Source organism: Thermobia domestica, chromosome 1 (assembly GCF_964235325.1).
Source record: "Thermobia domestica chromosome 1, izTheDome1.hap1.1, whole genome shotgun sequence".
Classification (NCBI taxonomy): Eukaryota; Metazoa; Arthropoda; class Insecta; order Zygentoma; family Lepismatidae; genus Thermobia; species Thermobia domestica.
Genome location: NC_137454.1, coordinates 323,039,723 through 323,168,917, shown reverse-complemented (window position 1 = coordinate 323,168,917; position 129,195 = coordinate 323,039,723). Strand labels below are relative to the sequence as shown.

General features: G+C 36.6%; 1 protein-coding gene across 1 annotated transcript; it reads right to left on the bottom strand.

Moving 5' to 3' along the window:
- Nucleotides 1–43,909: 43,909 nt before the first annotated feature.
- LOC145667962 (venom allergen 5-like) lies at nucleotides 43,910–101,429 on the bottom strand. The gene is made up of 6 exons (XM_081735389.1): nucleotides 101,329–101,429; nucleotides 99,521–99,601; nucleotides 68,217–68,390; nucleotides 60,636–60,735; nucleotides 55,819–55,957; nucleotides 43,910–44,607 (listed from the first exon to the last, which is right to left on the bottom strand). The coding sequence occupies exons 1-6, from the start codon at nucleotides 101,356–101,358 to the stop codon at nucleotides 44,253–44,255; spliced, it is 879 nt and encodes a 292-aa protein (XP_081591515.1). The 5' UTR covers nucleotides 101,359–101,429; the 3' UTR covers nucleotides 43,910–44,252.
- Between the last annotated feature and the right edge of the window lie 27,766 nt (nucleotides 101,430–129,195).

Here is a 129,195-nt window from a genome sequence, read left to right as displayed (position 1 = left end):
AGGGAATCGAACCTGAGACTTGCTGCAAAGCAGACATGCTTGCTAGACACTATACTAACTTCCTTTGTATATTTCAATATCATTAACTTTCAGTAATCACCGGTAATCGACCTATAACCAGAGTCGAAGTCTAAGAGGGAGTTATTGAAAATGTTTAATTATCCTAATTTTTATGTAAATATTTCACTTTAGAATATTAGCGTTTAAATACTCCTCTCCCCCATACAACTATTACACACGCTAATACTAGGTAACAAGCAGTAACGACTACATATTATCAGGTGCAACATTTAATCAATCAACATATAACATATAAAGCTTATAAAATTTTAATTAGTCAGCTGGATTACATCTTATGAAAAAAGTTGAATAATTTCCACCTTATATGTTAGTTGTTTGACGTAACGTAAGCATGAAGGTAAGCTTAGATCTTTGTTCGAAATTCACATTGAAATGATATTCGCAAAGAATCTTCACTGGGCTGAATCTCTTTCGTTCCAGGTTGGCTACAAGACTGCGATAATCGTAGGACGTAAAAATGAAGAAACCAAAAAGAAACCAACTTAGCGAAGACCGCAATTTAAGTCAAACTTGAAACTTCTTTTCAAAAAGCAATACATTATCGTAGATGGCTATCTGGCGCTAGCCGAAATAAAGGTGCTTTATAAGACAGAGCAAAGCTATCAATCGTAAATTTCAAAATTAAGCTCGCGGTCTACATTCTAACTCTTCTCTCGCTCCATGTCGACTGTCCCTTCCAATAGTCTCTCAATCGTTTTTGTCTGGCGTTCCTTCCGGGTTCATATCCTCGGTTATTCACTCTGATTTGCGTCTCGATGAGAAAAGTGCATGCTCGTAGATTAACCAAGGTGAGGTGATGATAGGAATGCGGACGGGGAAGCAATCTGTTATTTTATTAATTGAAAAATTACAACGTAAGAAATGAATGACAGACAGCAAAGGCAAATGAACTTAGAAAAAAAAGTCGATAGGTGATTTAATTTGAAACGAATGATGATTCTTTTGACTGAAATGCTCTTTTAAAATAAAATGTCCCTTTGTTCAAAATAAGAAACTTTTCCATATGTCCAAATACACATGTCTTCACAATTTTATTCCCCAGTCAGAATTTTTAAACTATCCTATCTCTTCAAGTCAATAATTGTCTGTTTTGCGTTATTACTTTTCAACCACAGAGCAAAATAATTCAGTCACTCTACTCCTGTTTTAATGATGTATGGCAGCGTGTAACAAATTGTTGCGAGGTCCTGGGCAAGAAAAGTTTGTGATCGCCCTTTCAGTTTTTAATTGCTAATTATAATAAAATTTCTGGAAATCAATTAATCTACACATTTAATTATTTGTGCTAAAGAAAATAAAGTTTGTTCTCTTACTTTCCCGTTCCACCACTTCTTTCATCATCATTCACTTGCAATTTCATCCATCTCCTTTAGCAGTTACATAACTCTGGGGCGCTAAACTAAATATTTCATCTTTTCTTTCATTACTACAATCTTAAAGTTTGCACGTATTAAAGTTTGCACGACATTATTAATTGTTAAATTGGTGGATATATAAAAGTCAGTGCTAAATCATTTTAGGCTCGATAATCTTTCCAAGGCCCCTGGAGGTGCAAAGCTCTGAGCGTGCCATTTAGGGAGGAACGGTGGCTCAGCGATAGAGAAATTACCTTTGTTCGAAGGGTCGCATGTTCGATTCCCGTCCAAGTAAGTTCGTGGTGGAGGACATCGTGTTCGTGGGTTTTCTGGGGATTCTCCAGTTTCCTACCACATTTTCATTCAACTATTTCTTTCATCATTCCCTTCTGTCTCCTTTAGCATTTAGCTTGCATAATAGTGGGATCTTAAACTAAAGATTTCATTTTTTATTTGCCTTTACGTATTTGTAGTGTAAGGAATCCTTGAGACAACGTTTGAAAGTATCATTTCATAATTGTGGGAATTACTGAAAATAAACTTTCCAGCAATGATAGCTGCCAAAAATGAACCAAAACCAAAGTGATAAAGTGCACAAATTAGCCCCTAGGGTAGTTTCTTGAGACAAAGTTTCATATTTATGGCAATTATTGAAAATAATTAAAAATGTTAACATTGTTAAGGTAGGACAAATGTATCTCTATTAGTGGTGAATATTAACAATATTTGAGCATCGAAATTAACCTTACAAGCACATTGACACATTTCAGTTTATATTTTAAAATACCAATTAACTTAGATTCACATTCAAATCAATGAAGTCATTCATGTTATAGGTTAGAGTGGGTATATATTTCCGAGTGATAATTCAACAATAGTGTTCTGAAGTATTTTATTTGTTTGTTGACGGAGTTTCAAAATTAGGGCCTAAGCTCTTTAGATCTTTCCCTTTGAATTTGTTCAAATTCCACAGTTACGCTACATACATCAGGGATGGCCAACGTGTTGACTGTCAAATTCTGACAGATATTCCGCGGCAGTCACTATGCCGCCACTCATCAAACCTTGATTACACCCTCACCCTCATGAGAGCCGCCCTTGTGTGGCTGAATACTTATGCTTGCATCGTAGTTCAAGGAACATTTTGAAGTAAAAGCATTGGATACTGTTGATAAATGATGTAAACGTCGCTATCGACCGAGATCTCTATTGTAACAGTTGTTCCATTTTAGGTGTTCCACAGTAAGTTATACGATGATATGTTTAGTTTCCTTTCTTTAGGACGTATGTTAAGCAAGGTCGGATCCAGGACGGACTTCTGGTGGGGGTGGTGGGTTGTAATACTGCTACTTAGAGCTACTTTTAAGAGCTCCAAACTCTGGGATGCGTTTTATTTGTATACATAAAATAAAGAAGTTTCCTCTTCTGGGGGGGAGCGATCGCCCCGATCACCCCCCCGGATCTGCCACTGACGATAAGGAAATAATTCAACAAATAGGTTGAATAATTGATGCTCTGATCCTCACGAAGGAGGCCCTCTCGAGGCCTCCTCACCCTCAATTACCCTCGCTCTCAATGATATGAGAGCGAGGGTGCGCGAGGGCGAGGAAAAGTTTTGAGCACGAAGGCGAGGTCGAGCGAGGATAATGGACAACTCCTATCCCGAGGGCGAGGGTGCGCGAGGGCGAGGACAAACTTCGACGGCGAGGGCGAGGGTGCGCGAGGGCGAGGACAAGTTTCAACAGCGAGGGTGAGGGCGCGCGAGGGCGACGGACAATATCATTCGCAAGGGCGAGGGTGAACGAGGGCGAGGGCCAACTGCTACTGCGAGGGCGAGGGTGAGTGAGGTCGAAGTAAAATGAACATCTATGGTTCCCGTCTCATATAGCCTCGCTGCTGAAAAGGATGTTAAACTCAAAATCAACTTAACTGAAATATTCGTACCACCGAATTTAATATTTTTGTTATAACGTCGAAAATGAAGTACTAAACGGTAAGAATACTGCAAAAGAAGACGAAAAAGGCAGTAAGTTTAAAAGTGACAAAGGGTGGATTTTAAGAGGTTAAGACATTATCATGTTACTTCAATTAACATTTAGCAACAAAACACAAATATACTATTGAACGTCGTAATCTTGTATCACTTAAAATGTTTGTTTCTCTGGAATATTATAATATATTTGTCTAATCGAATCAATTTATCTATTTTACTGTTTTAGCCGTACTAACTATGAAACAAACCATAGCTTATGCTAATATGCAATGTTGTCAATTTTAATGCGAATGGTTAGCAATAATCTGTGCCTTCACTTTTCTGATAACTTTTTTTTTATCCATTTGTCTCACATATTTACAGTACTCTTACAGAATTTTTTCTACTTCGATCTCTTCATGAAATTCATACATATGCTCTTAAAGGATTCAACTGTTAATTTAATGAAAGAATAGCGAGACCATTGGAAACCAAAATTAGTCACCAACAAAACTTGATCCGTGGCTTCTACATGTGCACAATTGTTCTCTCGGTTTTCTGTCTTACCGACATGCTTCAAAGACTCACTGCCCTACGAAATATTGCGCAGCTCAAATGCTACACAATGCTTAATATATGAGCATTATATAACTACCTATGAGATTTCGTAGTTGAATTTCCCATCTTCAGGGAATAAAACCTAATTGCAAGATTCTATTCAATAATAATAATAATAATAATAATAATAATAATAATAATAATAATAATAATAATAATAATAATAATAATAATAATAATAATAATAATGTGTAACTATTATTGTTCGACTACTAACATTTGTGCTAGCCACTTGATAGACATATACTTTCAGTTGAAAAATGAAATGAAATGAAATCTGTAAGTTTTACGTCCCACGGTTATGCCGGTTAGGCTAAAGGAGACGGTGATAATGAGAGATGAGTGAAATGGTGGAATGAAGAGAGTGGGAGGAAACGGGAGAACCCCGAGAAAACCCACGAGCACGGTGTATACTTTCAGTTGAGTTGATTTTGAGTTTAACATCCCTTTTAGCAGCGAGGCTATATGAGAAGGGAACTACTGATTAACGTGGAATCCGAAACACATGAGCTCCCGCCGGGAATTGAACCCGGGTCTCCCACTCCAAAGGCGCGCACGATAACCGCTTAGCAACGAAGAAGCATATTTGCTTTCGGCGCAGTTTTCATTTCTCTATTGCAAAAAAAAAAAAAAAAAATCGATATATTATTGCCGCACTATACTTGTATATACATAAATGTACTACCTCAGTCTCTTGAATCATTACAGGATAAAGTTAATGTCAATTTAGCAGTACCTATACAAAATCCTATTTTTCAATATAATCTTCTCTGCTATTACATACTCCAATATCACCACCACAACTAGAGAAAGATCATAAGTCTAACCTCGACGTCGTAGAATCTCCACACCAGGAGAATACTACTGTTCAAAAAGATTTTTCTTCCCTGGCCAATAAAATAGTAGAGCCGTATTTAATAGTTGCACAAACCAGTTTGCATAACCAAAACAGAAATGGGAATTAAGGGAATAATCGATGAAGCAAAAAAAAAAAAAAAAAAAAAAAAAAAAAAAAAACTATTAGAACGGGGAGAAGTATACAGGAATCAGGGGTCACCACAAAACCTCCAACAAAATCCACAACAGAAGATGAAATACTGGACTTCGCAAGATGCAGAAAGCGTAGGCACTGTGCTTTTACCCATAGGCGCCGACACGAAGAAAACATTGGGGGGGGGGGGGGGCTCAACTACTCTAAATAGAAACAATGATTTAGGGTTAGTTGGTTGAAAAGCAACTGGTTTTAATCAGAGTGGATTTAGACACCTTGTAGCCAGGGACGTAGCAGGAATTTATTTCGGGAGGGGTCCAAAGCTTTTCGGGGGGTCCAAGCACAATTTCAGGCTAAATTATATTAAAAATTGTAAAATTGCCCCTAAAATTAGACTAAATTTACAAAAAAGTCCGGATTTCGGGGGCGGGATCCGGACCCCCAGGGCCACCCCTGCTTACGTCCCTGCTTGTAGCCTAAGTTCTCCCTCCCCCCGCTTCGTTTGGTTAACAGTTTTCATTCACTTTCTCACTATTTACGTTCCCCGTTTCTGTGCGTCAATAATGGACTACTGACAACTCGTCACAATGCAGTTGCAGTCCTCTCAACTGGTCTAGTGGCTAGCGCGCGTCCATTTGGTGCACATAGTCCCGGGTTCGATTCCCGGTGGGAGAGCGTTGAACTACAGTGGGTCGGATTTCAGCTTAAATTGTAGATCCATGTCTCATATAGCCTTGTTGCTGAAAAGATACGATGAATAATAATCAAATCAACTCAACAATACAGTTGCAACAATTCAGAAACGATAATGGCTAAGAATTCACTATAACCAATAAACTGTTTAACCTTTTATCTCATAATAAGTTCAGTTAAACCTCTTAAAAACGGACATCAATGGGACATGACTATTTGTTCATATATGAAAGGGGACTGTAAAAGGGAGTGTTCTCTCCCGTAACAATACATATATTTGTTCCACTTTTCCACGCATTTATTCCGGTGATAGCAAAAAGACAGATTGATGATTCTACATCTTTCTTCGTATCGTTTCTCCAAGACTTCCTTGACATATACAAGCTATCGAGCAAAGGTTACACGTAAACAACATGACTGGTAATGTCCAGTCCAGTTATCCTGTAACTTTTAGGAAAATACGCCAGTGGTGGAACTTGTGGCATGTCAAGATTAATCTTTTGCAATAATGAAAGCAAACTCAATAGAAGAAAATAAAAATTGTACAATAAAATAGGAGATTGGCAATTCTTTGAAGTATAGATAAAAATTTTCAAAATTGATGTTTTTGATATTAATCCTAATTTAGACCAGTCGCAGAAACATGCCATTCACGAGTTATTATACAAATACAAAAATGTTTTTATACACTCCGGACGGCATTGGACATTATAGGGCTACAGTCATAAAATAAGAATCCCTAAATCGGCAGTGTTCCAGAACAAATCTCCCTGTTCCAATGCATGTTCGAGATCAGGAAAACAAACAAATTCAAGACCTTATTAATGCTAGAATTATACAACCCACAGACGATAATAGCTTCGCCTCGCCACAAATTATTGTCAAGAAACCAAATACGAACGCATTTAGAATTGTTTTGAATTTACAGCAGTGTGAAACTTACATTAAATACCTGTGGGTGCCATTCCAGTCAATTGAGTATGTGTTAAACACTTTAAAAGGCAAAAAATACATAACCACCTAATAAATTAGCACACAAGCTCTCTTAATTGCAACTAGGATGATTTTACATTGATTAACGAATAAGATCTTTTGCCGATGACATCGTGCTGAGAGGCTACACTTTTCAATAATACCTAAGGGAATTTTATTTTAAAAATTAAGAAATTTTTGTGCTTCACCTAAGACAAATTTATTTTACTCAGAGTGAATGTTCTCGTATATTTAGTATCAGGTAATTCTTTTAAAACCTCTGCAAGAAAGCTAAAAATATAGAGTTCAAGATTCCACCAAAAGAGAATTTTGCAGTTTTACGGGCTTATGTTCCTACTTACTGGCACATATCAAGGATTTTGCCATGAAGATAGAACGTTTTTAACAGATGTTTCCAAAGCAATGTTTGTGTTTTTCAAATAATCTTGTGAATTCTGTTCCTGATGTGGGGGATGTAAGGTTCAGTATCTCAGGTGTAAGCAACTACCATAAAGCATGCTTCATTCAGGAGCACGTGTTTTCTATTCAAAAGATAATCACCAACAGACGGTGGAAGAAGGATACCATAAAGACGCGCAGTTGGTTCCGAAGGAAATTGAAGATGGTCAACCCTCTCTTCACCAACTTCCTCTTCAGAAGACAGTCATAAAAGAGGACCTTAAGTGGACAGAAGAATAAGTCCCAGTGGTGATCCAGTGACCTTCCTAAACTATTTCTGAGATCGTTTTGTGTTCCGGAGGTTTTGTAAACTCCGTATTTCTATAACTACCTGCCGCGGAGGTTGCAAAAGGCAAAGAGATACAACTATACTGTCTCCTGAAACTACGATGAGTAAGAAAGATATCCTTTCAATCACCAACCTAGACCGCTGTGGGATAGAAGATTTTACCTTTTAATCTTAAGTTACTTATCACCATCGACTTTGGTAGAGGCAAAAGCATTACAGCTAAGCCGCATGGTGTTGCTACTGTCGTTGCAACAACAACACCGATCTGAGAATAAGCTAGCAATTATTTATTTCTAACTAATTTACGGCTCTTAACTTGTTTCAGAGGCATATTGAAACGTGTGTCGCATGGATATTGTTCTCAATAGATTAGCGTGCACCGGAATATATATTCACTGAACCCTCTGACATTTACAGACCCGGCTATCTGTCCGCAAATTTGATTCGTGTTCCAAGATGATATACTAGGCCTACCTTTGAAGACCCACAATGCGCAACTTCGGTTGGGGTTGAGGAAAAGGGGGATACTTCCTCTTTGTCGTCAGCAGTGATTCATTTTTTGTTTGAAGTTTCTACGTGCACTTCGAACAGAAAAATGCCTTTACCGGGTGGTCTCTCTCTCTCTCTCTCTCTCTCTCTCTCTCTCTCTCTCTCTCTCTCTCTCTCTCTATATATATATATATATATATATATATATATATATATATATATATATATATATATATATATATACCGTAAAACTAAAATGATAAAAGTCATTCCAGCTCCGAACTATATCCACGTTGAAAATTAGAATGAGATCGATTCAGTGGTTCCAAAGTTATGAAGTTTTACCAGCATATATTTACCCGCTTCGTTGGGTAAAATGAAAATTTAAATGCACAATCCCGTCTCTCATGTGTTCAGTCACCACGAAATATGCTGTTTCGTTTTTAATGGCATCGAATTAAACGGCATCGGAAAGATCACTGATCATCTCGGCTACCCCGGAAATCATGAATTCGACACTAATATTAATCGTTTTCGATCATTTTATTATCTCTCCCTCTCCCAAGTTGCGGACTGAATTTGGTTTTAAACGGGATCTGAAGTGTCATTCTTCATCTCAGCGGCCCTAAAAACTACGGATCAAACACTTATATCGAAAAATGTTGACCATTTTTATATATCTCCCCCTCTTCTATGTTGCGCGGCAGGAAATCGGATGTGTCACAGGTCATCTCAGCGACCTCGGAAACTATGAATTCGACACTAATATGGCTTATTTTTTATCCTTTTGATTTATTTCTCTTCCCCTCTCTCAAGATGTGGGGTTGAATTTGGATTTTAACAGCATCAGAAGTGTCACTGTTCATCTCAGCGATCTCAAAAACTATAAATTCAAGACTAATATCGGTCATTTTCGACCATTATATCCCCCTCCGCCATGTTGCAGCCCATGTCATTGGAAGTGTCACCGTTCATCTCAGTGACCCCCAAAAATGTGGATTCAGCACTAATATCGGTCATTTTCGATCATTTTAAATCTCTTCCTCTTCCAAGTTGAAGGTTCGAATTTGAATTTAAACAGGATCAAAAGTATCATTGTTCATCTAAGCGACCCAGGAAACTTTACATTCGATACTGATAGTGGTCGTTTTCGATCATTTTTATATAAAACTTTCTCCCCCTCCTACGACTTGCGGGGATGATTTTGGATTTAAACTGGATGAAAATGTCACTGCTCATCTGAATGATCGCGAGAACTACGGAATAGACACAAATATTGTTCATTTTCGATCATTATCATATATAGCTCCCCTCCCCCTCAACAGTGCTGCGGCACACGCCATCAAAATTGTCACCGTAAATCTAAACTAATCCTAAAACTATGGATTCGACACTAATATTAGGCATTTCCAATCATTTTTAATGTTTATTCCCCTCCCCTACATTGTTTTCTTTCCCTCCCCAACTATCAAGGTTGAACTTGGATTGAAAAAGCATCAGAAGTGTCACTGTTTCTCTCATCGACCCCGAAATTTATGGATTCAACACTAATATCGGTCATTTTGATCATTTTAAATTTCTCCCCCTCCCCCTCCCCTACGTTGCATCGTGAAACTCAATAGCCTAAAACAATCCCTGCCCGAAAACTCATGTATGTTGAAAATTTGATTGAGATCGGTCGGGTGGTTCAGGAGTGATGAAGTCACAAAGCAGTCTTTTTTATTTTTATTTTCATATACTTCTCCTCCCTCACCCTCCCCTATGCTGGCTCGTCAATGTGAAACGATAAAAAACACCCAACGGCCGACCTTCATACATGTTGAAAATTTGATCGAGATTGGTTGTGTGGTTCAAAAGTTATTAGTTTTATTAATTTTTATTCATGCGTCCCCTTCCCCTCCCGCTCCTCTAGAATATACCGTTGAAGTGCAATTACAAAAAAGTTTCCACATCCGAACCTCGTGTAACTCGAAAATTTGATTGAGATCGGTCGGATAGTTCAAGATTTATTAAGTTACAAAAATAGTCACTTTCATTCTTATATAAAATGATTTTTATATATCTCCCCTTCCTTCTCATCCCATACATTGCTCCGTCAAATTTAAATCATAGAAACGATTCCAGGCCTGAACCTCATCTATGTTGAAAATTTGGTCAAGATTGGTTGAGTTGTTCAAGAGTTATTAAGATTTATTTATTTTTATAGCCACTCCTCCTCCCCCAACCCTCAGTTCTACCATTAAACTGAATAGGCTAAAGCCAGCCCAGCCTCCAGCCTCAAACCTCATCCATGTTACAAATTTGATCCAGATCGGTCAGACGGTTCAGCAGATTTAGAGTCACAAACAGTTATCTTCAATTTTATCCATCTATCTATCTATCTATATAGATTTATTAGCATATATTACCCGTTTCGCTGCGTTGAAATAAATAATTTAAATGCACACTGATATTGCTCATTTTGGATCATTTTAATGTATGTCATCCCTCCTCATCCCCCAAGTGTCAGGGCTGAACATTGACTTAAACAGCATCAGAAGTGTCACTGTTCGTTTCGGCTACCGCAGGAACTGTAGATTTATTAGTAGTATCTGTCATTTTTGACCATTTATATATATACATTTCCCCCAGCTCCATGTTGCGGGCCATGACATCGGAAGTGTTACCGTTTATCTCAGCGACCTCAAAAAATGTGGATTTAGCACTAACATCAGTTATTTTCGATGATTTTGATATATTCTCCCCCTCCCCCAAGTTGTGAGTTTGAATTTGGATTTAAACGGGATCGGAAGTACCAATGTTCATAGAAGGGATCCAGAAAACTATAAATTCGATACTGATAGTGGCCATTTTCTATCATATTTATATATCTCTTTCTTCCCCTCCCCCAAGTTGCGGGGCTAATTTTAGACCTAAACCGGATCGCAAATGTTACTAATCATCTGAATGATCTCGAAAACTATGAATTAGACACTAATAATATCGGTGATTTTCGATCATTATTTTATATAGCTCCCCTCCCCCTTCTCCTTCCTGCGACATACGGCATCAGAATTGTCACTGTTAATCTCAGCTACTCCTAAAACTATGAATTCGACACTAATATTAGTCATTTTCGATCATTATAAATGTTTATTCCTCTCCACTACGTTGTACCCTCCCCCTCCCCAACTATCAGGGCTGAATTTGGATTGAAACAGCATCAGAAGTTTCACTGTTTCTCTCATCGACCCCGAAAACTATGGATTCAACACTAATTTCGGTCATTTTGGATCATTTAGAAATTTCTCCCCCCCCCTTTCATACGTTCCATTGTGAAACTGAATAACCTAAAGCAATCCCTGCCCCAAAACTCATGTATGTTGAAAATTTGATTGAGATCGGTCGGGTGGTTGAAAACTGATGAAGTCACTAATGCAGTTTTTATTGTATTATTTTTACATATATATCTCCCCCTCCCCTCCGCTACGTCGGCTCGTCAAAGTGAAACAATAAAAAAAACTCTCAAGGCCCGACCCTCATATATGTTGAAAATTTGATCAAGATTGGTTGGGTGGTTCAAAAGTTATTAGGTTTTATTAGTTTTTATTTATACGTCCCCTCCCCTTGGATCTAGCGCTAAAGTGAAATTGCAAATATGTTTTCAGATCCGGACCTCATGTATCTTGAAAATTTGATTGAGATCGATCGGATAGTTCAAGAGTTATTAAATTACAAAAATAGTCACTTTTAGTCTTATATGAATTGTTTTTTATATATCTCCTCCCTCCCCCTCCCCTAGGTTGCACCGTAAAAGTTAAATGATAAAAACATCCCATGCCCGAACCCTATCTATGTTGAAAGTTTGATCAAGGTCGGTTGAGTGGTTCAAGACTTATTAAGTTTTATTTATTTTTATATATCTGTCCCCTCCCCTCCCCCTCCCCTTCTTTGTACTGTAAAAGTGAAATGAAGAAACCATCCCCACCCAAACCTTATCTATGTTGAAAATTAGATCGAGATCGGTAGGGTGGTTCAAGAGTTAAGTTTTATTCATTTTCATATATTTCCCCTTCCCCCTGTCCCTCCCCTACAATCTACTGTCAAAATGAAATGATAAAAAACTTTTCAGGTTTTAATTTCATATATGTTGAAAATCTGATTGAGATCGATCGGGTTGTTCAAAAGTTATTAGTTCACAAACATGGTCACTTTTATTTTTATATTTATTGATTTCATAAATTTCCCCCTCCACCCCCTCCCCTACGTTCTCCGTCAAAAGGAAATGATGAAAGTCATCCCAGTCCCAAACCTCATCTACATTGAAAATTTGATCCTGATCGGTCATTTGGTTCAAGAGTTATTAAGTTTTATTTATTTTTTATACGTCCCCCCTCCTCCCCCACCCCTAAGTTCTATTGTCAAAGTAAACAGCTAAAAGGACTCCCAGGCCAGAACCGCATCTATGTTGCAAAGTTGATCGAAATTGGTCGGGCAGTTCAAGAGATTAAGTCACAAACATAGTCACTTTCAATTTTATAATATAGATTTTTTATATATATACACCTCTCCCTCCCCTCAGTTCAAACGAAAAAAAAATAGGCATAGGGTTATTTTTACGTAATATTCATATCCTAGTTCGTACTGTGAATAATTCCTCTGCTATAGCTGCTAATTTTCTTTAACACTTCAACAAATACTTCATTGGCAACAATGGTGAACGTTGCTGCAGGGAGTTTGAATTGCTCTAGTTCCTGCTTGCAATACACACGTAGATGGCACTGCGTCGGAATACACACCGATCGAGAAACGAAATTTTTCAGTCTGGATACACACTTTTCACACACAAACCGGCTGTATCCGTATAAACGAGCGGAGTCAAAAGAACTCGCGGGGGGACCCCTATAATGGTCCTGCACGCGTTAAAAGTAAAAAACTTTTCGAGCAACCACTAAAAAATTCTCGCTTTGCAAAAATTGCTCAGAGTGCTGCTCTGTAGCCGATCGACCTACAAAGATTGGCGGGTTCACCAACGCACACAAACACACACCACACACACACACACACACACACACACGCAAATATATATATATATATATATATATATATATATATATATATATATATATATATATATATATATATATATATATGTGTGTGTGTGTGTGTGTGTGTGTGTATATATATATATATATATTTACCGAGGCATTTAAAACTGTTTTTGGGAATATCTTGAAAACTACAAATCAGATTTAAAAAAAGTTGTAACAAAAGTCTTTCGCCTTGAAGGGGGACATCCAATGACACCACACTCGACCCCCTTCCCCCCGACTTTGAAATCTTAAATAGGAACCCCCATTTTTTATTGCATATTCTGATTCTCCGTGTAAGCTCTCATTAGTAAGGATGAGCACGAGCGACTTTTCTTTGAAACTCGACTCGACTCGAAACAGACATCTTTAAGGTCTACTCTAGGACTCGGCGCGAAAAATTTCCTCCAACTCGGCTCGGATTACAGTCGAGTCGAACCAAAACGAGCTAAATCCTGTGTAGTCCTACCTAGACAATACATAGACAATATAATTATTCTATTATCAATGATACTACTATTAATACAAATTATTATTATTATTATTATTATTATTATTATTATTATTATTATTATTATTATTATTACAACACCGTGTACAAACATGAAGATAGACGGTTAGTAAAGGAATACTATAAGCTAGTTGATTTCCGACGTCGGTAGTCATGAAGTCTACAAGTCAAAGACATCGTTCATTACCGTAAGACAGCGTTTCCCAACCGGTGTGCCGCGAGGAAATCGAAACAAAATTATTAATTTTATAGCAACCAAATTGCAAGACATAGGGAAAAATGTATAGTTTTGTATTTCACATTACTATGAATTTCTACCATGGAAAAAATCACTGTAATTGTAACATATTATTCTACATCTATTACTGTGTAGCAGATAGTATTGCGGCTCGTACACATTTCCACGGTTAGCTGCTATGTTACGCTTCAATTGAGAGTCATACTAACCAGTGGCGGCTCGTACTGTCATTAACAAAGCGTGCTACAATATTATATATATATATATATATATATATATATATATATATATATATATATATATACACGTGTATTTACCCACTGAAGGCGGAAGTTGATATCCATCCTTCGATTCTTAATGCTGGCAAACTTCTGTATCACCCTGGAGTTGAAATTTAGCATGTTGTTGATCAAATTTTTTTCTATCAAGAGCATGGCAGGGGCAGTTAACCTTCCTGACCTACGGAAATTCCTCAGGAATGTATCACCCTGGAGTTGAAATTTAGCATGTTGTTGATCAAATTTTTTTCTATCAAGAGCATGGCAGGGGCAGTTAACCTTCCTGACCTACGGAAATTCTCTTTAGAGAAGAAAAGCATCTCTCACAAGTAAACCTTACGTTTGGGTGAATCGAATTGCTGACAGACACATATGAGAAAGTAGTACTAAATGTGGTCAGTATTTCAGTGAAGTTGTAGGTGCGAAGCTCCAAGGGTTTAGGAGATACAGCTACCAGAACATCACATGGAAGTACAGAATAGTCTTCATACAGTTGGAGGTAAAAGCTCTGTAAGATCTCTTGGAACGACAAAAGGTGAATAACAAATATATGGGTACATATTACGATTAGGGGGAAGTCATATAGTAAGGGTATACCTGACGGTGGCCATCTTGAAATCCGCCATTTTGATTTAAGGTTAAGTTTTTAAAATAGGAATAGGGTCATGTGATACATGATTTAAGGCGCAAATTTAATCAGAAGAACAATGGTGACGTTAATTTTGATACGTTGGTAAAAATTTACAGGGAAATTAAATATTGTTGCAGCATATGTATTATTCCTTTGCGCCACCTTATAAATTTTGTGTTAATGATAATAATTAAATAAAAAGCAGGTGGATAAATATTAGGTGTATGGTAAGAGTTGCTTTGATGGCGGCCATGTTCAAATCAGCCATTTTGTATCAGACAAAAGCTTTAAACAAAACGCATAACAGTGACACCTTATTAATAGCAAATTTTACCATAACTCCAACGGTATAACCATTTTTGCTTTATCATTAACCAGCACAAAATTAAATGGATCGCTCCTTACGACTAGTGCTTTGACGGAATTGTTAACGACAAATGTATCAAGTGTAACTCGATTGGCTTTGTCAGGTGTGCTCACTGTGAGCAGAGCATTTGTGCAAGTCATGCACTCTTTTCTGAACTACATATTGATTGTACTAATTGAGGACTTTTCTGGAAGTCCCAAGTTAATTATGACTCAATTCCACTTTGGTCATTTTTCCTTAAATTAGCAACTTGCTTATGCGATAACAAATGCTGGTTAATGATAAAGCAACAATGGTTATGCCGTTGGATTTATGGTAAAATTTGCTATTAATAAGGTGTCAATGTTATGCGATTTGTTTAAAACTTTTGTCTGATACAAAATGGCTGATTTGAACATGGCCGCCATCAAGGCAACTCTTACCATAGACCTAATACTTATCCACCTGCTTTTTATTTAATTATTATCATTAACACAAAATTTACAAGATGGGGCAAAGGACTAATACATATGCTGCAACAATATTTAATTTCCCTGTAACTCTTTACCAATTGCGCGTAAATCAAAATTAACGTCACCATTGTTCTTCTGATTAAATTTGCGCCTTAAATCATGTATCACATGACCCTATTCCTATTTTAAAAACTTAACCTTAAATCAAAATGGCGGATTTCAAGATGGCCACCGTCAGGTATACCTTTACTATATGACTTCCCCCTAATCCTAATATGTACCCATATATTTGTTATTCACCTTTTGTCGTTCCAAGAGGTCTTACAGAGCTTTTACCTCCAATTGTATGAAGACTATTCTGTACTTCCATGTGATGTTCTGGTAGCTGTATCTCCTAAACCCCTGGAGCTTCGCACCTATAACTTCACTGAAATACTGAGCACATTTAGTACTACTTTCTCATATGTGTCCCAGTCAGCAACTCGATTCACCCAAACGTAAGGTTTACTTGTCAGGCTCTGTTGTGGACATTGGTATGGTCACTATTATTTGCAAAAGTTGTTGTTATTTCGCTAAAATTTTCCTGTAAATTGTTTTTAAAGATAAGCTGACAGAACCAAAAGCTCAGTGCGAAGTCACCGCTTACCTAACATTGGGTAGCTTTCAACCGCAGTGTCCAGAATATGTTCCGGAAATACCAGTAAAATTGGCAAAATCCAGAAGTTTGGCTTGTTTTCTGAAATCGATTTCGCGCTTCTGCGGAAATGCGATCGTATATTTCTTTGGTATTGGGTACTATGCAAGATATGATACCCACATTTGTTTTCACCAACTGTTGGAAGAAACATATCGCTTGTCCTAATATTGTCTGTGCCATTCCGAATTTTCTCAATGGCTTCAATGAAATATTTAAGTGCTGTTTGTACTTTAATGGTAGGCCTGCACTGAATTTGATTATAGAAAATATTCACATGCCGCATTATTTTGTGAAAGAATTCTAACCAAAACATGGATTACCTGTGTTGGATTTCTCTAGTTCTGAAAAGCACTCTTTCGAAACATTTTAATTTTCATAGACGGAATTGACGGTTCGTGACTTGAAATTTCATCGAGTAGCTAACCCACTCGGAATACGTTGTACAGCCAACACAGATACACGCTGTGGGGAGCAGGAGGAAAAATGTGGAAAATCCTGAAAGACTACAGGAAAAAAAAAAAAAAAAAAAACTTGTCGATTGATTTTGAGATGCAGTTCTTTCCTTTATCAAATTTAATTGGTTAACAATGGACGTAGTGTGCCAAAGGAAAGTGTTCTTTAATTTTAGATTGTACGACATTAATTGATCCCTTATTATCGATGCCCCATTAAATGTATGTGCTATAATTTAGCTACGATCTGAATCTATGTCAAAAATGTTCAATTCATTTAATATACACTCCCGACAATTCTGGGCTCCCGGACTTTTAGGATTAAAGAAAATAAAAAAGAGGAGAAAAGAGAGAACCGAGCGGCGAGCGCCCCCAGTAAGCAGAAGAAGAAAGCGAGAAAGAGGAGTACTTGGCGCTTGCGCAGAATGTCTTCGGGCTCAACCTAACTCAGCACGGTGGAAGCTATTCTGGGTGTAAAAAAAAAAAGAAAGTGGACAAGGCATATTGAGATCTTTGCTCCATGCTAGAGATATAGTTGTTGAGTAGGCTTGTATAGTTCAAGCGGGCTACATTCAGTACAGCCCGCTCGGTTCGTTAGTACAACTTTCACACTGCTGAAGGCGCTGATAATCGCGCTCCACGCAGGAAAAAGATCGTCATGGGAAAGTTCTGTATTTTGTTAATTAACGGACAGTTTAGACAAATGAATAGATGAAAATTTTTTGAACTAAAATTAGTCTAACACAAATACACAAACATAGGAAGCGTGCTGTAGCCCGGTAGCCTTACGTCAGAAACCGCTACTGATACTAACACCGAGAAATGGAAGCACTTGTACGGTACGCGTCAAGTGAACGTTCGTAGAACACTCATTCGCACGTACAGAACAACAGTTTGTTCAACAGCTGAGTTTTGACTTCGACGCATCGCAAGCTGTGCGATTGCAATAATATGCACCGGTTTTGAATAAAACAGCAAAGTTAAAAGTATAAGGCATTTGTTTGTTCGTTCGTCATTTAATGATCTTCGTTCTTATTGAAAGGTTGGATACAGTTTTCGAAAAAGAAAGCGTATTTAAAAAAATCTGAGTCCTCTATTTCATTGCAATTGTTTTCTATTTTAAAATTAGAATAACAAATAAGCATAATGAATTAACATAGGGGGAAACCAGTGATCGAGCTTTCATCTCTATGAGGAGATCAGTAATCACAGAAAAAAACTAGCATGGTATTTTGTATATGCAAATAATAATAATAATACTATCTCTGAATGTGCCGCGATAATTCAAGTTACACCCGTAGTGTGCCGCAAGTTGAAAAAGGTTGGGAAACGCTGCCCTACGCTGTAAACGTCGGTGGACTACAGATGGTCAACTATTGACCTCTCGCCAAAAATTGGTAGCCCCGCAGCGACGATCCGCGGTGGACCCAGTTCCATTTTGAAAATTTCACTACCAACGACAGAGACGCGATGAAACGCCAACGAACCACAAAATTACTCTCCCAAACTATGTTAAATTGCCTATATGTGTGATTTGTTTATATTTAGGTGAGTCAAAAAAACAAAACAAATACCCCGGGGTGGACGCGAATTATCAATATTACGATTACTAGGCACGTGTTCTTTTGACTTCCCCACGGAAACGATCATAAAAAGCTTGCTTGTTGAAGGATAAATCATTGAGGTCTTAATTTAGCCAATCAGACAAATCCCTACATCTCGAGTTCTAGGATGTGGTACCGTGAACCGTTTCAGATTCATTGCTTTCTGGTGGGGTACTATCTATGTACAAAATTTGAGCATAATAGCCGACATGCATCTTCGTTGCCTCTTATCTTTAGTATAATTTTAACCAGAGATGGTGTGGGTCAATGAAAATTTGATCCACGACCCACCATGACCCACCACCCAAATGACCCATTGGCCCATTCTGACCCATCATCCATCGTGATCCACTCTGACCCACCACCAACTATGAATCACTCTGAACCATTGCGACCAACTCCGACCCACCGAAACCCATCGACATCAACTCTGACCCATGATCCACGTCCTCCTCTCCATTGACTAAAGAGGTTACACTTGTAATAAAACAAGACTGTGAAATTATCACTTATCGGAGTTTGAATTTCTACCATCAATGGCTCAAGCACCTCTCTATTACAATACTAGTGGATCTGACCTTTACGATATATAATTGAATCGGTGAGTAGAAAAAGGAGAACATTCCCCAACATCTTACTTTCGGGAAACTACAAAAAACTATTTATTGAGAAATCTGTTGCTCTGATATGATTGTTTTGCATTATAAACTTGTAGTATATGCTAAGGGTTATTATTTGCCACAAAGAAAATACATTTAAATATGTTATATTTCCTGCTACACAGGAAATTTGTTTGCGGAATATTCTCCTTTTTCCACGCAAGAGATAAATGTGCCAAAAAAAGTGTACAAAATATACAGAAAAGCACATGTTATTTCTAAACACATGATTGAAAACCGTCAATTCATTAATACATGGTACATTTAGTGCAAAACTTATTTAAATTGCAAGTTTCAAGTCAACATTAGTGACATTTTCTAAAAAAATTGAAAATGTATTTATAACATCAGTTTAGATGCAATACAAAAAGTAGAAAATGTATAGAAATGCATTTAGAATAAAGTTTGTTTAAACAAAACACCTTTGTATCTACTCATTATCAATGTCACTACTAGCATCTTCAGAAACTGGCAACTGTATGATATTGTTATAGAAATCTTAATACTCCTCCGGCACGTAATGCTTAATTTTTTCAATGTCTATGAGCTTCTTTGGAGAGTTTTTTATACAGCCTTTAGTTTCACTATTATACACAAGATGTCTATATTGACTAATAGAAAACTTCTCACCTTTTTTCTTAATGTCTGTTGTAATCTTCTTGAAATAGTAAGGCCACCAATCCTCATTAATGATAAGTTAACCCGTAAGTGCTCGCGCTGGGTCCAATAGACCCCATGTTGATATTTTTACAATAATATCTATCTATATATTAATAATTAAGACAATGTAGCGTAACTCTAGACATGTTTTTAAAAGTATTTGCTACAGTTAGATGTTTTGAACTCGTTTTGAGATTTTTTAAAATATTTTTTCATGAAGACTTGTGACTAGCAGCACAAAAGTTACCTGTTTAGGGGTGTGTGAACACCCCGCGCGAGTACTTAAGGGTTAATGATATCTTCATTTTTGACACACCTTACCTCAAACTGTGTAAAAGTCTTTTTGGCTGTTTTAATGATGTCTTCATATTGATTTGGTGTATAAATGCAATCACACCTTCTTATTGTCCTGTTAATAACTAAGAAGTTTCGATCACAGCAAGGGCGCCCATCAGGGGGGCAAGGTGGGGCGCTCTTCTCCCCTAAGAGGAATTTATATTTGGGAATATCGAAAACCCAACAGAACTTTTACATTAGTTACATCAAAATTTGAAACTATATTTGAAACGTCGCTTATACTTGCCCCCCCTTGGAAACCACAAGATGGGCGCCCTTGGATCACAGGGCAGAAAGCTGTGACCCCGGATTGGAAAATAATGACTAAACACTTTAAATATATCATTCATGGTTAGGCCCAAAAGTAATCTGCTGAGGGTGTGGTTCCGGTTCCGGCCCCCACAAGCATCGCTAAATATATGCAGTTCTGGAACTTCATCTGGGATGTTATTAATGAAACTGTAAATGAATGGAGATACTTCATTAGGGCCCTTTTTCGCCTCTCCTTCAGTATATGTAAAGAATACTGATTTCTGTCTTCCCATATCGTGGATATTAAAAACATAAAACCAAAGTTGTCGTAAATAAAATATTTCCTGAACAGAAATGAACGATAGGGGAGGATTCTGCATATAGTCAAATGTTATGCTATATGCAGAACCAAGGGTGCCCCGCTTGCCCCCCCTGATGGGCGCCCTTGGTTCATACATATTGTCCTTTGACGAAGACATTGTTGAGACACAAGTTTACAGAATACTTCAAGGCACTAGAATATTATTTTGCAATGTTCATAACACATTCCACGACTGGTGTGAAAGTCTACCCGTGACTTGCGCAGCATCTAGTGGCCGATTAGGGAATTACTGGTGTTGCGTGGAAAAAGGAGAATCTTCCAGGAATGTTCTCTTTCTTCCACTCAGCGAAAATTTCAAAGCAATATCTAACAATGAATTATAATAGTAACATTCTCTTTTTACGTTCATACTATGTATTTACGGATAGAGAACAAAATGGCTATTTCAGTTTGTTTTCGTTATTTTTTGGAATATTCTCCTTTTTCTCCTCACCGATTCAATTGAAGTGTTTCTCATTTTCCGAATTAAAATGAATTTAAATTTATCATATATAATTATTTCTTTGTTGCCTTACAGATACATTTCAGGAGAAAATAGGATGAATTTGAAAGTCTCAAATCAAGGAAAAGTAGACCAACGTAAAAATGAAATAAAAACTAATTTTCTATATAATTAAGCATGCCGTACTAATTGAAAATGCTCATGTAATTAAGTTTAGAATACAAATTTTATGGCCATTTTTCTCTCAACTTTATGGCTTGATTGCCTTATGCTCTGAACGCTCCATATATTAAACACCAGCTTCAGCAATTATAAATAGAAAGCAGTGGGTATAAAATTCAAAGAACTGTAGTTTGCATTACTCAATTTGTTTCTCAACTAATATCAATTGTTTTTACAAATCAACCCACTACCAATTTCCAATATATAGAAAATGCACCCCCCGCTCATAAAAGACAATTTTAGAAAATGCCAGGACATATTCTGTTTATTTTTAATAAAGAGTTATATGCTGAGTTTCAGTTCTCAGTTGAACGGCTTGTGAGATACTCAATTCTCGCAAAAATTCGGACTTCTACTCCCCCCTAAGGATATGTATTATAATGAAAGTGATACGCGTATGATAACTTCCCAGTTGGGATTGGGGCCTGATTATATACCAAACGTCATTTCATTTGACTTTGCAATCTGACCGTGATGATTACGCAGACATAGTTACTTTCAATTTTTTTAATAATATAATTCATATATTACAGGTGATTCAAAAATATTTTTTCAAGCAGTTAGCTCCTCTAGAAGCTCACAGGCTGCATCCCAAAATCCAACTCCTATAGCTATTGCCACTCTTACAATTGCAAATATGAAAATCCAAAAGTGACTGAACTTTTTTCATTAGAAACAAATGACAAAAGAAAAAATGGAGATCTTGAAAGTAAAATGTAGAAAAGCTCACCAGTGTTCAGAAGATTTTTCTACAATGCACTGAACAGAATGGATTAGAGGGTGAGTGTGAGTCACGGTGAGTGGTGTTTCGCAGTAGGTCACGTCGTTTAGACCCACGATTCACTGACCCACTCACAAATCTTGGCCCATTTCACCCACTTACCAAACGACCCATTGACCAACTCCATCTTTGATTTTAACATGTATTCTTTCATTTAAAAGACGAAACATACACCACCCAATTTTTTCGTCGATTGCGAAGGTTGGCTTGATATAATAGTTGAAATGGTCATTTTTTCTCATGGTGAGAAATTGATATGATTAAAACACCCATTTTGAAGTGGGTACAAACTATCTTCCAAAGTTATTAGAAACGCTCTCTCAACTCCGAAAACTATAAATTCGACAAATATTTCAGTAATTTTTGAGATTCTATTTTTAGCTCTCCCAGGCTATCTTCCTGTAAAGATGGGGATAAATTTGAATGTAAACTCCATTCTGCGCATCACTATCCATCTCAACGACAGAGAAAATTATGAAAAAAGGGAGGTCAGTCGTTTTACATTATTTTTACATATAACACCTCCCAACTTCCATAATTTCATACTACCACAATATTTTCTTCTTAGATTGAAAGAAATATGTCCTCCAAGTTTGGTAAATATTGCCCCAGACATTAAGGAGTTACGCTGCAATATACACTTATACATAAACATTAAAATACTTAGAGCTGTGCGAGCAATGCCTTCGATGCTGCCCATGTAAATTCAAAATCCAGCTGACATGTTCGTTCAGAAGTATTGCTATTTCTCTCAGTGAAAATGAAACTATGGACTCTACACTAATATTGGTCGTTTTAAATCATTGTATATGTCACTCGACTCTCCTTATTAGATGTGCTAGGGGATTTTACTCCTACTGGAAGTTGAACTTAAAGGCCATCAGAACTGCTCCCAATGAACTTGGGGACCCTGGAAGATACGGATTTGACACTAACATTGGTCATTTTCAATTACTTCTACATGTCAAATTTTCCCACCTCCCTTCAGGGTGCTAATGAGGGCTTAACTTACGTGGCACCCGGAGTGCCACACTTTATCTAATCCACCCCGAAAATTATGGATTCGACACTAATGTCAGCCTTTTTTTTATAATTTTGATGTCAGCCCCTTTCATTTCTCCTAAGAGAGCAAACGGATACTGCCACCGTTAGGACTAAATTTGGTCTTAAATGACATTAAAATTTCTACCAATTAATTTTTGCGACCAGTGTTGCATTTAGAAGCTCGGTGTCCCTACGCACTTTTGCTCTCGGCGCCCCCAATAACTACATATTTCTCCGCCCCTTCATCCCTAACTTAAAAATAAAACTTAATTCAAATATGCTTAATTAGTGAATTTATTACAGTTAAATACCACTCACTACATGCTACAGCTACAACTACGTAACAAAAAATAACAAATGTGAAACATGTTCTGAATTATTTTTAGATTTCTTACGCTATTATTAAACATATTAGAATAGTAAAAGAGGATTGTTCATGAAATAGTATATTTGCTCTTGATTTTTAACTTTTTCATACGGAAGAAATTAAAATATTATTCAAGTTTTAAGCTTTGCACTCTGCAAATATGCTGCCCTCTAGGCAATGAGATTAATGTGAAATGTGAACTAATATTGACTAATGGGAAATGCGGCACTGTTAGCGGCGCTGAAAACTTAGGATTCGATTCTAATATAGGTTGATTTCGATATCTTTATGTCGCTACGTAACCACCCTGGGTGCTGATGGGAGCTTAATTGGACTTGAATTGAAAGTAGAACTATTCACCTAAGCGACCACGAAACTATGGATTCGATACTAATATCGACCCGTTTCCAGCATTTTTGAATGTATCCCGACAGTATTCTTTTCCAGACTGTAAGAAATATAGTTAAAATTGCTCTAGATATATCATAATTATGTTGAAACACACACACATACATCCACTTTTATATTCTGTATAAATAGAGAGTGAGCAAGCGAGCGAGAGAGAGCGACTCAAGGCATCACCACTTCCACATTGCAAAAGCATATATCAGGAATTGAATTGAAAATCTATGTAAAGGCTTTCTGCTGTGGCATGCTTCATAAGGACAATTCCAGTCTGCTAACGTGACCTTTGGGGTTCATGAATTTCCTGCGAGCGTTGCGACTTTGGATTCTCTGTTAATACTCTCTGTTTATGCATCGAATAATTTTTCAAGAACATAAATGACATGCTGTAATATAAATGTTGAGAAGTACCCTCTGTATGACAAATAGCTGCAAATAAATACACTATATGATTTATTTATTGCTATTGAACGAGTTTCTTAACTTGTATTTAACATTCTCATATATAATACCGACCTACTGTGAACACCTACCTATCTCAAATGTTATATTTTAAACTTACTAATTACTATGTTCTGCAATGATTATGTTATACATATACAACGGATGTATTTTAATGTAATTATTTTATATAATTTTTCATGCATTGAGGAAAATATAATTTCATAAAAAATGAAACTTTGACCGAGATGGGAATCGAACTCACAACCTTAAGATTTAGAATCCAACAGCTTATCACTGAGCTAACACAAGGACTTCTGGAAGCATGCTTCTAGCGATGTATAAAGGTTCTCAAGAAAATTATGACATTCATATCCACTACAAACGTTGTTTTTGTTCTACTTTGACTTTTATTTCAGTACTTAGGCGATAATTATATTCTATGTCTTAACTTTGAACATTCTTTTACATATGGAAAGATTCTTTAACGCATCTAAATGTTCCATTACGAATGGAGAGTTAAATGACAAACAAGCATGTGCTGACATTAATACAAGGTTTCGAAATATTGTATCATTAAGTATTTCAATCAATCTTGCTTTTTTTCTACACTTGGTAACAAGTCTTATTATATTTAAAAGAAGAAAAACACATCTGCAAACTTTTTCCCGATTGCAAAGGCTGGCTTGGAGGTTCGAACCTGGTTTACTTTTTTCCGAAGATACCCGAAGTTGGACTTAGAAAATGTTTGCCTCAGAACACGAATAAAGAATGTGTTCAACCTTTTTGAGACAAGGTGTACATTCTTGTTACTTGTACGTACAAGTTGCATCCTATCATGAGGGTGATGGATCTTCAAGCCAGTTTGCTTCTTTTGCCTTTCAATTAGGGAATGATCTGTATCACATTTCATGTGTGTATGTCCACTTACCAGAAACTTGTGATTTATTTTCTGCAACTCAGTTTTCTTTTGAAGTGCATATATAAACGCGACATGGCTATTCTTATTTTGCTCGCCATATGAATCAGAATAGAAAGTAACTTCCTGAACATGAGATAGGAGGTTTATGTGTTGATAAAGGCATGATGCAATTTGGTTCCTCTTCTCAGTGGCGTATACTGGTTTGAAGGCATGGGCTACCACTGACCTTGTATATTATTATTATTATTATTATTATAAAAGTAATACTACTACGACTACTACTACTAATAATAATAGTAATAATAATCAAAATATGCATAACAATGAACAAAAAGTGGTTGGTGTGTTTTGTTTGAACTTTTGTTCTGAGACCATTAATGTTTTCCACCGTAAATGAAATTCCTTCTTACATTTGCTATGTTAACTTCTCGTGTATAGCATTTGTAAAATGTTAATTTTAAAAATTTCACTTCCCTCAAGAGTCGCCTCTGTTACTGACGTTGGTTGTCATTCCGTACCAGCCTTCGCAAACATTCTGAGTATAGCAACGTAACTCAAAAATGCAGACATTCATTATAATTGTAATGTCTATTATCGCTACGTAAATTGCAAATTTTGCGTTGTGTTAACGCAAACGGTTATGAAATGTACCCGGTTATCCCATACAATATTTTTCGTTCATCAATTTGCATAACGAAATATGTATATTGATTTTGCTATTTGGTCTTAAATCTATTAGTGTGTTGATTTTAGCCTTACAAAAAAGTTCTATAATCAATTTACTTTGTAACAAAAATAAAAATTGATAATTTTCTTCGTAGCATTTCATTTTCCCGCTAAATATTACTCACAATGCTCACCAGAGTAATACAAATTAACATTCTCCCATCTACAATACTGTCTGCGGGCTTCATTTCGTAATAGTTGGCGCAAAATCAGCGGATTCAACCTAATGCAAATAACGCAATAAGTAGGTCTAATTATAACTACGATATCAAGAATCGCAATAACTACAATAACAAGAACTTTTTCCTTTCATTTCATATAAGGAACCGCCTCCCAAAGTTTTTCGGTGGAGTTATTTATCTCCCTGTATATATATATATATATATATATATATATATATATATATATATATATATATATATATATATATATATATATATATATATATATATATATATATATATATATATATATATATACATATATATATATATACAGGGAGATAAATATATATGAGAGAGACGAAATGCAACGAATAATTTTTAGCGACTTTTCACCCAAAATTGGAGTCATTTCATCTCCTATTTGACGAATTTTTCGTACCAACTTGTTGGCAACACTGCTATACTGTTACGGAGTGGCACGATAAGTGGCAACGTTCTTTTGCGCCACTGTCTTTGAAAAGACTTATCGGCAATTTACAAAGGTAATTTAACTTGTAAAATGTAATGATTTGATTAGTAGAAAAATGATAAAAGTAATAAAATGAGTACAAAGGTATAGGACATATACAAAATAATAAGTATGATAAAGTAAAAAAGACGTGAAAAAAAAGTAATGTCACAATCGGGAAAAAGTCAAATCGGGAGAGAAGTACGACACAATAGGGTAAAGGTCAAAATCGGGAGAGAAGTTCAAACAGGTAAAGAGGGCTGAAGGCCAAGATGGACAGGGCAAAAGGTAGAGAAAAGTGGGAGTGTAAAATGAAGGGGGAAAAGTGTTGAAGAAAGAAGGGAATGTATGAACGTGTAACTGGAAACTGCTGGCAGACGACTGCGGTTTCCCAGGAGTTGTCAAATCATCAGTGCTTATGAAAGCGAGAGCGATTGCGTACTAAGCGTTAACTGCTGCCTTAGTATGTATTCACGTTTGCGAAAATACAGAGAAACTAGTACCATGAGAAAAAGATAATAAACTGTAAACGTGTTATTTTAAATTAATTTATATGTGTTATATTAACTTCCTTTGTTAATGTTGCAGGGCTAGCCGGTAGCCTCGGTTGCCCATAAAATACACCACTGCCTCTTCCAGATACAGATTCATCCCACATGTAACATGTAGCTTCATCAGTAGCAAGGTTGTGTATCGTTAGACTAAAAGTCCACAATAAGCGTTTGTAAAACGATACGAATGTTATCAAATAAGAAGTAAGGAGACATTGCTGAAGGTCAAAACAGGCCCGCAACTAGGGTTTCTGTCACCCGGGGCAAACACACAATTCGGCGCCCCCCCCCCCAGGTTTAGTCGAAAAGTATCACTTATGGATTGCAACTGTAAATAACATTCTTAATGAAATCAGTTATATCGATTTTTAAGTACTTTAATCAAACTTACTTTCACCACAAAAATATATTACATTCGTTATGTGCTCACAAGTTTTAAGAATAATTTTGTACATACATTTTGTTTTAATGTTGTATGAAGAAATCAAAACAAAATGAACTAGAAAATATCTGCCACATTATACAGTTATTAATTGAAATAACACATTTAGTTTTAATAACCCGAAGAATAATTATGAACATACGCTTTCATATTAAAATAAGAAACTAATACAAAATAAACTAGAAAATATCTAGTACATCATAAAGTTATAATATTGAAATAACATTTAGTTCTAATAAACCCAAAAATAATTTTGTACATAAGCTTTCATTTAAAAATATAAAAACAATACAAAATAAACTTGAAAATATCTGGTATATTATAAATAGAGCAACTCAAAAGCATAAAAAGCATAATAGCAATTTAGACATATGGTTGGTACCTTGAACATGGGTGTGGTTGTCTAAGGGTCCAGAAGAAACTAATTTTAAAGAATAATAAAGCATAATTTTAGAAAATAAAGCATAATTTAAAATATATAGCATAATTCTTGGAAATTCTATTTAACTGTAAGTTTAACATATATTATATTAATATTTTTTAAAAAAATATTTACAATGCAAAATCATTGGGAACATAACAATGCAACAATGAAAAGCTTATTTTTATTTCTGTAAATTTTTCGGTGTAATCCTTTGATGTGGAGAAAAGAAGAAAACTTTCCATCAACAATGAAGCACACAAGAACTCCACACTATATTGTTATGTGTACCTCTCGAACTTGAGCACTTTCTGTACTTTTTGTGCACCTTTCTGTATACTTTCTCTTTCTGTATATATGCACCTCTAAGGTGCACACAAGTGATAGAAAAAACTGATTCGAGCAAAGCATATCTCTTTACAGTCCATTAACTAGAAAGTTCATTAAATAAGAAAGAAATTGCTTCATAAAATATTAATAAATAGATCAAGATATTTAGATTATTTAATGTATAGTAAATATTATACATTATACACGATTAATGTAAAACAATGATTGAAATTAACAATAAAGCATAAGTTGGACAGATAGATAACAATTCAAAATGCCTCGAAAAGCTCTCAAGCAAAACTAATAGATAAAACTTCATACAGCCTTCACTCGCAAAATCCCTTGGTAGGCGTACAAGAAACAATTAAATACACCGAGGCGTGTAACTTATCTTTTCCGCCACAAAACTGCCCTCTAGTTTAACAACATTACAGCAATTGCGTAACATTACAGGGGGCGCGTCTGAGCTAAACTCTTCAACCACCAGCAAGCAACAAAAATCGGAAACTTTTCGCCCCCGCCCCTATTGATAACAGCGTTTTAAACTTCAGAGCTGTTCTCAATGGAATTATAGAGCTTCTTCGTGGCTAAGCGGTTAGCGTACGCGCCTTTGGCGTAGGAGACCCGGGTTCGATTCTGGCGGGAGCTCATGTGGTTCGGATTCCACGTTAAGCAGTAGGTCCACGTCTCATATAGCCTTGCTGCTGAAAGTGACGTTAAACTCAAAATCAACTCAACTCAATGGAATTATACAGACAAACAGCTCCTTGTGGTAGGAAAAGGAAAGGGAGGCGGATTCTCTGTGGTCGCCCAAGGGAACAAATGCATGCAATATTAGGTTTTTAATGTATGACATTACACCTATTTAGATGAGACTCTCTCTCTCTCTCTCTCTCTCTCTCTAAAAGAGGTCCCATGGAAAAGGCCAAGTAAACTTTTGATTTCTTTTAACCTCTAGAATAAGTTCCTCAAGGGAAAGGGTGCAATTTTTAAAACAATTGATATACTATCTTCTTTCTGGCGCCCCCTCCAACCACGCGCCCGGGGCACGTGCCCCCTCTGCCCCCCCTAGTTGCGGCCCTGGGTCAAAAGCAAAAGCCTATTTGATGGACATTTTCTTGATCCTTCGGTTAGCATTGTACACTTCTGCGAGGGCATGATGTTCGTTACGTTCACTAATAACGACTTTCCTTATACATCCAGAGGAAACTCTAAGTTTAGCTTCTAACAAATTACATTATGGCAGGTATCTTTTAGTGGTTCTTGAATCCAAGACCCAATTAATGAAAGTACTTATTATAAAGGGAAAATGAAACAGGATTCTTTCTTCCTTCTAAATATAATTTGTACATCTTACTGATCGTTAGATGTGAGTTTAAATACCTTTTGGATGTAGTTTTGCGGCAATAGTGACTCTCAATACTAGCTGCTGTACATTGGCTTTCGGTTCTTCAGACGATAAAGGAAACAAACAAAAGCGAAAACACACAGAGTTCTACTTATTAGATCACATAATAGGGCATATCTACCTAAGCACCACATAACGTGAATTATTATGAATTTTTCATAATCAGACATCCGCTTATTCACTCTCAGTGCGAATTTTACAGTAATGTCCACAAACAGGTATACTGACTTATTTTCTTATTTACAAATATAGTATTTTCGTGATTAAGGAGTTAAGTCGAGTTACCTGGTTAATTTTGACATAACTGGTTATGCAAAATGCTGTGACTTCCTCAATTTTAAGAATTCGCTTTAGCTGCTTCTACACAATGTAGAAATTACCAAAAGAAGCTTATACTTGTAAAATCTAAATTTTCAAAAAAAAAAAAAAAGTCGACTTAGCTTATTATAGCGGGAACCAGCCGTATATACCTAGGTACAAGTGGCGTTGGTGCGCCTCGTGACGTCATTAGAGGAAATGATATTGCCTTAACTCTCTGGCATCGACACTGAATAATTTATTAAACTTCTTATTCAGTCCACCATTAAATATAACTGGGAAATAGGCTTTGGCTTATTGCGCAGTTTATCCCATTATCCTTCTTCGGTAATGGCGGGAGATCTCTTTGAGTGAAAGTTGAAAGCTGACTGAATCAGTCCCATCACACATTAACTGGTAGGTTTTTCTTTCAAAGCAGAGGTTTTCAAACTTTTTGCAGTTGAGGCTCCCTTCAACCATCAAAGTCTGAACGGCCCTCCCCTGTCAAAAATGACATGTGTCCCTAACTATGTTTCATTTATTAATCACTAATGGAAATAGCTCATTAACACAGGTGATATACATTGTACACACTCATTACACCTTTTAATGTTATTAGCCGATGTTAATAATTATAAATTGTGGGAAGTCAGATATTTATGTTAAAATTGAAAAATACGAGCAGAGAGGGAATTCACATAACAAAAGCGACACATTTAAATGTTGAGCAAAGTCAATGGAATGTATAAGCTTGTTTTGAGTCAACAATTTGTTAAATCTCGGAACATATTTTGAAATGACAAAACATATCTCTTTCTGGAGATTTAGTTTTGACCTATATTTGGATTTGATCACCGCCATGACTGAAAGTCCGGTTTCGCAGAGATAGGAAGTTGCAAAGGAAGGAGCACTCGCAAAGCCTTCTTATAATTGAGGATACTCATTTTTCACTGAGCTCCAAAATTCAGGCAACGATATATAGAGAAACTTGGTCTTCAATGTGCTGTCTGAAGAGATATCAATGAGCTGTTCCTCTTCTCGGTGGTGAAATTAAGTAGATTCTCTGCGTTGAGTGGGTTCACAACCCAGTTGTGCTGTGTCCTCTGAAAAGTAATTCCCAAATTGGATAAAGTTGTGTTAAGAAGACATATTATTCTACAGAAATAAATAAAGATCATTAGTGGCCATCTAACAAGCATTATACACGTTTAAGCCAAAAGTGAAAGGGTCGTCCCTGTTCATATGTAGAACAGTGGTGATACAAAGGCTTATCCACTATGTGTTACTAAAGAAGGGTGCAGACCCAAGTATGCATGTTGCATTATAAATATGCTCCTTTGTAGGATTTTCTTTTAAAACTCCTCGTGCCTTCCCTTACAACCTTTGGCGCCTCCCCAGGGTGACGCGCCGCACACTTTGAAAACCCCTGTTTTAAAGTTTATTTATTTATTTATTGTCTGTTGAAGAACGAAATTATGAAGAACAAATGGGGTTGAATGCGGTGCAGTTAGTGCATGCACAGATCATTATGTATGAACACTATAGGCCGTTCCCCACCACACTATCTCGTCTCCCACGAGAACTGGATTACAGGACCCCGCCCCTGATCCAGGCTAACTGGTAGGAAGATATTTATATCCTGGCTATGCATTCTACCCGTCCACGCATGGCGGTTGAGTGCCTAGGATTAACACATGGAAGACGCTCTGAGGTCGCTTATCGCTTACATCGTGTTTATTTATTTATTTAACAATCACAAGATACAGCTCAGAGGCCATTTTACACTGCATATCCAACAACAACATTAACAATGGAAAGGATTTGGGAAGGCATCGGCCAGGGCCTGTTTAGTAGGTACCATTCCGGCATTTGCCTGGTAGGACTGAGGGAAACCCTGGAAAACCTCAGTCAAGATGGTCGGCAGCAGGATTCGAACCCACGACCTCCCGAATGCGAAGCGAACGCTCTACCACTTGAGCTACTTCGCTCGGTGAACCTTACATGTACCTTACTCCCCAGATGTGTTTCCACTAATTACATTTGTTCCCAAGCATGAGAAAAAGACATTTATAGAAAACTTCTGCCATAATTCGGAAGTAATTGACATTATGAATCAAGAGCGTCATTTCAGACTTCGCTTGAGGGGAGCAATAGCACCACCGACATAAGACTTTCACGTTTTGTACTAGTATATTAGTAGAAAATCGATTAAAGTATATGTATTCCTCAAACTCTTGCGTGGGGCAATTGCCCCTTCCGGCCCTTCGCTAAATGACGCCCCTTCTATGATTGTTTGGTTACAGAAGTACTATGTGTTTCAGATGTAAAACGACATGACCTTGAGTTGGCTTCACACTGCGTCCAATGGACTTTGAGCGATGTTGACAATTCGCGACAAGCAGTTCTGCACGCTTTCTGACAATACTAGTGGCGGTAGATCTCCTCCGTAGCTAATCGGTTAGCGTACGCGTCTTTGGCATGGGAGACCTGGGTTTGATTCTCGGCAGGAGCTCATGTGGTTCGGATTCCACGTTAATCAGTAGGTCCACGTCTCATATAGCCTCGCTGCTGAACGGGACGTTAAACTCAAAATCAACTCAACTCAACTCAACTAGAGGCGCTACTTAAAAATATTGTATTATCATATTAACTGTTCACTTTAGGAAGTAGAGAAAAGAATTACTTACACATACGTGAAAATTACGTCTTTTTATGTGAACAGGTTGATATGATACACGCTTTTAAAGGTTTCCATATAAAACAATTAGTAAAACGAGCGTTGAGTCCCACGTCTAGTTTCCAGTGGATTTTGTTTCGATTTAGAAATAGAACGCACAACTTTTATTACAGGATAATCAGGGGTGTAGCCATCAGGTTGTTTTAGGGAAATATTACTTTCAGGGGAGGGCAAGCTGTTCACATATGAAAAGCAGAACAAATGACCTCTTTCAGAATATGAAAGTATTTTAACTCACCATACATAGGGTACATACATACATACACATATTATATTTTTACGATGCTACCTTATCAACAAAGGACGGACTGAAGTTAGAAACGGGATTGTAAGAGATAAATCAATAAGCTATTCATTAGAAAACAAATGCTGTCTTTTTATCTGACTTTGTTTATATGTGGATTAAAATAGTAAAGGAAAAAACTCGAAAGAATCAACTCAGTTATTATTATGCAATAAAAATATAGTAGTGAATTTACACGGTGTGCGTCCAGTTAGGGAAATGAGAATACAGGCTAAAGCATATTATTAATTTTAGTTGTTTTAATTAGGTGTAGAAACCGTATTGATTATGTTTGATTTTTTAAAATTTTCATATTTTATTATAAACGTCCCTCATTTGCATTAACTATTAAATAAGTTTATTAAACATATACGAGACGAACCTCATTTCAGGGCTGGAAATAGTTTGGAAAGACAAGGTCCCCCTTTTCCCTGTGGCTACACCCTGAAAATAGTAAGCAAGCGAATTTAAAAAAAGTGTCTTTAGAATCTGATTCATTAGCATCGTGAGAACAGAAAGTATGGAAAGTTTGTAATATTTTTTTTTGAAATTCATTTCAAGTCAGATTCTTCCTTATTTCACAGAAGAAAAGCAGTATGTTTTTTGTTTATTTTTTTCTTCGTTTCACTACCTTTCGTATGTGCATGAGCGGCGATTGAGGGAGGAAAATTGTGTAGTTGCCCCCACTTTCTTGAAGTAATCCATTAATGTATAGAGTTTCATTTGGAAATACAAAGTTTCTGTATGTATCACTGGTTCATAGAGAAATTGCTGCCATAACCCAAAAATTAAACTATTGGAGCACAATTCTAGCATACATTAATTTCTTCTTACAAGGGCTCGATATGTTGGTCACCCGCTTTGAAACTAATTGAGAAAACATTTTGCAAAATAAATAAATAAATAAAAAATAAAAATAAAAAATAAAGTCTTTAACAAGTTATTCGTTAATTGGACAAAAATTGACAGTTACCTAAAAGATCGTTTCTTTCTAATAGTAAGGAATCTTGATTAAAAAGAGAGTAATAAGAAACAACTACCTTTTCCATTGTTTTGCAGTGTAATATACGAGTGAAGTTGTGTGTTTAGGGGTGTACTATTGTATATACAATTAACTTTACTGAAGTCAACATAATTCTAGATTTTAGGATGCAGTCCCCTCTTAGGGAGCTGCTATTAATATTTGTATTTATTACCTTGTTTATTATTCTTGTGTATTGTATTCTTAGTTAATATAGATTTAGAGAGAAATCCCGGCCGGGTAAATTATTATTACAGTTCATATAATCTATATTTTTATTCTTGTCTTTGTGTAATTTTGTTTCTATGGCTTGTTAACTAACAGCAGTTTCCTTCTTTCCCCAACAGGATTTTTTTTAACAGCTCACTTAGGGGAGAGCCAGAAACGAACGCTAATCTTGCCCGTTTATATTTTTTGTTCGTTAATTTTAAAATATTTAAACGAAGCGTCTGGCTGGTGACCGTTGGTTGTATCTTCTATATAAGAGCAGGAGAATTATAGGTGGGGGAGGATTCCAGCTCGACCGTCTAAAGAGGTAGATGGTTAGGGTTCTGTCCAAAGAGGGGACGGGATCTCTTTTCTGGAATTCTCAGATTCTCGGTCGAGGAGGTGGCTAGAGATTGACATGGTACAGCAAGAGGGCTGTATCGCCGTGATGCGAAAGTATAGTTTGACATAATTTCAGACCACAATTCTCTTAAGAGGAAGAGAGTCTGGGGGGCTACGGAGATTGTTGGTCTTATACTGTACCACACAGCAAAAGGTTGTGTGAAGGGGGATGCGAATTAAGTCGCTGAACCGTTTTTTTAGCTGGCTTTGGGGCCACGCCACTCCTTTAGAGGGAGGAGAGGCTAGGGGTTCAAGTCCCGTTTGACACCTCACGTAGGAGGCAAAATTAGACTTATCTAATTTTTTCGTTAAAATAATTCGTTTAGTATTCTACGGCCAATTTTGGGAGATATGCGCGATAAATGGTTCTCGCCTATAAAAGGCTGGATTCTTTTCTTCGAAATGAACGATGAGAGTTTTTTTTATTAGCATGAATAAAGATTTATTATAAGTTAATCCTTGGGTGTAATCCTTTCTTATTTTAACTTCTCATTAAGGTTTTTGGATCTACCTATTTGATTGTTGTTTTGGTGTATTGAAGTTTTGCTTAGATCTGATACATCTAAACCGAACTCGGTACATTGCTTAGAGAGAGAGATTCTATGGGGGCTCGTTTATTTAATTTTTCTGTTTTATTCAACTATGCTATTCCTCCGGGGTGCACACAGATGTTAAATGAGCCGCTTTTAATCTGCGGACACAAGTTCGGTTCTCGGGATGATTCCTTAAAACGGAAAATGGTGAATTAGTAATTGGGGGACGAACTTTTGGAGGTAGCATAAAGTGGGTTAGCTCGTCCGGGATTGGATTTGTTTTGTTGTTTTGGTTCTCTCTCGTTAGAGTTTTTGTTTAGTTTTCCTTTGGATTCTTACGTTTATGTTTTTGAGATCAGGAAGGTACACTTTTTTGAAGATGGACTCTCATATTGAAATAGATAGTCTTAGAGAGGTCCTAGGGTTTTCTGAGGAACAGGATTTGAATCGGGAGACTATTTTGGCTGAAATTATGAGATTGAAGCATGCTGCTTCAATAGTCAGACAAAACACCATAGCAATTGAAGAAGAAACAGTACGTAATCTATTGGATATAGAAAGGAACGTCGACTTAATTCTGATATAGCAGTAGACGCTATTAGAAGAGTAAAAAATCGATCTGAAAATAGGTCGTCTCATACAGGGTGTTGCTGTCAGAAACCTGGTCTTGAGGAAGTTAGGTTAGAACCTCCGGTTTTTAGTTGTGAAGGAGATAATTGTCCGTTTCAGTTTTTAGAGGCGCTTAAGTCTTACGCTTCTCAGAAGGGTATTGGTGAAAGTGATCAACTGGACATTCTCATACCTAGGCTACTCCTTGGCCCAGCTCGCAGGTGGTGGGAGTTTAAGAGGCCATTTGAGTCCTTTGGGACCATCAGAGACTCATTTTTGAAAGAGTTTTTCAGTTTCAACTATGCCGAGGAAGTTGAGAATATGATTGCCAACATACTTCAATATACAGACGAAAGTCTGTCCGTTTTTATTAGAAAGATGAGCGAACTTTTTCAGAGGTTAGAATCCGTACCATCTCAAAAGGATCAGGTTAGAAAGATAATTTCGAAGACGCACCCTCGTTTTAGGCAATTCCTGTATGGAAAGGAATTTGAAGATGTTAAGGAATTGGAAAAGGAGTCCCTGCATATTCAGTCCATTCTATTGGGTGAATTGTCTTACATGGAACTTTCCAGTGGTCGGACAGGAGGTCAGGGATATTCGGCCCCGGATTTTAAGAGACAAGACGCAACAGCAGTTTCGAGAGATTCGATACCGCCGTTAAGCGCTCTCGATCCAGCACGGTCCCGAAGAGGAGACCAAAAGGATATGAAGCCTGATGGGGGGCAAAGTCAGTCAAAAGGGCAATAAGATGTTACAATTGCAAAGAACTGAATCACCGAGAAGCGGATTGTGTTTTAAAGAAAAAGGATTCAGGTTCGAAGCCCGTCTCGGCCGTAGTGCGGAACAGAGAGGAGAAAAAAGAAAGGAGAAGAAGGGAAAACAAGAACTCTTTTATTTATGGCTTTATACATCGTGAACGCTATTATTTTTACCTCGCCTCTGGATCTGAAATTAGTATCGTCCACAAGAGAGTAGCGGATCAATGGAGACGGAGAGGGGCCCAGTTCGAATCTTGTTCGTTGCCTCTAAGCCTAGAAACGGGAGAAGTAAAGACTGTGGGAATGATATTTGTAGATTTTTGCGTTAAGAGAAGAAAATTCTCTCACTTCTTTTACGTTCTGGACCACCTCGTAACTCCCATTATCGTTGGCCAAGATATCCTAAGAAAAGCAAAAATAAGTTTGGATATGGCAAGCAGATCATGGATGTTTAGCGATGAAAAAGAAAGAACACACTTTGTTTATCCGACAGACCAAAGTGAGGAACTTTTAGCTGAAAACCACATGTTGTCAACCATCCCCGCCTTTACCGCAGTCGTTGGCAATAAAACACGACAGAGAAGGGGTAGGGGTAAGAAGAGTGGTAAGGAAAGGATAGACAGTCCACCCAAGAGTGTCCGCGTCATAAATCTCGACCTGCGAACAGGAAAAAATCATCTTGGAGAGGAAAACAAGAAGAAGAAAGAAAAGATTTTCCAGACCACAGCAAAAATGATTCTTTAAATAAGAAACCCAAAGCTAGTCGAGTTAAGAAGACTACTTCAAAAAACGTGAACGGCGCTGCCGAGGGGGGGGGGACAAAGGGTCCATACCCCCGAGGCCGCTATTAATAAATTGTTCGATTTTAAATGATAATTATCAATTGTATATTGATACGGGAAACTCGCTGTCCGCAGTAAATGAGGAGATTGCGAAAAAATGGTCAAAGTTAGGAATAACATTGCAGGATCATTCTGTAAATGTGAGGTTTGCCAGAGGAGGGGCAAGGACAATTTGTTTTATGGTTGTTCCTCTGGATTTTTTGGACTCCAGTTAGAGCAGAAATTCCATGTAATTAGTAATTTTTTGAGGTGTATTATCATGAGCCGAGACTTCCTTCTTTCAACAAAGATGATAATAAAATTCAGTCCTTTCGGATGGGAAATTCCGAGTAGGGGAATTCCTTTTAGGGAATTTGATTACCCTAAGACGCGAGAAACTGGAGAAATTAATTGCTCGGATGAAGATAATGTCATTGAACATATGTTGAAGGGCGTCAAGCTTCCCGAAGATCTACATGAAAAACTGAGGGAACTTCTCTATAAGTACGAAAAGGTTTTTTCTGAGGATCCTGGGGAAACCAACGTTTTAGAACACAAAATTGAGCTGAGCGATTCTAGGCCTTTCTCAACTCGACTAAGGCCAATGTCAGAAGATAAGAGGAGAATTCTGGGACAGTTGCTGCAGGAAACGTTAGATAAAAACTTGAGCTCTACCAAGTATCTTAGTAATCCCATTTTACATAAAAAGAGCTCTGGAAACTAGTCCTTGATTGTGGATATTTAAACTCAGTTACGAAACATGAAAAAGGGGGGATCCCGAACATTGACGAGGCGCTATCTTACTTGGGGAAAGGGAAGTTATTTTGTAGTTTCGACATGTCCTACAGTTATGCCCAGGTCAAGATGGAGGAGCGTAGTAAAAATATACCGGATTTCTTACCCCGTTTGGGATCTTCCAATGTATACGAGCCCCATATGGTTTGAAATCGATGCCTTATACTCTCTGCAAATTGTTGCAGATTGTCTTGGGCGACCTGTATTATTCCAAAGTAATAGTCTATTATGATGATCTCACAGTTATTGGTGAATCACCGGAGGATTTATTGGACACAATGGAGCAACTTCTGAAAAGAATGGCGGATGCGAATATAAGTCTCAGCCCATCGAAGGCGGTGCTATTCTCTGATACGATAGATTTCCTCAGTTTCCCCGTGACACCTGGCAAAGTGTCATGTACACCTAAGAAGCTTAAAATGGTGAGACAACTGCAACCCCCCAAGAATGTCAAGCAATTACAGAGGACCCTCGGTTTCACTCAGTATTTTCGAAACCACATTTGAGATATGGCGAAGATCTGTGCTCCGATGACGTCACTATTGAAAAAAGGAGTCAGGTGGTCATGGGGGCCACAACAGGACCAGGCCCTGCAAGAGCTAAATGATGCGATTGTTGAGAACCGTGAATTGATGCTACCAAGGATGGGAGAACCCATGCATATCTTTGTCGACACCTCTGAAATAGTCGCTGGCTATCTTCTCGGACAGAAGGACGAAAAAGGCGATTTCTATGTTGTATCGTTCGGATCTAAACGCTTGACGGAATCCCAAAGTAGGTATAGCACCACCATGCGGGAACTCCTCTCAGTATTGCTCGCATTAGAGAGATTTGAACTGTATCTAATACATTCCCCTTGTGTGTATGTCTACACTGATCACGCTTCATTGATCCCTCTCTTCAAAGCCAGCAAGGTTCCAGCTATGGTGGGCAGGTGGTTGGCTAGGATCTCCAGATTTCCAGTGGTTCTCAAATATAGAAAAGGCCGGACCCACCGGGTGGATTTTTTTTGTAGAGAATCGAGACAGGTTACACTGAGGATCAAACTTTCGAGGGGACTGAGCATGCCAATGAAGAGATTTCCTCTGAACTGTGCTAGTGACACGGGATATATTAAAATAATTGACCAAGATGGAAAAATCACGGATGTGAGTGATATTCCTAAGGAGGAAATTAATCTGATTTCGTTTTACGACAGCAGAGCTCTGAAGGAGTTCAAGAGAGGCTATAAAGAGAAAAAATTAGATCAGAACGTGTCCAGCGTTGAGAGTCTCCCGAGCACAATGAGAGAGAAGCGAGATCTATTTAAAAATCTTCCATTTGAAATATTAATGAAAGAGGAAGAAGAAGAAGAGCAGCGGGAAAATTCTGAACAGTATGAGAAAGTTATAGTACCCATAAAAATAAGAGAAGCCCAGGAAACTGACTCATTCCTGAGAAAGGTAATTCTATTTCTTACAACCAAGAAGTTAACCGGTAGCAAAGCAGAGAAGAGAAAAATTAGGAATTTTGCTTCCACTGCCAGATTATCCATGGATGGGGTCTTAGAAAAAGAAATCGATCTAAATGGCGAAAAAGGCGGGTTGTGTGCGTACCCAGAGATTTGAGGTGTTTAGTACTTGAGATGACTCATAATTTAGTGTTCTCGGGACATCCAGGCATCGAAGAAACCATCAATAGGACAAAAAGACAATTCTTTTGGACCAAGATGGGAAATGATATTAGAAGATTTTGTCAATCCTGTGTTCCTTGCGCTATTTATAAGGACTCGTCAAATAGTAAGTTAGGTTTTATGACCAGCAGTCTAGTGAATAAGCCAGGGTCTACTGCTTATTTGGATCTTATGGGGCCCTTAATTAGGTCGAAGGGGGAAGGTTATCAATTCTGCTTGATAATCATTGATGCTTTCAGTCGTTTTGTTTCTTTGTTTCCCCTTCGAAAGGTCACAGCTCAGTCTGTAGCTAATTGTTTGTTAACTTTCTTTTCGAGAAATGGGTAGTATGATCGCGTTGTGAACGACAACCAAAGTGTGTTTACGGGAAAGATCTGGAGAAACCTGCTCGCAATTTTAAGGACCAGAGTTACGTTCATATCTGCTTACAGGCCAAGAGCGAACCGGGCCGAGAGAGGGGTGAAGGAATTTAAAAAACTGGTGTCCATGTACTGTAGAAAACACTCGGAATGGTCATTGATTTTCTTTTCTTTGCCATTAACAGTAGAGTCTCAAAAGCCACAAACCATACACCTATTTTCTTGCATATGGGAAGACAGGTGAAATTGCCATTTGAAACCCAGAAGAGAGAAGTAGTGGGGGAAGATGGGAATCCGATCCCTGACTTCGTAAAGGAAACAATGCAGAGCATAAAGAAAGCCATGGAAGTAGCCAACAGAACTCAGGAAAAAAGACACGAAAAAATGTGTCGAGAATACAACAAGAACCGAAAACCCCATACTTTCAGAGAGGGGGATTCTGTCTGGCTCCTTGCAATTAGATTTTCTGATGCTAGCAAGGGGATAACCGCAAAAATGCTCCCAAAATATCGGGGACCATACGTCATTTGTAAGAAATTAACAGAGAACCCATTTATGTTACGACACTCTCTTAGTAACCGAGAGATAAAAGCTAATGTAGATTCCTTTAAGAGGGTTATTCCACCCCCTGCTTTTGCCAGGAATGTAAAACAACAACAGATCTCCTGTGTTAAAGAGATTCCTGAAGATATAGTTTAGGCTGCGAAAGATTTGCTGCGTTTAATTTTTGTGTTGTGTAATCTGTGGTTACTTTAAATAGTGTCTTAAGAGAAAGAAAAAAAAATTGAAGATTCCCAGTGAAAAGGCAGTGAGAGACAAAAGAACTGAAGGGGGATCAATTTTTTCTTTTTTAGATTTTGTTGAATGCTATGTAAGGACGAGTTTTCGCCCTTACTGTATATATATTAATATTAAATTAATAGTGAAGTATAATTATGCTGTTTAAATGTTTATAAAGGTAAGTCTGGCCAGACGTATATATTCTATAGTATAATTAATAGTTATATTCATATATATATATATATATATATATATATATATATATATATATATATATATATATATATATATATATATATATATATACATGCTGATAGGATAAAATATTATTTTAATGCTTATTCTTGTAATTGTATATCTGCTGCGTTGTGTTGTTTTCTTGTTTTTTTTCTAGTTGCTTAAAGTTATTCGTTCAAGTTTTTTATATAGTTTTTCTAGTATGCAATGGAAAATTCCAGAGGGTAAAGACGGTTGGAAAATATTTTTAAACGATTTTTTGCGGATTCTTTTTAGCGAAAATAAGAAACAGCATAAAAAGGATATGTTCGCTCGAGGATATATAAGCGAAGGGGGGCATTGCTTTGTGCGGGAGTTGGAAATGAGACTTGGCTGTTAGAAGCCTCCCGCGTCGTTGTCTTGGATATTGGCTCGTCTGGATTTTTTAAAACTTTCCTATCTGTTAGGGATCGGTTTGAGTGATAACCGAATGACGGAGAATTAAGTTCTCTGGGGCCAGAGTGATGGCTGTAGATTTTTCTTATTTTTTTAAATAGGCTTTCTAGGGGGACTAACCTGAATGATGGTTAGAGCAAGGGAGAAATTCCTTGGGTCAGAGTGATGACCGTAGCTAGTATGAAAATTTAGTTTCAGATAGAAATAAGCTTGAGTGATAGCTTATCGGGATGAATGATTCCCGTAATTTTCTAGCTAGGAGAAAGTAGGATTTTGGGAAATTAAAAAAAATCTCTGAGGCAAGCTTCATTAAAGTACTTTTAGAATTATTTGCTAGGCCAGAGAAACCTAAATGATGGTTTTCTCTTTGATATGAATAACCGTCTTTGGACTGAGTGTTGTCCTTTGACACTTCTGGTTATTCTCGATATTTTTTTATTTGACGGAAGGTTGGAGTCAGGCCTTCCTGATAGAATTAGGGTAGGACTGAGCTGTGATGAGATGACTGATCAGTGAAGTCTGAATAGAGACTGATCGGATGTTGTTTTGCTTGAGCTTCAAACTTAAGAGATAGGGATCCGAAGCTATAGAGCCCTGAAAGATTTTTTCGCTATTTGAAGAATTCATTTTTTTTAAAAAAAATATTCTGATTTAATTACTGAATAAAGATTGTTCTTTACCCTGAATCTGGTTACAAGTTTATAGAGAGATATTCACCTGAATGGGTTAGAATTTTTTAAAATTATTATTTATGTTAATGTTCCTAATTGTTAATATCTCCTAGAGGAGCCAGAAGAGACGTTAGAAAGAGACCAGCGATAGAAGTTAAAACTTAAACGTTGGAAGGTAACACTACATACATATAAAATTCTCAAGGGTAGACGCTGTCTCCCCTGTCTCCCCTCAAGCCGCGCAACTCTCCGCAAGAATATTTGTGTGGGTGCCGGAGCTCCGGAGCACCCATATAGTGGGTGCGCATGATTACAATAACAGCTTGTAGCTTGCGTTATTTCCCAAAAAAAAAAAAGAAATGCGATTAAAATTCACAATGAATGCCTGGTCCCTTCCTAATGTTTCTGTGTTGAACCTTAAAAGACACGGTTCTCTTTGTTAATCTATAGTAGCTAGCAAACGAAACTTTGATCTTTGATGCATGAGATTCTGGGGTTTGATTCCCTGTGAGTAAGAATCAAACGCACTACACTAGTTAAGATCCAATTTTAAACTCTAGTTCTCGTTCTGTAAAGCATCGCTTTTGACAAACGACGTAAATACATATCAATCAATGAAAACCAACCGAAAAGTATAATCTCAGATTCAGAGAATTTTCGGTAAGGAGCGCTGAAGATTCTACATTTCTGTTTATTCAGGTAAAGGTAATTGGAGTTTCGGGACCCGAATTTCATTTCCAGATCTTTTTTCTAAGACACAATTTTAAAATATACATTATTTGTCCATAACGGGAGCGGTCTTACTTTCCTTCCTACAGCTGTTCGTCCAACGAATGAATCATATTAGCACTCCTTTGGGGCTTATGGTGACCGCCTCAAGGAACTAGGAACAGAAGTATTCACAATTCAAATGTCTGTATTAAGTACTATTACGTACCAACATATTTTGATTAGACTCTGTTAGGCTTGTCACACAGACTGGATCGGTCAGGAAAAGAACATATTTGTTTTTCCCAACGATAAATGCTGGAAATATACGGTAAAAAAGACCGTTGGGAGAAGGCGGTCGCCCCCTCCGTGGATCCGCCAGTGCTATCACGAAACTATTAGTAACTTTCATCTTATTACGAAGACATTAGTACACTGATCAGATTTACATGGCAATTAGAGCAATATCACTTTAATGCCTACACTTCTCATGCTACATTTGTAAGCCCTTAGAAATTTATAAACAATTCATAAAATACTGCCTTTTAATATGTAGTTGGTAATATAAACACATTTACCTAGGTACACTCTTCATTTCATAGATTTTAGAAACATTTCTTAATTTTTTGGTGAAGTACCTTACAGCATTATTGCACGATTTTCAAATGTAGATAACGTGATAAAAAAGTTACCAATATAAGACTGTAACACATCATTTCAGATTTACGATTAATAGTTCTGGCACACTTTCTGAGAGATATAGGATATCTTAATTAGATCGACTTAACTACTTTCTTGTACAATAAAACTATCAATCATGTAAACAGAAGTTAAAATTTATTACAGATGCATTACAAAGTACATAATACATTAACATTACAATTAAAAAAGATCGAAGAAATCATTAACAAAACACTAAGTACGTACATTTTGTACGTACTAAGTAATATTAAACATATTGCTAGATATTAAACATTTTTTAAATAACATTGGTAGAGGTAACACGCAACTAACTTGCCTCTTCAGTTTACTTTTTGGATATAATAATTTGTAAATACTGTACATTACACTAGTACTGTCACGCAGGGTTAGCAGATATTTCTAAGAGAGAAACATGTAGTGTACATGCTGGGATTCACAGTTGTCGATTTAGGGATACAAACCTCATTTACTCTAAATTCATTAAAAAATAAGATGCATGAAATGTTTTAAATCTATATATTTAATAGTTTCCATGCAACATTTAAATTCGTAAAAGAATATGAAAAACGGAAGCAAGAAATATAGTATTAATATTAAAGGACATTACAGATTTACCAGAACATAAGCCTGGTTGGCGTAAGGTACAGTAAGTGCCGGGATAACATTTTGTACATGGCATACCGACAGGATATCTAAAACTGCTTGTCTTATTTTTAAACTCTCGTGTTTTAGTTCCGTAGTTACACACTATAAAATCCTCACAAGTGTTGTTTTTCCTTAAGACCTTGTCTCTGGCAAAACCACAACCAATGAATAATTTATTATGACTCAGTATTGGACGAATCGCATTAGACAGCACGTCCTTAGCTAGCATCTCGATATCGACATTTCCGGATCTGCAAAGAAATGAAATGAAATCTTTGAGTTTTACGTCCCACGTTTATGCCGGCTAGGCTAAAGGAGACGGTGATGATGAGAAATGAATGAAATGATGGAGTGAAGAAAGTGGATGGAAACGAGAGAATCCCGAGGAAACCCATGCACACGGTGTGGATCTGAGAAGAGAGATAAACGAATTTTTTTATTATTTATTTTTACGTAATAACGAAGGTACCATTTTCTTGTATACTAACTGATATTCCTGTAATTAAATAATTTGATACAAACTTCCGAAAATCATAGAAGCAACGATTTTTCCTGGACTTCTTGGAAGGGTTATGAAAATCTGAGGTGAGGAAGTCGGAGCTTCATTGTTTCAAAATACAATATCTCAGTGTAAGGTACAGTGTGCAGCATTTCTTGACACGAGCTTGATAATTTAGCCTATTTGAAAACTAACAGACGTTCTACTTTTTCTAATGCAAAGAATTAATGAACTCATTACATTTATAATACGTTATATCAGCACGTGTGGGTTATTCATGGCATAATTCATGCACTATCGTCAAACTTCCTGAGCGAGCGATATAAGATGGCAATGCGGTACAACTTCAAGTTCGACTCTCCATTCGTCTCTTTCTCTTTCTATGTCAAATATCAAGAAACGCAGAAAAATATCTGTAATCATTTTAAAGTAACACTGGAAGTGCCATTTATAAGTATCATAATGAAAACTGTAAGTTGTAAGAGGAACATGTCGTAATTGGATAAAAGTATCAGTAATTACCTAACGGTAGCAAAAACGATTTGATTGTACGTTCTGAAGAATGTAACAGATTCATAATTTGTGTGATGAACGGCTTTGTTTTGCGAGATTAAAGTAAATGTATTACTTTATTAGGTATTTACTAGAACTTAAAGACCAAATAATTAATTGTCATGAAAGGAGCGCAAGGTAATCCTATTATAAAGCTTTCTCAAAACAAATAAGAGCATTTAAACAAGGACAGCTTTCGACTAGTCAAAAATTCACCTACGGAGTTTAATTTTATAAATGAAGAAAATTGAATTCAATCGAAGTGACGAGTCTGAATATGCGTACCGGTAAAAATAAGTCAGATTAAAATAATCGCGAGGAACATAATAACATTGTGACATTATCCTGACATGGTAAGCCACCGAAGTCAGTATTTGAAGAAAATACAACTTTTCTAGTTTATAACCCACTATATTGTGTACTACAAATGTACTTGCCAACATTCGTTGCATTATTTCTGTAGTTCAGGCTGTGAGAAGACTGTATTGATTATCAGTAATTTTGTGTAGGGACCAGGATGTCTTAACTGGGAAGAAAAACACCTAAATATTTTCTCCAAGAGCTTAGAGCAGTCCAAATATATAAAACTTCAATCCACCTGCCACGATAAAAATAAACATGGCTTACACTTAGCTACTTTTAGTCCATTAAAAGATTGTTACTCAAACTTGGTTGCAGTTTTCGATTAGTATATTCTCGGGAGTCAAAATGAAGTACGAAATTACTTACGTCTGTGAAGTTGTCCCGCTCACCTAACGAATTTTTCTTTTTTTTATCTACATCGTTAGTTTACGTTAGTTTTGCTATAATTATCGTTAGTTTCGAAAAAACAAAATTTTCATTCAACAAATAAATGGGCAGGCCAACTTCACGGTTCCCCACCCACAAATGAATTTCAAAAGTTTTTCATATCACATCGTTAGTTTATCGTTAGTTTACGTTAGTTTTGCGAAAACTATTGTTAGTTTTGCAAAAATAACGAGTTTATTCTAGAAATAAAGTTTCCCGCCAACTGTGAATTAGCCCGCCCATATTGAATTCTCATAAAATTCCAACTCATATCGTTAGTTTACGTTAGTTTTGCTAAAACTATCGTTAGTTTCGCAAAAAATACGATTTTATTCTAGGAATAAAGTTTCCCGCCAACTGTGAATTAGGCCGCCCATATTGAATTCTCATAAAATTCCAACTCATACCGTTAGTTTATCGTTAGTTTACGTTAGTTTTACTAAAATTAACGTTTGTTTTGCAAAAATAACGATTTTATCGAGAAGTAAGATTTCCTGCCAAATGTAAACTTTCCCACCCATAAAGAATTATCATAAATTTCCATTTCACATCCTTGGTTTATCGTTAGTTTACGTTAGTTTCACTTTCCTTAGAGACATACTGGACATATTCCAGTGTACTTAACGGAACATGATAGGCATATGCCTGCTATGTAATTTTGCTGTTAGGGTTTACATTTGGCGGAAATCTTTATTTCTCGAATAAAATCGTTATTTTTCTAAAACAAACCTTAATTTTAGCAAAACTAACCTAAACTAACGATAAACTAACGATATGAGTTGGAAGTTTAAGAGAATTCAATATGGGCGGGCTAATTCACAGTTGGCGGGAAACTTTATTTCTAGAATAAAATCGTTATTTTCGCGAAACTAACGATAGTTTTAGCAAAACTAACGTAAACTAACGATAAACTAACGATGTGATATGAAAAACTTTTGAAATTCGTTTGTGGGCGTGGAACCGTGAAGTTGGCCTGCCCATTTATTTCTCGAATAAAATCGTAATTTTTGCGTAATTAACGATAGTTTTAGTAAAACTAACGTAAATTAACGATAAACTAACGATGTGAGATGGAAATATATGATAATTCTTTATGGTCGGACTAACTTTACATTTGGCGGGAAACCTTATTTCTCGAATAAAATCGTTATTTTTGCAAAACAAACGTTAATTTTAGCAAAACTAACGTAAACTCACGATAAACTAACGATATGAGTTGGAATTTTATGAGAATTCAATATGGGCGGGCTAATTCACAGTTGGCGGGAAATTATTTTTAGAATAAAATCGTAATTTTTGCGAAACTAACGATAGTTTTCGCAAAACTAACTTAAACTAACGATAAACTAACGATGTGATATGAAAAACTTTTGAAATTCATTTGTGGGTGGGGAACCGTGAAGTTGTCCTGCCCATTTATTTGTTAAATAAAAATTTTACTTTTTCGAAACTAACGATAATTTTGAAACTAACGTAAACTAACGATATACTAACGATGTAGATAAGAAAAAGAAAAATTCGTTAGGTGGGCGGGACAACTTCACAGACGCAAATTACTTCACTCAAGGGAGGCATAAGAACACCAATTATTTTCCCTTTGCTCAAACGTCTAGTAAAGCTCCGTTTAGGTAAAGTAGTTTCTCCGAGACAATCCTTGCTTCCTCTGTATATTGTGTCAAAACGGTACCAACTTGAGACACATCCATGACGAGTAAGCAGTTGATGTCATGTCATTCGAGAAATTTAAAACTTATGCTCAACAAGTTGGATTGAGACGTATGGATTCTTGACCATAGACTTATGTCAAAAAATTAATGAGGGTAGGTGCCGTAATCAAATTAATAGATTCATGCATAAAAGAAATGACTAAATGAACGAATGAAAGTACGTAATAAAATACCCGATAAAAAACGATCTATCGTTAACGATGAACGTAACTAAATGTAAACATGGAGCCGAAACGGCCTCACCAGACGAAAACATTAAAGCACGGGATGCTACCCAAAATATCCGAGAATGTCATTGTAAAAATCAGAAAATCATACTTTTCGATGTGTGTTGTCTCGACTCGAAAATACGTTTCTGTCTCGACTCGACAGTTTCTCTCTCGACTGGACTCGAATTCGAGATAAAATATACGAGTTAAAATATACGCACACATCAGCCAGAACATTATGACTACCTACCTAATTGTCAGTGTGTCCACCTTTGGCACGGATAACAATGGCGATGCGTCTTGGCATGTACGCAATGATCCTTGAAAGGTCACTGGAGAGAGTTGACACTACATGCGTACACACAGGTCACCCAATTCCCGTAAATTCTGGGGAGAAGGGCGAGCGCTTTGACGTCACGTTCAATCACATCCCAGATGTGTTCGATTGGGTTCAGATCCGACGAGTTGGGCGGCCAGTACATCACTTGGAACTTGCCCCTGTGTTCCTGGAACCACTCCATCACAATCTTGGCCTTGCGATATGGTGCATTATCTTTTCGAAAAATGCCACTACCGTTGTGAAACATGGTCGTCATGAAGGGGTGTACGTAGTCTGCAATCAGTGTGCGAAACGCCTCGGCCGTCATGGTGCCTTGCTCGAGCTTCACTAGACACATGGATGCTCACGTGAATGTTCTGTGGTGCATAATTAAGCCTCCGCCAGCTTGTCTCCGTCCCCCAGCTAGGTGTCAAGGAGCTGTTCCCTTGGAACACGACGGATTAGCACCCTCCCATCGTCATGATGAAGAAGGTATCGGGATTCATTAGACAATGCAGCGCTCTGCCGCTGTGCCAAGTTTAGTGACGATGGTCATGTGTTCATTTAAGTCGTAGTTGCCGATGTCATGGTGTTAACATTCGCACATGAATGAAACATGGGCATCGGAGGCCCATCGTTTGGGGTATTCGGTGCACTGTGTGTTCAGACACACTTGCATTTTGCCCAGTAATAAAGTCTGATGTTAGTTCTGCCACAGTCCGCTGCCTGTCCTGTTTTACCGGTCTTCCCAGCCTATGACATCCGAGATCTGTAATGAGGTGGGGGCATCCAACCTCTCGACGTTTGGACGTCGTTTCCCGTTGGTTTCTCCACTTGTTGAAGACACTCACCACAGCACTCCTCGAACACCCGGCAAGTCCTACAGTTTCCGAAATTCTCCTGCCGAGTCTCCGGGCCATTACAACCTACCCTCGGTCAAACTCAGATAGATCGCGCGCCTTCCCCATTCTACACACGGCCAGCACTCTCACTGATACTATATCCATCGTACATGTGACTGACTAGCAGGCATTCGTCGACAGGTAACGCAGATATTGCCTGGACGGGTTTATATCGATAGTAGGTAGATAATCATAATGTTCTGGCTGATCAGTACATAATAAATAAATTTAAAATGTAGGAAAGTTTCAACATTCTGATTAACTTGCAGGAAATTTCACAACGACAAGAAGCAATTGACTTGGACAAGACAACGGTTAGTTGATGAGGCAATATTTTTCTTTCTGGTTTTTGAGGTGTGAGCTTTCACCATGCCTTGTGAAATTTTGATGTTTGGTGCTTATCAGTCGAACTTACATTTTTTCTAATTGTTCCAGTTCATGATAATTAACAGTACATTGCGCAGTTCGAATACGTGTTCACGTTTTTATTCTATCCAACTCAAGCCGCTTCAGATACTATATGGTTGTATTTGTTTACGAAGAATTAATTGCGTATTAGAAATACGCCCCAACAAAAAATTCTGCGTGCTCATCTGCTCAGTATTCAAGGTTTTAATTACAACTTGAATTGTTAAAATGCGAACGTAAGTTGCTTTAGATATCTAAGCAGTTCCTATGGATAATTTAAGCACATGCTAATTAAGATCTTTCTAGGAAGCACTTCTGCTGTTCATAAACCTTACGCATTCGAATAGGAAGAAAAGATAGAAAGAAAGAAGTAAAAATGGTAATTTTGCAACCGTGACTCACTCGGGCTCATGCTCTCTATCCTCAATGAAGCTAGCGTTCGCTAATCTCAATGAGGATCACACTAGTCAAGATTCTAACTAATTTGAGCTTGAGCTTGATATTCATTGTGAAATTCTCTTTAGCTCGATCTCGTAATGCTACACATCTTTTCCTGTTTTTACATTTGTCTCACCATTTTCGATTTATAGGGTTGGCCGTGAACTTTCCAAATAAGTTTTTGTTTACATTTTGACCCGCCGCCATTTTGCACAATTGCACAGGGTTGTTGTAGAAAGTCGAGACTTGCTCCATTTTCCTTCGTTTTACAACAGCTTTCAAACAATGTGCTACTTAACCCCTCCTTGCCATTTGAAACTTTTGAGTTGAACCCCGTCTTGGACCCTGCAGGGAAACTTTATTACCCGAAAAAAGTCTGCCCTTGAAAATGATGGGATACGTGTTCACCGAGTTTTCCATTTACCCAACCGTTTCCGAACAAATGACTCGGTTCAAACTATTCAGCCAGGTAATTTTTTTGTAGGTTTCACATTACAAACCAGTTGAGAATGCTCCAAGAGCATTGCCAGAAAAGAATGAAGATATAGAGCGGGAAGGATAACTGTCATTGTTTCTAGATGTAAAAGTAAATATTTTTATCCGCACCTTCTTCTCTTTCTCGTAAAACTTAGCAAAATATCATCTCTCTATGACTCACAATTCTCGAGATATGGCTGCTTAAATATCTAGAAATTCGAACTTTTTTGGCCAATATCTGGAAAACGGTGGCTAGTTGGCCAGTAGACAGTTAATCAATGGCCACCGGTTACTATTTGGTACCAAAATATTTACCATCCTCTTAGGTATTGATCAACATCAATATCATCTCTCTAAAACTTAAGGTTCCCGAGCTATGGCTTTTTAAATATGTAGAAATTGGCCATTTTTTTTGCTAATATCACGGGAACGGTAGGTCATAGAGATGATATTCGTGTTAATCAATACTTAAAAGTATGGTAAACATTTTGGTACTGATAATGGGTGGCCACTAGCGAACTGGCAATTGGCCAAACAAAAGGCCAGTTCGACAGTGGCCACCGCTTACTATTTGGTACCAAAATATCTACCATCCTTTTAGGTATTGATCAACATCAATATCATCTCTCTACAACTTATGGTTCCCGAGCTATGGCTGGTTAAATACGTAGAAATTGACCATTTTTGGCCAATATTACGGGAATGGTAAGTCATAGAGAGATGATATTGGTGGTAATCAATCCCTAATAGAATGTTAAAGATTTTCGCACCGATATTAATTGGTGGCCACTGGCCAACTGGCCATTGGCCAAACCACTGGCCAGTTGGTCAGTGGCCACCGGTTACTATTTTTACCAAAATGTTTACCATTCTTTTAGATATTGATCGACACCAATATGATCTCTCTCTATGACTTACGGCTCCCGAGATATGGGTCGTTAAATTTCTGGAAATCGGCCTTTTTTGGGCCAATATCTCAGGAACGGTAAGAGTGACGCGAAAAATTTAATCACTTTCTCTGATAGTTTCTGGTGCTCTATCGAATGCAGTGTTCAAAATTGAAAAAAAAATCGCAAATAACAGACAGACACACAGACATAGAGAATTCAGTGACGAACTTTTTTAAAAGTTAGATGAATATGTTGTAACTCACGATATCCCACCCGGTGGCACATATAACTTCGGGATTCGTCTAGTTATAACATATCAAATGCAAACGCAATTGTCTCGTTCGGATCTCAGTGGAGCCACTGCCTTGTCAGTAAGCAACTGTCTTCTTCAAATAACAAGTTGCAATATCTCGAGTTGTTTTCTTGATAGATATTTATGGTAAACACGATAATTTATTGTAATACACGGTAATTGTAGTCTAAGATACACGATAACGAAAATATGTCTTTATAGACTAACATAATAATATGCACATGTTACACTGGAAAATATAATCTTTGGAAAATCGCAAAGAGCAACCTGACATTCATGTTCACAGTCATATTTCATTATTTAATTTTAATGATTACTTCATTATTTAATTCTGTGAAACTGTTAGAATTAATTATAGACTGTGTAGAAACGCTTTCAAAATGCATTAAAATTATAAATGGCAAGTTAAAGGTGCGTTGCTGAGCGTACCTTGTAGGGCCCCCCTCAAGTCCGCTCCCCCGCACCGCAGGGTCTGCGGGCTCTTTATCACCGCCACTGGCGAAGATGAATATGAAACAGATGTCAGGCAAGGACAACTAGCGGTGTTTCTCATATGGTCAGACGATGACTTATTTATGGCACGAGCCATAGTAGAAGGCGGCATAGTTGAAGAAACTATACTTTCTCAGTAATCTAAATTGCACGAAAAATTCCAAAGCAGGTTCATTGACCTGAGTACCGCATCTTGCCCACTTTGTCCAAGAGTGGGATGGTTTGTTTCTAACTTTTCTACCGAAAAGCATTTGTTTGGAATGGTGTTTCGGAGACAATAAAATAAAGAAAATATACTAGGCAGAGTGATAGCAGTGAGGAGGGAGTGTACCAATTATTCTTTCCTCTAAATTTTCCTTCGCCTTTTACAAGAGAATGACCGTGCATTTTTTTAAATTTCCATTTTCTGCCTAGTCCTTCTAGAAAGCGAGGAAGGGCTCGGGGATGTGAGAAAAAACCTGTAGGATTTCAGAACAAGTTTATCTCTTGTTTGTCTTGGTTGCTAACAATATTGTTTCTCCATAAACTAGGCATTCCTCACGTTCCCATGCAAAAAGCTATTCTGTTACATACACATTTTTGCATGCTATAAGCATATATCTTAAATAAAAACATAGAATATGCTGCTTTGAAATATGCATTTATATGCACTATAATACTTCAAATTCGAGCTGTATTATTGTTGTTAGAAACCCCTACTAAGTCTAAAAGAGATGCTTATAAGCAAGTGAAATGTGCATTTGCATAAATATCCCATGTCTACCCATTACCAACCTTGTAAGTAGCATGGAAGCACAGTGCAGAGCATGCATCACTGTCTGTGGTAATCACAGAACCTTGTAAGGGCCATTTAGTACTTTCTGCAATATCTGAGGAGACATCAGGAATCGCGGTGGTTTCAGTGTTGACTTTGAATAAAAGTGTCATTTTTTCTAATCATGTGTTTCTTTGTATTGCTTCCTGTATCATACTTTCAATGTATGGTTCAAGTTCCACCAATCTATGCCACTTCTAGTATACGAAACTTACTTTCATAAGTGACATAGCACGCGGAATTTACTTTTGTCCTAAGAGTTGCACAACAGTGTACATATATTAGTAGAAGTGTCCGAGTTACGTGAGGAAGAATAAAGTTTAATGAATAAAGTCCCACAAATTTCAGTGTTATACGAAATAACTTCTTTCCCCCTTTAAAAAAGGGGAAGCTGAAATACGTGTTTGCTCATTCTTATTTGAGGAGCTTATAATCAATAATTCACGTCTCTGACTTAAGTGAATCCTCACATTCAGCATCATGTGCATATAAGATCTGAAGTTAGAACAAAAAAATTCTTTTAAAAATACCTATCTATAGAAGTGAAAGGTACCTGTATTAGTTCTTGGCATCCAAGCAGGCCATTTATTGTAATATACTATGTAAAATACGTAGTCTCGTATCATAATATGTGATGTACAATAAATGTTACATTATATATTATCCGTAACACGTGATTGGGGAAGCGAATAATCCAGAAGTTATGTAGCCCTATTGCGTTCATGGAAATAAAAACACAATAGTTATAACTATGCTAAATTACTATAGACTGCCAATTGGTCATTCAGAGAATTTATGATATTCACTTTATTGCAATGGTTTTATACAAAATAGATATAGTCTACGAATAATAGTTTTATACAAACTTCATAATTTATTATTATTATTATTATTATTATTATTATTATTATTATTATTATTATTATTATTATTATTATTATTATTATTATTATATTTGAAGTACAATCAAATATACGACATTAATTATTAGTTTTAATTAACTGAATTGAGCTGAAAATAAATCTTGATCTCGAAAGATTTATGCGTTCTATACCTTTCTAAAGTAATAAATGCTGGAATTGGTTTCAACGCTGTTTCTGAGTGAATACTTTCTTCAAAATAATATTAAAAATTATAGAAACATTTTCGAAAATTCGAGTCGAGTCGAGATTTTTATGAGCTTTCTCGACTCGAAAATTCGAGACGAAAAATACGTTTGTCTCGACTCGTCTCGAATTTTACAAAGTGTGTCTCGACTCGTGCCCATCCCTAGTTTCTTTCGAAGTAGGGTAAGTTACTTTTCTGGAGCAAGTAACGCGTTACATTTTAAGGGAAAGTAACTTGTAACATGTTACATTTTTACAGGTAACTTACCCAACAATGACGAAAGCGAGCATGAATCAACTAGAATAGGTATCGAATACTTAACCAACAAGAGTGGAGTGGGAATTACGAAGTACAAGCGACTGTCTAAGGATTTTATCTGGATGGATGATGTAAGGAAGCTTGTGGATCGACTTATGGTAAATGTTGCTTAAAGAATGGCCGGGAACGAATAGGTAAGCAACATGGAAATTATGACTCACACTTATCTAACTTCATATTGCCTGATCCTAAAATCATTAACTTAACGCCACCAAGGTTCTGGAAAATGAATAAAGGTAGTGGGTTCAATGATATCATTAATAATTCCTCCTTTGAGATGCATATTTCTGGGTACCAATTTTGCAGTCCAGGTACTCGTCTCGATGAAATATTAAGCAGAATTGATCGAGATATTAATAGACTGGATCAGGCTTGTAGAGAGCATGATATTGGGAATTAAGGACCTGGATGCTAGCCATAAATCTGATAAAGAATTGGAAAATAAAGCATTTGGCCGTATTGTTAGCAATAATGCCAGTATCGGTGAAAGACTATCAGTATTAGGAGTTGCCCTAAATATGAATTCTAAAACCAAAATGGGACGAGGTGTATAAAATTACAACTACAACCGAAAATGAAGGCAAAAGTTGTTACATTTGAAGAACAATTTAATGAGTTAGACTCGATTAAACCGATACTTACCCAACAACAACTTTCAAATTGCGTACCGTACGGAAAATAGGATACGGTACAATGAGTGGTATTGATGTTACATTGAGTCTAACACATGTCAGCTAAGAAACTTAAGGAACGAATAGTTGGTGGATTTAGTTTTTAACTGATGACACATTTTACTGAGCGAACATGGCACCGCGACACATTGCTTTGATTTTTATTAATACAGTAGTATAAATTAAAATAGCATAAGACTATAAGTTTCTGTAAAGTAATGAGTATATAGTACTGAGTATTGTCTGCTGTCGCTGAGGTAGTTGACTGGCATAGGCTGTCTCAAAATTGATTTTAACTAATTATTAAATGTTTCATACTTTTTAAATTCTTAAATTTTGCAACACAACCTACGGGATTGCGTGGCACGACAATTCGGAACCACTACACTGTGACCACTAGAGATGAGAAAGAAAAAAGAAATCGAACTTTTTCTTTCTTTCTTTCCTTTCTCTTTTTTGTATTTGATGTCCTGTAATTCGAATCTCACTAATAAGAGGTTCAAAAAAAAAATAATAAAATGTTATATGATTGCTTACATGGCTTTATCCAAATACATCTCTTTGTATCTGGATCTAAATTCTTCTATGATGTTCAATATAAACTCTCGAAACACAACAACTGGCAAAACGCATTGACCTCTTCGGTAATATGCTAACTGCTGAACAACTAGTTTTTCTGTAACAAATGAAAGTTGATATGAGTACAATAAACATTAAATCACGATACCATTTAAGTTCCGAATCATAAATACTAACTTGACACTCTAATGAAAAATATGGAAATAATGAAGTTTGCACAGGCTATAAAAAGTTTAAATGTAGAATTTCTTTTTAATGATTGAACTCAATTTATAGGGTGGGCCATACAAAAGTAATTTGGGGCAAAAATACTGGACACCAGTCGGAGAGGTAAGAAAATGTAAATATTGGCTTATCTGCGTCGAATGGAACACCGGTGTCAGCCATTCTTATTCAGAAAATTACAACTTTCTCTCCTCTTGCATTACATGGCTAGGTTACTTTTATGCGCGCCACCCTGTACAAATGTGAATTTGAGTTGAGCATCGCATGTGGGCAGAAGAATTATACAGTGTATTTACATGATTGTCTACAAATACAACTGGCAACCAATAATAATAAAATAATCCGGTTTCGTTTCCTTACACTGAAGCTCATCATGTTTTATGGATGCGAAACGAGGGAAACATTCATAAAAATACTAGAGTACATGCATGTCACATCTTTAATGTTGTTAACTGACTTTCTTATGTCCAAATAATAATGTCCGTTTAGTCAGCCCTACCTCTCCCAAATTTTCCCAGTATAAAACAATTTTGCCGTTTGTGCACAAAGCAATTTAAAGGTATTCAAGAAGTATTCAAAAGGTATTCAAAAGGCAATTTAAAGGCCACCTCCGCCGATTCGCTCCAAAATATTCTCACTCTTTAGCGCATCGTTTATTCACGTTTGTGAACATAAAATTTTCGTTTGTGTACAACTTCAGAAGTGAGAGATATTGGTGTATCTAGTATAGGCGTCAGCCCTAATCAAGGCCAATTAGCTTCAAAATAGTCTCAATTGTTAATGCATCGTTTGTGCACGTTTGAGGACGTAGAATGTTTGTGTACAACAGGATGTGAAATATTGGCGTATGTAATGTTACGTGAGATTATTTTAATTGTAAAATATTAAACTGTACCTGAAACCCCCTTTCAATTAATTTCAAGAAAATATAGGTGCCAACCTCTGTCAGGGAGTCTGTCGTAATTATTATGTTAGCTACTGAAACTCTGACAGGTTGCGATGGTGGTAGGATGACGTAAACTCACCACTACTTGCTGTCACTGAAGCATGCGCCCACCGCTGTTAACCCAAGGTAATATACAGCGTTTGACTGTGACTTTTAACGTTTGGATAAGTCTTTTCGTTCCAATGGAATAAAATTAATGGATTGGCGTGTTTGCAAAATTCTGTTGTGACTCTTGAAATAATTTATAAAGGTAACCAAGAAAGTTCTGTCGCTTTTCACCCATCACCTTCGGACATCGATATCTCAACTAAAACGAACTTGGAAGATCAAAAGTAGTCCCCATCATCATTGACGACCTGTTGCCAACGTTTTGGAAGGCCACGGATTCCATCGCTGTAGTACTTGGTGGGCCGTGAAGCGAAGAAAGTATAAATTGCATTGTCTACTAGGGATTTGAACTGGCGTCCTCTAAGGAGATTTTCCAAGGAATGGAACAGGTGACAACCTGACGGGGCAATGTCCGGGGAGTATGGCGGATTCAATAGTGTTCCCCATCCAGGGCGTAGAAAGGTAATCTTTCCACGTAGGGTTTAGCGTTGTCCTGTAACAGGAGAACCCTTTGCGATTCAGAAGTGCTGCCGCAGAGTTTTAAGTTTTTCTTGAACATGGCTCAACTGCTGACAGTACACAGTTGCATTGATGCTCTAACCACTTGGTAGCAGTTCCATGCACCCTGCCGCGAGCAATCCACCAAACACACAGGAGGATTTTCTTCTGCTGTTGTGCTGGTTTCTTCTGTTTTGGAACCGGTTTATGGGATGCTAACCAATGATGACGGCGCAGTGGAGCTTCGTATAGGACCCACTTCTCATCACATGTCATCACTCTGTCCAGAAATGGCTCCTTCCTCAGATGGGACAGCAAAGAAACACATGTATCTGCTCGCGTTGCCCTCTGGCCTGGAGTCATATCATGTGGGACACATCGACTTAACTTTTAGTGCTTCCGAAGTTGATGGAGGTGCTGTCGAATGGTTTCTCCACTCACACTGAACTGTAGTCTGAGTACCTCTACGGTCTGGCCACTGTTCGCCTCAATTGCTGCCTGAAGATTTTTATTTTATACATGTGCTGGTCTTCCGGCACGTGGTGCATCTTCGAGAGTTTCGTCACCCCTTAAACTTGTTAAACCACCGCTGCACTGTCCGTGTAGACACCCTTACCAAAGGTCTGGTACATCTTTTGCCCTGCTGCAGTGGTGTTTGGCCCCAGTTTGAACCCGTATAGCATACACGCCCTTACGACACTCTGAGGAGATCTCATGTTTACTCTGTTCTTACGCACGTTTACGGTGTAACTGAACTGCAGCAACCAGGTAATATGTTGGATATATCCACCCCAACAACTGACCTTCGTCTTATCTCTATTCGCAGTTAACTCACTGTATGAGGGTCAATTGAACACAGACCTCCACAAAAAGCGACAGAACTTTCTTAGTTACCTTTGTAATACAAGTGAATGAGAAAGTTATATTTAGTGTTAATACTATTTAATGTTGATATTGCTCGGAAGTATGTTTGGGAATTTCGAAAGGGTAAAACTATTTATGTGTTACTGTAGACATGTTAACCATTTGCTGGGAGGTTAAAATTGAGTAAAAAAATAATGGAGGGTCTCGCTATCAGAACCTATTGGCATATGTTAATTCAAATTGACATATATTTCATTCCATTAATTGTTTTCTCACCTAGCTTATGGGAATTGAACCAATTTTGTGATCTTTCGTATTTGTTTGAATTTTTGAAGAAAAAATCTGAATCAACCTTGCTCATAATTTACTTTAGTATTGAAATCTTGACTGGTAGTTTTTATAGAATGTTTGCCTTACGTTAAAAAATGTTAAAAAAGAGAAAGAAATTATATAAGAATGTTATGAGGGAACTTCTAAGTCTTAAAACTTGAAAAGTAATACGGTTATTTTTTGGGTTTGAAATAAACTGACTTAGTCCAGGTAACATCCTTAACATAAAGGTAGACGAAATTAAAATGACCTAATTTTGCCCATCTCAGAAAAAAACTTGTCGATGCTCAGGTAACTTACCTGGAACCAGTGGCGTATTTACGATTTTGTTTCGGGAGGGGCTTTGCTAACTTTCGGGCTTTGCCTGGAAATGTGAAAATTCTGCAAGATATTTCATTTACTTTACTATACTAAGTAAGATTTCGGGGGGGGGGGCTTAAGCCCGGAAGCCACCCCCCTAAATACGCCACTGCCTGGAACATTACCGTTTGTCAGGAAAAAGAGTCTTCAGTGGACTCCAGAACACTCTGCCACCCAGTCAACTAATTGTTGAATCTTCTGCTGAAAGAAGTCACCGGTTTTGGAGGCAGATAACTGGACCATTGTTCGTCGCACGTCATCTTCATTTTGAAATGTTTCCCTGGAAAGGTAGTTTTGCAGACTGCGAAAAAGACAGTATTATGTTGGTGCAAGATCTAGTGAAAATACCAAATGGAAATTTCCTACCTGCAATATTCCTCGATCTTAGAACAACTTTTCCTTAAGTGTGAGAGCGTGTTATCACCGTGCATGAGCATACTCTTGAGAGGAACCAGAGCAGTACGTTTCTCCTGCAATGCAGTCTGTAGGCGTTCAAATTGCTAACAGTAGAAATCTGCATCGATTCTCTGGTTAAGTGACAAGAGCTGAAGATGAATAATGCCACAGATATTCAATATTACTTAGCAAGGTTGGAGGTCTTGTTTTGACAGACTTTCTAAAGCTCCCCTCTAGATACCCACTAACGTTTGCGTCTAATGTTATAGTAGGGAATCCACTTTTCATTCCCTGAAATTAGTCTGTACAGAAGTGGTTCACACCTGTGACGGGGACCAGGGAACTCCGGATGTCCACTTGCTGCTGTTTCTGTTGAGGCGTTAACGCATAGGGTACACATTTTCCTTGTTTCGACGTATACCCAAGGTCCTGCAGATTATGATGAACGGTCGAATGGGTGACGGAGAATTTGCCTCCTCCGCTGCTCGCAGAGCATAGTTGTTCAACTGTCTAGATCTCCCTTCTCGTGACTTATCCGTGAGGCTGGTGTTCCCAAACCGAAGATTCTGAAACGACGTCTAGCACTTCCGCGCATTCACAGCATCCTCACTATGTATGATGGCATTGATGTTTCGTGCCGCTGCGCTGGCTGAATGTCCTTGGTGTAATTCATACAGCATGACATGCCACGTGTGGTTCTCCAACACTGCCATTGTCAAACACAAGATACAATTCCAAATGTAGTAGACTGTTCTTCTACACACTGCTGCACAATGAAGTGTCTATATGACACAGCTATGGTATATACATGCCGTCTATTTCAACTTTCGCTCGTCAGATAGTGTCATTGCAGCGGTTATCGAAGAAACGACATTACTTAAGGGATGAGCTGATAAGTTTAAGATCAGTTTGTGATTTCCTTATTCACGTGTTCCTAAATACTGGTATCACTTTTTGTACTGGTTAGAAAAATAAGAATTAGGTGCTTCTACTACATCTAGGTGCATTAATGTTACGTTTGGTATTTACTAGCGTTTCAGTTACTTACTTGTGTTTAAATGCTCTCCATAAAGTGTTACGTTAGGGACCGATTTATTACATAGATTAGTTAGGGTTTGGGCCATCTTTTCAAGCTCTGTATTCCAGGCCTGAAATTATTATCAGAAAGTTGATAATAATATGACGTTATTAAAGAGAATTATTGAGATAAAACTTGAAACTAAGTAAGTACAATACTAGATATGCAATATCGAGAAATAGATTCATATAATTGCTAAATATCGATTCGAAAAACTGTTTAAAATTCTCTGATTTTTCGATATGTTATGAGAAAATTGGTTGCCATAAATTTGTTTTCTCATACAGAAATCTAATTTTTAGTCAAAAAATTAGTGTTAAAGTGCAGTAAGTCTGCAGAAATTTTTGTTTTCTCCTTTGCATACAGCCAATGCAATATTATTTTAATTTTTTTAACAAGGAACTAAACTTTCTCTATGTATACTGTTTTCTTGGAAATGATTATATTTTACTTGTGGGTCCTTATATTCAATACAACTTAAGTGTAAATACGTTGTACTGGAAATGCTTCTCCACATTACACTTTTATTAAGAAAACAAATTCAATTAATTTTGATTTTTTAAAAAGAAATCATCGCAGGATTATAAAAAATAGAGCTCAATAACTTGACTTGCAATATTTTTTTCATTTTAAAGTAAAGTACAGCTTTTTCAAAGTGCACCATAACTTACCCGAATAAAAATAACAATCGAGTACCACGATCCTATTTTTCAAAATTACCGGTCTTGTAATATCTTTTTTAGAACTCGTAAAATATCGTGAAACAGAAATACTAAAATAATGATAAAATTCATTTCTAAATACAAATGTTGATATCTCTAATTTGTCATAATTTTGTAATGCATGCAATTGTAAAATACTTGATTTTGAAAATTGAAAAATAGTATTACATGGCTAGTAGTTTAGAGAAATAGGCCTCGCATGATCTTTCCATAATATAGAAGTTTCAATCCGTTTGTATAACAATCTGACAATAACATTTTATAATATTATTATTTATTTCTGATTCTTAACCTTCCTTTAATCACAGAAAACTTTCGATATCCCTAATAAAGGGAATATCCGGTTCCAATGATGTGACTAGACTTTAAGGGTGATGGTTGAAATTCAGCTCAAATGTAGAAGAGACTATGTAGATTCTATATTCCAAAACCAAATTGTCCTAAAATGGATGGAACAGAGTTAAATACCTTGAAACATTAACATTAATGTCAATGGAAAATCAATGGAAAACAAATAATTCCTCCATTTATCTGAAAAACCAAAAGAGGCAGATGGCTGAAAATCAGCTTAAATATAGAAGAAACTATATACATTCTATATTCCAAAGAAAGTGTCCTAAAATGGATGAAACGTATTTAATACTCACGAAACATAAACATTGCACTCGATGGAAAAATCAATGAAAAAAACAAAAATTAATTCGTCCACAGATCTCAAAATATAACAAGGAGGTGGCTAATTAAAAGCTTATTGGAAAGACATAATGAAGAGCTTAGAAACGATGTATAGCAGGTAAAGTCAATATGCGTAGCACATTGCTGAAAGTCAAGTTGTTTGAATAAAATCAATAATAATGATAAAGTATATGCACCTTCTTCGAATTACCCAGGGCGCCCCACGCGGAGATTACGTGCTTGAAATATCTCACATTTGGATTTGGATTCTCCAGATTCGATTTAGCAGGTAACATAACTTTTGACCTGATCATATGACAGTCTGGTTCTTATGGCAAACCGAATAGGACCTTTATAACTGAGTCCATGATTATGTCCATATTACTATCAACGTAAGTATAATGACGATGCCTGCAGATCATTTATAGCAAAATTGAAAATTTTCTCGCAAGACTTTTTCCATTAATCTCTTCATGCAAGAAAAACACTATTTAATATTGTTTATATAAATCTTAATATTTTTCTTACCCCCTTATATTCTTTTCATTGAATATTATTTCTTCTGAAAAATGTTCTAATCGGTTTCTCTTCCTCTTTTTGAGATCTGAAGTATTACAGGTTTCGCCAACATTTTCTTATCGAGTTCTTGTTTCATCTAGTTTCTTTTCTCAATAGTTGATACATTTCAAATGCTTCCAGTCACTTTTTCTCTCTCTTTTTCCATTTCTGTCCCTCTGCAGTGTACTATTCCTTCCGAGACATTTAATGAATCTTTTCCTTTTCTTTGTAGTGGACAATATCGTATTCATACGTTTTCACTAGATTCTCCCCTTTCCTTCCACATTCACATTCCACAATCTTTTTCATTCATTCACGTGCATCTCGTTTAGCGTAAATAACAAAACTGTGGAGCTTAAAACAATAGATTACAGAGGTTGTTCAGTCTACATCTGGCCAATTTCGACTTACCTAAAAATTTAGAAGAATCCATGGCGCCAGGTCCGTAAGTGCTCGATGTGTTTCCCTTGGTTCCTAACAATAGCCCGACAGCGTAATTTCCGCTGTAATAGGCTTCTCTGAAGAACTGGGAGGAGAATCTTGTCCCATTAACTTTGCAGAGCTTTCCAAAGTCCTTTCACAGTTGTAACACGCCGTTTTCCCAAGGCCCGCTTCAGCAATCCAAATCCACAATAGTCCATAGGACTTGCATCTGGAGATTTAACCGGTACCTCATTGAAAGGTATCACTTGTATACCACTTGCCTCCCCCATCTCCCTGTAGAATGCGAGGGACGATCGTGAGGTATGTGATGGGGCCTTGCCCATGTGAATGCGCACCAGATTGGCGTCATTTCCGTACATTGTTGGAATCTCATGCTCGTACATCGGCCGCATGATCTGCTCCTGAAAATACTGCGAATTTATTTTGCAGTTTCTTCGCCACCCTACGAATCTTCAGTTTACCTCGGTAACAGTAGCCAGCAATGACCATGAACCCTTTTGGGAAGGATTCTTTACAGACACGGACCCATCTTCTGAAGTTCTTGACGCCTTTCTCTCGGTACATGGTGGCTCTCACTTTGCCGCAATCGGAAAGGTAAATCCATGCTTCGTCGAGCGTTACGACGTATATCCACCTTTGTTTTGCCAGGTGCCGTTCGTACAGTTTCCGGGTGTTACATTTTCGTTCCTTTTGGTGGACATCCATGAGAAGATGGCCGCAGGCTTTCATGACTTTTTCCAGCTTGAGTTGATGGTGTAACGTCCGGCTCACAGTCCCCAAAGACGCAAGACGATTAGCCATACACCTTTGTGTTGGCGGATTTTCTTGCATTACCATTTTTCGAAGTTTCCTCTGCATGGTGGAGATGGCCTTGGTGCATTCCCGCGACCTAGGAAACTTCGTTGGTGATCCAAATGGTGGAGCTTCGTTGCCCTTGTACTTTTTAATAACATTTTTTATTCCACTTAAACTGATGTTACAAATATTCTTCTTGTACTGTTTTCTAATGACAGAAACACTAAAGTGGGCGTCATAAAGAGCCGCAACATAGCCTTCCAAAAAACCGGCTTAGTTTGGGCGGCATTTTGGTAACAGAGCGGAAACTCACACACTTGGAAACACATTTAACACAACACTCACAACAATGGTCCTGTTTTGTGTGTTATTTTCGTCCGCGCGGAAAAACAACTCCGTTCCCAGGAAGCCACTGCAGAACACTGCAGGACGCCACGAGCCAGGTCGGGTGAGTCCATTCTGCCCGGGAAGGGGAAGGAACGAAATCGGCCAAACTTAGGCTGAACAACCTCTGTACATTTCATTTCATGGTCATTTCATTTCAGTTGCGTGATTATCTTTCTTTTCCTGCACTGTGGCTATTTGAGACATGAATCTACAGTTTGAGTGGAACCCGAACCACAGTAATGTATTCAAGTTTGAAGGTTCTCCCACTAGGCATCGAACTTACATTTCGTATACATTATACTTTCTTTAAAAACTCCAAAATAAGGCTCGCGAGTACTTGTACTTGCTTCTCGAGACTATCTATGCCATCTTTATTCCTTTCTTTTTCTTTTCCCGTTCACAACGTGTAGTAAATTTTATCTTCAATTGTATCACATAAAGTTTGTTGCGTACGGTGCTGAGGACTCTAAATAGACATTTTCGATAATACATCTGTTCCAATTCCTTACATTCGGTTCTTCGATGTGATCACTATGTAAGGGCGAAATGATATTTAATATTGATGAGGAAAGTGCGATTTAGGAATTTTTTTTTTTATCACTTTTACTTTCTTGGTCTTATTCTGTAGTTTTAGTTCTTATTACTATCAAAATGTTACCCATGTTCCCCTATTGTATAAATAAAAAAGGGGGAGCTGGTATTCAATTCAGAGTCAAAATGCTACCATTTCTCATGTCACTTTACTTGTTCATCCACGGGGGTAATCTCCTATATTTTAAATACATATGCCAAATCGCATATATTTGGCTTTTTAGCCATAGCGTGTAGCTCAAGACTCAAGATAGGATTTTGTTGTTGTTTTTAGTTTAGCGTCCCTTTCAGCAGCGAGGCTATATGAGACGTGGACCTACTGATTAACGTGGAATCCGAACCACATGAGCTCCCGCCGGGAATCGAACCCGGGTCTCCCATAGGATTTTTCTGTTTGTTTATGTATTTAAGTAAGAAATCTTAATTACAGAAACCAAAATATGTTTGACAGACATAAATACTAGGTTTAAAGTAAGACATACAATATTCTGTAAGTTTCAGTCTGTAAGTTCAGTTTATTTGTTATGCTGATTTCCAAATCTTCTTTCATTTTGTTACCACAGAAAGTTAAAAAAGGAAAGAAACTCTCGAAATCATGGTTATCTATCTATCTATCTATCTATACTACATATGTACTACTGTTTCCTACCTACTAATAATTTATCTTTACTCAACGACGGAAAGAAAAATGTAATAATTGCGAATAAATTGTCAACTACAATAAATGTACAATTTTTTTTTTTAAAGAACTAGTGCATATTTCTGTACCTTCGTTATGTTTCATTCGTTTATTTTTTAAGTTTTATTGTTTCGGCAACTTAAAATTAAAGTTCTCCCTTTCAATATAGGACAGCAGAAAGCATAACTTGTAAATTCCATATTTAGCACATTTATTTAGAACCCACAGAAAACATCTGAGGAGCGCTTTTTTTTTCAAAACTCGATAGAACACAGAACATCTTTTTCACAACAATTGCATTTTTGTTCTTATTGCACACAACCTCTATCGAGTTCTGACAAAACTTTCATGAGTTAGTATTCTATACACATGACAGATTTCGACATCTGTCAATTCTGATTTCATAGCTCGATTGGTAGCATAAAAAGCATACCAGAAGAAAAGCATACTTACGTTTCTCAAAATTTGCTCTATTGAGTTTTGAAAAAACGGTCCTCAATTTATGTTGGAAGTACACCATGTCCAACCTATCAATGCTGAAGGTGAGCTGACTGTGGCATTCCAATGGGGTTACCACTAATTGTTACAATTGAAACAGTATACATTAAATGGAGATATTTCTCTGTCCTCTTAATTTTTTTATTGGATCAAAAGATCCGTTGTATTTGAATCAAAAATTTTCTTGTATGCTTTATATCTGGAGAACTACATATAGTGTAGCCAAACTCAAATTATTACTTAACTCAACTTACTCCACAGTAAATACAAAAACTCGATTTAGGGACCGTTCAAAAATTTTGTGGCCCCTGATCCAACTGTCCCGAAAGACCCAATATATTTCAACAAAAACTTCCTTTTAGGCCTTATATCTGGAGAGCTACATATAATGCAGCCAAACCAAAACTATCATTTAACTCAGTAATGTACTTATTCCGTAGAAAATACGAAAACTCGATTTAGGGCCGTTCAATAAGTTTGTGGTCTCTGATTCAAAAACTAATTATTGTTCAAAATCGGAATCTTTTGATCCATTTTTGGTATTCTTAATTTTTGGTTTAACAATTTTTATAATATCTAAAGCATAAGTTTTGTTGTATACTACGGATAAAGTAGTTCATATCTTCGAATGAATATTTGCTCCAACCTAGTTTGATTAAAATTAAAACAATAATTTTCAGTCGTATTGTTTATTTGTTTTAGAATTTTGTTTCTTTTCAGCATCCAAGCTATGTGAAACGTCAGCTATGTGAAACGTGAGCGCGTAACATGGAATCCGAGCCAAATAGTCTCATATTGGGAGTCAGTGTCGGTTCTTTGAGATCATTAAATATTTAGACATGAGGATTTCTACTTATAATAAGTTTGCATTGATGAACAATACACATGGCTTACAAACATAACACGTTCCCGTTAAAATTAATTTAAATACAATCAATCCACTGTATAGACAGAAAGAAGAAAATGAAATGAAATGTTTTAGTTTTACGTCCCACGTTTATGCCGACTAGGCTAAAGGAGACTGTGATCATGAGAAATGAATGAAATGATGGAATGAAGGAAGTGTAAGGAAACGGAAGAACTTCGTGGTGGACAAACACCGTGTGCGTGGGTTTTCTCGAGGTTCTCCCGTTTTCTCCCACTTTCTTCATTCCACCATTTCATTCATCTCTCATCATCACCGTCTCCTTAGCCTAACCGGCATAATCGTGGGACGTAAAACTCAAAAATTTCATTTCATTTCATTTTCTGCCTACCTGAAGATAATTTCCTTTTAGGCTTGCTAACTTACACTGTATCAGTGCCGTGCCATGGAAAATCAGTGCCCGGGCCGAGAGTATACGATGGCGCCCCCCTCTATATATATGACTTAGGTCGACAGGCCAACCACGAAGCGGCACCATAGTTGGCGCTAAGCGTAAGGAATTTTCAAAAATAAACCCTGCTTTTCCTTGATTTTGAGCACTTTTTTTTTACTTTTTCCTTCCATTTTATAAATATGTTTTGTTTTCTCCTCCCGGATTTTGAACCCCCTTACTTCGGTGCCCGGGGCCGTCGCCCCGCCGCCCCCCTCAACCGCACGGTACTGCACTGTATACTCAACGCGTATTTGCCAATGTAGTGACAACTTTAAATACCTTGATTTAATTCAGTGACGCTACATATTGTGGAGTGGGGCGTTATGTAACGGAATCACTCTATCAAAAGAAAGACCCGCTACTTCCTGAGGTCTTAGGCTGGCTACACACTGATAAGCTTGTGTTGCGCGCCATTTTCGTTCCACTGAGGTTTGTTGGAACTCTATGCACTAAAATAAGTCATTCATACACTGAGCAAATACGTGTTCCAATGTCACTCGCAACTCTACATGGCACTTGGAGCAGTATCGGATACCTACCCTCATTTCTTTGTTGCGCGACAAAATTTCAGAAGTATTTCGATAGGCGCATACTCAGATCGAGACTTTGTATTTAAAACATGCACTCACTACGAATTCTCAAAGTGATTTATAACATTCAAATTTATTTGGATTAATTGCTCCGGCCAAAATTGATTCACAACAGCTGTCTCTGTCTGTTTGTCCCTCAATGTGCGCCTTAGTTTCCGACGTCTGTCTCTAAAGTGAACGATCCAAATTATTTAAAAAGATAATTAGTGTGCTTGTGCTAATTTATTGTAATTTTAAAATCATTTAGTACTTACCAGTCTGTTCATTTGGGTGGCGGAAGGAAAATAGTAACTTTCTCCATTTACTTCGGCCACAATAAATTTCCCGTTTGCAAAATCATTTCGTAGTCTGTTATGAAGACGCAAGAAGTAGCTCTTTTCATCAGCAGGTAATCCTTTATGGGTCAGTTTCTTACATTGATTTATGTTCTGGAAATCATAATAAAATTAGTAGAATCATTTTCTACACTTCCCTATAACATCAACCTTATTGATTGATTGATTGGTTGCGGTATAATGGGAACGCAGGTAGCTATTTTTTTTGGTCACCGTCACGGTAATGGGGAGTTTACACTTAGTCGATTTGCGTTCGATTCAGTTGAATTGACGTCACTTTCAACTTAATCGACCGTGTAAACGGGACTTCAACTTAATCGCTTGTTGATCGAAGGCGACTAATCGACTGGCAAATGAATTAAAAGATGTTCTATTTTCTGTGGTTGAAATAATTGAACACATCCATAAATCTGATTCGTCCTAATTGCTTCGATTTAGTGGAAAATGCAGCGTGTCGATTTAGTCGTGCGACTAAATCGACTAAGTGTAAACGCCCCATAAGGAAAATGGTCGACCCATAGATCTATCTCACATTAAAAATTAAACATACATAAAAAATTAAGTTCTGTTAAGTTGAAAAAACTTCAAAAAATATCGCGAAAAGTTTCAAGAATGAAAAGCTAGAAAGAAAATATATAACAGGAAATAACTCAGATAGTAATAATAATCACATAAAAGTAAAACCTAAAAATAAAAACCTTAGAGAACGAATCTCACTAATAAAGGTAAAATTACTGTCACAAAACACCACATTGTCCCTCTAATGATGATACACATTTTCTTCGCTTTATAAAATTAGTGTAAAATATGAGAACAAACCCAGCCTTGTCCACAGCATAAGGTTTAAGTAAAACGTATATACAAAAGTTCAACTTCCTACTCCCAAAAAGTTTGGTAATCTGGTAAAGGGGAAGAAAGATTTCGTCTCTAGTTAGAATTCAAATTTCCCCAAACCTTTTCATATTCAGAGATTAGCGTTTGACTAGAATATTTGTACAAAATCTTACCTTTCTACACCCCGTAGTATACTGTCTTAGGGGCCAACGTATCACTAGGACAAATACCCCTCTGTCTAGAAAGAACCTCCTGAAATTGGCACACAAGAAGTACTAATTTTTAGGCAATTAGTCTTGACAATTAGTCTTGACACTGTATCTTTGATTCTCCTTGGTCCAACACATACCTGAAGTAGTTCCCTAAAGTTACACTCTAGATCCTAGCCTCTTCGTCGATATTTGGTCCGATAGGGTCCAATATTTTGTACATAGTTCGGTTTTAGAGGATAGGGTGGAACGAGAAAACCGAAATAGGAATTTTGGAACGGATACTCGTCCATAATTGTGTATTAGGCCCGTAACAACCACATAAAATTTTAATGTTTTTGGAAGTGGTATTCAGGTTACCCATTATGCTTGAAGTTTGACATTTTTGCTCAAAATCGAGATTTGTTTTCTGAAAGAAAAATCTCACGATCTGAAAATAGCAAAACGTTTTTGGGTAATGGCAATACTATAGAAAACCGTTTCAAAGAACATTTATTTTTTCATAGTCGTAATTGTTGATTCTGAGCCTGCGTACACGGGTCAAAATTTTAAAATTTTTCTTGATTTTTGAAATTTTATGACTTTTAGTTAGTACCTTCTCATTCTAGCTACAATTCGTATATAACTCCTCGCTAGTTCGTGTTGACCTATCCAGACCTCACCACGGAGAGGTGGTTGGATGTCAAGTCCCACCCGTGGCCTTCCCAACCTCCCAACCACTAGGGTACAAGCTTATTATGCTTCACTATGTTGTGTCAAGAACAGGACGTATTACAATCGGCCCAACAAAGCCCTTTGGTCCACTTGTCGGTTCATCTAGTTTTTCAAATAAATGCCTTGACGAAGCTCATTGGAACGCACAAATAACTCAATGCAAACATATCTCTAGTCTTTCTTCTAGTGTACATATAACACCATTATATTTCCCAGTATTTATGGGGGACCCATTGCAACATGGGCGGCGATTAGGGGGGGGGCAAGAGGGGGCAGTTGTCCCCACTTTTTTGAAGTGACGCCCTAATTTATATAATTTCATTTGAAAATGTAAACAGGGTGTCCACACAATTTGGAGAAGAAAAGATCTCTGACTTTTCCGCCCTGACTTTCCATGACGAAAGTTCCAGATTTCCCTGACCACTGGATAACTTAAAAATATAGAAAAAAGAAAGAAACTTCAGCCTCCACACTCCCCATAGTTGGCCTTGTTCTCTTCCGCTTCTGTTTCTTTCTTTTTTCAATTTTCTTTCCAAAGGAATGTAAATTTACAAACATATACATTAGGCCGATATTTATTAGGCCTACATATTACACAAAATGGAAAGTTACAGACGAAAGGGTGCAGTATACAGAGTACTTAAGATATGAAAAAAATACACATAATATGCTTACACATTATAATACAAATTACACAACATTATAATATTGCCTATAGTAATACACAGTTTATACATGATTTTACTGATTATTGAAAAAAAAAAAAAAAACATTATGTAACACATGCTTTTGCTGGTGCAGTTGTTAAATGCAATCCATTTAGAAATTTGTTTTCATGCTTTCTCGCATAGTTTTCTTCTCATTGATCTGAATATCCTTCTTGTTGTCTCCGCAGTTTAATTTTCTTCTCTTCTTCCTCCAGCTCCTATAGTTGTTGCTGAATCTTCCGTTTCTCTCTCCTCTTCTCGTCTCCAGCATTTATTTCTCTTTTCTTTTCCAAATACACTGAATTTATCATACCTCTTGTAATTATTAAACCTGATGATCCACCTATTCTCATCATAGAACCATATATGATCCGTTGAGCCACCAGAGATTCTTCTTTTAAGTTGTCAACAATGAGAATTTTGTTTATTGTGAAACCACTTTCAAAAAATGCGTTTCCGTGAAAGAAAAATGAAATGAAATTTTGAGTTTTACGTCCCACGATTATGCCGGTTAGGCTAAAGGAGACGGTGATAATGAGTAATGAATGAAATGGTGGAATGAAGAAAGTGGGAGGAAACGGGAGAACCCCGAGAAAACCCACGCACACGGTGTTTGTCCACCACAAAGCTCACTTGGCGGGAGCAGGGTTTGAACCTCCGTGAAAGAAGATAAAACACAATTTCATAACTGACCATTAGTCAACGAAATTCTTCCCATTTCCTAAGACTAAGTAAAAAAAAACTCATCAAGTCCAATACCACCTCTGTCATTGGCTATGAATTCGTTCGAGTGTTCCTTAAATTCTTCACTCTGAGCTTTCACTGTGAGCTGGAGATACTATTTCTTCGCGTTCTCAGCCACTTGTCCAGATATCCTCTTGGCACCATGCAATTCTTCTAGAACAGCGTCTACCCTGTTGAGCAAATATGCCAGGATGCAGTTAGATATGTGTTTTTCGCAGAAAATTCGTTTCAACAACTATATCAGAGAACAATGCCTCCCTCAATATCATCATTGAGAACACTACATTTTGCATCTAGTAACAGTAAAGAAATCAACCATATTTCATAAATTCAGTAATTGAACAATGGACCTAAATCGATTTTTTCCTGACTTTCCCTGATCAATCTGCCATTTCCTTGACTTCAACTGATACATTTTTACTTCCCTGACCTCTCCCTGACTTTCACTTATTTTCCAGTATGTGGACACCCTGGTAAAGGTTTTGTATGTATTACTGTTTCATAGAAAATAATAGTGCCATATGATATTTGCCATTGCGTGAGTACGTATTGGATATTTGCCTTCCCGTGGAGTTAAGAAAGGATTGTACAGTTATCCTGTATTACATAGGGTCTGATGAAGCCAAAGAGTTAGTTGGTGAAACAGTAACACGTGTTGAATTTTAATAAAAATATGTAGTTTTGCTCAGCAAATAATTAATTTGTATTTAAGGAATTGGGTTTTAATTGCAATTCAAAGTAATTAATATTGCAATTGCATATTTCTTTAAATGTCATAGCATATGCTTGCAGTACTTACTGTATTTCATTTTCTAAGAGTAAAACATTCATTTAATGGCATGTGTGGAATTAAAAGTATAACTTGTTTATTAATTCCCAGTTTCAATTTAATTTCTGCAAAACAAGCGTCGTTATTCATTACTATGATTAATATTATGCCTTCTGTTTATTTGTTTTGCAAATGTATTAAATAATCTGATCACACAATTTTCCAGACAAAATTTTAAGATGTTCATGGGCAAGGACTCAAATCTCTTCTTATTCTTTCGTTGTTTAAGAGTATAAAGGACTAGTACCTGCCTGCATTGATCTTATGAATTTACTTAATAAAATAAAAATACGATATACGGTATTTTAAGTGAAAAAAGATAGTATCCTATTAGTTATACAACCCTTCATCAAACAGTGTTAGAAACACCCATGAAATCTAACATTGATATACAATATTGTTCAGATCATTCGACGGAAAGTTCACAAGATTGAGTTGTAAGTATATATTTATAGTTTTTATGTATATGAAAACTACATTTTTTTTATACACTCGGCATCAGGAAAGAGATCGATCTGACATTCATCTGGCTGATAATTTTGATGTTTTAAAATAACATTGATAATGGTTCACTTCTTTGACCTGAATCCACAGTAAGTTATTGATACCTATAGTTAAAATATTCCTTTGTTATTAGGACTACAATATGGGTTTGGGCCTATCTATTAAATATCTCATTCTGCACACTCAAGCTTAGTAACATCAACCATGCATGTGTGCCTACAATTTCATCATTTCCATACAAGCATTTGTAGGCCCACTGAAAATCTTCATTGTGGTAACAAGCAAAACAAATAAAGTAGGCCTAAGTGTCCGGCACCCACTTTTCTAAACCTTCTTTCATGCATCTAACATGAACAAAGTTGTGTCACATCTACATTGCTCCCAGGCAAGCTCCCAAATCGGCGCTGAGGATGGTACCTGCGGTATAACTGGGAAAACCAAGATCTCTTCTCCATTATTATTTTTTCGCCCTATGATGATTTAAACATTTCGTCATTAGAAGTATCGTATATCTTTTCAGTATTTCCTAGTAATGATAGGCGGGCATATATGTTAAGTTTGTATATACACATCCCGCTCTAGTCAATCTTTGTCAAAGGTAGAGTTCGAAAAGTTTGATATCTTTAGCTTTTTACTATTATTGCGATCCGCACCCACATCTTCAGGATCATCTTCTACATATTAACGATTCTGTTCAATAAAAATTTGGAAGTCCTTTATTTAAACAAACATCGAAGTGACGTCATTCAACATCCGGGTACGTGTTTGTGATTGCGTCAGCAATTAGTCTTTCGTATGTTTCGCACAGGCTTAACTTTCCAGAATGTCTGTACCGGCAGGCACCGGTTACTCTAGGGGTTCGCGCTTGCAGTTTGCTGTCGCATCAGGTTCCTGTTCGCTGCAATAGCGAGAGCAGTCATGCTTCACCTTAACGCATCATACCTTGCTTTAAAAACCGCCAAACATTATCAACTCTACCGCGGCTTCCATTTTGCTTCAATCATCCAAAAAAATTAAAAAAAAATATTTCGAACATGTCAATATATGACTCCGCCAACTTCAAAATTACCCGTTCAACCAGTGTTACAAAATAAGAGCTACAGTGCAGACGGTATGTACCATGCCGGCTTCAAGTAAACATCAAAGAAAGACCAGTAATTTTAATATTAATTTCAATTCGATCATGATAGTATTACCCTACCATTCATATTATTCTTGTTATTGTTCGCAATAGCCTTATGCTATTACTCGTATGTTCATTTCTCTCCTAATAAATCTGTCATAAAACAAATGAGGTTGCTTTCGATTTATTGAATTGATCTACTCATAGATTTACATTTATTCGTCTTTTCCTCTGAGTAAACGTAATTTACGAATCAATAATTATTTTAATTACTTCATAATATTTACATAAATTATTCTTGGGTAGATGCTCCCTTTTCTCTTTCATATCTTTCATAATAGCATACGCTATTATTCTCCGGCAAAATACACGTTAAAGGATATCATCTTAGTGGTATACTTTAGTGTTGTCGTTTACTTACATACAACACAAGCATTTCAATAATCTATATACTACAACCCCCTCCTTCTTTTATGGCTAGAATAATAAAAAGGTAAATATACCAGTATCGGCACGCTTTGAGAACATACTTTATTAACTCTACTGCGAGTATCATATCTGGCTGAAACTCACGCGGTCCGGTTCCTATGTTAGTCTGTAGCTCCATGTCTCATCTAGCCTTGGTGCTGAACGGGATGTTAAACTATAATCCATGAAATTGATATACAACTGTTAGTCGTTATAACCATCGCCAACTGAAGCTTATTTAAATTATAAATAAAAAGAAAAAGTACGGTTTGTTTAACTTTACTGTAAATTTTTTTAAAAAAATCTTGATCACAGCTTTGAAGTTACATTAATTACTTCGGTGTAACGGGTATTTGCTGATACGGAGTAGAATAAGCGTAGATCATTGGTAGTTATTGTCTATATACAGTTGTAACATTTTTAGTTTATTTGTTGAATTGAGGGGGTTAGCGCAACAGTGGTCTAACCCACATTTTTAAAAATGGAGAAAAATCAAGTTAAACTTAAACACATGTGGTTTTTTTGTACAATATATGCATGTATACACAACTCCAAAAGTGCATTACCACCTGCATTTCTCGTTTTCCTGCAATAGCAGGCAACCCAAAAAGCTCAGCAGTTGGGTTGGTTCCGAATTCGAAAGGCGTTAAACCAAACCTCAATTTTGTAACAAATATATCAGTGTGGCAAACTGCAAATAAGGAAATAAAACAAATTGTTAAGAATGATAATTTTATTATCGTGGCGGAGTTATATCACATCAAAAGTTACAAAATGATCTTACTTAAGCAGCTCAAAAAAGATGAATGGCAAGAGACAGATATCAGAAAAGATCATTTCTCTCCTTCCCTCCCAAAAAAAAAGAATTAAAAAAAACAGAAAGTTACATAAAGTAAAGGTTTAATATAAAAGCCCCACTCAAAATTTTGAAAGTTGACACCCGAAAGGAAATAAGAACTGAACCGAAGTGGATAAAATTTTGCACAGATATTGCAGACATAAAATGAAGGAACACAGGCTTCGTAATTTTTTGGAAAAACGGTAAGGTGGGGCGGACCCCTGCAAACCTTTGATCACGAGATATCAAAAGTGCTAGTAACAGTATCTCCGAACTGTGTAAAGGACATGAAGAATTGTAACGGAACTTTTTCTATCGACAACACGCAAAAAATAAAGGAATACGTTTTTTTTTTATATTTTCTGCGGAAAAACAGTTTTAGGGGTCAAAAGTCCCTACGAGAAATTTTGAAATTTGACGCCCGGAAGGTAAGAAGAAGTGGACCGAAGTGAATGAAATTCCGCACAGATATTATAGACATAAAATGAGGAAATACAGGTTTTTTTATTTTCCTTTAAAAAACGGTTGTGTGAGGCACGGACCCCTCCAAACATTTCATCACGAAATATCAAAAGTACTAGTAAAAATGTCTGATGAGTGTAAAGGAAATGAAGAATTGCAACGAAACTTTTTGTATGGACAATACGCAAAAGCTAAAGGAATACGTTTTTTTTATTTTCTGCGGAAAGAGTCTTGTGGGGCAAAATAACCCACACCAATATTTTAAATATGACGCGAGAAAGGTAAGAAGAAGTGAACCGAAGTGAATGAAATATTGCACAGATGTTGTAGGCTTAAAATGATGGAATACGGGTTTTGTATTTTCCTGGAGAAAAGGGTTGGGTGGGGCACGAACCCCTCCAAACATTTGATCACGAAATATCAAAAGTTCTAGTATCAATATGTCAGATGTGTGTAAAGGCTACGAAGAATTCCAAAGAAAATGTCTGTATGGACAATACGCAAAAAATAAAGGAATACGGTTTTATAATTTCTGCGGAAAGACAGCATTAGGGGGCAAAAGAGCCCACTCCAAACTTTTGAAAGTTGATGCCCGAAAGGCAAGAAGTGAGCCGAAGTGAACTAATTGTGCACAGATAGTGTAGAGATAAAATGATGGAATACGGATTTCGTATTTTCCTGGGGAAAATGGTTGCTTGGGGCGCAGACCTCTCCAAACTTTTGATCACGAAATATCAAAAGTGCTAGTAACAGTATGTAAGGTGTCTGTAAAGGGCATGAAGAGTTGTAACATAACTTTGTGTATGGACAATACGCAAAAATAAAGGAATAAGGTTTTTTTATGTTTTGCGGAAAAATTATTTCAGGGGGCAAGAGTCCCACCCAAAATTTTGAAAGTTGACGCCCGAAAGACGAGAAGAAGTGAACCGAAGTGAATGGAATTCTGCACAGATATTGTAGACATAAAATGAAAATTCTGGTTTCGTATTTTAATGGAGAAAACGGTTGGGTGGGGAACGGACTTCTCTAAACCTTTGATCACGAAATATCAAACATGCCAGTAACAGTAAGTCAGATGTATGTAAAGGACATGAAGAATTGCAACGAACTTTTTGTATGGACAATACGCAAAAAATAAAGGAATATGGTTTTTTTGTTTTCTGCGGAAAGACGGTTTTAGGGGTAAAAGAACCCACCCCAAAATTTTGAAAGTTGACTCCCGAAAGGTACATCTTGTCTCAAAGGTCGAAGGCGTTCTTTATTGCTGTTTTGATGCAAAAATTTTCTAAGTCCAACTTCGGATATGTTCGGGGAAAAGTAATCCAGGTTCGAACATCGAAGCCAACATTTTTAATCCGGAATAACTTTGCAGATGTGTTTTCCTTGTTTTAAATATAATAAGACTTGTTACTAATTGTATGAAAAAAACAACATTGATTGAAATACTTAATGATACAATATTTCGAAACTTTGTATTAATGTCAGCACATGCTTTTTTTCACTTAGCTCTCCATACGTAATTAAATTTTAGATACGTAAACGAATCTTTCCATATGTGAAAGAATGCTGAAAGTTAAGACATAGAACATAATTCTCGCCTGAGTACTAAATTAAAGTCAAAATAGAACAAAAGCAGCGTTTGCAGTGGATATGAACCAGAGCTCTGCAAGGGCCGGGCATGCCCGGTTCGGCCCGGAATTTGCCCGGGCCGATCCAACCCGGCCCTGACCGTTTCAAGTAATATCAAACTGGACCGGGCCCTAACTGGACCGGCACATTCCGGGCCGAACCGGGCCGGACACAAATACTATAGGGCCGAACCGGGCGCATGTATTTCCGGGCCGAGCCCCGCCGGTCTGGCTTGACCCGGGCACTGAAAAACGGATTGGAAACTATTATTGTCTTTTTTTTCTTAAATGTTCTACACTACTCCTGCCTTTGCCGTGATCGTATGGTCTTACTGCCAGCTTATGTTAATCGTAATGTGTTTGGGAAACTGACTCTTTATTCAAGACCGCAAAGTACTGAAATATTACTAATATTACTATTTCTTCTACTACTACTTTTTCTATTATTACTACTACGACCACAGCTAGATACTGCTATAACTGCTACGATTTCGCGTCAGAGTTGACATGTCTGGTGGTACAGAATTTACCTTCTTAGTACAGAAAAAAACAGAAACGCTAGTTATTATGGCCGGTCTCTACAGAATGTGAAGCGATCCTTGATCTACGAGGGACAACGGTGGCTCAGTAGATAAAGCACTCACATACTGCTCATGCTATGTGAGCTTTGTGGTGGTCAAACACCGTGTACGTGGGAGTTTTCGGGGTTGGTCCCGTTTCCTCCCACTGTTTTCATTCCACTAATTCATCCCGTCATCATCCATATGGCCTGAGCCGTAGTTACCTAAAGAACGTATGATGAAGCCAAGGACTTGACCTACTAAATAAATTTGGTACGCTACCATTAGACCACGGAGGCCGAAACCGTGAACTGACGTGTTCATAAGATCAGTGCAATTTCTAGTAATGTTCAATTAGCAAGGCAAATACCAAATGGTGTTACATGTTCCTGTATTGTTTATAGTTTGATACTACAAATATAACAAAATATAATGATAAAATAAATCACCAAGATGCCAGGGTCTATTAGGTGTTCCTGGAACGTGGCTCAGTGGTTGAGCGTTCACTCTGGTGCATAGGGCCCCTGGTTCGATTCCATCTCGCGCCGAGTGAACTTTGTGGTGGACAAACACCGTGTGTGGGGGTTTTCTCGACTTTCTCCCGTTTCCTCATTCTTTATTAATGCCACTATTTCATTTATTTCTCATCACCACCGTCTCCTTTAGCCTAGCCGGCATAAGTGTGAGACGTAAAACTCGAAGATTTCATTTTCATTGTTTTGTTTTCGTATTACTAGTAATAGCTGTAGTGGTATTCGCTGTCGTATTGGTATAGCAATGAGTAGTAGTAGTAGTAGTAGTGGTAGTAGTAATATTTGTAGGAGTGACAGCAATAGTGGAATTAGCACTATCATTCGTAATCGTAATAGTAATAGTAGTAATAGCAGTAGAAGTAGTAGTATTAGTATTATATACAGTGTAGCAGTTTTACATATCTTCTCTGTTACTCGTAACGCAATAATGAGTGTAGTACAAGACTTTTACCTCCATGAGCTGTATTATTGTATAATTAACATGGTTGGACAGAGCAAGTACAGATAACAAATAGACAGACAGAATAGAATATAGAAAGTAAACCTTGGGTAACCTTTCAAACGATTTTCCCAATCAAGAAGGACAAAAGGACATCAATATTATGACGACACATTTCTCATTTTCCACTGTGCAAGGCCGGATCGAGCCGGGCACAGAATACAGGTCCATCCGGGCCGGGCGGGCTGGGCCGTCTTCGGGACTGGGTTTGCAGGACTCTAATATGAATGTCATAATTATCTAGAGAGTCGAATACATCTCTAGAAGCACGTTCCGAAGAGTGCGTGCGTTGGCTCAGTGGATGCCGGTGGGTGTAGCCGAGCGGTCTGAGGCGTTAGGCTGACGTTCGTTAGGTGAAACCCATTGGGGGTTCGAATCCCTTTGAATATGAAGGGTGGAAGTGTAACTGTCCTCGCTGTTTCTATGTTTGTGTCCCTGTCGAGTCTAGTAGTCCTGAAAAGTGGTGAAAGTAGAAAATAACTCTGATTGTTTTTTTTATAAAAAGTTTCAAGCCGTTGAATTTCAAATTATAAGGTTATGAGTTCGATTCCCATCTGGGTCTTGCTTTTTTAAAATTCTTTTCTGCAATGCATGAAAAATTATATAAAATAATTGCATTAAAATACATCAGTTGTATATATATATATATATATATATATATATATAACAATCATAGCAGAACATAGTAATTATTATGGTAAAAATATAACATCTGATATAAGTGTTCACAGTAGGTCGGTATTATATATGAGAATGTAAAATACAAATTAAGAAAATAATATCATAGCAAGAAGTAGGTTATATAGTGTATTTATTTGCAGCTATTTGTCATATATAGGTTACTTCTCAACATTCATATTACAACATGACATTTATGTTCTTGAAAAATTATCCGAAGCATAAAACGATGGTAAAAACAGAGAATCCAAAGTCGGAACGTTCGCAAGAAATTCATGAGCGTCAAAGGTCACGTGAGCAGACTGGAATTGTCCTTATGAAGCATGCCACAGCAGAAACTCTTTACATAGATTTTCAATTCAACACCTGATATATGCTTTTGCAATGTTGAAGTGATGATGCCCTGGGTCGCCCTCTCTCTCTCTCTCTCTCGCTCGCTCGATCGGTATATATAATTCTGATATGTCTAGAGCAATTTTAACCATACTTCTTAAGAGGGAAAAGAGTACTGTCGTCATACATATAAAAATGTCATAAAAGAATCGATATCAGTATCGAATCCATAGTTCGCTTAGGTAAATAGTTCTACTTTCAATCCAAGTCCAATTAATCTCCCATTAGCACCTAGAGTGGTTGCGTAGCGACATAAAATATCGGAACAACCGATATTACATTCGAATCGTAATTTTTCAGCGCCGCTAACTGTGCCGTATTTCCCATTAGTCCAACTAGGCTCGTGCCTTATGTGCAACACCTTTGAAGAGCAAAATGTTTAAAAATTAAATATTTTCATTTTTTTCGCATGAAAAAGTTAAAAAATCAAGAGGAAATATACTATTTCATAAACAATCCTCTTTTACTATTCTAATATGTTTAATGAAAGCGTAAGAAATCTAAAAATAATTCAGAACATATTTCCCATTTGATATTTTTTGTTACGTAGTTGTAGCTGTAGCATCTAGTGAGTGGTGTTTAACTGTAAATAATTCACTAATTAAGCACTAATTGTTTTATTTTTAAGTTAGGGATCAAGGGTCGGAGAAATATGTAGTAATTGGGGGCGGCGAGAGCAAAAGTGCGTAGGGACGCAGAGCTTCTAAATGCAGCACTGGCAGCTAAATTAATTGGTAGATATTTTAATGCTATTTAAAACCAAATGTAGTAATAGCGATTTCAGCATCCGTTTGCTCTCCCATTAGCACCCTTAAGAAGTGTGTAAAAAATGACATGTAGAAGTAATTGAAACTGACCAATGTTAGTGTCGAATCCATATCTTTCGGGATCCCCAAGTTCATTGGGAGCAATTCTGATGACCTTTAAGTTCATCTTCCTGTAGGTGTAAGGTTCCATAGCACATCTAATAAGGAGAGTTGAAGGGAGTAACATATCCAATGATTCAAAATGACCAATATTAGTGTAGAGTCCATAGTTTCTTTATAACAGAGATCAATAGCAACACTTCTGAACGAACATGTCAGCTGGATTTCGAATTTACAGGGGCAGCATAGAATGCATTTTAAGTATTTTAAGTACTGCTCTAAGTATTTTAATGTTTCTGTATAAATGAATATTCCAGCCTAACTGCGGAATGTCTGGGACAACCTTTACCAAACTTTTGGGACATATTACTTTCAATCTAAGAAGAAAATATTGTAGTAGTATGGAATTTTGGAAGTGGGAGGTACTTTTTAATCGTATCAATTTCTCACCGTGAGAAGAAATGACCATTTCAACTATTAATCCAACCTTCGCAATCGATGAAAAAATTGTGTGGATGTATGTTTAATCTTTTAAATGAAATAAGACATGTTAAAATCAAAGATGGACTGGGTCAATGGGTCGGTTGGTAAGTGGGTGAAATGAGTCAAGATTTGTGAGTGGGTCAGTGGATCATGGGTCAAAAGGACGTGACCTACTGCAAAACACCACTCACTGTGACTCACACTGACCCACCGACCCATTCTGTTCAGTGGATTGTAGACAGCATCTTCTGAACACTGGTGAGCTTGTCTACGTTTTATTTTCAAGATCTCCATTTTTCTTGTTTCCAATGAAAAAAGTTCAGGTACTCTTGGGTTTTGATATTTACAATTCTAAGAGTGGTAATAGCAATAGGAGGTCGATTTTGAGATGCATTCTGTGAGCTTTTAAAGGAGCTAACTACTAGAAAAACATATTTTTGAATCACCTGTAATATATATGGATTATTATATAAAAAATTGAAAGTAACTATGCGTGATCATCACGGTCAAATTGCAAAGTCAAATGAAATGACGTTTGGTATGTAATCAGGCCCCAATCCCAACTGGGAAGTTATCATACGCGTATCACTTTCATTATAATACATATCCTTAGGGGGGGAATAGGGGTCCGAATTTTTGCGAAAAATTGAGTATCTCACAAGCCGTTCATGTTAGCTGAAATTCAGTATATAACTCTTTATTAAAAATAAACAGAACGTTTCCTGGCATTTTTTAAAATTTTCTTTTATGATGGGGGAGGGGCATTTTCTATATATGGAAAATTGGTAGTGGGTTGGTTTGTAAAAATAATCGAAAGCGATTGATATTAGTAGAGGAACAAAATGAGAAATGAAAACTACAGTTCTTCGCATTTTATGCCCACTGCTTTCTATTACAATAATTGCTGAAGCTGGTTTTTAATATATGGAGCGTTCAGAGCATAAGGCAATCAAGCCATAAAGTTATGGGAAAAATGAACATAAAATTTACATTCCAAGTTTAATTACAAAGGCATTTTTAAATTATTACTTCATGCTTAATTATATGGAAAACTAGTTTTATTTTTTATGTTGATCTACTTGATCTTGATTTGAGACTTTCAAATTTCATCCTTTTTCTGCCGAAATGTATCTGTAAGCCAACAAAGAAATAATTATATATGATAAATTTAAATTCATCTTAATTAGGAAGATGAGAAACATTTTACCAATGTATATCGTAAACGTCAGATCCACCGGTGTTGTAACAGAGCAGTGCTTGAGCGATTGACGGTAGGAATTCAAACTCCGATAAGTGATAATTTCACAGTCTTGTTTCATTACAAGTGTAACCTCTTTAGTCAAAGAGAAGAGGACATGGATCATGGTTCAGAGTTAATGACGATGGGTTTTGGTGGGTCGGAGTTGGTAACAATGGTTCAGTGTGGTTCATGGTTGGTGGTGGGTCAGAGTGGGTCAATGGGTCATTTGGGTGATGGATGATGGTGGATCATTGTTTCATTGACCCACACCATCTCTGGTTAAAATTGTACTCAAGAGAAGAGGCACCAAATTATGCTCAAATTTTGCACATAAATTGTACTCCACCAGAAAGCAGTACATCTGAAACAGTTCGCGGTACCACCTCTTAGAACTCGAGATATAAGGGTTTGTCTGTTTGGCTAATAAGACCGCAAAGATTTATCCTACCGCAAGCAAGCTTTTTATCATCGTTTCCCTGAGGAAGTCAGAATTACACGTGGCTAGTAATCGTAACGTTGATTGTTCGCGCCCATCCCGGGGTATTTCTTTTAGTGTTTTTTCTGATTCACCTAAATATAAACAAAGCACGCATATAGGAGATTTAACGTATTTTGGGGATGTAGATTTGTCGTTCGTTGGGGTTCCGTCGTGTCTCTGCCACTGGTGTTATAATTTTCAAAACTGAAGTGGAGCAATCGCAGATCGTCGCTGCGGGGCCGTCAATTTTTGACGAGAGATCGTTAGTTGTCCATCGGTGATCCACCGACGCTTACGGCATGGTCCGTTGGCACCTCTAAAATCTCATACGGTGAAACAGATATGAAAATCGGAAAACACGTATTTAATATTTTCAAACGTACCCCGTATCGAGGTAAAACATATGCCAAAGGGCCCCTCGGATGGTCCCAGGTTGGGTCCAACTTAAAATTTGAACATGGAAGGGGAATTTAGTAAATCATTTGAAAGTTTTGCTAGAAGAAGGAATATTTTAAGTCTCGAGTCTCTATGCTAAAGTTGAGCAAAATAGCGAGTCTTCAAGATGGTAATAAATTCATTGAAAATTCCGTGACCATCTCTAGAAATGTGAAACTTTGAAACCGATATCAGAAGATGTAAACACTTGTCTTGTCATTGCAAAGTATAATCCACCAACGTAGAACAAAAAGTATAATGCACCAACGTTCCTTAAATTTTTGTATTCTACCATTAATTTCATAATTCACACTCAACTTGTCCTTTAGCCTAAAGACACAAACATGGAACGTAGAATTTAATATTAATGATGTAATAAACCCACAATGGGGCACTTCTTGTTTTACCTTGGTGCATTATACTTTTGCAATGGTAAGACAAATGTTTACCTCTTCTGATATCAGTTCCACAGTTTCACATTTCTAGAGGTGGTCACGGAGTTTTCAATGAAGGATTTATTACCATCTTAAACACTCGCTATTTTCCACAAGTTTAGCATAAAGACTCGAGTCTATTACTATCTCTTATAATTTTGGCAATACTTTTAAATATACTACTTGATTCCCCTTGCCATTTTCAAATTTTGAGTTGCACCTCTCCTGGGGACCTTGGCGCAATCCTTTTACCTCAACAAGGAATACCTTTGAAATTATAAAATACGTGTTTTCCAGTTTTGACATCTGTTTCATCGTTTCAGACTTTTAGGAGTGCCAACGGGCTTCATGGATACCATGCTTCTTTATTCCCTTAGTTTTCAGATACAAGCCCCCATGCCGTAAGCGTCAGTGAACCACCAATACGCAACTGACGACCTTTCGCCAAAACTTGGTGATACCACAGCTACGATCCGTGATGCTCCACTTTTGTTATGAAAATTATACCACCAGCGGCAGAGACTCAACGGAACGCCAACGAACCACAAAATTACTCCCCCAAAATATGTTAAATCGTCTATATGCCTGATTTGTTTATATTCAGGTGAGTAAGAAAATAGGGATGGCCAGAACCGGTTTTCGGGTCTGAACGGATCCGGTACTCGAACCGGTTCTGAAAACAGGATCTCCGAGAACCGGTTCCGCCGGAACCGGAACTTTCTGACCATCCCTAGTAAGAACACTAGAAAATAAAGCAAGTACCACAAGTTGGGCGCGAACCTTCAACCTTAAGTTTACTAGCCGCGTATTTTTCTGACTTCGCCACGGAAAGGATGAAGAAAATCTCGCTTGTAGAAGAATAAATTGTTGAGGTCTTCATTTAGCCAATCAAACAAATCCCTCTATGTTGAGTTCTGTGAGATGGTACTGTGAACCGTTTCGAGATTTCTTTCTTTCTGGTGGGGTACATCTATGTGCAAAATTTGAGAAAATCGCCGACGAGCACCTTCGAAGCCACTCCTCTTTAGTACAATGTTAACCAGAGATGGCGTGGGTCAATGAAACCTTGATCCACAACATACTGGCCCACCACACATCGTGACCCACGACCCACCGTCACCCACAATGACTCAGCACCCAACGTAACCCATTCACCCAACATAATCCACTCTGACCCAGCACCAACTATAACAACTCTGAACCATTGTGACCAACTCAGACCCACTAAAATACATCGTCATTAACTTTGATCCGTGATCAACGCCATCCTCTCTACTGACTAAAGAAGTTATATTTGTAATAAACCGATTTTTTCAGTAGTTAGCTACTCTAAAAACTCACAGTCTGCATCTCAAAAGCCAAGTAATAAGCCATTTCCATTGTTACAATTGCAAATATCAAAATCCAACTTCATTTTATTACCTCATTTTATGTCTACAATATCTGTGCACAATTTCATTCACTTCGGTTCACTTCCTCTGGCCTTTAGGACCACAACACTCAAAATTTGGGTGGGGGTTTTGCCCTCTAAAACCGTTTTTCCGCAGAAAATTAACGAATACGTTTTTCCGTATTCGTTTATTTTTGTGTATTGTCCCTAAAGAATGTGTCGTTCCAATGTTTCTTCAATTTCTTCTGACATACTGTTATTAGCACTTTCCTCGCTTCACCGAAGCAAAAATGATTCTTTGAACGTCATTGAAGGTGTTCAAGATCTGGTTGTCTCATTGAAATCTCAACCAAAAATGATAACTCATTATTTGTTTTCGGAAGTTACTAAGCTAACAATGCTTTATCTTGCTATTTATATGACTTCAGTGACACCAGAAAGATTATTTTCGGCTTTATGAAGAATGAAATCTTATCTTCGGAGCAGGCCTACCATGACCCAACATAGATTAACTACTTGATGAATCTTCATTCCTACAAAGATCTTCTCGAAGAAGTTATGAAATAACCCATTAACATTGCCAAGGAGCTCATATTAGTTGATGTGATTTTGAGTTTAACGTCCTTTGAGCAGCGAGGCTATATGAGACGGGTCTTACTGATTAATAGTGAAATCCGAACCACATGAACTCTCACCGCGGTCTCTCACGCCAACGGCGCGTACGCTAACCACTTAGCCACGAAGCTCGGAGCTCATATTAGTGAAGAAGAAAGCACATTATGGTAATTTCAGTGCAGACAACTACGTACGATGACTGTTAAATGAATATTTGTTATCTTGAATATATTGTGATAATTATCAATCTTATTTGATGTCATTTATTAAAAAATAGCATTCTCATTTCTGTAACTCACTATAGTATACAAGTTAAATTTCACACATTGTGCAAAAGAGGGGAAGGGATTACAACATACAGTCACGAAAAAAATAAGTCAGGCGGGCAAGAGGAGAAAATATTCCCAACTCTATTCACGTGAGTTAACTTCTGCGAGAGACTTGCTGCTTTCACGCGAGGTCTGTAGGCATCTTTCCCAAACAAATCCAGTATCTGCTGAAAAGCAATGTTCTTTTCGATACTAAGCTTAGTGCTTTTAGACAGAGAAGGAAAACAGTACTGAATTTGTTTTCGAGGAAAACAAATAATTCATGCATAGTAGTTTACAAGTGCCAGATTACCTATTATAATTAATTCGGCTTGTGATGTGTAACAAGTCGTTCATGTTACTCTAATTGTGACGGAAAGGCGCTCCCGATTCCGACGTCGATTGGTTGGGTGGTGGATTGATTTGGAGTTTACTATTCTATTCAGAGCGAAGCAATTTAAGACGTGGACCTATATCTTAACGTGGAATCTGAACCACATAAGCTCCCACCAGGAATCGATCCCGGGTCTCCCGTGCCGAAAATGAGCACTCTAACTATTACGAGGGAATTCTCCACGGCTCAGTGGTGCTATTCAGCCGGTTCGCTAGAACCGGTGGTTAAAATATTTTTACTTCGCAGAACCGTTTGTTAAACCCAGACAACAGTAAATGTTACCCACTTACACCCAGAAACAGTAAATTTTTATTTAACTATCTTCGTTTTTAGAACTTCTTACAACTACAGGGTTAAACATATGATCTCTCAGAACAAGGTATAAGCGTTTATTTCTTAATCTTCAATGCCCAGATATCAAGAATGAGAACTGCGATTACATCAGTATAGTTGTGAGGGTTATTTATATTGGAAACGTATACATACCATTATCAACAACGACGTCAACTTCGTGATTTTTGCTAGTGTTGTTCACGAAGGGGAGCTCTCGTCTCGTGAAATATCATGGAAATTAAATTTTGTTTTGAAAAAGGTTTAATTATTTCTATTGAACGATGTCGTCTTGTGTCGTTTCCTCAGCAACTACTTTCTGCACACAATAACACACGCATCAGTAAATAGCACGTGTATCAGTTTTCAGTATTATAGCGTGTCGTTTACTCGTCATACATTGCAATCAAAAGATCTTACAGTTGTAGCATCTGAACTATCGTATAAGTTGTGTTTTAAATATCCTAATCATCTATTGCGTAATTGCTGCTCGTGAAATTTCCACCAATATTGTTTCACGCGTTTAACTTAACAGGTTTTATTATTTCTCTTTGTTAAGGAGGAAGTTTGGATCACAAATTCTTTATAAGTGAGATTAAGAGATTAAGAAAGAATCGTCCTTAGTCTTGAAGGAAGTAGTGAAAAATACCCTTAGGTAACAGGAAAAAGACCCTTAGATAACAGGAATAAGAAAGACCTTGAAGTTGAATATTATGCTGCCCACACGAAACGAAAAATTTTATTTTCAGATGGAGAATGATCCAGACATCTTCATCTTCCATTAAATAATCGAGAATCAGATCTCATGTAAACGCTCCAAGAAGACTGTTGATTGAAAATGCTGAGAAATAAGAGGTTTCATTCACTATGTGTACGGGGACACTTGGTCGAAAAGGTGTAACAGCTTTTTCAGTCCAACCATTCTGAGTGAGGTGTTTCTTCGGTTTTCTTCATTCATACCAGGCAAATGCCGGGATGGCACCTAACATACAGGTCCCAGTTCACCTCCTTCCTTTTCCATTCCTGTCTTCCTTCGTCACTAATTGACTCCATGCCGCCTCGAATGAATGCGGTGATAGATAATATTGGTCCGTGGACACACTATTAGGTTTAAAATTATAAGATTTTTATGTTTATTGAAGACTGTTTTGTTCAAGACTAATATTAGTTTGAAGTGTTCACGAGCAGAAGGAAAAAAATAGTTCTAAGCATTTGGAATTGCAAAGACATACTGAAATATTTTATCTTGTTCTTTTTGTTTAATAAGTGAAATTCTATTTTTTTCTTTTTCGATAGGAATTATTTTTAATCCATCATTTTTCTATTGGAGTTAGGAAAACATTATGAACAATTTTGAAACACACAAGGCCAAAGCGAACTTAAGTAGAATATTTTATTTTGTTATTTGTGTGAAATATATTTTTTTCTTTCTTTCTTCCTATATACCAGGGGTAAAAGTGGATCTGAAAAGGTAGGGGGAGGCATGAGTCACGCCGCTCCCCGTACCTATCTTTGCCCATTGTAAATTTTTAGAAAGTGGAAGGTTGCCTCAGATATTTTCTGGAAGTGAAGGGGCGACGTCCCCCGACGTTCCCCCTCAGTTTTACCCCTACTATATATGAGAATTAACATTTCCCTTTATTCATATTATGGAAATAACAAAATGGATATTCAGAATAGTTTTGGTTTTCAAACAATGTCAAGAAGCAAGCATATCTCCATGAAATAAGCATATCGTTCCATTTCTTTCTTCTTCACTCTTCTATCTATCTAGTCGATCGCCTGAAGGCAAAACATCGCACAGCAAACAAGCTGATTCGACACGTGCCAACGACAGAATGAGTCTTGAATTTAGTACTGAAGCTGCCTTCCAGGCAAAAGAAAAAGAAAGCAAAATACCCGCAGGCGTGGCTCTGTGACTAAAACAACTGATAAGACTTTTTTTTTTATTATACAGAAGGTTGTTGTTGAAGCCTCTTTATTCCTTATAAAAACAATATATCCAGATTCAAGGAAGCCCACAGGATAGAAAGTTGAAAAAATATCTTTATCATTCAGATCCTTTATTACCTGTATTATTATTATTATTATTATTATTATTATTATTATTATTATTATTATTATTATTATTATTATTATTAGTAGTAGTAGTAGTAGTAGTAGTAGTAATAGTAGTAGTAGTAGTACTATCACATAATATTTTTTCGTTAGTCTTCACAGCAATTAATGCTTAGCAGCAGGGGTAAAAGTGCTTGGGAACACGGGGGGACGCCGACCCCCATCTCCAAAAAATGTGTATGGCGTCCCCCCAGTTCCTAAGGAATTACAATGGGCAAAGATAGGCATGGGGAACGGCGTGACGTCATGCCGCTACCTACTGTCCCCTACCTTTTCAGATTCACTTTATCCCTGCTTAGCAGGAAATCGATAGAAAAGTTAGTAGGACGTAGGGTGGTCCTTAATTTTTGATTTCCGAATTTCTTTGGACGAGACCCCCAAAAATAGTTCCATGTGGGACTAAGTTAAGCCAGGAGAAAAGTTAGCTCCATTGAATAATATTAAATGGTGCCTCAAGCGACCTAAACTTTTGAACCCGATTACAATACATAGTATATGGGAAAAGTATGGAATAAACTCTTGTAATTTAGAAACGCTTTAAGGGAATGCGAAAATACCCTTGATAATGGGACCAGAGGAAGAGATACACCTAATTTTGTATAGTATTGGCATGGCGGCCATCTTGAAGTCCGCCATCTTGGATTCAGATCAAAATTTTTAAATAGGAAGAGGGTTATGTGATATATCGTTTTGTGGTAGCGTTTTACCAGAAACACAAATCTGTCAGTATTGTAAAGATAGCTTTAGTCGTGTAAGAATTATTACCTATGAAATGATTTCGGGAATGAAACTCTTGTTAAAAAAAAAAAAAAAAAAAAAAAAATTAGTTCAAATGTCAGGGTTAACATTTGAATATTTCAATTTTCTAGTTAGTTTTAATGGAATAATGCAAGCTGCGGATACAACCATATTATATGTCGAAAAGGAATTTATTTAATTGGTAGTGCCAATGAACAGATTTTGGGAAGTAAATTACCATCAAACAAGCAAGTGTTGAGTGTCTTTTTCTACAACTTGAGAACGGTAAATATTACAGTGAGGGAAAGTGCACGATTAGCTGTTAAAGCAACTGAGGTATTTTGGCAAAAGGCAAGGATTTCGGTAAAGGATACCCAACGCAGTGTTGACAAACTGATTGTATTGTATGAGAAATGATGAGCATTACAGAAGAACAATGAAACGTCGAGTGAAGTGCAAAGGCAAAAAGAAGTAGTCTTCTCAAATATCTTGCCTGATTCATTTGATATAGCACACACTAATGCTCTAGGTATAATTGAAATCAAGAAAGATAGAGAGTTTCTTTTGTCTCAAAGACAGAAGGGACGAGGTCAACGGTGCTTGCATTCTGCTAAAGCAGAAGCTCAAAAAAAAACTTCTATACCTTCCTTGTAGACACCACATTTATGAATTAGTTTTAAAATGTGTATTTGATAAGTGTTGTGTTTGGTTTGCAGCTGCACCGAACGTTCCTCTATTTAAGCGTTTCTCAGAACGAGTGGTATAAAATAAGTTGCACTAACTTTCTTCCAGGAATTGATGATGATGATGTAAGGAACAATATTTCCGATGGAAAAAATGAAGTGTTAAATTTTGGTATCAAACTTGTAGAAACAGGACACCACAGGAAGATTACAGGGAATTTTTAGGACTGGTCATCATATTCTTGGGTGGTATACCTCCTCGAGGCGTTTTCTTTCGTTTGCCTGGAACAACTCACCATGCAGGGTGGAAGGGAAAAGCAATCTACTGTTTAGAAACATTTCTCTTTCGCTAACAATTACGTTTAACAAAGCAAATAGAAACGGGCCTTCGCAGAGTATGCATTTTTCTAATACGACTATATGTGCAAGCTTGCTTTAAATGCGATTGAGCATCCCATTCACCATTATAAGACCTGCAACTTTTGAAAGGTTTGTACAGTTATAGACAAATAGATGCTGAATTCTCTCTCTAAATTTTCTCGCTGTCTCTGGTACTTGGCGAAGGAACACGTAGAATTTTATGTAGTTAGCATTATGAAAAAAATGATAGACAGAATTAAAACTGTAAGGGGAAACCGTGAAACAGCAAAGAGATTTGATTCAATAGATGATACGATAAAAATTCTTGTAAAAAGAGAAATCAGTCGTTTTGTTAAAATAAACACAAATTTTCCTCGAGAGATTTAAAATACCTAATGGGTTTCTTTAGTGTGATAAGGTTTCATGGTCAAATAATAATGACTATTAAATTCAGTCACGTAACAAACGATGCAGCAGAAAGAGAAGTGAAAGAAATAGAAGATTACAACAACGTTCTTACGAAAAATGAGGAACAAAGTTTCTTTTGCGGATAGTGAAGGTCCACAGATAATCTTTTCTTAGATGTGTCCAAAGTGAACTGTGTATCAAATAAGATTGAAAACTTCTTCCAAGTTATAATTTTTCTCTTTCCTCATAATGGTCTATGAGTCATCTTGATGAATACTTATTTTTAGTTCATAGCGAAACAAAGATTTAGGTTTCTCTAGCAATTTGTTTCACTTTATGTAAAAAAAAAAAAAAAATCAAAATTCTTACAAATATGTTGTCTATAACTACAATAAGAAGCATTTCGTTTTTCATGTGTAATAATTCTTACATGATTGTGTAATAACGTATCTTGAAAATAATGCCAGATTTGTGCTTCTGGTAAAACGCTACCTCACAACGATATGTCCTGTGACCCTCTTCCTATCTAAAACTTTTTCCTGAACTCAAGATGGCCGCCATGATAGTGCTATACAGGATTAGATTGGTCTCTTTTTCTAGTTCCATTATTCAAGATATCTTCCCATTTCCTTAAACCGCTTCTAAATTACAAAGGATTCTTCCAGATTTTCCCATATACTACGTATTGTAGTCGGGTTCAAAACTTTAGGTCGCTTGAGGCACCATTTAAAATTATTCAATGGATCTAATTTTTCTTTTGGCTTAATTTAGTCCCATATGGAACCATTTTAGAGGGCTCGTCCAAGGAAATTCCTAAATTTATTTTTTTCCATATAAATAAGGACCACCCTAGTAGGACAGCTACTCTTTATTGGTAAAAATCGTAATTTGGCAGTTATTAAAAGCAATATTTCTGTAGGTAGAAGAGAGGGGACTATGGAAGTTACCATTGCCAAGTATAAAAATGAAACCTGTGTTCAACACTGACTACGTATCATTCAAGGATTTTTTTTTTAAAAAGCGAAATGCTTACACCTTTTCAAAAGTAAAATTAATATAATTACTAAGAAATACATTCATTGAAAAATTCAGGGTTAGCAGCACTCTTAAATCTACTTGAGAGCATTCGAGTGCAAATTCAAGCAAAGTTAACGCATGGAAGACCCAGGTTCGACTCCCGTTGGGAGTTCATGTGATTCGGATTCGTCGTTAATTAGTAGGTCCACGTATCATATAGCTTCGCTGCTGAAAGGGACGTTAAGCTCAAAATCAACTAAAGAAAAGTTAAAACAATGAGAAAGTTTTCAACTGTTTTGAAATATTCAATTCTATGTTAATTAAAACTACATACAGCATTTGATAATAGAAGCATCGTCAGAAATAAAATATTCAATAAAGCAAACTTTTTGAGTAGGGTTTGTCTGAAGATATATACAAATATTGAAAATAGTTTTAAAAGGTGCATAATGCAGAAATACTATTTTATCGCGTATGAACTTGAGGTTTTTAGAACAGCAAGTTCTGACCAGGTATTAACGTCGCAGAACCAGGATATGACCAAGGGATGGACTAAAGCATAGTTTCCAACTTTACCCAGTGTAAATAAAGTAGGATTGAAACCCATTTTATCCAGTGTATACCTGAGCGTCATCGGGGGTTGTAGTCCCTATAAAATTCCCCTTGGATCCACACCTGTTGAAACCAATTCATATTTCATAACTTCACACACGGCACGATCAACCCTGAATCTATTGAAATCTTACTACCTAATAATTATCGAGTGTCGACACTTTTTCTATTAAAGTTCATAGTATATTCTATCATAATATAAATTCTCACTCATGTAGTGTGTGCTAATGTAACTAGGGATGCGCACGAGACAAGATTTGTGGCTGTCTCGTCTCGAAAATGTGCTGGAAAGGTGATGTCTCGACTCGAAAAATGTATATTTCCCTATTGGAAGAGCCGTGTCTCGACTCGAATTTTGTCAGGAAAATCCTGTCTCGATTCGTCTCGTGCGCATCCTTAAGTGTAACTCATGATAAAAATGTTTTGTTTTCAAATAAAATGAAACGGTTGAGGTGGACGCTGCCGAGTAGAAGACATGCAATATATTAAATCGCCTCGCAACCCACTTGGCCACACACTTAGGTTACACTCTTCAACCTTTTTCCCATGGTATCTAAAGTATCGGCTAATCTTAAATTCTCATTGCCGATTCGGGTTTTCTAACAAGAATTATTATGTTGCAACTTAATTTGGATGTAAAATCCTAACTTAATTAGCATTTAAGAACATTGCAGTGTGCATTAAAATCATGACAGAAATATAGTTAAATCTCAGTTTCAAATTTCATGTCTATTGAATACTTGTACTGTCATTTGTTTCAATGTTGGTAGGAGCCGAAAGTTCCAATTCATCCCAATTTTTCGCTTTAATTCCCTCTATTTGTTTGTAAAATTTTAAAGAAATATTATTACTAACAAGCAACACTTCCGAAGCGTAACACTCCGATTTTGATAAAATTTGAAAGGTACATACTACGCATGAAATAAACGAATACGGGTTTCTTATTTTCTGCGGAAATAACGGTTTTAAGGGACAAAAGCCCCCACCCACAATTTTGAAAGTTGACGCCCGAAAGGCAAAAACCAAGTAAACCGAAGTAAACGAAATTTTACACACATATTGCAGACATAAAATGAGGGAACACGTGTTTCGTATTTTCCTGGAGAAAACGGTTAGGTGGGGAACGGACCCCTCCAAAACAAAAGTGAAGGCCCGGAAGGCAAGAGGAAGTGAATCGAAGTGAATGAAAATGTGTACAGATATTGTAGATATAAAATGAGGGAATACCTTTTTCTTATTTTCCTGAGAAAAAGATAACCATTTAGGTGGGACACAGACACCTCCAGAACTTTGATCGCGAAATATCAAAACTGCTAATAAGAGAAAATGTCAGAAGTGCTTGAAAGACATGAAGAATTGGAACAACACATTGTGTAGGGACAATACGCAAAAAAACGAATACGACTTTTCTTTTATTTTTTGCGGAAAAAAACTGTTTTAGGGGTCAAGAGCCCCCTAAAAAACTGAAATTTAAAGCCCAAAATGCAAGAAGAAGTGCACCGAATTGAATAAAATTGTGTGCATATATTGTAGACGTAAAATGAGATAATTGGGTTTCGTATTTTCCGAAAAAAAGCGGTTGAGTGAGGTACGGACCTTATAAACTGTTGATTACGGAATATCAAAAGTGCAAATAAGCATACGTCAGTAGTTCCTAAAGAATATGGAGAATTGCAACGAAACTTCGTAAAGGGACTATTTTTAAAACAATATATGAAAAGTGTTTTAATTTTTGCGGAAGAACCGTGTTGGGACCTAGGCCCCATCCGAAAAAGGAAGATACTACCATAATAGCGAAGGAAGAAGTGGACCCAAGGAAATCAAACTTGTTAGTAGATATTATATAGACCAGGTGTAAAATAAGTCCTATCGTGTTTCTCAAGTGTCCCTATCCGGTTTGCTTCAAATTTGACAGATCAACAGCAATACGGAAATAAATCGACACGTGTTTTTGTTTATGCGGAAAAACATTGCATGGGTTAAAGGTGCCTCCTGAAATACTATAAAATACGCTATACTGTTTGCACTTCTGTTACTTGACCTGCCAAAATTGCAGAAATCGGATGGAGACACGACACTTGTGAAACACGGAAGGCCATATTTTAGATATCCAATATCTACATACAATTTCATTCGGTTCGGTCCACTGATACCGCCACTCAACGCCTCGGTTCACTCAATAGTTTTTTCCTTTCAAGAAAATACGCAACATGTATTCCCTCATCTTACTTCTAAAATATTAGTGCACATATCATTCACTTCGGTCCAATTCTTCCTGCCTTTTGGGGTGAAATTCCAAAATTTTGGACGAGGAATTGTGACCCAAAAACCATATTTTCCTTGAAAATAAAAAAATGTATTCGTTTACTTTTTGCCTATTGTTCATACAAAAAGCTTCGTCGCAATTCTTCATGTCCTTTACACACATCTGACATAATGTTAGTAGCAGTTTTGATATTTCGTGATTAAAGGTTTTGAGGGGTCAGTGCCCTACCCAACCGTTTTCTTCAGGAAAATACGAAACCCAAATTCCCTCATTTTATGTTTACAATATCTGCGTACAATTTCATTCACTTCGGTTCGCTTCTTTTTGCCTTTCGGAAGTCAACTTTCAAAATTTTGTTTGGGAGCTTCTGCCCGCTAAAACCGTTTTCCCGCAGAACATAAAAAACCTGTATTCATTTACTTTCTGCGTATTGTCCATACAGAAAGTTATGTTCCAATTCTTCATGTTCTTTACACACATCTGACATACTGTTAGTACCACTTTTGATTTTTCGTGATCAAAGGTTTCGAATTGTCCGTGCCTTACACTACCGTTTTTCCAGGAAAGTACGAAACTCGTATCCTCATTTTACTCTGCAGTATCTGTGCACAATTTAATTCACTTCGGTTCACTTCTTCTTTCCTTTCGGGCGTCAAATTTCAAAATCTCGGGTGGGGGCTTTTGGCCCATAAACCGTTTTTCCGCAGAACAAAAAAAACGTATTTCTTTATTTTTTGCGTATTGTTAATACACAAAGTTGTGTTGCAATTTTTAATGTCGTTTGCACACATGTGACATACTGTTACTAGTAGTTGTGATATTTGAAGATCAAAGGTTTGGAGGGGTTCGTGCCCTATCCAACCCTTTTTTCCTGGAAAATAAAAACCGTATTCCCTCATTTTACGTCTGCAATTTCTGTGCACAATTGCACTCACTCCGGTTCACTTCTTTTTGTCTTTCGGGAGTCAAATTTGCAAATTTTGGGTCGGAGCTTTTGTCCCTAATACCGCTTTTCGAAGAACATAAAAGAACCCGTATTCCTTTAATTTTTGCGTATTATCCATACAAAAAGTTTCGGTGCAATTCTTCATGTACTTTACACACATCTGACATACTGTTACCAGCACTTTTAATTTTTTGTGATCAAAGGTTTGGAGGGGTCGGTGCCCAACCCAACCGTTTTCTCGAAGAAAATACAAAACCCGTATTCCGTTATTTTATGTCTACAAAATCTGTGCAAATTTTATTAACTTCGGTTCAGTTCTTTCTTCCTTTCGGGCGTGAACTTTCAAAATTTAGGGTGGAAGCTTCTGCCCCTAAAACCGTTTTCCCGCAGAATATAAAAAACCCGTATTCGTTTACTTTTTGGCTATTGTCCATACACAAACTTATGTTGCACTTCTTCATGTCCTTTACACATATCTGACATACTGTTACTAGCAATTTTCATATTTCGTGATCAAAGGTTAGGGGGTCCGTGCGCACCCAACTTTTTCTCCAGCAAAATACCAAACCCATTTTCCCTCATATTGTGTCTACAATATCCGTGGACAATTTCTTTCACTTCGGTTCACTTCTGTTTGCCTTTCCGGCGTCAACTTTCATAATTTTGGGTGAGAGCTTTTGCCCCTTAAAACCGTTTTTCTGCAGAAAATAACCCTTACTCAGTTATTTTCTTCGTATTGCCCGTTCATAAAGTTTCGTGCCAATTCGTCATGTCTTTACACAAATCTGACAAACAGTTAATAGCACTTTTGATATTTCGTGACCAAAGGTTTGGAGGGGTCCGTGTCCCACCCAATCTTTTCTCCAGGAAAATATGAAACCCGTATTACCTCAGTTTGTCTACAATATCTGTCCAGAATTTCATTCAATTCGGTTCACTTCTTTTTGCCTGTCGGGCGTCAATTTTCAAGTTATTGTTTGGGAGCCTCTACTCCCTAATGCCGGTTTTCCGCAGAGCATAGAAAAACCGATGTTCCTTTATTTTTTGCGTATAATCGATACAAGAAGTTTCGTTTCAATACTTTCTGTCCTTTACACACACCTGACATACGGTTACTAGCACTTGTCATATTTCGTGATCAAAGGTTAGGGTGGTCCGTGCCGCATCCAACCCCTTTTCCCAGCAAAATACCAATCCCATATTCCCTCATTTTATATCTACAATATCCGTGGACCATTTCATTCACTTCGGTTCACTTCTGTTTGCCTTCCAGCGTCAAATTTGAAAATTTAGGGTGGGAGTTTCTGCCCCCTAAAACCGTTTCTTCCGCAGAAAGTAAAAAAAAACGTTTTCCTTTATTTTTTTGTGTATTGTCCATACAAAAATTTCTTTGCAATTCTTCATGTCTTTAACACACATCTTACATACTGTTACTAGCACATTTGATTTTTCGTGATCAAAGTTTTGGACGCGTCCAAGCCCCACCCAACCGTTATCTACATTAAAATACGAAACTCGTATCCTCATTTTACGTCTGCAGTATCTGTTCACAATTTCATTCACTTCGGTTCATTTCTTTTTGCGTTTCGGGAGTCGAATTTGAAAATCCTTTATACACATCTGACATAATGTTAGTAGCAGTTTTGATATTTCGTGATTAAAGCTTTGGAGGGGTCCGTGCCCCAACCAACCGTTTTTGCAATAAAATACGAAACTCGAATTCTTTAGTTTTACGTCTGCAGTATCTGTGCACAATTTCATTGACTTTGGTTCAGTTGTTCTTGTCTGTCGGGTGTCATCTTTCACCATTTAGAGTGGGGTTTTTATATTAAAACTTTACATTATGTAACTTTTTATTTTTTTTAGGAGATTCTTTTTTTGGATGGGGAGGATGAAATGCTTTTCTCTGATATCTATTTCTTTCCATTCATCTTGTTTGAACTGCTTAAGCAAGATCATTTTGTAACTTTTGATCTCATCTAACTCCGTCACCATAATAAAATTGTTATTTTTAACAATTTGCTTTATTCTCTTATTTGCAGTTTGCCACACTGATATATTTTTTTACAAAATCTAGGTTTAGTCCAACGCCTTTCGAATTCGGAACCAACCCAACCGCCGAGGTTTTTGGGTTGCCTGCTATTGCAGGAAAACGAGAAATGCAGGTGGTAATGCACTTTTGGAGTCGTGTATACAATGTATGACACATCCAACCACTTGTGCTTGCTTTTGTTATATTGTACAAAAAAAACACATGTGTTTAACTTGATTTTTCTCCGTTTTTAAAAATGTGGGTTAGACCATTGTTGCGCTAACCCCCGCAATTGGGAGTTAGTGTCTTTTCGGAAGCATGACAATGCAACTTGGGCTACAAACAAAATGAACTCCAGCGAGGTTCGAACCCAGGTCTCCCGCTCCAAAATTCTCAAGTTTTTGTTTCAATAGTTAATTAATATTAATTAGAAGAAGAAGAAGAAAATTTCTTCCTCTTCAGCTTATGATAACCTTTGTTATGTCATCACACTTGCTATCCCGTTCTTTCTAAAGATGATTTTCATTAATAATTCTATCTCCTACAATTCTGCCAATATGGAACAACAAAACAAGCTAAGGAATTACTTCATAAACTCCCTTCTATAAACGCGTATCTTTTTATCATTTCCTGGCATTTTTACATGCTCGGCTGATTTTCGTAGGAAAATCTGACTGCTGTTCAATAAATTAAATTCAGAACTTGTTGCTTGTACAAGAAATAAATATTGAAGTGTTAGGTTACCTTGTATTTATCTTGCGTAACTTCGAGCGAAAGCGATTAGTTGCTCTACTAAATAGTTTCTGCTAGAAGAAGTGATGCGTATTTCAATCCTATAACATTTCGTTTGTCCTCGGGGCCGCGGTGGCTCAGAGGTAGAGTTCACCTCTGATGTTTGGGGTCCCGGGTTCTATCCCAGCCCCCGCTAGGTGAACTTTGTGGTGGACAAACACCGTGTGCGTTGGTTTTCTCGGGGTTTTCCTCCCACTTTCTTCATTCCACCATTTCATTCATTACTCATCATCACCGTCTCCTTTAGCCTAACCGGCATAATTGTGGGACGTAAAACTCAAAGATTTCATTTCATTTTCATTTTTTCGTCTGTCTTTATATAGATGACTCGTGGATTCGACGAAATCGAATTAGGATTCTATGATTCCTGGAAAGTTTCCACATTTAGTTGCCCTTCGAGCGAGCAGTACATTAGTGGCGTGTGCTGCAATTCTTTAGGTTTGAAACTGTTTCTACCGTTCCTCACACAATCAAATGGTTAAAGTTATAGCATATTGTGAACTCTAATCAAAGACAAAGGAAGTATAAATTAAATGTTTTTTGCTGTTTACTTACACTGTACATATCACATAATATATGCTGCGGGGAAATCGAGCAATAATCATACTTAGTTGTCACTAAGATGAACTGTGACACCTGAAATCAAATACAACAGGCGTTTGTTATTCAAATTATGCATTTAATGGACATGTGTTCAATATTCATAATGGATATGTATTACTACTATTTCTCTTGGAAAGCGTCTCAGAAAATTGAGAAACTACATATGTTTACAACTTGTAACATATAGGTATGCATTTTGAAATAAACACTAGAACAAGAGCAAAAGTCATTTGTGACATATTAGGCTACTTCAAATAAGCATAGATACAAATGACTACACTGGACCGTGTTTGTGTAGTGGTGTCCGCTGCGAAATTGCTGTAATATGTCTTGATAGCGTAAAGAGGTACGTGTCTGTTAGGGTATGGTTATAAGGAAATTTTCTTATTTCATCCTTCCCTTTTCTTCTTTCAACATGAAGGAAAACGCACAACAAACACATTGTTTTAAATGGAATCTGGATATACCACATGCTAAGTCAAGCTTCATATCTCTTTTTCTTCTCAAAAACAAACGAATTTGTTTTTCCAATAGGCTATCAAGTGACAATGTCGCCACGATGACTCAGTGGTAGATCTCTCACCTCCGCAGCGTGGGGTCTTTGATTCGATCTCAGCTCACACCAATTGGGTTTCGAAGAATGAGAAAAGGGAATGAAATAAAAACAATGAAAATAACAAAAGGATTACGAAAATTCAATAAAACTTGCAGGCTCACTTCCCTTGTTTCGCACAGTCCACGAGGGCATACGCTAGGTGTGACGACTGGTTACTTAAAAAGTAATGACTACTTCTCTAAAAGTGGTGAAAATCGAAGGATTTAAAAGAAAAGCTTAAGATGTTATTATCTAGTCGTTAAACCAAAGTCTGAATAAATTTAATTGTGCTTGTTAGCCTCTTGCAAAGTAGCAATAGTTGAAAATAAAAAGACATACTAAGTTTATGACATTTAACTAATCTCTAAGAAAAATACTATGATATACATATCGGGTTTTGCTATAGGAATGCTATAATGTCCTAAGATTGTATAAAATAGCTAGCTTATTTGTTGATTTAATTATAGAACATACAATTTTATTACAACTGATACAACGTACTTAGATCGAACTTATTTGTATAGTTCCACTAGAGAAAGTGTACTAATGAAGTCTCAGTGTACTACAGAATGCATACTATATAATAGAAATAGTATAATTTGGGTTGACTCGAGTAAACGGTTCTATCAAAGAGAAAATTTGTAGGTAAAATACGATGTGAAACATTTTTCGTGAAGGAATGAGAGTGTGAATATAACTAATTATTGTCAGTACACAGCGTATTGAAATTAATTTTGAGTGATAGTGAAAGTACTATAGGCGTAAGTATGCTCCTCCACTATCCTCGTTTATGCGTATAACCCCATCGTTGACGCGCCTGCTCCCTATGGACGCACCCCCTCGCTAACGTTGGGGTCCCCCCTCTGCTCTCCTGCTCTGACTCAGATAGCATTCGTGTTTTTAGTGGCCACCTAGTACAAGTTGGTTCGTGTTTTATTCAGTAGTTTTTAAGCCATACGTCCACACTGTATTTACACTGAGCCCTCCTTATGTCAATCTACAAGTAGTAATGGAGCTACTCATTTAGTGTTTGCTCTGCTTAAAGAAATACAAAGCTCTAACTGAAGCTGAAAATGTAAGAAATCTGCAAAAATTTGGTAGAGCCGTCTGCTCGAGTAATGCCGATAATTTAAATAAGAATCACTGAAAATACTTTCTAAATTACCAGAAATATTACGTAATATACTAGGCTCATTCTAATCTGGGACAAGGTTCATAAAGCGTTCTGAATTCAGACTATGATTTATCATTTTTTTCGAGTTTTTCCTTTTCATTTTTTATGTAGCTCATTAGATTGCTTCAGGAGAACTCCTCTGACTTCGCTTTGAATATTTAACTTAAATTTATGTTTTTGAAAGACACTGTCATCCTTGATAAACTGTGTGAACACAGAGAATAATAGTTTAATATTATGCTTAAATGTAAATATTTCAAATTTGTGAAAAATCTATATTGTTTACCAGAGTTTGATGTAGGCCTATAAATAAGTCTAAACATGTTAGTAGTTTGAGCTCCATAATGAGCTCTAATAGTTTAAAACTGAACAGTGATATAGTCATAATGTAACACGACTCAAACCATGTACTGCGTGGTAGAGCGTTCACCTCTGGTGCTTGGGATCATTGGTTCGATCGCAGCTCGCGCCAAGTGAACTTTGTGGTGAACAAACACCATTTGCGTGGGTTTCCTCGGGGTTCTCCCATTTCCTCCCACTTTCTTTATTCCACCATTTCATTAATTTCCCATCATCATCGTTTCATTTAGCTTAGCCGGCATATCCGTAGAACGTAAAACTCAAAGATTTCATTTCATTTTTCAAATCATGTAATACACTACAACAAAATATGCAAGCTTATTTTCCCGATGGAATTTTGTGTAGTTTTAATATCGGATCTAACACATGGTAGAAAATGCTAGGGGCATAGGTAGTGATGTCAGGTGGAAAATTTTCCGCGGAAAATTTTCCATTTCGGAAAATTTTCCGCTATATTTTTCCGGAAAATTTTCCGTTCTAAAAAAATATCAGTAATCAAGTAACAATTCCTCAGCAATCATGAAATTGATTGAATTCATGTATAGAAATGTTAAAAACTGAAAGATCGTTTAAAGAATCTGAAAATTTTCATGGCTCAGACAATTTTCAGTACTATGTAGGAACAAGTTAAACAATTGTTCATGAATCGAAATATTTCCTGCCTTATATGGAAAAATTGAAGAATTTTTTATGAGTCGGAAAGTTTTCATCATTTCGAAGCAAGAATTAAAACAACTGTTTTCTGAATCGGAAAGTTTTATTGCTCTGTAGAAACAAGTGAGAGGAATTTTCATAGATCGGAAAATTTTCATTACGATGTAAAAACAAGTGGAAAACACTTTTCATAGGCCTGACAAATTTGGATATTATGTATAGTGATGTTAGGTGGAAAATTTTCCACTATATTTAACTGCACATAAAGCTACAAAATTGAATTTCAGTAGAGGAAAGTTAGTCAGCAACAAATTATAATTTTCCAATTAGCTTTCGGGAACCGGAAAATTTTGTATTTCAAGTTGGGAAATAAACTTTTACCACAGTTTTTCTCTCTATATATAGAAGAAAATTTTTCACCTCATATCAACGATGTACGAATAAGTGGACACTTCTTTTACGAATCGGAAAATTTTCCGTTTCAAAATTTTCCGGAAAATTTTAATCACTGTACACGACAGGCAATTTTTCGATTCATGAAAAATTGTTCCACTTGTTCCTACATAGTACTGAAAATTATCTAAACCATGAAAATTTTCAGATTCTTTAAACGATCTTTCACTTTCTAACATTTCTATATATGAATTAAATCAATTTTATGAATACTGACGAATTGTTACTTAATCACTGATATTTGTTAAGAACGGAAAAATTTCCGGAAAAATATAGAAGAAAATTCTCCACCTTACATCACGGCTAAACAACGATGTAGGAATAAGTGGAGTATATTTTTACGAATCGGAAAATTTTCCGTTTCAAAATTTCCCGGAAAATTTTCATCACTATAGAGGACACAATTTTTCTATTCATCAAAAATTGTTCCACTCGTTCCTACATAATACTGAAAATTGTCTAAGCCATGAAAATTTTCAGATTCTTTAAACGATCTTTCACTTTTTAACATTTCTATATATGAATTCAATCAATTTTATGAATACTTACGAATTGTTACTTAATCACTGATATTTGTTAACAGAAATATTTCCGGAAAAATATAGAAGAAAATTTTCCAACTCACATCTCAACTAAACAACGATGTAGGAATAAGTGGAATATATTTTTATGAATCGGAAAATTTTCCGGAAAATTTTCATCACTGCACAGGAGACAACTTTTCGATTAATGAAAAATTGTTCCACTAGTTCCTACATCGTACTGAAAATTATTGTCTAAGCCATGAAAATTATCAGATTCTTTAAACGATCTTTCACTTTTTAACATTTCTATATATGAATTCAATCAATTTTATGAATACTGACGAATTGTTACTTAATCACTGATATTTGTTAAGAACGGAAAAATTTCCGGATAAATATAGAAGAAAATTCTCCACCTCACATCTCAACTAGACAACGATATAGGAATAAGTGGAGTATGTTTTTATGAATCGGAAAATTTTCCGGAAAATTTTCATTGTACAGGACAGACAATTTTTCGATTCATGAAAAATTGTTCCACTAGTTCCTACATCGTACTGAAAATTGTCTGAGCCATAAAAATTTTGAGATCCTTTAAACGATCTTTCACGTTTCTATATATGAATTCAATCAATTTTACGAATACTGACGAATTGTTACTTAACCACTGATATTTGTTAAGAACGGAAAATTTTCCGGAAAAATATAGAAGAAAAATTTCCACCTCACATCTTAACTAGACAACGATGCAGGAATAAGTGGAGTATGTTTTTATGAATCGGAAAATTTTCCGGAAAATTTTCATTGTACAGGACAAACAATTTTTCGATTCATGGAAAATTGTTCCACTAGTTCCTACATCGTACTGAAAATTGTCTGAGCCATGAAAATTTTCAGATCCTTTAAACGATCTTTCACTCTTTCACGTTTCTATATATGAATTCAATCAATTTAACGAATACTGACGAATTGTTACTTAACCACTGATATTTGTTGAGAACGGAAAATTTTCCGGAAAATTATAGAAGAAAAATTTCCACCTCACATCTTAACTAGACAACGATGCAGGAATAAGTGGAGTATGTTTTTATGAATCGGAAAATTTTCCGGAAAATTTTCATTGTACAGGACAAACAATTTTTCGATTCATGGAAAATTGTTCCACTAGTTCTTACATCGTACTGAAAATTGTCTGAGCCATGAAAATTTTCAGATTCTTTCAACGATCTTTCACTTTTTAACGTTTCTATATATGAATTCAATCAATTTTATGAATACTGACGAATTGTTACTTAATCACTGATATTTGTTAAGAACGGAAAATTTTCCGGAAAAATATAGAAGAAAATTTTCCACCTCACATCTCGACTAAACAACGATGTAGGAATAAGTGGAGTATGTTTCTGTGAATCGGAAAATTTTCCGGGAAAATTTTCCAAAAAATTTTCCGGAAAATTTTCATCACTGGGCATAGGGAATTCCCCTAATTTAATATTTTAGGAATGAAATTTCTCACTAATAGAAGTCGTAAGTCAAGTAATACTATCGATGAAAATTTGCAAATGAAAAACAGTTATTTATATCATGTACTTAACATATATTTTTATGCTCGTCCATAGTTCTGTGGTATGCACCGACATCAATAATATAGCTACACTGAAGTCACGAGACACGTGATAGCGGTAGGGTACAAGTTGGCATCCCTGAAACATCGTGGAAAACTGGTCGAACAGCGTGAAACAATTTCAGTGCTGTCAGTTGGACATGTGTTGAGAGTGCAGTAAAATATCCTGTACCTTGCTCATGGCAATCCAAAGGAAATTATCGGTGATTGAGCACGGGGTGGATGCTAATGTTAGGCGAATATGAATTCAGAAGTTGTCGAAGCACTGAATTTTTTCTCGATCGACAGTTTCAAGGCAGGCCCGCAACTAGAGGGGGACTAGGGGGCAGAGATGGAGTGGGTCAAGTTTTCTGAGTGGGTCAGTGGGTCGTAACTCAACAGCATGTGACCCACCATCCACCGTGACCCACTGCGACCCACAACCTACCATGACCCACTGCGACCCACCGACTCACTCTGCTCACTGTATTGTAGACAGTATCTTCTGAAGACTGGTAACTTTGTCTGCGTTTTACTTTCAAGACCTTCATTTCCCTTCCTTTTCCATTTGTTTCTGTCTACTTACGTGAGGTGAGTATATCTAAGTGAAAAAAGAACTTCAGACACTTTTAGATATTGATATTTTTAATTGTAATAATAGCAATATGATGTATACTACTACTTGGGTTTTGAGGCCTGTGTGTTTTTAGAGGAGCTAACTACTGGAAAAATACATTTTTGAATCACTGTAATATATAAATTATTATATAAAAAATTGAATGTAATTGTGTGCCTGATCATCACGGCCAAATTGCAAAGTCAAATGAAATGGCTTTTGGTATATAGTTAGGCCTTAATCCAAACTGGGATGTTACATTGCTTTCATTATAATACATATTCTAAGGAGGTAGTGAGGATCCGAAATTTTACGAAAAAAATTGAATATTTCGCAAGCCGTTAGACTTACGGAGCTGAAATTCAGTGTATTAACACTTTATTGAAAATAAACAGAACGTGTCCTATTATTTTTTTTAAAATTCTCCTTTATGGGGGGGGGGGGGGCACTTTCTATATATGGAAAATTGATAGTGAGCTGGTTTGTAAAAATGATCAAAAACGATCGATATTAGTTAAGAAAAAAATCAGAAACAAAAAATACAGTGCTTCGCTTCATATATCCATTGCTTTCTACTATAATAACTGCTGAAGCTTACGTTTATTATATGGAGCGCTTACAACACAGAGCAATCAACCCATAAAGTTGTGAGAAAAATAGACATAAAATTTGTACTGTAAGCTTAATTGCACGGAAATTTTAAGTTTGGATTGTATGCATAATTATATGGAAAATTTTACACTTTTTTTTTGTACTTAACGTTGGTCCACTTACCTTGATTTGGGACTTTCAAATTTCATCCTCTTTTCCACTGAAAAGTATCGATAGTTCAACAAGGAAATAATTATACTACCATAATTTAATTGAAATTTATCATAAATTGGTCCATGACAAACAGCAGTGTGGTAATTTAAGGGGAAGAAGGGGAAAAATTCCCAGGCACCTCTGAACACTTCCCTGGAACCTCGTTCCCTTTTGCCTTCTAGGAGGGGGGAAGTTGGTAATGACATCAAACCTTCATGTGTAATTACAAAAATTAAATTTATAAACAAATAAGAAACCATCAGTTCATCAGGTTTTAACTGATAATTTATGCACAAGATTTCCTATCGAAGGTGTGGTAGATGAAGTTTCTGTTCTCCATGAGTCGACATTGCCAACTGACATGGTCGATATGGAAAAGATGTTGTATGGTGACAGAGAGGTGATATTTCTTGCTTAGAATTTCAAAACTGACCGAGAAAAATCGTTATCAGACTTAAGTCTAACAAGCAGATTGTCGATGAGGAGATGCAGAAATTTCTACGTCGGATAGAAATATTATCAATTTCCACGACAGAGTGCGAACTCGGATTTCCCCTTATGAATTTACAGATGACTGATATTAGAAATAGGCTAAGTGCTCAAGCATTGTCTAACTTGTTCATCAATGTTAATGGCCCACCGGTAGACAAGCTCAAAGTAGACGAGCTAGTTATTTCTTGGCTGAAGGATGGACATCATTCCGCTGCGGATGATTTACCATGAAATATCCTGGAGGCCAACAGGAAATAAACCCGATTTCAGATTTGTTTTAAGGTGGCAAATTACGAGTTATGGAAAATGTATACTTGTATTACTAATGGCTTATTTGTGTTATTCAACTTTGTACCGAATTTTTAATGTCTCTTCTTTCCTTTTTATAAACTAAAACGCAATTTACTTTGAGTAAATATCCACAATAATTGCAATTATGCATATTTGTAACTTAAATTTAATGTGGTGTTTTAGTGGTTACACAAATTACAATTAATACTTTATGGAGATGCTATCACAGAAGGTACCCGAACACCTTTATACGCTATGAAAAACTGATTTTTCAAGTCTTTTGGAGAAAAATACTATGAACTGAGAAATCATAACCTTTTCCATATTGTACAGGGGTATTTTCCTACGAATAGAAGTTTCTTGAGAAATGCGTTGAGAAATTAACACTTGCAAGAATACTCTCTTAGTACAAGTATATTTTAGGCACACACTAATTTCACCCCACCTCAAAGTGCTTCAATTTCCTCACTGACAAACACTTTATCATTTTATATCATAAAGGTCAGATCTACCGTTATTGTAACAGAGTGGTTCTTGAGCGATTGACCATAGAAATTCAAACTCCGAATAGTGACAATTTCACAGTCTTGTTTTATTACAAGTGTAAACTCTTTAATCAGTAGAGAAGAGGCCGTGGATTACGTGTCAGAGTTGATGACAATTAATTTTGGTGAGTCAGAGTAGGTCACAGTGAATGAGAGTGGTTCATGGTGGGTGGCAAGGTTGAAAAAAATACTGTTTTTTTTTTTTTAAAAAAAAAGAACAAAACATGTGTTTAAAACATGAAAAAGATCTTCAAAATGTTTTAAACATGTTTTAAAACACGAGCGAAAAAAAAACATGTTTTAAACATTTTGAACAGTTTAAAACATATTTCAAAATCGTGTAATAACTTATTTGTTAAGACTTTTTACTCTTTACTTGCAACCAGTATTACAAATTCATCCTGTATATACTGATTAGTGCAACATTGATAACAGAAATAAAATCGTTTGACTAAAAATGGCTTTTATATAGTATTTTAATCAATTTTTATTGGCCATTTGTTGTTCAAGATGATTTTCGAAAAAACATTAAATATTTTCGTAGCATACTGATAATGCACCTTAATATATCAAATTTCGTTCTTGTAGCATCAGCGATTTTGAAAATGAGTTTTGAATGTCCGTATCGGATTCAAAATGTTGACTTTGTATTTCCATAAGCTGTCACTGATAACGCTCTAGGATCAATATTAACAGAGGAAAATCATATTCACGGAGAAATTAAATGTCGACTAAAAGCAAGGAATTCGTGTTACTATTCGGTTCAAAATCTCTTGTCGTCGCGAATTCTGCCGAGGAATTTGAAGCTTAAAATATACAAAACGATAATCATGCCTGTTGTTCTGTATGGCTGCGAAATATGGTCACTTACTCTGAGGAAAGAACATAGACTGAAAGTATTTGAGAACAAGATTCTGAGACGAATATTCCTACCTAAAAGGAACGGGAATGGGGAATGGCAGAAACTTCATAACAAGGAACTACATAATTTATATGGTTTACCCAACATTGTTAGGGCCGTCAAGTCTAGGAGGCTTAGGTGGGCGGGTCATGTAGCTAGAATGGAAGAAAGTAGAAACGCTCTCAAAGTCTTGACTGGAAGACCAATCGGAAAACGACCATTAGGAAGACCTAGACGCAGATGGGAGGACAATATTAAGATGGATCTCGCAGAGATTGGAATACAAAGTAGAAACTGGATGCAGTTAGTTAAGGATAGAAGTCAGTGGAGAGCTTTTGTGAACGCGGCATTGAACCTCCGGGTTCCATAGGCCATAGAGTTACCGGTAGTTAGTTAGTTAGTCACTGATAACGCACGTTTTTTTTTTACCTAATTTAATTTGTGTAAAAGTGGTTTGTAAAGTGACTTTCGAATGACCATTGGATTTAATATGATGGTTTTTTTTACGGTATTTGGCTCAAATAATTGTATTATCATTGAAGTTTTGCACACATGTACATAATTTTTACTCAATTGATCACCTGGAGCTGGGTGAAATTGTAGATGCAAAAATTTCATTGCTATTTCGGAATACTGATGTTAATAAAATTATTTTAAAATAATAAATTTTCGAAAAGTGATGTTTCAAGCACACTTCATGTTGTGCTAATTTTAGAATATTTTCTGCAAGTCTGTGTATTGGTTGTTGTTAAAATCAATAATTGTATTGAAGAGAAACAATATTTGGGGCATTCAGAGCACAATGGATCCAAGTCTATTTTCAATAATGTTCAGTGTTGCTCAGCAAATGAATGCTATTTCAAAACGTAATATCTTAGCATTCAAGAGTACGAAATAAATGAAACTAAAACCACGTGAAAGGGCGTGGGCTAGTTTCATATGACAACCGTTAGACAGGAGCGTCAGTGGGGGCAGGAGGGGAGCCGCGCCCACGCCCACTCTGAATTTCAGAGTTTGGCGGGAGTAAGATAGACTTAGAAACTTTTTGATAAGCAAAGTCCAACAGAACACGTTTGAAGTCCTTACACCAAATAAATACGGAGGAAATATAGATGACCAAAACTGGAAATTACTTAGGCACAATTTCCAGAATTTTAAGCACGCCCGAAACTCGTAAGTAGAGCCACTTTTGGAATCCTTGGGTCAAAAAGAAAAAAGTAAAAAAGAGCAATATAAACCTATACCTCCTTGCGGCCAATGGAAATGGATTTTAACTGATCAAACTACGTATTTATTCGGCGTAACGACTTCAATTTTGTTCTGTTGGACTTTGCTCAGCGAAAGGTTTCTAAATCTGCATTACTGTCCCAAAATTTGAAATTCAGGGTAGGCTGTAGGAGGGCGGATGACCTCTAGTGGTAATCATATAAAAGCTCTATATTGCACCTTGTCATGTAGTTCTTTTCTTTGTTTTCGGATTCGTGGTTGTGAATATATGACGTTTTCCGTCGGTGTATTCTTTTTGACACACCCTGCATTTATTTAATGTAATTATGCATCATTGACTATGACATTTGGAACTTGAATTATTAATCATTCTCACGCTGCAGCGTACACAATATCTTAATCTTATGAGCAGGGAGGGGAAAATTAGCTTTCCTGTTCCCCCATTCTAGTAACGCCCTTGTTTAGCGGTTGTCCTATGAAACTTTAGCCCACACTACACCTTTTCACGTGGTTTTTGGTTCATTTATTTCGGACTCTTCGCTACGTAGATACTATGTTTGCTGAGTAAAAATGAACCTTTTTGAAAGTGGACTTGGATCCTTGTGCTCTGAACGACCCATTCATCTTACAACCCAAGTTTGTCCGAAACGTATAAAATTAGTTTCTTCGGTTTACTCGAAATGATGTCGTTTTTTCTTCCCGTAAAACTCATGTTAAACGATTCCAAGTTGTACGAAGACTGAGAATCAACATGTCTGGTATGTATTAACGAATGCCTGAGATATTTTAATTTCAGAACCGCAATTTAGTAAAGAGACCTTTGTTTTCTGAATACAACACAAAAACTTGTTTCAATGATAATTCTTTTATTTATTGTTTAATATCATTTCTACAAGTAGTCCAGTCTTTCTCGCAAGTTAACTGATAAGCAATTAAACAGTACAATAGACCAGTGTGCGAATTAGATAATCTGTATTGTGGGGGGGATAAAATTAGGCCAACAGGACATAAAGTCTGAAGGTGCAAATTTCAAAATGAGACGATAAATGCCTCACTCCCCATATATATAAACATCTGTAATAAATAAGAGATTTATTAATTTAATAAATCTACCGACAATAACTATGCACATATATATTGTCTGACATACACACACACCCCACTAAACCTTTCTGAACGTGTTTAAATGTTGTACTCACTCTTGTCCCCGTAGCTCTCTAAGGTTTATTTAGTTAATAATTCAGCCCGAGCGATAGCCATGATCACCAGCATATGTTAATTTTTCCACTCATATTGAAAGCTTCCACTTTGAGTTATTACATACAGGTTGCGAAAAAAAAAACTACTTCAGTCCTATGAAAACCACTAAAATTATCAGTTACGGTAAACCGGACATACTATTTTTTTAAAAAAGAAAATCTAGATAATAGCCTATCAAATAAGAAATGGATTGTTGCTGGTTCCGATTTCTGATATCAAGGTCAAATCGAAGGCCAAATATTTAAAATCTCTCAATTCAAATTTCGAGCTTGTGCTTCTACGTTCCGCTAAAGCTGTGCTCATCACGACTGTTTTTCTCTCGAAATATCGATTCCGTAATGGGGCTCAGGAAGTCAACACTTAAAATTACTTTACTGTTAGGTTGCAGATGAGTTGATTCACTATGGACTACGTTATTCAAATAAAGTAAAACATTACCTTGAAGTTTTTCAGACAACTTATTAGCGAGAACAGAAACCTGTACAGCGAAAATATGGAAAATGATGATGGAAAGATGGAATGAAAACTAAAAAAAAACACAGCTCCAGTTGAAATGCTTACAGACACGGACAATGACACGTAGAACCAGCCGTATTAACAAATGCTGAAACAAATCTTCAATTATGAGCTTATTCACCTAAGAATCACCTTGACTAACATGTCTGCTCACTAGGAACGTATCCCCAGCGTGTACGTTAACGTATACTTACGAGAGAATACCTATATCTCAGATTTTGAGTACAGTTTCAAAAGTTCATTTCCGTAAACTGTAAAAGCAGTGATTACTATGCTAATTATCACAAATTAAATTCAACTTTGAGTTGCATACATACAACCTACTAGGGAATGAAGACCATATGCTAACAAAGAGTACACTGAAAAATGAAATAACATGTTATAACAAAAATTAAAATAAGATGATAATCGATACAAATGTAGAGGATGAATATGACTGTCCGAACTTCGCCAAGTATGGTGGAAGAAGCTATTTGTTTACTTCTTCTTGGCCAACAGCTAAGAACATTTATAAATCCATATGTGGCTTTGTTATACGCAATGAGTATTCAAATTCACAAACGATGACGAACTGAAGGGTACGAACGTGGGCGGCGATTAGGGGGGACAAGAGGGGGCAGTTGCCCCCTCACTTTTTTGAAGTGATCACTTAACTCTTTTAAATTATATCATCTATTTTTCTGTGATAGGCTAGAATCTTCATTATTCGATTTAAAAAGTACCAAAAAAGCTTTTTACTTCTGTTTTTTCTCAAGCCTGGAGGCATTGTAGAACACGTTACACATCCTTTCACGCCTTTCTGCGTCGAGATGTAGTGTGATGACGTCATAACTTAAAAATATTTTTTGTTATGACTTTTTTATTACTTTTTGCAGGGCTACTTTTGTACCTAGAAGATTGAAATTTTGCACACACATTCAGTGTACCCCTTAATATTTTCCACATTCTTTTCAGATTTCTGCGGTAAAACATGGGGGTTCAGAGGGGCAAAAAAATAAAAAAGTTATCTTTTTTAACAAAGATTCCTTTTTTCGCGATTTTCCCTCCTCAGATACATGTTGGAGACATGTGAATGGTACCAATTGAAAGGCTGTTCTGTTCTAAAAAGAATGGTGTACGAACCATGATCCTAGTATAAATAGGGATGTCTCAGGGAATTTATACCTGAGATCCTTTTTTATACGAGAATCTGGAGTATTGTAGAGATATTATTTTTGGCGGGCTTACTTTTGCACCTCGAAGATTTAAATTTTGCACACACATTTAGTACACCCTTTAGTATTTTTCAGATTTGTTTCAGATCTCTGCGTTAAAACAGGAGGGGTACAGAGGGGCAAAAAAGTACAAAGGAATATTTTTTAAACAAATAATCCATTTTTTCATGACTTTCCCACCTCAGGTACAAAATGGACATGTGAGTGGTACCGTTTGAAAGTATGTTCTATTCTGAAGTGAATGATGTACGAACAATGATCCTAGGATAAATAGGTATGTCTCAGGAAAATTTTATATTTCATCTGGGGCATTGTGGGAATGTTCTTAGCTCATTGGTAAACATTTTCCCGCACTTAGTTTTCAAGATAGAAGCTTGAAATATTTTATACACATTTAGTACACCCTTTCGAATTTTTCAGTTGATTTTGAGATCTGTGCGTTAACATAGGGGGTCCAGAGGGGTCCAAGTTTGAGAAAAATCAGAAAAAATCCATATTTCCCTCAAAATTTCCCGCCTTAGGGACATGATAGGAAAACTTAAATGGAACCGTTTGAAAGGTTGTTCTATTCTGAAGAGAATGAGGTACTGACCATGATCCTAGGATAAATAGGGATGATGCTATAGCTGATAGACTGAAATTCAATAATTTACCTTTAAAAACCCATAATTTAAAATGGTTAATGTATATAGTTTAATTTGGAAATGTAAAGTTTTTGCATATATTACTGGTTTATAAAAAAAATGGTACCATATAATATTTGTCGTTGCGTAAGTGGATATTCGTTATTTGGCTTCCCGTGGAGTTAAGGCAGCTACAGGAATTGCGTTTTAATTGCAATTCAAAGGAATTAATATTACAATTGCGTCGTAACATATGCTTGTAGTATTTACTGTCTTTCATTTTCTAAAAGTAATGAAATACATGGATATAGTATACATAAAGCTGCATCAGCTCCCGAAGGAGCAGGACGCTCATACTTTTAGGGATTATTCATTGAGTATGTGCGAACTTACAAAGGGGGTAACAAAGCGACTTTTATTTACTTATCGACTAATACGAAAATAAAAAAGAACGTACCTGTACTTTATATCTGCATGTGTAGTGCCCTTGTACTTTATCTATGACTGTGTGTGTGTGTGGGGGGGGGGTGATTTAACGCATATCGCATGTCTTGTGCACATGGATACTTCTTACTATTGCACTACGTAGAAAATTTATGGTATTTCATGTAGAAGTGGTAATAGAACACAGAAGAAACGCAGATATGGGGTTCTTATGTATACTACTACCAAATACATTTAATGGCAAGTGTGAAATTAAAAATGTAAGTTGTTTATTAATCCCCAGTTTCAATATAACTTCTACAAAACGAGCCTCATTATTCATTACTATGACTAATATTATCCTTTCTATTTATTTGTTTTGCAAATATGTTATTAAATAATCTGATCACACAATTTTCCAGACAGAATTTTATGATGTTCATGAGCAAGGAATCAAGGGTTAGTACCTAATGTGCGTTGCTCTTGTCAATTTACTTAATTAAATATGAAACACGATACGGTATTTTAACTGAAAAAGATAGTATCCTATTAGTTATACAACCTTTTGTCAAACAAAGTGTTAGAAACAACCAGGAAAACTAACATTGATATACAAATATTCAGATCATATCTTGCCCCCCCACTTTTAACGTCCAATCGCCGCCACTGGGTACGAAGGTACAGTTGCAAGTAACAACCGTAGTCATAATAATGTAGTTCAACTAAACAACGTTGAAAATAGTGGGTAATTAGGTGGTAAGTAGAAATGACCAAAACTGAATAATTTACATCGATCATTTCGAAGTACAGCTAGAAGATTAAACTTACAAGAAATTACAAAAATCAGTGAAAATTTGAGTTATACTGAGCATAGTTTGGGTGGGGGGAAAGCGAGCATCCCCGGCGGGGATACTTCAGCCGTCTTATTTGGGGGGAACAAAGTTTGATTGAGGGGGAAAATCCCCCTCACCTCCCGGTAATTCGCACCCTGCTATAGACGATAAAAAACAATGGAAGAAAGAGGCGAAATAAACTGCGGATCACCGCATCGATCTGCTGTAGCCACGAGAAATCAAAACATTTACACGGGAACAGTGTTGCCATAGTCCTAGCTCTGGAATGGGCTGAAAAATAATACCAAATTAAAACAAAAAGGGTTGAATTCATTGTTTTATCACAGTGTAATAATTACATGGTTCTATAACACGAAACTAAAAGAAGTAAAGTTCTAGAACACCCTATCCCCTTTCTCCAAGAGTCCAAATCAAGAAATTGCTCTTTTTAAAAATTACTTTTTAAAAACATCCAAATAGGAAGACCCCGAGCAATCATGGAAGTAGATGAAACATTTCTCGCACGTAGGAAGTATAATAAAGGCCGCATTTAAAAGGGAAAAAAGTTATCATCTTCGGTATGTATTGTAAGGAAGTCAAACGCTCCTCTATTTCAAAGTGACCAATAGACCAAAACGGTATTATAGCCATATATGAGAAAAATATATAAAACGAAAAAAAAAAATAATAATAATAATCAATCCTGAGATGTAGGAAAAGTCTTACTGACACTTGTGAAAATGTGACAAGCATCTGTTACATGGTGCTGAATTGGACAGAATTGTACTCACTTTTTTTCACAAAAGGGGCTGAAAATGCCAGCGTGGTACCAACGGGCCGATGAATGACAAAAAGAGCTGAATTTGGTAATTGTACCAAGTGTAGCAACACTGAACGGGAAGAAAATAGCCTTTTGAGCGGAATCACTTTTTTTGTAATTTTCTTTCTCTGGAAGACTTTTTTTATAAAAATAAAATAAAAATAAACATATGTTTAAAACAAGACTTGAAAAATACGCGTGTTTAAAACAAAATGTTTAAAACGTATATAAAATTTGTTTTAAACAAAATCAATTGTTTAAAACAAGTTTTAATCATTTGTTTTAAACAAAACAACCCTGGTGGGTTGTGTGTCATGGTGGGTCAGAGTGGGTTGTGGGCGATGGTTGGTGGTGGGTAAGTGGGTCATGGGTCAAGTTTTCATTGACACTCGCCAACTCTGCTAGGGGGTCTGCCCCCTAAAGTTTTCGAGGCCCCCCAGACTTCAATACAAAATGCCATTATTAATACACAAAGACACAATTTAGATATTCGTAAGAGAATTTTTAATGACTTAGCCCCCCCTAACTTATTCATGGCCCTCCAAAACTTCTGTGGCTGGTTGCGGGCCTCTTTCAGGGGTGGACCGTGAGTACCGCATTAGATGCATTAAGTCTCATCAGACACGATGTAGTGGCAGCCCACGTTTGCTAAATGACAGCAATCGGCGACATTTGGATATACTTGTCCGAACATAAAACAAGCAACAGGCTGTGACGTACAGCAAGAATCAATGTAGGACGTCCTAACAACGTGTCCCAGAGATCAGTGCAGCGAAATATGGCCTCCATGGGATATCATAGGCTCAGACCGATATCAGTTCTGCTACCTTCATGAGGGACCACGTGAATTGGGACCTGGAAAGATTACTATCAGGAAACATAAAATGGAAGATTACTATATTATCTTATAAGCCCGCTTAAATGGAGTCCTGTATATTGTATGCACTTCAACATTTGGGTGCACTTCACTACGCTTTCGGCGCCCTACATCTCTGTTGTTATACACCCGCTGTCTCTCCTACATGCTTCTCACTACGAAAATGGTTACTCAGTTACGAATCAAATCCCCTTGTCCAAGTATAACCATAAAAAAATACTACTAATATAATAATAATTTTATGAAAATTAAGAGACGATTTTATGAAAAAATGTAGTATGTATGTTATATAATGGCTCTCATTGTTCAACTATACGAAAGTAATTATTTGTTTATAATCGTTTCATAGTGTGTACAGTAATAGGATTATATGAATTAAGAGGAAGGCAAGTCTTTGAGAATGAATCATTCAATGAACCGATTCGTAACGAAGACAAAAAACAACGTGCTCTGCGGGGCTCTAACCAGCCTTCACTCGCTGACCCTCAGTCGATAATACAATGTGAATTAAATATTAAACTTTGGTACAGAAAGGAACCAACCTAGCTACGAACCTATATATATGGACTAACATGCAAGTTCCTAAAACCGGAACGGAAAGATCAAATCACTGAATCGAAGAATCGAAAAAAAAAAATAACGAATGAAATGGCCAAAGTAAAATCTTACCAAAAGGAATTTGTGAAATTTTTGATAAATGTGTGGAAAGAAATTTTTGATCTGTATTTCACTCTTGGGCAGCTATCAAAAATGCGAAATGTACGATAATTTGCATATTAGTCTCTCACAAGGGCAAGGGAATATAGTAATTTTGAAAGGAATTTGAAGGGCTTTGAAAGGAATTTGTTTAGAATCAAAACTATATAGAAAATTAAGCCTATCTACACTGTTCAACAACGAAAATGTAAATTCAACAAAATCAGCTAATTCTTATTGATTTTGTGGTGCTGATCACGAATTTGAAAGTTATTTTCGAATATTAGCTCTACTTTTCGTTTTACAGACATGTCTAATAATAACGCTTTAAAAATAAATATATTCGCTTCGTTTGGGGTAAAATGTTACACTGATCCGACAACACTGGAGAAACGATATGAACGCTTGGTTTCATTGTGTTCTTTATCTCAGTAGTGTTCTGCTATTGTTAGAAAAGACAGGTTTAGTGCAGTTATCAGCGTTTTGGGTGTGACGTTGGTGTAGTGCAAGACATAAAAATACAACTACAAGTACGCAAAAATACTGGTATATCGAATGTATATTTTTAAATAGTTGTCGGAACTATTTCAAGTGACATTTCAATAAACAAAAATGCCGCGAAATTGTGTAAACAGTGCGGATAGCTTCTGCTACGTGTGTGGGTAAGTGACATTTTCCTCACAAAAGCAGACTATAACACCACTAATAAGAAAAGCCTATCAATATTACTTTGGTTGTAAAATTGGACACCAAAATAAATATTGGGCACCCCACATTGTGTGTAACACTTGTGTCAGCAATCTAAGAAATAGGATTAATGGGAAGGGGCGCTCAATGCCTTTTGCAGTGCCCATGATTTGGAGGGAGCCAAGCGACCACATCAGAGACTGTTATTTTTGTATGGTTCCTTCCGTCAAGAAGGGAATTTCCACGAAGAAGAAGCGGGCCTGGATCTATCTTAACATTCCTTCTGCAATGCGCCCTGTTCCACATGGAGAAGGACTACCTGTTCCTGACCTACCTAAAGAATACGATCTTTTTTCTGATGATGATCAAGAAGTTGAAGCTCCTGAATCAAGTACTTCGAAGGACCCTACATTTGTTGTAGAAGAACCTCCATGTGAACCACATAGACTTACTCGAGAGGAACTAAGTGATCTAATCAGAGACTTGGACCTCTCGAAAAGCAAAGCCGAAATTTTAGCGTCACGCTTAAAGCAATGGAATTTATTGCAGGAAAAAGTAAATATTTCAGTGTATCGGAATAGGGAGAAGATGTTCACTTCACTTTTTACTATGGAAGACACACTTGTGGCATGTACAGATGTAAATGGTCTCATGAGGGAACTTAAAATTAATTACAAACCTACGGAGTGGAGGCTCTTTATAGATTCGTCCAAGGTGAGTTTAAAGGCAGTGCTTTTACATATTGGAAATGAACTTCCTTCAATTCCTGTAGGTTACGCAGTTCATATGAAGGAGTCTTATGAAAACTTGAAACGTTTACTTTAAGCCATTAAATATTAGGATTTTCAGTCGCTCATTTGTGGTGACCTTAAAGTAATAGCACTGTTGCTAGGTATGCAGTTAGGGTATACAAAGTATTGTTGTTTTATATGTGAATGGGACAGTAGAGATCGTGGATCTCATTACCGCAAAAGTGATTGGAGTACCAGAGAAACTCTTCAGCCGGGAGTGAAAAATGTGCAGCATGAACCACTGGTAGATCGTAACCGAATTTTGCTTCCCCCTCTACATATTAAATTAGGTCTTATGAAAAGTTTTGATAAGAGCATGAACCAAGAGGATGAGGCCTATAAGTACCTAAGAGGACAATTCCCTCGATTAAGTGATGCCAAAGTTAAAGAGGGTGTTTTCATAGGGCCACAGATTAGGCAACTATTCAAAGATCACAAGTTCGACGAAATTCTCCAAGGTGAGGAGAAAGCTGCGTGGGAAAGCTTGAAGAGTGTTTGTTCACAGTTCTTGGGAAGACACCGAGCAACAAATTACAAACAACTGGTAACAAAGTTGTTATTGTGCTACGAAAATCCTGGTTGCAATATGTCTCTGAAACTCCACTTTCTTCATTCACATCTAGACTTTCCCGAAGATTGTGGAGCAGTAAGTGACGAACATGGTGAGCATTTCCATCAAGATATTGCAGCCATGGAGAAGAGATATGAGTGAAAGTGGAGTTCTAACATATTGGCCGACTACTGTTGGACTATTGCAAGGGATGCTCCAGATGTAACCTACAAAAGGCAAGCCAAGCGAAGACGCTCATATAAAATAAAATAAACATAATCCTGTACAAGGGATCACTTGAAACTTTTGTCTACCTTGCAGTGTAGTTCTTGCACAAAAAGGTATTTGTACATATTTTTCATGTTTTGATGTTAATACTGATTTTTATTACGGAATTGTTAATGTTTAACTTGACCACGGTTACTTTATTTTCTGTATCGGTGTAAAACTGGTATTTGCGCAATTTTGAAAAAGGAAGTACAAGGGTATAGAAAGCTATAGGTTAGGGTACTTCTTAACTCCCCAGCTTATCACATCACAGTGAAATAGATTTAAAAAAAAGTGAAATGTAGGTTTTTACAAGGATTTTGCTTAAATGTTCTATAAATATTAATACATTTGCATATATACAGCTACTGTTGTACAAGGGCGTTTTTTTTAACCTGAGCTAAGAAAATTCTTCTATTATCATTTCCTTTCATATTATGCTTAAATGAATGTAAAAATAGCAATTTCAAAGAATTTACACACTTTCGATCAAAATTTGTTGAACAGTGCTACCTACGAATTAACATTTGCAACTACAGCTGTAGCTGTAGCTATAGAGAAATGAATAATCTTAGTATTCATTATCCTTATCTATGCTAGACCTGAATATTTTATTTCATACGCCATTAAAATTTGTCATTTAAATGCAAATAGCTGTACTACCGATAGTCTAATTATCTCAGTTAAGCTACATAAACCATGTAATATTTAAACGTAAATGTCTTTATAGCATTATTAAAGAAAGTATTTGGTTGCTTTCCCTTTGTATGATGAGAACAACGTAAATAGGTTTGTTATCTGTGTGACATTTTTATATTTCACTTGTAATATCACTAATTTGTATATTTATCAAGTAAATTATTGTTAGATCAGGTCCCAAATAAATTCACCTCAACAAAAATATTAAGAATATGCTATTTAAAATTTTATTAAGTTATTTTACTAGAAATCGCCATGTTAAGCACACAAGTGTACTAACGCAGTGTCCATCTTGAGATACGGCTGTTTCGGTACAGGATGTTTTGGTGCAGGGCGTTTCGGTGTACGGATGTCTCGGTATAAGGACGTTTAGGTGTGAGGCTGATTCGTTGTAAAAGTTCCAATGTTTACACCGAAACGTCCACTTTTCAAAATGAAAATTATTCGTTAGGGAGAAATAAATTCATGAAGTTGAAAATATAAATTAATAAATAAAATAAAAATTAAATGCTGCTGTAATTGGCAGGGGTTACTTATTTATAGTGAGTCCCCTCGCTTCACTCTACATTAGAACTTCTTATATCCTTAAATGTTATAATTATGAATTGATTGGGGAAACGTTTTACGTTAATGATAGATAGTAAAAAAGTGTGATGCATAAACATTGTGTACACCACACACACCTTATTACGGCAATAATTGTGCACAAATCGCAAAATACTGCACAATCTTTGAAAGGAAATTTTCAAACAGATGGTTTTTCTTCCAAATAACCGCTTTTGTGTGATGCGTATCCAATAAGATTAGCAAATCTAGGAGAAGAAAACTGATTTGAATCAGTGATGGGATCTTAATTATATTATTACGGAAATGTAAATTCATGTTATAGTTGTAGAGAAGGACAGTGTCAGAAAAATGTCTCAAGAAATTTTTTTAACAGCCTAAAGAACACAAGAAGAGGCTGAATCCTGCAGAAATGATTTCTATTATGACTTACTCTTTTGTTCTTAAAATAGGTTCAAAGTTGATGAATTGTGATGTGATCACTCCACGAAGCTTATAACAAAATAGACTTTGCATTAGATGCTTGAAGAAAAATCTCTTGGAACCATGATCTCACAAGACTTGATGTTAAATTTTACGGATTTGATGCTTTCACAAGGATATTTTGAAATTTAAAAGGTTGTGTTGGACTATAAGACCAAATGTTTCATTGTTTACCTACAAAACAATTAACAGTGGTGATAACTAAACACTATTTGCAGAAATTAAAGGCTGTATGATGTAGCTACGAGTTTACTGACTGTGCCACACTTTCTACTGTTTGTGTCCCTGTAAACACTAGAGTACGTCCCGTCTGCATTTCCAGATTAAACCGTATTGATCAGAGTTATAAATATTTTCTTTTCCAATAACATGTGTTGCTTCACAATCGCGACAAATGCATTGGCACTGGTTTCTAACTTTTTTGACTATAGATTTAATCATACGTCCTGTTAAAATAAGTACAGAAAGGGGTTTCAAATCAGTCTGCACCTTCTCTGAGTAGCCCCTGCCAATTATAATTGTTCTTGGCTAACTGCAGAACATTTCAAACCAGAAGATTATATGTAATTGTAATCATCATATTGGATCCGCCAATTTGAATTTTGTAATTTTAACGTCAGGTTCTGAATCGCTTGTCCTAAAACCACCTTGGCAGTAAACTGATCGTATCATTTAATCTTCTATTTTAATAGTTATTTTCTGTTTGTGCTTGGAGGCCACCTCTAATCTTCAAAGGGTAGTTTCTACCCTTAAATCTGCACCATTGTCAAAATTTAAAAAAATACGTGACGATTAGTTTTTGATATTCTACAAGTATGCTAAGTTTCATTCAAATCAGTAAATTACACTTCCGTAAGTCTCCTTGTTAGTGCTGTTCAAATGGAAGAAATAAGTTAATTGGCGGACATGAAGTCAGAATAAAGAAAAAATACGCCGATGTTAGGAAGAGACTGAGCAACATTTGTGGAAATTACAAATCTGATGATGTAATTACAGTCTTAAAAGGAATTGAGTACAATTTTAGATTTTGAGTTGAGTGACTCTATGTAATTTTAATTTTTTCAGCAAAATTCCTTTGAGGCATTATTCAGTTTGTATGTATTATTACTGTCTCAGGAACTTTGTGCAATATATTTATTTCTATTTAGAAATGATGTTGAATACTTTGCAGTAAATTTGATTTTTGAATTAGATTTGATTATTATTTTATAAAACTCGCCTATGGGCACCTCTGAATCGAAATCATTGTTACGAATGGATTGGTGTTGTATTATCATCCTATTTCAATAATAATGAGACTCAATAACAATGTTAATCAGTTTACACTATTGCAGAGTGGCTACAATACGACACTTCATGACTGTTCATTACAAACATATGATTAATGCAATCAAATATTAGGCTATACACAGAAACGTCCTTTACAGCCAAGCGTCTTTACACCGAAACGTCTTTACACCGTACAGTCCGTACACTGAAACATTCCTACACCGAAACATCCTACACCCAAACGTCCTACACCGAAAAATCCTTGACCCGTACATCTTCGCACACTACGCACTATGAACTCGCAGACCTGTGAACTTGGACCTTTTGACGCACACTAGATGACGTCAGTTCCGGAAATAAACGTACTCCGAACGCGCATTTGCATCTTTTGGACACGGCTTAAGAAAGAAACCTAGAGAGCACTCTAATGATTTTTTTATGGATGTAAATAATGCTTCAAAAGTAATTTGATATGTTCCTGCTCCCTTGTTTTTTTATTGCCGAAATTCTAACATGTATTACAGTAGAAACTAATAGAAACAAACGTAAAAATGAAATGATGCTTTTACATACGGTGTTAAATCCTACCTAACCTTAATATATATATATATATATATATATATATATATATATATATATATATATATATATATATCTGTTCTGTTTTATAGTGACATTAATTGGAATATCAGCTTAACCTTAAACGTTGTTCATTACCTACTTTCTTTCTAAAATATTGGTTCTGATAAGGAGAGAGATAAGTAACTAGGTACATTTAATTGTGAGGCTCATTATATTCCTGTACCAAATGTACCGAAACCAAAATCAAGGTGCTTTTTCTCTCTATTCTTTTTAAATATCGATTACCGACAATATTCTTAATCTGTACAATGTTCGAAAAATATTTAAAAAATTGAATCAATTCGAAAGGATGACACGTTGAGAATGGTCTTGCCTTATCTTTAAAAATACCGGTAATGAGAACAAACTACAGGAGATAGGTTAATTCTCTGTGTCTGTTATGTACTCCTGGATTCGCTGAGGTTCGTTGAGCGGTGGGAGCAGTGGTTACAAAGAAAAGAGAAAAGTGAGAGTTAGTGCGATAAATATATCGCTTCGTTACAAGTACGAATCGCCAAACTGTTAGCATCATTGCTGAGTGAATTTCTGCATAAACAGTATGAGTTTATATACGGCCCGCTCGGGAGAGTAATAGTCCCGGAAGTTACATTTTTCGCGCGCTACCCTAGTCAGCTGTTTTAAGTCGGACACAAAATTTATATCATGGGGGCCAAGGTGGAACAAAATGAGCCCTGCGGGGCTTGTAACCCGTTCCTTCTCCTCTCCCTACTACTACCACTTATTTGCACAAAAGTAACTAAATCACTTTTTGAGTATTATTTTCATCTTATTTTAATGGAAAAAGTGTTAAGAAAATTTAAAAAAATCCTTGAGCAGGGATTGAACGCACGCCAAAAGAGATTTCCATTACTAGTCCGTAGAGCTAGCATGCTCGGGCACGAGGACCGACAACAGCAAATATTTGATTTGCGGTGTACGTAAGCTACGTGCCAAGAAACGGATAACGCCAACCAATCAGAACCGTGTATTTAGTTACTACTTCCGGGAGCATTATTTCTCTGAGTGAGTTGTGTTTATATTTACATCTTGCCATTCCATGTTTTTCTTCTTTTCTCTCTCGTGTAATTTGAATGGATGATTAGTAGTTGCAGAGTTAACTTGGCACTGTTCAGTAAATGGGTGGAATTAGCAACAAACTTCTTTTTTGAAGTCGGTTAATAACAATTACCTAACCAAGTACATTGATGAAGAAAAGTAATGGGGGTTCGTACCCAAATCTGCCACTTGACAGTTTCGTGCGTTATCATTACGCCAGAAATTCTTAATCAAATTAAACTACTTATTAATAGGGAAGCTATGTTTGGCGTTTCATGTTTTACCTAAAAATATCTCGAAATATACCTTCCTGTAATTCTTGATAAAATTTTGGGAATTTAAAATTATCGTCTTCTCCTTTTTTCGTAAACTCTATGAACATTGTGTGTTTAAATTTTATGGGGATTCTCCTTTTTCTTTCCACTTTGTTCAGTCCACCATTTGATTCATTCTTATTTTATTACAATTTCTTTCAAACACCAGTTAAATAATGTATAAAGGAAAGATCAATTACTTATTTTCAAGCTTCAGTTATATAATAATCATATAAGTAAAACAGAAAGAAACAGCAGTTAACTTACTTTATGTATGCAGAGAATTGACTACAATTAAAAAAAAAGAGTGTCTCTCGCAGTTCAATAATACTGGATAAAATTGTGTGACAGAAACCAATCACTTATTTTCAAACAGCAGTTAAATAATGCATAAAGGAAAAATCAATTACTTATTTCCTAGTTACAGTTAAATAATAATCATATAAATAAAAGAGAAATACAGCACTTAACTTACTTTATGTGCGCAGAAGATTAACTACAATTTTTAAAGAAGTCTCTCTCACTGCTCATTAATACTGGTTAAAAACATGCCAAGGAAAAGTGCAAGTTGTATGATTTCTTTTTTAACAATTTAGTAACTATGAGAAATATAAAATACACACCTCTTAATCTCTAGTTATTCTCTAAAAAGCAGCAAAATGACTTCCCCACGTCAGTACTCCTGTCGCCCAACAACAGCAAAGTAACACCTTCTCCTTAAAAAAACTGGAATGTTTTTCTCCTACTGAAGGGTCGACTAAAAGTCCAGCAGGGATTAATTCACTGTAATATATTAATGATTGATCTCAATAACAATCTTATCTCCTTCTCTTCCCTCTCTTCTCAACTGCTCTCTCACAGATAACTCATGGCTACAAGCATCTCTCCCTGTGGATCACGGAGGTCTAGGAATTCGTCGAGCCCTTGACTTGGCTACTCCATCTTTCCTTTCATCCATGTATAGCTCTATGCCTTTGATCACTTCTCTTCTTCGCCAGGATATTCATCAGGATTCAGAAGCTGAGATAAATGATTGTATCTCCCAGTGGATATCGTGCAGCGGACTCGATCTACCTGATTTTGATAAGAGAAGTTTTCAAACTTCATGGGACGCTCCTCTTATAGACTCGAGATTATCTTCTATTCTTCAGTCCTCCACCAATCCTGAAGATAAGGCACGTCTTCTTGCTACTTCTTCCCCTAAAGCAGGTGCCTGGTTACAAGCTATCCCATCTTCATCCCTAGGGCTGCATCTTCCCGACGAAAGTTTTCGAATCGCTTGTGCGTTACGTTTGGGAGCAGATGTCTGTGAACAACACCAGTGCCCTGCTTGCGGAAGTTTAGTGGATAAGAAAGGTATACATGGCCTATCATGTGTTCACAGTGCTGGCAGATACTCTCGACACTCCACTGTTAACGATCTCATTACGAGAGCCCTCATCTGCTCTGGAACGCCTTCCGTGAGAGAGCCAATGGGGTGTAGTCGCTCTGATGGCAAGAGACCTGACGGAATGTCTTTGGTGCCTTGGAAACGAGGGAAGGCTTTAATATGGGATTTCACTTGTACCGATACCCTAGCCCCCTCTAATCTTCTTTCATCTTCCACAAAAGCTGGGATGGTTGCAACTCGCAGAGAATATGAAAAGAGACGAAAATATAACAACCTCTTGGACAAATACCACTTCGTCACCATAGCCACTGAAACTTGTGGTTCCTGGGGTCAGGAAGGTCTAAATTTCATTAATGAAGTTGGGCACCGCATAACTATTAACACAGGAGACACCCGAGCTTCATCCTATTTTATGGCTGTGCAAAGAGGGAACGTAACAGCGATGCTAGGAACTCTCCCTTCGGGAAAAGCTTTGGACGAAATTTTCCTTTTGTAATCACTCTCCTCCCATCAAGCTCTCGCAATTTAAACCACATTTCTATCGCAATTTCTTCTGAAGGTTATCACTACGTATTCAGTACTATGGTGGTATTCAGAAATTAATTTGAATACCCTGTGGAAACAGTACAATTTCCTCCAGAAAAGACACAATAAGGACTGGGGTTTAGATCTTAAAAAGAAGTTTTAAACTGATAAGGTTTCCATTGTACAATGTTTTCAAAGTATGTCTAATATTTGCATATTTGCATGTGAATGCATGTATTTATGTCATTTCGGTTAATAAGTTTTAGTTATCATATCATTATTTCTATCATTGATGTAGGATAACAAAATGTTAAATATGTATGTTAATTTCGTTATATTTTGGTGATTACTTCCATGATTAATCTGGTATGAAAAAGATAGTTAAATATGTAAAATGCAATGTAGTAATCTTACTTCCATGATTGATGTACAATATTTTATAACCCAGAAAGAATATCGATTGTATTTTGAAAAAGGAATGTTAAATAAAGGCAAAAAGACTAAAAAAAATCTTATGTCCTTTAAAAATTCTGAACCATTATTCTTTATGTAAGAAAATAGCTGTTTAAAACATTTGCTTAACACCTAGACGAAACTTCTATTGATCTTTTACGTGTGACTTCGTAAAAGGAAATTATATCAAAACCGTATAAATAGCTATTATATCAAATCGTATCATGTATGCCAACATGTCCTATCATGTTGCCGAAAACACTGCTAGTAGCGCGCCTTAGTGTCAAAACTTGGAACTATTCAGATCACTGTGAGCTAGTGTCCAGGCTGGATGTTAAACATACTTTCTCTCTTTCTATTAGGTATGTAGTCATTTTATGATATGCAAATTTATTACAATAAATAACCATTTTAAATTATTGTACCTAATGAACATTTTAAAACAATTATACAAATTTTATAATCAGTAAAGCTTGCGTATTGCACCACCAGTTCCGGACCCCTCCCATCCTTTTCATATATTTCGAAACATAGTTTCTCTGAGTATCGTATTGAAGCGAAATACCAAATAATTAGTTCGTTCACACTTTTTTTATCGGTTCACACAATGTGTTCGACTATTTATGAGGGAGTTAAACGTTTCTATCCGACTTTCCTTGGAAAGGAGACGGTAAACAATTAGAAATTTCGTACATTTTTACAACTATTTTTTAAAACGTTTACATGTTGTGTTCTGAATTTTGCAAAAAGCAAATGATCCAATTTAAAATTTTTGTATGTTCACAACATCGTTGTTCTAATGAGCTTCATATCGAAGAGAAAGAATACAAAGCCGAGTTTTCTTTAATGAAAACGAAATAACACAAAAGCAGAGATTGTACAAGCACTCACGGGGTGGGGTGCCCCTAGTACATATGCTGAGGTTCGTATCCAAGCGGTCCGTAAATAATTAGCATTTTTATCTAACATTCCTGGAAAAGAAACGATAAATAATTAGTATGTTCACACCGAGTGTTCGAATAATTATGAGAGAAATAATTTTAATAAAACGATAAAACACATAGTGTTCGGCAAAATCATCTATTTAGCACGTCTTTTATAACAAAAGTTCTAAGTTCAAATCCCGGAGGACGCACTTATACCGTAAATTGTTTCTTGGCGGTAGTGAGACGCGTTTAAAACCCCGGCAATAACATGTATTATATGTACTTATACCGTAGGAAGCGCAACTGTTTAATGTACGCGTGTTTAGCTTAAAGACCCGAGTTCAGAACCTAAATTAAGTCCGGTATAGTACCCCGTTATTTTTTAAAATATATAGTACACAGCTCGTTGGTTTCAAGTAATCCGGGCTCATAGCAAAAATTATGTGGTCCAAACACGGATGGCTTATGCAGTTCGGATTATTGGTAAAATCACTAAACAAAGTCAGCTGAGAATATAAGTTTCTTAGCTACGTAACAACTAACAATTAGCCAGTACATAAAAGTGTAGGTCCACGTCCCATGTAGCCTTAGTATTAAACAATAAACTAAGTCTTAGTTCCTAAATTCTAACCATTACTTTTTTCATAGAAAAATATTTATAACATCGAAATATTTTTCTCTATCTTTATACCATACAATAAGTCTATGTGTATGTCGGTTTTCTCGGGGTTCTCTCATTTCCTCCCATTTTCTTTAGTCTATTACTTATTTTTTCAATGAGTGTATAATACTTCAACAGCTTTTTCATAGAGCTTAACTCAACTCATCAATTTAGGCTTCTACCCTAAGTTGACTTTGACCAAGTATTTTCCCTATGGGTTTTCTCGGAGTTCTCCCGTTTTCTTTAATCTATCATTTAATCATTTCTCAAGCAGTGTAAAATACTCCATCATCTTTTCACAAACTTACTTCAACAACTGAACAATGTAGGCTCCTACCATAAGTTGACTTTGGCCAAAGATTTTCCCAAGGTTCTCCCGTTTTCTCGTCACTTTTTCAAAGATAGTACCTTATTAGCAACTAATCCTATTATTATTATTATTTCCAAACATGTTTCTCTTAATAGTGCTTATAATATAAACAATAAATGTGTCCTTGGTTTGTCTCGGGTTCTCCCGTTTCCTTCCACATTCCCACCCCACCATTTTCCAGCAGTCTAAACTAAGTTTTAATTCTTGTTTCATACATAAAAAAGAACACAGTAAATAACAAAGCATAAAAAGGAACGAAAAAAACTTACATGTCTTCCAAGACGCTGATAAAACGAAGTTCGAAAACAATGATTCGCAAAAAACCACCAGATACAGAAACTGTATACACACCTTAATATTAAAGTGTATAAGGATGAATGATATGGGTCCGGGGTATTTTATATATATACTTTATTACAGACATTGGGAGGGTATCAAACTTTTAACGACAATAGGGACATTGTATTTTTAGATCTTGTCTGCAAAACTTTTCAAGATGT

Coding starts and splice junctions, on each gene's coding strand:
- LOC145667962 (XM_081735389.1), bottom strand. CDS start 101,358: ATGAGCCTAGTATATTACGTAATATTTCTG. Junction 68,391..99,520: donor TATTATGTGATATGTACAGT/GTAAGTAAACAG, acceptor TATGATTTCCAG/AACATAAATCAATGTAAGAA. Junction 44,608..55,818: donor ATGTATTTGGATAAAGCCAT/GTAAGCAATCAT, acceptor ATTTCTTTGCAG/ATCCGGAAATGTCGATATCG.